General features: G+C 37.9%; 1 protein-coding gene across 1 annotated transcript; it reads left to right on the top strand.

The window, feature by feature from the left end:
• The first annotated feature begins 25,201 nt into the window (after positions 1–25,201).
• RBBP8 (RB binding protein 8, endonuclease) lies at positions 25,202–113,370 on the top strand. Its single transcript, XM_008690697.2, has 19 exons — positions 25,202–27,732; positions 30,538–30,744; positions 45,376–45,418; positions 54,315–54,410; positions 65,031–65,143; positions 73,380–73,446; positions 80,015–80,190; positions 82,180–82,281; positions 85,953–86,050; positions 87,907–88,016; positions 89,385–90,282; positions 90,365–90,488; positions 93,397–93,485; positions 95,116–95,233; positions 98,832–98,975; positions 103,308–103,377; positions 107,403–107,499; positions 111,289–111,430; positions 112,967–113,370. Exons 2-19 carry the CDS (start codon positions 30,636–30,638, stop codon positions 113,062–113,064), a joined length of 2,694 nt encoding a protein of 897 aa, XP_008688919.1. The 5' UTR covers positions 25,202–27,732; positions 30,538–30,635; the 3' UTR covers positions 113,065–113,370.
• Positions 113,371–144,179: the final 30,809 nt, after the last annotated feature.

The raw sequence follows: 144,179 nt of genomic DNA, 5'->3' as shown, positions 1-144,179 counted from the left end.
TCCCATTTAATCCTTGTAATAATCTTCTTATCCCTCTTTACAGATGCAGAAACTAAGCTCAGAAGCCTAGTAATTTACCCAAGAATTTACAACTAGTACATGGTTGAACAGGGTTTTGAATTCAGGCCTTTCTCATTCTGAAACCCAAACTCCTAACAACTATACTATAATGCCCAGAAGAAAAGAATTGGAGGGATAAGAAGAGAAGCTTGCCACTGCCCTCCAACCAGAAGTAAAGACGTTGTTACTTAGAAAATGTGACCTCCAGCCATGTTTCCAGCTAATTACAACTTTTCTGGCATTAAAGACAGTGGTCATGACACTTTCAGACACAGGACATTTCCTTCTAACATGTGTCACAGAAAAAAATAAATTGTAGTGACACAGGTATAAAGTGAAGAAAAGAAATATGAAATATGAACTTTTATAAAGGTGGCTGAGGTTACTTTTCCTTGGTGAGTCTAGTTATTATTGCAGTACATAAAGTAAAGCTATATGCAAGTTCATATCTCTTAATTTGGCACAAGGTAGCAATTTAAAGGAAAAAAGTATGGGTGGAAAAAAAAAATCACTGCTTACAGCAGCACTCAGAACCAAAGAATGATGCAATTTTCATTGCATGTCTCCTCAAGTTGGAGAATTCATTAGCACCTATATAGCACTTAGGTAATTTCAGACAAAGCAAGATGCAATATTTAACCATAAATTCATTTTGCTTTGTAGTTCTATGACTTCATATTGGATGTTTAAGCACAACAATTACTTCAACATTAAATATAGATATAAAATACCCATTTCAAGTTCTTTTTCTTTCAAGTCTTTTCAATCATAAAATTTTCTAAGTCATAAATTCTCAAGGGCTTATTCTACTACTGAAGTTAGTTTTAGGCATAAAAATTGGAAAATATACCATATTGCTCTTTTCTATTCAATTCTAAATAGTTTTTACACCAATTTTATAATGGTAAATATTCCTGTTCTCACTTCACTGGAAACTGCCTCTGGTCAACAAGGATGGGCTCCATCGACCCGAAACAATGGAGGTGCTAAATAACCTGACCTTGGCCAAAACTGAGTGCTCAGGGATGGATATATAATTTAACCTCTGTCAATCTGATTCTCCCTCCTGGGGATTTAGAATTGAAACACAGTTCTAATCAGCTAATCTGTTTGCTTAAACTGAGCTGCTACAGGAAGGACTTTTTCTCCCCCTAAACACTAAGAAGCAAAAGTAACAAAGGTAAAAATTACATTGTCTTAATGACAAACACCAGCGCTACAGGTTGAATTATAGGCATACGTCACAGATGCTGGAGGTTCGGCTCCAGACCACCACAATAAAGCCAGTATCACAATCAAGCAAATGAAATTATTTTTTTGGTTTCCCAGTGCCTATAAAAGTTATGTTTACACTATGTTGTAGTCTAAAGTATCATGTTTTTAAAAACAATGTACACACCTTAATTTGAAAATACTTTATTACTAAAAAATGCTAACCATCATCTGAGCTTTCACCAAGTTAATTTTTGCTGGTGAAGGGTCTTGCTCCATGTTGATGGCTCCTGACTGATCAGGCTGGTGGTTGCTGAAGGCTGGGGTGGCTATGGCAATTTCTTAAAATAAGACCACAATGAAGTAATGAAGTTTACCTCATTGAAAAAAAGAGCCTGGCACCTTTCATGAATGATTTCTCTGCAGCATGCAATGCTCTTTATATAGCATTTTGCCCACAATAGAATTTCTCAGGCTTTATTCATCTTAGAACTTAAGTAGGTAGCAAGTTCCTACCCTTTTCCCAGCCTCTTCTATTTCCCCAATCACCCAGTTCCCCAGCAACTACCATTCTACTCGTTTTTTATGTGTTTGATTTTTTTTTTTTGAGTCCACATATAAGTAATACCATGCAGTATTTGTCTTTGTCTGGCTTATTTCACTTAGGTTCACCCATGTTGTCACAAATGGCAGAATTTTCTTCTTTACCATGGCTAAATAATACCTACATACATACATAATATATAATACATATATAATGGAATACTATATAATATATATTATATTTATATGATTATTAATATATATCACATTTTCTTTATCCATCAACGGACATTTTGGTAGTTGCCATATCTTGGCTATTGTGAATATGCTGCAATGAACACAGGAGTACTGATATCTCTTTAAGATATGATTAATTTTCCTTTGAATACACTCCCAGAAGTGAGATTACTGGATCATATAGTAGTTCTAATTCTAGTTTCTTGAGGAACTTCCATACTATTTTTCATACTGATCGCACCAGTTTGCATTCCCACCAACAGTGTATGAGGGTTTCCTCTTCTCCACATCCATACTAGTTTTTGTTATCTGTTGTCTTTTTCTTTTTTTGGGGGGGGGGGACGGGCAGAGGGAGAGGGAGAAAGAGAATCCACCCAGCACAGAGCCCAAAGCGGGGCTCAATCTCACAACCCTGAGATCATGACCTGAGCCTAAATCAAGAGTCAGATGCCTAACCTACTGAGCCACCGAGGTGCCCCTCTTTTGTCTTTTCAATAATAGCCACACTAACAGGTTGTGAAGGGGTATTTCATTATGGCTTTGATTTGCATTTCCCTGATAATTAGTGATGTTGAGCACATTTTCACGTACCTATTGGCCATTTGTATGTCTTCTTTGGGAAAAATGTCTTTTGAAGTCCTTTGCCCATATATATTTACGTTTTATGTTTCTGTTTTTGCTACAAGTTATATGAGCTCCTTATATATTTTAGATACTAACCACTTAACAGATATGTGGTTTGCAAATATTGTCTTCCATTTAGTAGGTTGTCTTTACATTTTGTTGATGGCTTCCTTTGCTGTGCAGAAACTTTTTAGTTTGACATAGTCCCACTTGTTTATTTTTGCTTTTGTTTCCTTTGCTTTTGGTGTCAAATCCAAAAAAAAATCATTGCCAAGACCAATGTCAATGAGCTTTCCCCCTATTTTTTCTTCCAGGAGGTTTAGTTTGAGCCCTTACATTCTGCAATCCATTTTGAGTTAATTTTTGTTTATGGTATAAGATAGCAGTCTAGCTTCATTCTTTTGCATGGGGCTGTCCAGTTTTACCAACATTATTTATTGAAGAGACTAGGCTTTCCCCATCGTATGTTCTTGGCTCCTATGTCATAAATTAATTGATCATATATGTGTGGATTTATTTCTGGGCTCTGTATTCTGTTCCATTGATCTATATGAGTGTTTTTATGCCAATACTATACTATTTTGATTACGATACTTTTCAATATAGTTTGAAATCAGCAAGCATGATGCCTTCAGCTTTGTTCTTTCTTAAAAATGCTTTGGCTACTCAGGGTCTTTCGTAGTTTCATACAAATTTTTACAACTGTTTGTTCTATTTCTGTGAAAAATGTCATTGGAATGTTGATAGGGATTACATTGAAACTGTAGATTGCTTTGGCTAGTGTGAACATTTTAATAATATTCCAATGTACAAGCACAGAATATCTTTCCAATTTCTTTCATCAATATTTCATAGTTTACAGCATACAGATCTTTGACTTCCTTGGGTAAATTATTCCTGAGGATTTTATTCTTTTTGATGAGACTGTTTTCTTAATTTCACTTTCCGTTAGTTAGCTGTTAGTGTATAGAAACACCACTGAGTTTTTTATATTGATTTTGTATTCGGAAACTTTGCTGAATTCATTTATTAGTTCTAACAGTTTTTTGGTGGAGTCTTTAGGGTTTTCTATATGTAATATCATAGCCTTGCATATTGTTTTCCCCTTTCTTGTCTTGTCTCCCTGACTACCTTACTGATTTCATATTATCACACATTTCTAATTAATCACTTGCACCTGAATCCATATCTCGGTGTCAGCTTTTGGAGAACACAACCTAAAATTAGCTTGCATTTTAAAATTGCTTTTCTGTAAAATGTCTCCTTGATCGGTCTATTTTGCTTTTGCTCCCACATTTTTTGAATTGTTCATTTTTTCAAAAGAACTTTAGAGTATGGAGATGAATAGATATTTAGAATATATCCAGGGTGGCTCAGGCGCTTAAGTGTCTGACTCTTGATCTCAGCTCAGGTCTTGGATCTCAGGGCTGTGAGTTTGAGCCCTGTGCCTATTTAAAAGGGGGGGGGGGGGCACCTGGATGGCTCAGTCAGCCCGATTCTTGATTTTGGCTCAGGTCATGATCTCAGAGATCAAGCCCCAAGTCAGGTTCCATGCTCAGTGTGAAGTCCACTTGAAATTCTCTCTCCCTCCCCCTGCTCTCGCATTCTCTCTCTAAGATAAATAAATAAAATCTTTTTCTTAAAAAAAAAAAAAAGAATATATCCAATTAAACTCCCTCAGTTAATAAATGAAGTAACCCAGGTTCAGGATTGTAAATAACTAATCCATGTTTACATAAGAGTAACTGAGAGTAACTGAGGCAAGCTTAAAATCAGGTTTCCTCATTTGTATTTGGGTGAAACATGCTTTTAATTTTACAGTGATCAGATTTTACTAGCTATTGGATAGTATGTTGCAAACCCTTACTCATGAATACTGCCAGATATAAATGTTTGTGCAAACTTTTTCTGCAGGTGCTAGTTTGTACTTGTACAGTTTGATTATCTTCCTCATTTCATGATCTTTGAACATTAACCCTTGGTTAATGGTGAAGCAAGTGAACACATGCATTTTTTTAAAATCTTTTAAATTTAAATTTTATACCAAAACCCAGTCATATTCACATCTTCCTCCCTCTCTCCTATCCTCTCTCTCACTTTCTCCCCACCCCCAACCTCCCCTTCTTTCCCTCAGTCATAGCACTTCAAATTTGAAGTAAAAATCAGAGTCTTCAATACCTTATTGGCATGAAGCAATCTACATGGTGCTGTGGTCTTGGGACTGATATCTCCATTTCTATACTTCTGGATTTCATGATCTCATCTTTCTTAATTTACTCTTATTTTGTAGCACATCCTTCAATAGCTTCTTAATTTTCGTTTCTAGTAGATTTCCTCAACTTCATCTTCTAACTTCTGTAGACTTTATTTCTGCTATCATATTTTTACTTTCCAATATCTCTTTTTACTCTCCCAAAGTTCCACTTTTAGACAGCCTTCTGTTCCTGTTTTATGTCATCAGCATCTTCTCTTATTTCTTTGGATATTAATATAGTAGTTTCTAAAAAACTATCATTTTGCTCCCAACATTGACTATTTTCTTTAAGTTCATTTTATCTATTGGTTTCTTTTTGTCTCTTTCATGCTACATGCTCTATCTCAAAATGAGGAATAAAAATGTTGATTTGCAACTCTGTGTGCCTAGGTAGGATTTATTTATTTATATTAGAGTGATGTTGGCTGCTTGTCTTAACATTAGAATAAGGTTTCTCATCTTTGACACTATTGACATTTTGGATCAGATAATTATTTGGGGGGTAAGGACAAGGAAGGATGTAATGCAGTGCATTGTAAATATGAAGTAGCATCCGTGGCCCCTACTCACTAGATGCCAGTAGCACACCTCTTCCCCACTTCCCCCAGTTGTTTACAATAGAAAATTTCTCCAGACATTGCCAAATGTCCTCTGGGGGCAAAATCATCCCTAGTTAATAACCACTGCATTATGGTAATGAGAGTTTTGAGAGTTTCTTGAGATAAACTCTCCAGTTTTCTGCTTCCTGAGTGAGGAGTATAAACCTGGTTATTAGCATTCAGAAGCCTACCTGGACCCAGGTATCTCACCACTCAGTATAGAGACCTTGACTTAATCTCTGCCCCAGGCAGAATAATGTTCTCTCAAAGATGTCCATATCCTTATCCCAGGAACTTGTGAATATTTTACATTATGTGGCAGAAGAGAATTAAATTTGCAGATGAAATTAAAGTTGATAATCAGCTGACCTTAAAATGGGGAGATTACCCTGGATTATACAGTTGGATTTAAAGGTAGAAGAGGAAGGCAGCAGAGTCAGTGTCAGAATGATGCAACATGAGTGACTGGCCATTGCTGGCTTTAAAGACAGAAGTGGGCCCTGAGCCAAGAAATGCAAACAGCCTCTAGAAGCTGGAAAAGACAAGAAAACAGATTCTCTCCCAGCTTCCAAAAAGGAGACTGACACCCTAACTTTAGCCCATTGAGATCCATTTTGGACTTCTGACCTCCAGAACTATAAGATAATAAATGTGTGTCCTTTTAAACCACTAAATTTGTAGTAATTTGTTATAGTAGCCATAGGACACTAACACAATCACATTGCTTTCAGTTTGGTACTTTACCAGTTACCGTCACCTCTGCCTGATATCCTCCAGACCAGAACCAACTTGGGACAATCTTTCTCATGATCAATCAACAATTCCCACCAATCTTCTCTTAAGTTTGCAGAAGGGGCAGTCTCCAGGCATCTGGGTTAGGGAAGGGACCTAGGGAGCAAACTGCTCCTGAAGCAGATTTTTAACCAATTCTCCCATTTCAAGTCCCCCACCCCCACCATCTCCCCAAGACTACCTTGTGCATCTAATCCCCAACATTACTTAGAATTCTGCAGCAGAGATAAAGTTGCTTTTATTATTACAAATACATTCCTCTTTCTCTACTCTGTTAAATCAATCACCACTCATCCTCATTCCTTCTTCCAAAATTTATGGATATCTCTTGTTTGCTACCTTTCTCATTCTTTTTGATCCTTAAGAGTCCATGCTATTGGTTCTTTACTGCCATTTGAGTAGGACTTTAAAAAATAATGGAAATAGAGCACCTGGGTGGCTCAGTCAGTTAAGGGTCTGCCTTTGGCTCTGGTCATTATCCCAGGGTCCTGGGACTGAGCCCCACAAAGGGCTCCCTGCCAGGCAGGGAGCCTGCTTCTGCCTTCGCCTCTGCCTGCTGCTCCCCCTGCTTGTGCTCTCTCTCTCTGTCAAATAAATAAATAAAATATTTGGAAAAAATAATGGAAATAAACACTCACATGTTTACCATATTTAATGAGTTTTATTTTTAGCTGACATTTTATGGGGACTTTACTGATTGGGATAAAAAACCTCACGTGAATTACAGTAGGTAAAGCTTTCTGTAACTCTAGAGGGTAGGTACTATTATTTTCATTCACATTTTATAAGTAAAACTGATGCTTAATTCACTTGACAAAGCTAATTTAATGGAACAAAACTGGGATGGAACCCAAGTCTTTCAGACCCCTAAAGCCCATTTTCCTAACCAATTAAGCAATCTTGTTAATTTCTACACATTTCACTCTAGAGCATTCAGCAAACTATAGCCTACTCATCAAATCTAGTCTGTCACCTGTTTTTATAAAGTTTTATTGGAATATAGCCACACCCATTCTTCGACTATGGTTTATGTCTGTGTTTGTGCTATAATATTAGAGGTGAATAACTGAAACAGAGACAATCTGTCCCACAAACCCTAGATATTTATTCTTTGATAATCTGTGGAAAAATTTGCTGACCCCTGATCTAGAAAATAACCTTATCACAAGTTTTGGGGTCATGGAGCCCTCAGGTACTTTTAAAGCTTTTATTACTGTATCAAATCAAAGACATTCTTTCTATTGTTCCCTCAACCTTTTGTTATCCTGCAGATAGCAATCTTTGGTCATGGTTAAAAAAGAAAGTCTCTAAACCAATCTCCTTTGTTAAGTCTTTCCCATACTCAATCATACTTGCTCCCTTTTCTGTGCTCCTACCTCAATTATTATAATTATAGTACTTGATGCAGTTTTATTCACATAATAGTTACCAGTTGTGATTCCCTATGATCTAGCAAGTGCTGGGCCTGAGTAGATATTTACTTAATAAGACTTTACTAAATATTTTTTAAGTGTCAGTGTTCTAGACACTGGAGATACAAAAGTGAATATGGCAACTTTTAATATAGAAAAGAAACTGAGCATGGCGTCTGGGCCTATGGTCCCTGCAACAGCTACAGAGTGCTGGGGTACATCCAGACCTATTGAATCAAAATCTCAGGAGGTGAGGCCCAATACTCTGTTCATTAATCGGCACTTCAGGTTATACTTAAGTAGGAAAGTTTGAGAATCACTGCATCAGTAGATAGGAAAGGCTGTTTGGTTTTTTGTTGTTGTTGTTGTTGTTTTTAAGATTTACTTATTTGACAGAGAGAGAGACACCCAGCAAGAGAGGGAATACAGGCAGGGGGAGTGGGAGAGGAAGAGGCAGGCTCCCAGCGGAAGAGCCTGATGCGGGGCTCGATCCCAGGACTCTGGGATCACGCCCTGAGCCGAAGGCAGACGCTTAACGACTGAGCCACCCAGGCGCCCCAGGAAAGGCTGTTTCTAAATGTGCAAATATTATGAGAAGAACAAATCTCACATGATCTCTCTTAACACAACCAATTTCTGTCAAAATATGATCTTCTGTTGTTTATTTCTTCCTTCCAAAAGATTACTAGACATACTGGGAACTTGGTTATTGCTCCTATCTCTTACTAAACTCTTTTGCACCACTGTAACGCTGTACCTAACACAGTTCCTGGCACAAAGTAGGTATGAATAATTTGTGTTCAACCGTTGAATGTCCAAAGTAAAACCCTTCAAGTTGTCCTAAGTATACAGAAATAGGGGTTTTTCCAGCTTTAGACTGGAATGATATGAGGATCATTTGGGTACAAGGAAGATAACATAGGCAAACGTCTGGTCAACCGATACCTTGTTTCCCTCCCTCTAGAAATGCTTCCTTCTAGCTCTCAGGGCCACTACCCTTGTAGGGAATATGAACCTCCCTCTCAAGCCTAAACTAGACCAAGCAGAGCCAAGTGGACTAGTGGAAAAGGTCAGGCATTATGGATTCTTCTTCATTGTGGATAATCTCTTTCTAGAGGCTTTAATCTGCAGAAAGCCCTGAGTACATTTTAAAAAAGATTACCTACCTCCAAGGATGATAGATACTCAAGTGTCTACAATAAGAGGTTTATAACAATGGACTCTTGCTATGCCTGACATAGATCTATCCCTCCCACTAGAACGCTGAATTATTTTGCTGGAGGCTACAACATTCTGAGTAGTTTGTTGGGAGTTGATGGGAGGTGGGGATAACTCACCCATACAAGCTTGCAGAGCTGAGCCGCTGCAGCTTGTTGGGCTAGCCTTTGATGCAGACTGGTTGGACAGGTTCTGGATCTACAGAAGAACCGGTTTGACTGGCCTGTTATGCCAACATATTCTGGTTTGATTCCATGTTCCACAGACGGTAGAAACCTGCCCAGCCAGTTAAATGAAAAGCATATTAGGTTATCCATTGCACACTGTATATAGCTTAGATGCAGCAGGACTCTTCCACATAGAAGTAGTGTCTAGCAAACTCTAGCGTGGTCCAGAGAGGTGGCTTCCTCTGATTTACCATTTAAGTTCATAGCTTCAGAAGTCAGAAGTGAAACACCTTGTGCTTTTGACCCAGAGCAGAGGTCTTCTAAATAAATTGAAGGGTAAGTTAATATGTTTTTTATATTCCTCAATTTTCTATGCACTTTTGGAAGGTTAAATTAAGACATGATGTTTAAACAGATATCTATTTTTAACATGATAATACCTGGATTATACCTTTTCTGTAAAGTTGGTTAGATATTGTGTTATAATACTTACACTTAAGTTCATTGATTTGTTTAGGTAAAGATTATTTGGTATACAACATACTATACTTTTGCTACACTTTTTTGTGAGTTGGGCATGGTTATAGTCATGAAGAAAGCTGGGTTGAATAATTTTGCTAAATATATTTCACCTGTTAATGATTCATCTTAAGCCATCTACTTCTTTGATAATATACTATTACGTTTTATAGGCTGTTGCTATATGGTAATAATTTTATATGGTAAATCTAATTGTGAATATGATAATAATTGCTTTTTTAAGGCATAAAAAAATAGTGTCGGCCCGCCTGGTGATCCTAAGTACATTACAGGAACAATTCACAGTAAGAATTGAGGAGTGAGAAAAACAAAGATTGTGGAATCTGGTAACTGATTAACTATTGGAGCTCAAAAGTACTTGCTGAGCTGAATAGAAAGGAATGAAGACAGGTTTTGTCATGCCTATTAGGTCTGAAAAACTTTTTAAGTTAAAGAATATTTGGATCTTCCTTTATATTATATTTTAAAATAATTCTTTTACCCCTCTCTTTCATTGATGAAATTAATTTATTTTAAGTAGTTTGTATCATCTAAAATCAAAGTCACCAATCCCTTTTTATTTAATTTAGTTACCAAACTACCTCCTTAGTTATTAATATTGGATTGAATTGAATGCACATATCTTCTGGGCATTCAATTAACATAGCAGCTGACATATGAATTTATCTGGGAATTATAATAACTTTTTAAAACAGAATTATACTGAATACTTTCCTATCAAGAGCTATCTGTAGGTCACTTTAATATGACTGTCTTAAACTGAGCAAGACTGATGCATCTTTATCATTGTCCCTAGGGTCCTCACTTTGTCATGATTTTCAAACTCAAAGACTCTAAGAGTTTCTTAGGATGTTATTAAAGAATTTTTTTTTAAGTGAGAAATAATGTTCAGATGAGATATCGTTTTTTTGCAGGGAAGATTTGGATGCTTTTCAGTCCTACTCCAAGGCAATTCTGCACAAAACTTCTGAAAATTCAGCTAAACTTCTAAAAAGCTGTGTAATGTTTAATCTGTATGAGGAATATGCTGATTCAGCAAGCTGAAATTAATTTTATTCAGCAAAAACTGTATTCTATTTTGGGGGGATATGGATCAAAACTTTTGTCGGTTGAATGCTTCTCTTTTCAATTGGTTTTCAGGCAAGATATAGATACATGTCATTAGAGTATACTTTTAGTGTTTCTGGTAAGTATGTTATACATATTAATTTAAAATTTTATCAACTACACTGTGTTTAAAATACAGGACTTACTGTTTAAAGATAAACTTAAGTGGGTATTCCAGTTTATTTTAGTGAGCATTTTTTATTCATGGTTTGGAGGAAAGCTATTTAGAAATTAGATATATATTTCATATATAATCTATGGGTAAAATTTCAAGCCTAACTACACTTTGGAAAAGGATTCTACAGCTTTCATATAATAGAATTTTCAGTTTCAAATATATGAAACTCCTATTAAATATGACCTTTATGTATTTCCTGTAAACTGACCCCTTTAAAATACTGATGCATTGTGATGTTTTGTTAAAATTAAGGACATGTGGATTTATAAATCAAATGAGGGAAGCTGTAAGTGTATGTGTGTGCACTTTATATAGTCCTATATTATCTCAGGGCCTGGATCAAAAAGTATTCTACTCATCTAAAAATCTCTTTATTCTTTTTGGGGGCACCTGGGTGGCTCAGTCATTAAGTGTCTGACTTTGGCTCAGGTGTGATACCAGAGTCCTGGGATTGACCCCGCATCGGGCTCCCTGCTCCTCTGGGAGCCTGCTTCTTCCTCTCCCACTCCCCCTGCTTGTGTTCCCTCTCTCACTGGCTGTCTCTCTCTGTCAAATAAATAAATAAAATCTTTAAAAAAAAAATAAAAATCTCTTTATTCTTTAAATTAAGTCGGGATACATTCCTTTGTCCTTATTCCTAGCCACTCAGTTTCACACAATGACTCTTTTTGTCAACAATGCTAGCTTTCTTAACAACTACAACCTCTTTCCTTCCTGAATTCTTCATATGTTTCCTACAAAAAGCACTTAGAATCATGAAATTTTTAAGTTTGAAGAACGCTTAAAGAGTAACTAATGCAGAGGCACCTGGGTGGCTTAGTCGGTTAAGTGTCTGACTCTTGATCTCAGCTCAGGTCTTGATCTTAGAGTCATGAGTTCAAGCCCTGTGTTGGGCTCCTCACCGGGCCAGAAGCCTACTTGAAAATAAATAAATAGTGCATCCAACTCCTCATTTTTCAGTTGAATAAAAAGCCAAAGGTAGAGCTGGGGGGCACCTGGGTGGCTCAGTCGTTGAGCATCTGCCTTTGGCTCAGGGAGTGATCCCGGCGTTCTGGGATCGAGCCCCGCATCAGGCTCCTCTGCTGGGAGCATGCTTCTTCCCCTCCCACTCCCCCTGCTTGTGTTCCCTCGCTCGCTGGCTGTCTCTCTCTCTCTGTCAAATAATAAACAAAATCTTAAAAAAAAAAAAAGGTAGAGCTGGGACCAGAACATCCCAGTTTCCAGAATGCCAACCCAGACTAATAATTTTTCACTATCCTACATTGAGTCATCTGAATATTACATGAAATCTAATCTACATTTTCTAAAAGAATTGTAAAAAGGTAAAATTATGTTATGTTATGAGTCTCTGCTGATTCATAAACAATAAAAATGTTTATTTTCTTAGTACATATGTATGTGTATGTATATATATATATATTGTGTGTGTGTGTGTGTGTGTGTGTGTGTGTGTGTGTGTGTTGTTTCAGGTACTCTTATATGGATATAGTTTAGGATTTGCCTAAGAAGTTAGTACTTCTAAAATTTGGTTAGGGGACGCCTAAGTGGCTCAGTTGGTTAAGCATCTGCCTTCCGCTCAGGTCATGATCTCAGGGTCCTGGGACTGAGCCCCACATCAGGCTCTCTGCTCAGTGGTGAGTCTGTTTCTTCCTCTCCCTCTCCCTCCATGATCTCTCTGGCTCTCACTCTCTCTCAAGTAAATAAATAAAATCTATAAAATTAAATTAAATTAAATTAAATTAAATTAAATTAAATTAAATTAGAATTGGCAGGAAAATCAATAAGGTTATAAAGACCAGAATTGCAGGATTCAAAACCCATTTTAGAGGTAATAGAACCTGCTAATACAGTGCTTTGCACACTTGTTTTAAATGTTTTTAACTTGAGGACTTCCAAAGAAATGGGACCACAAGAAAGCTTGAGAATCGAAGGCTCCAAAATTCCAATTCTGATTCCTAGAACTAAATGTCAATTCTCCTAAGCCCCTTATTTTTTCACAGGTAAACTTCTACCTGAGGGATGCTTAACTTTGGTAAATTAAGTTCAGTCCAAGTGGACTCTAAGAAATAATCACTTCATATGTTTCTCATTGTTACAATCAAGAGAAAAGGTACTATACTGGAAAACATACGAGCTTTTGAGTGAAACTAAGATGGATTTTAATACTGGCTGTTACAAATTAGTTTACCCTTGGGAATCATTTAACTTTGAATTCTCTTTCCTCCATCTGTAAGTTAAGGTAGCTAATACCATTCTCTCAGGTTTTGGAAGGATTAAATGAGATCCTGTGCCTAAACCACCTAGCATAGCCACTAGAACACGGTAGGTGCAACAAATGTCATTATCCTTCGCACCTCTTTAAAAGAATACATAATCAATTTCAATAAATGGCTTAACTAAGAGAAGTCAAAACTTAGCTTGGAATATACATTTATTTTTGTCAGAGAGATAAAAACTAAATTAGCAATCTCGGAAGATGTCAAGGAGGAAGGCCTTTCTCTGCCCTATGGTCCTTCTAGCTGGACTCAGAATCAAATTGACGTGAGACAGATTAACAGGGGAAAATCAAACTTAGGGTGTTCGGGGAAGCCACATGGACATGAAATTCCAAAGACAATCAGGCAACATGAAGTTTATATGAGCAAGGAGAGGGGTAGGGTATGAGGATACAAAGGGGAGGAAGACCATTAGCAAGAAGGTGAAAGGAGGTGTTTGGAAAAATAAAGGTTGCCTTATTATGCAGATAGGTTCCTTAGGTAAAGGAGAGTCTCTTTTTTTTTTTTCTTTTTTTTTAAGTAGGCTCCTCACCCAATGTGGGGCTTGAAATCACAACCTTGAGATTAAAAGTTGCATGCTCTATTGACTGAGCCAGCCAGGAACCACTAAAATTTCAAATTCCAATCATCTATACCAAAGGAAGGAACTGTAGCATGGGCAGTACAAATTATACCTTACTTATGCCTCATATCTAGGTTTTTCAAAGACATTTCATATCTAATTGTATCTACTATTTTATATGACATCAGATTAGTGGGCCAAAGATTTCTATATGCTCTAACGCTTGTGTTCTTTCTAGTACTAATTGAATTATTTCTTCAGGGTTCTAGAATATGTTTTCTCCTCCAAAAGATTCTCTTCCGAATTAAATTTATTGTAGGTCAATATTAAATTATATTTAATTCTCTTGATAATAAATAATGATAGATTGAGTCCAAAATGTGTTGGGTGTAAGAAGGAAGATAGAATAGGATTTCATATTTCCTAAAAGTAATACTAAATAAGTGATACATTGATTAAAAGATGAAACCAATGAGCAAAGTTTACATGTGAGATATTATCAAATGTTATGTCAAGGGTCAAAAGGGAGTTCAGAATAGTGTGACATAACATTCTAAGAGCTTGCCTAACTAAATTTGGGTCAAGGAGGTACCTAGTTGGCTCAGTTGGAAGAGCATGTAATTCTTGATCTTGGGGTCATGAGTTCAAGCCTCATGCTGGGTGTAGAGATTACTAAAAAAAACAAAAAACAAAACCCCTTAAAGATAAATAAATAAATAAAGTTGGGTTGATGGCACATCTTCCAGTATGTAAATAAAAAGCAGGAAATAGATATGAATTGATATTAGAACCAACAAATAGATCCACTTATAACACAAACTGATCTTAGTGAGCTCTTGCAATCAATTTTAATTTCCTGAGAGATTTTTTTTAAAGATTTATTTATTTATTTGAGAGAAAGAGAGAGCGCGTGCATGGCTGGGCATGAGCAGTGGGAAGGGAAAGAAGGAAAGAATGCCAAGCAGACTCCCTGCTAAGCATGGAGACAGACATGGGGCTCGATCTCATGACCCTGAGATCAGGGCCCCAAGATCACAACCTGAGACAAAACCAAGAGTCAGACACTTAGTGACTGTGCCAGTCAGGAGCCCAAAATTGTTTTTCTCTTTAAGTGAAAAGCTTGTATGTAGATGGTACACCTAAAGACAAACATACCACTACACCAATGTAGCTCACTAATTATATAATATTCTTATTAAAACTATTTTATTAGATACATAAACAATTTAGCTTTATTTGACTACTCATTAAATTAGTGTTCAATTTGCATATTTATTTTAATGCATTTAGAGTGGATATTACTATAAATAATTGAAAAGAAGGCAGGGAGTAACATAAACTTAAAATATTTCTTTATAAGGGCACCTGGCTGGCTCAGTCAGTAGAGAATGCAACTCTTAATCTTGGGGTCATAAGTTCAAGCCCCACATTGGGGCTTGAAAAAAAGAAGAAGAAGGAGGAGGAGGAGGAGAAGGAGAAGAAGAATAACTTTTCAAAATTTCTGCATAAAATAGCTAATTTCAATAAATCGGCACTAACAACCAAATTTGCTATGGATCAAAGACTAGGAAATAGAAAATGCTATAGCTCATCCTTAAAGACATACAGACTTAAAAGTAATCAAAAAACTATTACCTTAGAAGTTATGTATTACTGACAAAGTGAAAATATAACGTGCATGGCAAATTTTTAGTTTCAAAGTTCTATCTTAAGTCTATTCCCTTGAAGGTTCTCTGCCTATCGTTACTACAATGATTTAGATTAGGAGTGAGAAACACTTCCCTCCAACATGAAAACATTTAAAATCTAATGAATTTCTAAATGAATCTTGAAACATTAAGAAATACGACATCAATAACTATGTAGCTCGCCGTACAACATATACAGACATGGAACAGTATTACAGAATTCTCTGATGTGGATCTTCATAAAAAATTTACATTTAACATATACAGGTCTAAATTTGGAGGGCAAGGTCTCCTAACTAAAAGTAAATGGTAAAATCTTAGTCACATCTTTAAAAATATTAATATCGTAACCAATTTTCAATAATATAATAAGTACTGAGTGGTAAATGCCATCTACATAGCATTTTAGTGAGCTGTAAAATTCTGCTCTAGTCACTTTTCAAGCAATTGTTTAACAAAATTTAAAACAAACACATGTTGCTTGGTCTAAGTACACTATTTTTTAACTACAATACTGAACTACCACTGGGACCTGGCTACAGGCCATTCAGCATGAAAACCTGTCAGTTCATTCCAGCATGACTGTATCAGTCTCTTTTCCCACAGCTTTACTTGTTAAGATGTGAGTGTTTACATCTTTGAGATGAATGGCGTGTTGTTCTAGTTCCACCAATAAGTGTAAATTAAACACATCTAGCATAAATTAAATTCTCAGTTCACTGGTACCATAACAAACCACATGTTTATATTAACGTTAAAGGCAAGTAAGTAATACCAAATCAAATTTCTATAGAGGAAGAGCACAGTGACTCTGAAATTAAAATTGGGTTATCTTTTTAATCTGACTGCCCAGTCTGTGGTTTATTAGCTCAGTTTATTAGAACATGTGATTAATGGTATCCTGATACTAATTCAGTCCCTGTGGAGTAAATTGGCTTTCATTTATTCCATAGTCACAGATTATCCTCAGCAGCATTATCACTGTAATAACGTATCAATGCTTCTCAAAGTGTAGTCTGTGGAGTATCTGACTCATCTAGAGGATGCTTATTAAAAATGCAGATTGCTGAACTCCATTCTAGACATATCACATTAGAATCTCTGGTGGGTAGATCCTATGAATCTACATATTTACATATTTTCCAGATTATTCTAATGTCCAATAAAGTTTGAAAAGTGGCAAGATTCTCTTCCCTATAAGAGACTGAGCAGGAGTGTATAAGTTCCTTCAAATCAAACTGTTATCACTATCAGAAAAACAGTCTCAAATGCACGAGTTCAATCAGTCTTGGGTCATACTAATATCCTTAAAAATTACTGCATACAATTCATCTGACTGTCCCACCCACACATGCAAACTTTCAAAAGTTAAATTTTCTTTTTTTTTTTTTTAAGTAATTTCTATGCCTAACATGGGGCTTGAACTCACAAACCCAAGATCAAGAGTCACATGCTCTACCAACTGAGCCAGAAGGTACCCCCAAAAGCTAAATTTTCTATTAATAACTTAAAAATAGTGAAATGCACGGGGCGCCTGGGAGGCTCAGTTGGTTAAGCATCCAACTCTTGATTTCAACTAAGGTCATGATCTCAGGGTCCAGAGATTGAGCCCCGCCTCAGACTCCATGCTCCATGGGGAGTCTGCTTGAGAGTCAATCTCTCTCCCTCTCTCTCTTTCCCCCTGTGCCTCCCTCTTGCATGCACTCTGTCTCTCTCTACAATAAATAAATAAATCTTTAAAAATAAAAAATAGTGAAATGGAGATCTTTTTTTTCTTTTTTTTTAAAGTAGGCTCTACATCCAACATGGGGCTTGAACTCACATCCCTGAGATCAAGAGTCACATGCTTTACCAACTGAGGCAGCCAGGCACCCCTGAAATGGAAATCTGATGTTTAACCTTTATCTCTTAGTGTGGGTTCCCCATGGAAAACAGAGCCTGAGTCCTCCAGATTATATGCAAATTCTCTATTTGAGAAGTCATCCCTGGGAACAAGAACTGGGGTTTAGAAGAAAATGGGGAGGGAGGGAAAGGCACTCTGGAGTGCTTCCTTCAATACACGCAAACGGGGCTCAATCTCAGGACCCTTAGGAGCCATAAAGCTGCCTTAGGTCTGCCTGCCACAAGGTGAGAGAGAAGCATTTATCCACCAGTTCTGACTTCCGTCAATTAAGGGTTGCCTCATAAGGTTGCTCATTTCCTCACACTTTCAGGGGGTGCTTCTGTTTCCAAAGGCCTCAGAGAAGCCCCCAGGCAGAAAACCAGGTAACGGGCTGTCAGGTTTCACCTTCATGAATCCAGCTGCCACTGGAATGGCTAAAGCAAGCAGGGTCCAAGAGGTGTCCAGTACCTCACTATCATAGGACAAATAGGATCAAACTGCTTTTTCCTTAATTGACCAATATAATTTTAACTAATACACTATGCAACTAAAATAGATTTTCTGAGAAATGAGTAAAGCAATTTCAAATGGCAAGCGAGGAACTTTAGCTTATTTTTGTCTGATGTATTTGATCCATTCCCACAAAACCTGAGATGCACTGAAACTTGATCTTTTGTGAGAAAGGTATTTTCTAATAAACTACATTTCATTTCCTGAATTTGGCTGCCAATTTTTAAAGGGCCAGACAGCACCAAATGAACATTTAGGATGTACTCCGTAAATAGTTTTATGTCCAGTATTGATCCAAACGCTTTATTGTGTAGTTTACATTGCTAAAATTATAGTAAAAATAGATCGACTACATTGGACCCTCAAGTAACACTTCTCATTATAGCAAAACACAGAATTTTGAATAGTACAAGTTTGTGTTGGACTATGTCCAAGAGGGTCTGGTTACAAGAACTAATTCATTATAACCTTTATGTGATCTTGGAGCATGGCTCTGAAGAATACATTAGAGGAAGGCTCTAGTCAAGTAGATTAAAAACAGAAAACTGAAATAGCCAGTTATGTGCTTTACTTAAGTAAATATCATATTTGTTGCATAATTATAAAAACTTAGCTTAGAGAAAATGAGGAAGAAATAGGTATAAATAAAAAAGAAATCTAATTAAAAGCATATCATCTTTTTGTTTAACTTGAATTAGGTTAAAATCAAATATCTGAGTTTTTAAAAATAACTCTCTCTTAGTGGTTAAATTAGCTAACGAATTCATAAGGGTGAAATAGAAAAATTGGACTGAAAAGGGCATAGAAATAAAAAAAAGTGAGGACACATACTGTTGTACAAAGGCCATTAAGAAGAGATACTATTTTCAGAAGGAGTTATCAAATATACTCAGATCTTTACTAAATTAGCTCAGATCACAATCAACTTGATGCCAACACCCCTTGCACCTGAAGCTGAGTAGATCATAAATCTCTGTTAGATAAATAATTTCTTACAACCACAAATTTCTAAAATACATGAAGAAATTAGTTTCTCCTTTTTATACAGTTTTACAGTTGGGCTAGATGATTTTTAAAGTCCCTTGGAATATAACAGAAATAACACCAATATAATAATTCTATCCGACGTATTTAAACTTGATTACATGAATCAAGTAAGATATGTAAAAGCACTTAAGTTGTAATTTACTCCCTTCTATAATTATAAATGTCTCCATTTTCATAGCAATTCAATAATTTCACTATAATTACACAACTAGCAATTGAAGAGATCTCTCTGATAAGCTGTACTTCTTAAATCTATCTACTATTAACCACAGTTTCTTATACTGTTTGGATATACTTATAATCATTCAATCCTGTCAACAATCTTGTATGCAAAATATCCAAGGTATATATTATCTTTATATCACTGATAAACAACTGAAGCACAGAGAAATTAAATTACTTGCTCAGTAGGATTATTACTAAAAATTAGGTGGAGCTACTGCTGATTTCCCACTGTGAACCTATACAAATATATTATTACATACTTAAGTTTGCAGAACTCACGATGATTCCCCATAGCAGAAACTTTGCACATGCCTTCTGTCTGGAAAGCCTTCTACCACTCTGCTCCCAAGAGGCAAGTTGCTTCAAACTTCTATGAAGCCTTCCTTAAGAAATTTCACATATAGGGGCGCCTGGGTGGTTCAGTCGGTTAAGTGTCTGCCTTCGGCTCAAGTCATGATCTCAGGGTCCTCGGATGGAGCCCCACGTCATCGGGCTCCCTGCTCAGTGGGAAGTCTGCTTTTCCCTCTGCACCTCCCCCTGCTCGTGCTCTCTCTGTTAAATAAATAAATAAAATCTTTAAAAAAAAAAAAAAAGAAATTTCACATATATTATTTTCATTCTTATAATAATTCCTTTGGACACAGTAAGTATCAGTATTCTCATTTTTCAGTTGGGGAAATAAGATTTGTCTAGGAAACATGCAGATTATCAGAGATAGGGCTAGAGCTTAAATCTTAAATCCTGGGTCCTGTCTCCAGCTCAGGACTTGCATTATACTTCAGGCCAGGAATATGTCTATATGCTATCATCGATGTAGAACATAGTCAAGAGTTTTGGAGCACTCCCTGCTCTGATCCCTTCTGAGATAACAACATAATTCAAGACCCCTCCAACAATTTAATTTTAAGCTTACAACATGGAAGAAGCTAAAACTTAGGGCTGGGAAAGCTAGTACAAACACTTTTGCTAATTTCATTAAAAGTCAATTTATATTCATCTCTCAAATGTCCACCATTATAAGACATGTAAAAGAACGCATGTGCCATAATTTCTACTAAGTACAATCATTAATGCAAAAAGTCTACAAAATGAACTGAGATTGGTTCATATAGTAGGTACTTCACTCCAACCCTGAGAGAGCCCAATTTATTTTCCTTTTCTAAATTTTGAGACTTACATTGCTATCAAATTTTAAAGTCCTTTTAGTGATCTCGTATAAGTTTTCTGAAGTAAGTAGAAAATGGACCGGGACTGCAAATTAGCCTGTAGGTAATTTTTTTGATAGGTAAAATTATTGATCAAAATTCAGAAACTTTATTTGGTTATTTTCTCAAAAACAGTTTCTAAGTTAAAAAAATAGAAAAGCACAGAATAAGCTTTATGTAGATTTTATTATTCAAAAATAGCATCGTGTACTAAAAAGAGCATAGATATAGGATTTATAGCCAGAAAACTGGGTTTGGAGTCTTGGGTCAATTTACCTACTAGTTTGTACATACAGTGTTAGTCAAACCACCTAATTTCTCAACCTGTGTGAAAAGATGAAAACTGTAACTGTTCTACCTTTAAGACACAGTGATTTTTAGATTCAAAGAGAAGATATGTAGGAAAAGTAGTTTGTATTTTACTATAGCTAATTGTTTTGAATCCATTTCCTATCAGTATTAAACAAACCACTTCTCCACTCACAGGGAATTTCAGAGTAGTATCAATTAAGTCAAAAAGCACAATCCTTTTATGGCTTATATTATCTATACCAAAATATTCTTTAAAAATAATTTAGATTGGTCTGTACATAGTTGTGAAGGAAATACTCTTGACTACAAAGAGTCATTTAAATCTTCCCTTTTTTATTAGTGTATATTTCAAATACCTTAAAGCTTCTGACCATATTATTTATCACCCAAACCAGGACATTTTTTGAGAGTAAACAGGAGCCCTATTAATAATTAAACCAGAACAATAGATATTAACCAGACCTGTTGCTGGTAAGCCAAGGGATATGGTCACTTTAGATACGAAGCATATTAGGTTTGTCTTAGAATCCTAAATAATCCACAAAAACAGTCACCAAGGGGGTGAAGTGAATTAAAACATAATTTAATTTCTAATACTTCTGACTATAACTTAAGTAAAATTGACTAAGTATTGGCCAAAACTGAAGGTCTCCTCTAAAGAACTAAATTTTGAATGTAAACCATTTTTGGAAAGGTAACTATCAAAGCTTCCTGAACCTTAGACTGACATATGGATTAGGAAAAGCAAAAAGCTGGCATTTTAAGCAAAGTCTGTTTTTCTCAAACATAGTTAGAACAGAGAAAAATTGAGAAACAAAGTCTGTCAGTGTGTTTGTAAACACATCTGTAATTTGTGAGGCATGAGTACATTAAAGATCACAACTATTTGTCAGGATTGAATAAATTCATCAATTCACAGATGGAAAAAATAGCATGTAAGATGTGAATTATTATTTTTTTAAAAGTGGACAAATCAATGAATATTAAATGTCTTAGCTCTTGTGAACCTACTAAGGAATGCTTTAATTAATAGAGTCCAACTGTCAGTGACTTATTCCTACAGTTAATCCTTCATAATACTTCCCATTTACATTACTGTATGTAAATATTGTTCCCACAGCTTCCATCATGGTAGCATTACACACATATATACAGAATGCGAGTACAGTACTAGATTTACTGGATAAAAATGTAAATATTAGTTTTACAAGATTCTCAAAATAAAATCCACTTTTCTATTCTACAGTCTTAGTGATCACTCTTAAATTCTCTTATCAGCTCCACAGCACTTAAGCTTTGAAGTTCTTATAAATGCCAGTGTTAGGAGATGAGACATAAGGGCTAACTAACAAAATTCCTGGGCTTCATAGACCTATATGCATAGGTATGAAAGGTTGCCAAGCAGCCACTATATTATAAAATGGTTGACCTGGAAGAAAAGAAGCCCCTTTCCATTCACAATAAATCATTTTGCAGTAACGGATCATTAGCATTCTTGATCAGCCTTCCATCAATTTAAACCTAGGCAACTAACCAAGTATAGAGCATATTGTGTAGTGTATAGAAATCTTTATCAAATATAGAGATAGTTCCCAAATTGGACAAATTATATATCTAATAAAACTTCACCCATTACTGACGTGAAATGAAGTAACTAAGTGAATGACCATTTAAGACTGTCAAAATAAAAACTGTAATACTGATATCCTTTGTAGAATGTTAAATACATCTCTTAAAACAATTATAAAACTGCTCAACCCAACTAGAATCTTGCCACCATCAATTCAAATCATAAACAAAACATTTTGGCACTTGGGGCAAGATCACCAACTGATACGTACTCTTACCCTAAACAACACTTAGTAATTACTGTAAACAACTTAAAAAACTAAATCAAGTGTTCAAGTTGACACAAATGCTGACAGTTAACATAATTTTCTTTTGTCTCAAAACTTCTTTTCCCTCTTATTTCTCAAACAGCCTTTTGTCTTGTTCTTAAAATAGTTCTGACTGTAGACAGCTCACCCTAGTTTACTAGTAATGTGTGTGTTCATATTACTGGACAGTATTATGTAAATAATCATAACGGGTTTAATCACTTTTAAATTTTTTGCCTGGGGATACAGGCCTTCAATGCTGGGTGGGAGGAGAGGAATGGGGAGTGGGAAAGAGATGAGAAATGCCCAGCACAAACAGCAGAAATAGCCTAGTCTAGGAATCAGTTATCTGTGTCCTAGTCCTAGCTCCATCCTGGTTCTTCAGGTAAACCATGTAACCTCACTTGTTCATTTGACTTTCATTTGTTCATTATATATGCTGTGCTAGGCCTGTGCTGCCCAATATGGTAATCACTAGTCACATGTGGCTTTGAGCACTTGAAACACAGCTAATCCAAATTGAGTTGTGCTGTACTCATGAATAATTTTTTTATTGATTACATTTAGACAATGGAGAGCCACTGAAGGGTTTTAAGCAAGGAAATGCCAGGATCAGAAATAATGGTTTAGATTTCTGGCAGCTGTGTGGAGACTTCATTAAGGCAATGAAGACTGGAAGCAAGGAGTCTGTAGTCTCTGTAACAAATATCAGGGCCTACACAAAGACATAAAGGAATGGAAAGGAAAGCGCTAATTCAAAACTATCATTCAGGAGATAACACCAATATAATACAGTGATTCACTTGTCCTGACTCCATGGAAAAGGATTTGATTTTATTCTAAAGTGATGGGAAGATCCTGGAATGTTTTTAGCAGGGCAGCATCTTGTTCTGACTTCGGGTTTGTTTTTTTGTTTGTTTGTTTGTTTTTAAGATTTTATTTGAGAGAGAAAGAGATCGCGCGTTCCCATGAGCAGGGGAGGGGCAGAAGGAGCCGCAGACTCCCCCACTGAGCAGAGAGCCACACACAGCTCAATCCCAGGACCCCGAGATCATGACCTGAGCCAAAAGCAGACACACAACCAACTGAGCCAACCAGGCGCCCCTGACTTTGGCTTTAAAGGACTACTCTGACTGCTGTTGGAGAATACATTGTAAGGGATAAACAGTGGAAGTAGAACGATAGTTGACTTAAAAAAAAAAAAAAAAAAGAGGCTATTGCAGAAGAGGTTTGAGATGCTGGTGGCTTGGCCCAGGGTGGCTGCAGAAGAGGTGGGGAGAAGCAACCGGATTCGAGTTACATTTTTACCTGCAAAAAGGTATTGCCTAATTCACAGAGTTAAGAAAGGAAAAGGTAAATGCAGGGAGATCACACCTGTTGACCCCATCTGTCCTGTTTAACCTGGAGGCCAGGGTATCTGCTGAGTGAGAATACTGTACAAAAGCTTGAGGTAAATAGTAGAAGGTCTAGAAGACAGCAAAGGAAACAAAAGCAGCTGAACGAAGGCTATTTTAAGAATTAATTGATGCCCTACATGAAGTTTGAAACCACGTAAGTTCAGTGATATCAGTCTAACCTGCTATGTGATTATCCCTCTACAACCCTCAGCTACCCAACTGTAGGAGTAAAGCAGATTGTAGAATCAACAAAAGTTTTCAGTTTTAAAATGATTTGAGTTAGATGATTTTAAAATTCCAAAATTCTATAGTTTTAAGAATCCTAGAGTTTTCACTGCTACCACACAATTTTTCTTATTGTGGTTAAATGTGCAAATGTACATAATATAAAATTTACCATTTTAATTATTTCACCACACAATTTTTAAGTTGAGCACCCTAACCAGGGGCCTCCAATGAGTTATAGGTATGCTAGGACATTAAAATTCCAGCCCTCAAGGGACCATTGCTGACCCGGGGGTGGGGGGGTGGGGGAGTGTGAAGTTCCAACTTCTGCTGCCTCTGGATGGAAGAGCCTTATCTTTTTATTACAATACATAATACAAATATTCATTTTCTAAGCATTGAAAAAGTTTGGAAAGCATTGTTCAAAGCCATAAAGTTTTCTCACATATCTTTAAGACCTCATAAATTATTCTACCACGTGGGGCTTAAAGCTCCCATTGGGAGACAATATCTATGAGTATGCCCACCATTTCCACAGCTAAAGTGACCATCATAAAATCTCACATGCAGAATCTAAAGAATTTTGAACGGATTCAAAGATTTTCTCCACTTACATAAAATATACTAATCCTGCAAGGGATTCTCAATTTATTCGTTTATCCACACAGTATTGACTTTATGGCAGGCACTGAGTTAGTTTCTGGAGATAAAAAGGTGAACAACAACAACAAAAAGGTAAACAAGACGTGGTTTTGACCTCAAGAAACTTAGTCTAGCGGGGAGAGAGAATTAATTAAATAATTAAAACTAGTAAGCACAAGATGGGAAGGTACATGGTGCTATAAGAGGATCTAATAGAAAAGACTATTAAAACAAGATAAAAATATTAGTAAATAGCTAGGCAAAGGGCAGAGGTAGGTTTGGTTCATAATTCCAAGCAGAAGCAAAGGCAATGCAAAGACCTAGGAGACACTAAAAGGTCAGTGAGGCCTGGAAACACAGTAAGGGCAGTTCAAAAGGGCTATCTTCAGAGTAACAATAAGCCACTGAAAGATCTAAGCAGCCATTATCGGATTTATTTTTCAGAAAGATCACAGTAGCTACAGTGTAAAGTGGTCTCAAAGTGGGTAAAATTTAAGGTGGGAGCAGGAAAAAATATTAGATTTCCATTTTTTCTCATCCTTTTAAAAAATGTTTTTGTAAGTCGAGACTTAGCTCAGAAGTACTAATAAGGGCTTTTTTTTGGAGCACATACTGTACATCTAAACACTGTACCAAGCAGTTTACACGCAGTAACTCATTTACTCTTCATAACCCTGTATGTTTGGTACTATTATCCTCATTTCACAGATAAGAAAAAGAGACAGAGAGGTTAAGAAATCAGTCTAAGATCACGTGGTAAGGAAGTACTAGAGCAGGATTCAAACCCAGGAAGTCTGTCTTCAGAGCTTGACTTATCCATTAGACTATATACCGTTTTTCAACAATACATGTACACAATTTATCTTTTTTTTTTTTCTTAAGTAAGCTCAACGCCCAACGTGGAGCTTGAACTCATGACCTCAAGATCAAGAATCACTTACTCTACAGACTGAGCCAGCCAGGCACCCCTATTTTTTCTTTTACATGTATACAATTTAAATTTTAAATATATGCATGAATTGAGAATACTCAAATTTTTTTTCTGAACACCAGTGAAGAGAAAGGTTTAGGTGGGTTTGTTGGGTTGGGTGGATATGGAAAATAGACTAGCAGACTAGGTAAGAGAAAGTGCTATTTTGGAATACGGTGGTGGTGAAGGAAAGAAGGGGATTAATTTGGGGTATATTTGGTAAGGAAAACTGAAAGGACTTGGTGATAAATCGGATATGGGGATTAAAGGGGAAAAAGGTGTCAAGGCTAATTCTTTGGATTCTAACTTGTATAAACACATTCATTGGACAGTGGAGGGCAGAGGCCAGAGCAACAGGTTAGGTCAATTTGTTCTCAGTTTTTCTTTGGACCACAAGGACACTGTTATTTCTACGTACTATTAAATGACAAACTGATTACAAGTTCTTTCCATTTATAACAAAACTATTTCCATTTTAAACATTTATACAAGGAATTATGCCTGTGTTATTATTAGAAATGGCAATTTTTCACCCATTTTCTTTAAAAGTATTATGAATGAAGTCTTACAAAGTTTGGAAGCAAATGATAGTTACTATAATAGGGTAATGAAGATTCAGCAACCCTCTTCCCTAAAGAAACCAATGTTCCTATAGCATTGCTAGAATGGTACAGAAACATCCTGCTGGGTGCAATTCCAAAGCAGTAAGCTCTCATAGCCATCCCTTAACATCGGGAAGGAGTGGAAAAATTACCTTTACAGTTTGTATTTATGATTTCCTAAATACTATTTAACTTTTAAAAGTTCATAACACTTCCTCTCAGATCTTTTAAGTATACAGAAAAGTACTGAACTGGTTTAAAAGATACTGTGATTCTAGCCTATTCTGTTTATTTTCAACTTCATTTGCAGACCTGCTAAATGCTAAAACGCTTCTTTTAGAAATCAATTAAGAAAACATACTAACGTTTTGAACGTTACAAACAGCTACAGGAAGTGTTTATTTTTTAAAACATTAAATTACCTAATTTAAAGCTTGTTGTTCCAACAAATTATGCTGGTCATTCTGATTCCGTCTCATTTCAGGGTCCTCAGGAGAACTTTCCACTTAACCTCAGCAAAATACACATCCTTTTGCTAACATGGCCTCACCACCCAGTGCTGTCCGGTCACATCACTAAACTGCAGGTAATAGCTACAAGGCAGAAACTACGTTAAGACTGATCCATGTCCATTCCCTCATCAGTTAGTTTTAACTTTCCATGTGGTACTGGCCACTCATACATGCTTTCCTGAAATGTGCTGAAGTCAGACACACCAAAGGCTTGAGGTTCCCCAGACAGGGAAGCTTGCGCTTTCTCCAGGGCATCTCAACAAAATGCTGTGGCCGCCGCCAGCTCCCGGAGCCGCTCGCGAACGCGCAGAGGCTGGCGCTCCACTCTTCAGTCACAGCCCTTGGCGTGGGGCCACACCGGCTACCCCGCTCCTCCGCGAGAGGAGTGCGGGGCACCGCCTCGCTGCGCGGCGAGAGGAAGGGGCGTGACGCGGCGGGAACTCCCGCGTGACGTCCAGAGGGCTCCAAGGGGGGCGGGTCCGGGCGCCTCCCAACCCGGCCGGCGGCCCTCGGGCCCTCCCCCACCCCGGAAAGCGCGGGCCGCCCTGAGGGGCCGGCTTTCCCGGAGGGGGTTTGGCAGATTCGTGAGGGGAAGAAAAGCGAGTGGCTGCCTCTTCACAGCCCCGGAGCCGTGTCTGCTTCTCCTCTGGGGCTTTCGAGAATCTCTGAGGCAATCTTGGAAGCCGTGAATAAAGAGTAATCTCCTTTCCCCAATCCGAAGCGGTGGGTCGTAGCGGCTACTTCCGGTCTGGAGCTGCCGGCCGAACTTAGGCGTTTGGCGCCTGAGTTGTGGTAGCCCTGCGGCTTCTGGGACTGCCTGAGGGAGCAGGCTGGAGCCCGGCTAAACTCGGCTGGAGGTGAGTCGGAGGGACGACGAGCTTGCGCTCCCTGTGGTTCTTTGGTCTCCCGCGCGGGCTGACTCGCGTACCGGCGCCGAGCCCGCCCCGCGCATGCGCCGAGGGGCGCGGTGCGCGCTTCCCGCGCCAGTAGCGCTGCAGACTCTTGGAACGTTTGGGTGACGGCGGCGCGCGGGAGAGACTGGTGGCTACGGGTCCTGGGATGGGAGCCTCTGGACCCAGTCAGCTTTGCTCGTAAGAGGACCAGTCCGAGTCCCTATTCGTTTATCTCCGGCACCTGTGTCACTCCAGACGCGGCTCTTGCCCTGCCTCTGTGAGAATATGTGTGGTGGGTGCGACAGGAAAGAAATATTTTACTGAGGACTTTCACTGTGGTGGTTTACACTGCTGAAGGATGCACAGAAATGTATTAAATTATTACAGACCTTTGAGCCCGGGATGCATCTTGAGACACAAGTGCGCATTTCTAAGAAATGAAGGCACATCACCGTACATCGATAACGGTTCAAGCCAAAAGAGAGATTGACAAAAGTGCTGGGCGTGCAGGGTAGGTTGGAGACGGTTTTGCGAGCCAGAATTTGCAAGTTTAGTGTTGTGTTGGTAAATTGTTTTTATGTGGAAAAAAGTTTTTTGGTTTTTTTTTTTACTACCTCTGAAGATATATTTCAAAATGCTTGTTTTACACTATTGGTTTTAAGCAATTTAATACTATGCAATTTTAAATTATCCATTAAAGGAATTAAAACTTTGTTTTTAAACTATTACTTAATAGAAATAATTATTTTTCTTGGGCTAAAGCATTTTGTAGTTAATTAGCATCACTAGAGTCCCCTCCCCCACCTCCTTACCCCTGCCCTCGTGACATAGTGTGGGACCTAATTGTATGACCTTGGGCGAGTCACTTAATCTCTTAAGCCTGTTTCTCCAACTCTAAAATGAGATTAATAACGGTAGCTGTTCTATAGAGTTCTCAAGATTTAGTTTTAAAAAAATGACTGTAAAACAACGGTATCTGTTACATGGTAAAACAACAAATGGTGGCTTTCGTTGACAATAGATAGGCCTATTATCTTTTAGAGTTAAGAAATAGTAGAAGGACGCCTGGGTGGCGCAATCGTTAAGCGTCTGCCTTCGGCTCAGGGCGTGATCCTAGTGTTATGGGATCGAGCCCCACATTGGGCTCCTCCGCTATGAGCCTGCTTCTTCCTCTCCCACTCCCGCTAGCTGTCTCTATCTCTGTCAAATAAATAAATAAAATCTTTAAAAAAAAAGAAAGAAAGAGTAGAATTCAGGCCTCTTTGGAAATAAAGCTATATTAATTCATGCACCCAATCGCTCTTTTAAAAACTGTAGTATCGAAATAATAAATGTACACAAGAGAGAGACTAGAATTACGAACTCTGTGACAGACCCATCCATTACCCACCTTCAGTGATTGTCAAAGTAGCCCTTCTTGTTTCATTTCCTTACCCAACATTTCTTGTTTATTTTAGCTGGAGTATTTGAAAGCAAATGCAGAACAGGTGAGTTTACCTGTAAACATATCAGTATATATCTCTTTAACAGCTAAGGACTTCTTTTTTTTAACATGAGCACGTTATCATACCCAAGACAATTAAAAATAATCCCTAACATTATCTAAAATCCAGTACATGTTCAGTTTTCACTGATTGTCTCAAAAAAAGCCTAAATCACAATTTTTAAAAAAGCTTAATAAAAGGGTATTTTTGCAGTATTTCTGTAGTGCTTGTCAAAGTGGCCTCAGTCACAATCTCGTTCCTTTAGAAATGTAATTGCTGGGGTGCCTGGGTAGCTTAGTGGGTTGAGCATGGCACTCTTGATCTCAGAGTTGTGAGTTCAAGCCCCCCATTAGGCATGGAGCGTACTTAAAAAAAGAAATGTCATTGCTTATTTAGCCTTATCATCAGAGAACTTGAGAAATGGTTTGTAAGAGACACTGAAATCAGTTTGGGCACATTAGCAATGATAAGGCATTGGCTAAAGAGCCATATGTGAGATTTAGTAGACCTGTTAATTGTTCGACTTTTTTAGTAGTAGCTAGTTAGTGGTTTCAGCTTAAGGACACATATTAAAATATTTATGAATCCACTTGAACTTCGTAGTATCCTGTTGCTTCCTTTGGGGCTACACAAGTAATAATCATTTTACCTCTACTCTGAGAGGGGGACAAAATAGACTTACCCTTTTTGCCTTGTTACTAGACATTTCTGTATTCATAGGTCTTTGCTGTGCCTGTGTCTTGCTCACTTATTTCTCCTATTAGGAGAAACGTATTCAAATCTTCAGGTGTATTAATCACAATCATCTTTCTTGCTCTTTTACAAGATTTGTGCTCCTATGACTATTAAAACGTGTCTGTATATTTACGTGAATATGTTTAAGTCGAGTATTTCAGAATGTTTTCCATTTTTTTTGCATTCCATATCAACTCAAAAATTTAACAAGGAATAAATTATTTTAGAATGGTGAATCAATCGGTACTGAGTGTGAATGACTACAAACCTCTCAATAGCAGGATCATCTCAACTTAAGTAATTACTTCTTTCCAGGAGTAATAAGAGAAAGTTTGCCTGAAAATTTAGCTTAACTAAGGCCCAAATAACTGAAATCAGGGTTCTCGTCATAATCATCTTGACTTCCCATCCCCCGGATTCTCAAAGTGATTGACTGTAGGTAAATAAGGAAAACCTGAGAAGAGCTGGCTAGTAGGCTTGAAGGTATCCTGACTTCAAATTACATACGTATAAATGCAAAATTCATTTATGTTGCAATCTATCATTTCAGGTATTTCAACTGTTGAAGACAACTTCATACCTATATAATGTAACAGAAAAAGGTCAGAAAACATTAGGCAAGTAGAAGTGTGGAGCATATTAAGCAAGATGAACATCTCTGGAAGCAACTGTGGAAGCCCTAGTTCTGTAGATACATCTAATGATTTTAAGGAACTTTGGACAAAACTAAAGGAGTATCATGATAAAGAAGTACAAGGTAAAATCTTTTTTAAAATACTTATAGCAGTATTCTACTGATACTAATAGCGATAACTAACTGTGTGTGACAGTTCAGAGATCTCATTTTTAAAGGACCTTTATTATAATTTTTTGTGACTCAGTTTTGGTTGAGCTGTTGCTTTATAAACAACTACTGTAGGATGTAGTACTTGCACAATTTGTAGTTATTTACTTACGGTAACGTGTGGTGGTGTAGTGGAAAGGGCATAGAAATTGTTGATTGAAGACCTGGATTTGAACTCTGGATTCATCTATCTATTTGCTCTATGATCTCAGCCAAGTTATATAACCTCTAAACTTAATTTTTTTCTGTAAAATTATTTGCAGGATTCTTTATAGACTTTGAGATGCTACTTAAGTTATTCTCCAAGCCTTTGGGAATCTTTACTACCAAGCACTGAGATAGAAAAGTGAATGGCAGTTTGCCTTCAGAGAGCCTGAAGTCTAATAGCGATAGAGTTATGTAAACAGATAATTACAGTATAATGAAATAAGAGCCAAAATGTTTATATGAAGTGCAATGAGTGTACAGAGGATTCAGCTATTATGGTTGGAATGAATATATAAATATTATTTGGGATTGTATTAAAATGCACTCCATATAAAAGAATCTTCTATTAAAGGTAAACTCAGGGTTGGATATTATCTATCTAATTCTGTGACTTTAACGTAATACATTTTCCCCATGCGTGGGAAATGCTTGGTATTACATTTGTTTCTTGCTGCAACTATAGGTTTAATAGTACAGTGCTTTATGGCTTTCACATTATACTGGGGTGCCATTTAAACATGATCTACCTAAATCTAAAGTATAGTACGTGGGTCTGTGATGGAACTTTCCTGTGGTAAATGTAGTTTCTGGCAGAACCTCATCATAATGGACTCATCATTAATTAATGGGTTCTGAAACATGAACCCCAGTATTCTTGCACGCCCCAGTGTACTCAGGAGACACTTATTCAAGGGATGCACTTACCATATGCCGTAACTTGTGAATAAGAATGAATCATGTATAGTTATAGTTCTAAGAGATTTTGTAGTGTACCATGTTATCTGGGAACATACAGGAAGAACAGGGGTGCCTGTGAGATTTACTGTCAGACCAGACTTTACAATTGAATGAAGTGTAATTAGCCAAACAAAGAAGATGGTGGGAGGAGGGGAGGGAATGTTTTAAGTAAAGAGAACAGTATGTGCAAAGTTTGGCAGTTAACAGCTTGTTTTTAATCAAAGGAACTGTAGACTGGTTGGTATAGCTTACAGAGGGAATGAGGCAGGAGATGGGAGTTTATTGGGCAGGTAGATAGGAGATGATGCTAAAAAGGGAGATAGGCTCAGATTATGTAAAACATTACTATGCTGAAGAGATTGTTATGCTTTGTCTTTAGGATTTAGTCTAAAATTTTCATCTTGAGTGCCTTCTATTGCTTGGGAGTAGTGCTATGTTCAGAAAGAGGTCATGTGATGCACTTGTTTAATCTGAGTTCTGGATGGAGGCTGCCATCTAAGAGGCCATTCGAAAGCCATCTCACCACTCGAAGTTGGTGACCTTGTGCAAGTTATTTAACTTTATAGTGCATCAGATTCCTTATCTATAAAAGATACTATTAATAGCTATGTCATACTGTATTAAACAGTTTCACATATGTAAAGCATTTGGGAGGGGTTCTGGCACATAGTAAACAATGTATGTGTTTGCGATCATGTGTTAGATATTAGAATGCTAGCCTTCTAAAGCAGCACCATTATGCCTGCTGTGGACCGTCCCAGCTAGATACAATGAGATACTATAAAAAAGTAACAGAGGTTTCACATACTGATTCCTTTTATTTTCCTCTTTATGATTTTTTAAACTGCTAATTTCTAGAAAGAAACAAAAAGAATGGTGAAAGTAAACATGAGAAAACTTAAATGGTTAAGAAATCTTAGAAAATTCTTACTTTCTTTGTCTTTTTGGCAAGGGGGAGAATGGGAATACTTACATTTAAAAAAGTGTCATGAAATATACATACAGTTTTTCATCTTATTTTCAGGTTGTACAGTTCAATGGTATTAAATACATTCATAATGTTGTACAACCATCACCACATCCATTCCAGAGCTCTTCATCTTGTAAAACTGAAACTTTTTACCTATTAAACAATAACTCCCCATTTACCTGCCTCCAGCCCCTAGCAGCCACTATTTCAGTTTCTATCTCTGTAATTTTGACTATTCTAAGTACCTGGTAAAAGTGGAGTCATACAGTATTTGTCTTTTTGTGACTGGCTCATTTCACTTAGCATAATGTCAAGGTTCATCCATATTGTAGTATCAGAATCTTTTTCTTTTTTAAGACTTAATAATATTCCATTGTATATACTACATATTGTTTATCCATCCATTATTGGACATTTGAATTGCTTCTGTCTTTTGGCTATTGTGAATAATGTTGCTCTCAACATGCATGTACAAGTAGTCTCTTCAAGACCCTGCTTTCAACTCTTTTGGGTATCTACCTAGAAGTGGGATTGCTGAATTATATGGAATTATATTTTTAATTTTATATTACCATACTTGGGTACCTGGGTGGCTCAGTCAGTTAAGCATCTGCCTTCGCCTCAGGTCATGATCCCAGGGTCCTGGGATCGAGTCTCACATGGGGCTTCTTGCTCAGCAGGGAATCTGCTTTTCCCTCTACCCTTCCCCCCTGTTCATGATCTCTCTCTCACTCTCTCTCTCTCTCAAAAAAAATAAATAAAATCTTTAAAAAACTAAAAATAAATAAATTACCATACTCTTTTCTATAGCAGCATTTTACATTCCCACCAGCAATGCATGAGGATTATAATTTCTCCACATTCTCACTAATACTTGTTATTTTCTATTTTTCTCTCTTTCTTTCTTTCTTTTTTTTTTTGATAGTAATATCCATCCTAGTGGATGTAAGGTGATACTGTGATTTTGATTTGCACTTACCCAGTAATTAGTGATGTTGAACGTTTTTTTGTGTGCTTATTGACCATTTGTGTATCATTGGGAGAATGTCTGTCTCTTCAAGTCCTTTTGCCTATGTTTTAATCAGGTTTGTTTTTTGTTATTGAGTTGTAGAAGTTCTTTATATTGTCTGGATATTAATCTTTTTTTTAAAAGATGTATTTATTTATTTATTTATTTGAGAGAGAAAAAGAGAATGCACCAAGGGGTGGGACTGAGGGAGAGGAAGAGAAAGAATCTCAAGCAGACTCCCCATTGAACGCAGAACAAGATGTGGGGCTCAGTCTCAGGACGCTGAGATCATGACCTGAGCTGAAATCAAGAATTGGACACTCAACCAACTGAACCACCAGTGCCCATGGATATTAATCTTTTATCCGATACATAATTTGCAAATATTTCCTCCCATTCTGTGGGTTGCTTTTTCATTCTGTTTATGTGTGCCCTTTGATGCGCAGAACTTTTTAATTTTGATATAGTCCAGTTTATCTATTTTTTTCCTTTGTTGCCTATACTTTTGGTGTCTTATCCAAGAAATCATTGCCAAATCCAAGAAATCATTGCCAAATCCATTTTCTTCTAAGAATTGTATAGTTTTAGCTCTTATGTTTAGATCTTTCATCCATTTTAGTTATATTTTGTATATAAAGGGTCAAACTTCATTCCTTTACATGTAGATATCCAGTATTCCCAGCACCTTTGTTGGAAAGACAGTTTCCCCATTGAATGGTCCTGGCACCATGGTCAAAAATCATTTGATCATATTGGACTCTCTGTTCTATTCCATTGGCCTCCACATCTGTCTTTATGTCAGTACTACACTGTTTTGATTACTGTTTAACTTTTAGTAAGTTTTGAAATCAGGAAGTATGTGATCTCCAGTTTTGTTCTTTTTCAAGATCGTTTTGGCTGTTTGGAGTCCCTTGAGATTCCATATGGATTTAGGACAGATTTTTTATTTCTGCAAAAATCCTCACTAGGATTTTAATAGAGATTGAATTGAATCTATAGATATTTTTGAGTAGTCTTTTTGACATCTTAACAGTATTAAGTTTTCCAATCCATGTCTTTCTATTCATTTATGTCTTCTTTAATTACTTTAAGGAATATTTTATAGTTTTCTTTGTACAAATCTTTTATCTCCTTGGTTAAGTCTCTTTGTAAGTATTTTATTCTTTTTGATGCTGCTATAAATGGAATTGTTTTCTTCATTTTCTTTTTTTAAACTTTGTTATTATTTTTTTTTTTTTTAGTAATCCCTACACCCAACCTGGGGCTCGAACTCATGACCCTGACATCAAGAGTCACATGCTCTTCTGACTGAGCCAGCCAGGCACCCCTCATTTCCTTTTCTAATTGTTGTTAGCTTACAAAAACACTACTGATTTCTGCATATTGATTTTGTATCCTCTAACTTTGCTGAAATTCTTTATTGTAGTTTTTTTAATTCCTAGCTGAAGTAAACATTAGAAGCTCTTTAATTGTTTTTATTATGAAAGGTTGGAGTTCAAGTAACTCTACTATACATGTATCCCTTACTGCTCTATTGGGCTCATTCTTTGATAGGTTATTCTGTTTGATTAAAGCCTGCTTTCAGCATATAGGATTGCTGATGCAGTTAGGCTGTAATTTCATTTAGAAATCCAGGTATCAATTTACGTGTTTTATCTATTGATTTTTTTTTTTAAACTTAAGCTTTTTCCTAAAAACATTAAAATACAAAGTAAAAAAGTTACGCCCCCAACACAAACTGGTAGCCACTTTTATAATTTTTTTTTAAGATTTTATTTATTTATTAGAGAGAGCATGAGGAGGAGGGAAGGGGCGGGAGAGGGAGAATCAGACTCCCTGCTGAGCAGGGAGTCCACCTAGGAGCTTGATCCCAGGACCCTGGGATCATGACCTGAGCCGAAGGCAGACACTTACTGGCTGAGCCACCCAGGCACCCCTTTATAATCTTTCGTGTTTGTGTACTCTTACGTTCTTTTCTAATTTAAAGTTTAAGTCTTTTGTTCCGTTTTGTTTAGGAAATATTACATATATTACAAAAGTAAAGAAAATTGTGTAACGAATTCCTGTATACTTATCACTCAGCTTGAATTATCATCAGTAAATGGCCAGTCTTATTTTACCTGTATTCCATGTACTTCTCTATTCCTCTTTCAGTTATTTTGGAGTCTCTGACGTAATTCGTTTATAAGTACTTTAGTATGTATTTCCAGTAAGCTTTTTTTTTTTTTTAATGATTTTTTATTATATTATGTTGGTCACCATACAGTACATCCCCGGTTTCCGATGTAAGGCTCGATGATTCATTAGTTGTGTATAACACCCAGTGCACCATGCAATACGTGCCCTCCTTACTACCCATCACCGGTCTATCCCATTCCCCCCCCTCCCCTCTGAGGCCCTCAGTTTGTCTCTCATAGTCCATAGTCTCTCATGTTTCATTCCCCCTTCTTTTTTTTTTTTTTTAATATTTTATTTATTTTTGTGACAGAGAGACAGCCAGCGAGAGAGGGAACACAGCAGGGGAGTGGGAGAGGAAGAAGCAGGCTCCCAGCAGAGGAGCCCGATGTGGGACTCGATCCCGGAACGCCGGGATCACGCCCTGAGCCGGCGAAGCGAAACGCTACATTTCTTCTGAAGCTTCTTCATTCCCCTTCTGATTACCCCTTTCTTTATCCCTTTCTTCCCTACCGATCATCCTAGTACTATGTTCCATAGATGAGAGAAATCATGAATGGTTGTGCTTTCTCCCTTGACTTATTTCCAGCATTACTCTCCTCCAGTGCCGTCCATGTTGTAGCAAATGTTGAGAACTTCTTTTTGATAGCTGAGTAATATTCCATTGTAATATGGAACAACTTCTAATCCAGTCATCTGTTGAAGGGCATCTCGGCTCCTTCACAGTTTGCTATTATTGGTCATTGCTCTATGAACATTGGGTGCATATGGCCTCTCTTCACTCACGCTGTATCTTTGGGAAGAAACACCCAGTGATGCAATGGCTGGGTCAAAGAGGCTCAATTTTTAACTAAAGGGACCTCCACACTGTTTTCAGAATGGCTGTACTGCTGCATTCCCACCAACAATGTAGGAGGGATCCCCTTTCTCCACATCCTCTCCAACAATTGTTGTTTCTTGCCTTGTCTATTTTTGCCATTCTAACTGGTGTAAGGTGGTATCTCAGTGTGGTTTTGATTTGAATTTCCTTGATGGCTAATGATTTTGAACATTTTTTCATGTGTCTGTTAGCCATTTGTATGTCTTCATTGGAAAAGTGTCTGTTCATATCTTCTGCCCATTTTTTGATTTGTTTATTTGTTTCTCGTGTATTGAGTTTGAGAAGTTCTTTGTAGATCTTGGATACCAGTCCTTTATCTGTACTGTCATTTGCAAATCTATTCTCCCATTCCGTGGGCTGCCTCTTAGTTTTTCTGACTGTTTCCTTGGCTGTGCAGAAACTTTTAATCTTGATGAAGTCCCATAAATTCATTTTATCTTTTGTTTCTCTTGCCTTTGGGGATGTATCATGAAAAAGGTTGCTTTGGCGGATGTCGTAGAGGTTGCTGCCTATGTTCTCCGCTAGAATTTTGATGGATTCCTGTCTCACATCGAGGTCTTTCATCCATTTGGAGTTTATTTTTGTGTATGGTGTGAGATAGTGGTCAAGTTTCATTCTTTTGCATGTAGCTGTCCAATTTTCCCAGCACCATTTATTGAAGAGACTGTCTTTTTCCCACCGGATGTTTTTTCCTGCTTTATCAAATATTAGTTGCCCCAGTAAGCCTTTTTTAACCAAATAAATCCGTTATAACACTAACAAAACAAGTTATTAACATCTAATACCTATTATATGATAGAGTTCAAATTTCCACAATTATCTAAAATGTCTTTATAGTTAGTTGATTGTTCAAGTCTTTATCTAAAAGACATCTCTGTTTGATTACTATATATGTCAATTTTTTAATATAGTTTTAGTTTGTATTTCTCTTATGAGATTAAGCATCCTTGCTTATGTTTAAGGGTAATTTATATTTCTTTTTTATGAACTATTACATACCTTATTGAATGTATTTTCTAGGATTCTTGTCTTTTCTCCTCAATTTCTGGGAGCTGTTTAGTTGACTAAGGCAGATTAGTTCATTTCAAATATTTGAAAAACTGGAAATTCAAATTTGTTGTTAGTGATAAAGATCTAATTTTAAAGTGAGCTATGCTCGTGGTCATATAGCCAAGAATAAATATGAATATTTTACATTAATTCTGCTCTTCATTGGACTATACTGTTTTCCCCCAGAAAATCTAGCTTAAGACATTGGGGAGCGGGGCGCCTGGGTGGCGCAGTGGTTAAGCGTCTGCCTTCGGCTCAGGGCGTGATCCCAGCGTTATGGGATCGAGCCCCACGTCAGGCTCCTCTGCTATGAGCCTGCTTCTTCCTCTCCCACTCCCCCTGCTTGTGTTCCCTCTCTCGTTGGCTGTCTCTATCTCTGTCGAATAAATGAATAAAATCTTAAAAAAAAATAATCTTCTATAGGCACTACTTTTAAAACTGGGAAGGAATAAACAAAGCCTTCCAATTTCTGTTGAAGAGCAGCAGTATCCTCTTTTTGGTTTATCATACTGTGGTAAAGGTTAACCAATAAGAACAGCTTCAAGTTTATTCTAGGAGCGTCACTGCTGTGTATTTTAAAACTTCTTTTTGACCTGGAAGTGAAGCTAATACAATATTTTGAAATAATTTAAATAGGACCAGACATCCTTGAGTTGCTAGATAGAGAATTGGCATTTTTGATAGAGAATTAGCATTCTGCCACCTTCAAGCATAAAGTTAAGTTCTTTATCCTTCAAATAATTACTTTCTTTTGTTTTATAACTGGTTTGAAGAAGATCATTAAGTTTTTATTAGGCAGAGTCCCTATGTTACTCATCTTTACATCCCTGTAGGTAAAAGTGCTTGGCACATAATAAAAAATTAATAAATGGTATCTGAATAAATTGTATAGTTTATAGCTTAGTCAATGGAATATTTTCTTGAATATCAGTATTTTAAATCCCATAATATATGAAAATATCAACATTTTATATCTGTTTAAAATCCTGAAATACTTTACTATCCATTTACTTCAAAATTTCTGTTTTTAGATAATACATAGAAAGTTGGGAGAGGAAAAATAAATCATCATTCTACAAGAACATCTGTACTTTTTTGTTCATTCTTTCATAGTTTTAAAAGAAATGTGTGTAGCTTGTTGTATTGTTGTGATCACAATGTACATAGTGTTTTATACCTGGTGTATTTTTGTTATTTCGTTATTTAAACTGTGCTTGTTCTTCCATGTTGTACATAATCATCATTTTAGAATTTTTGTATACGCCCATATAAAATTGGGCCAGTTTTATTTTTAGGCGTTTAATTTAACCAGAGATAAAATATTTGGCAGATTTCTTCTTCATGTTCCTCAGTGTCTCAGGGTCTTCAGGAGACCCCTATTTTATGATGAGGAAGAGCCAAGAAAATAAATAATACACTTTTTAATAAGAAACAACATGCCGTATTCATCAGATTATAGAACATATAAAACTCACAAATATTACATGGCGGATGATTCTTTTAAATTGTGTACTCATAGCTGTGCTCTAATACTCATCACACTCCCAGGAAAATGCGTTAGTTTGTATATACTGAAAATGTTAAGAGAGGAATACAGCAGTTTTTAGTATATTAGGTAACATCCATGTGCTTTATGAATAGTAGGTATTAGATGTATATGTGAACTGATGAGAAAAGATAATTTCTGGCATATTATAATACTAGATTGATCAGCGTACTTTTTCCAATTTCAAAATTATTTATGGATTCTTAAAGGTATCAAATGAATGAGCACTATTTTAAAAAAACTAGTATGTTATTTTAAAACGTTTGGATTCAGACAAGGCAAATTTGCTGGAAGCAGACTTTTTAAAGCATAGTTCTTTGTCAATGTATTCCACATAGTTCCATATAAAATTAGATTGTCCAACTGTGATAACATCAAAGACGTGCCTGAAGGGTATTTAATTTTTTTTTTAAGTGGGGGATCCACTTGGAGAAACCAGTATAAGAGGCTATTTAAAAGACATCAAACATGGACTTGTCTGGACTTTGCAGGTTTTGAAGTATATATAGGAATCAAAATTGACTCATTACTTTTAAACCTTTGTGTCAGTTTTAAAAAAGAGGGAGAGAAAATAAATGTTTTGAATGGTGGAACTTGAAATATATAATTTTTACTTGGATATCCAAGGAAGTCTACCCACCCATAGAAACTTACATGCATCTGAATACCCCCACTGTATCTTGAGATTTTTTTTTCCTTTTTGACCAAAACATGATAAAATGATAGCTAAAACATGCCATATACAAGATAGTTTGTACACTGATCACAAGAATTATATTAAGCTACATGCATTTCTTTTAACACTGAGCGTGAATAAATAAGCAACTTCTGTTGAACAGTAATATGCAAATGAGACCATTTTTGTTAGAAAATTCTGGAGACATTTGTGACTGAGTTTTTATATCTTTTATCTTTAAGCTAATTGTATCCTTTCATGATTGTTCACTTTAGCGTCTTACGTTCCTTTTGTGACAAATGCTGCTAGTATCGGCATCGAAAACAAATTGTTACTGATAATTTGTTAGAGCGTGTTTTATGTTTTAATAGAAATTTCAGAATTCTTTAAATTTCAAAAGTTGAATAAAGTATCCATTTGAGTACAATATCTTTTTTTTCCTTTTTAAATCTCTTTCAGTATCATGTTTATTACTTAAAAGCACAGGCAATAAAATAGAATTTAGGATGTTTATTTTTCAGAATGCCACCATTTTATTTTTTTTATTTTTATTAATTTTTTAAAGATTTTTATTTTTAAATAATCTCTATACCCAACATGGAACTTGAACTCACAAACCTGAGATCAAGAGTTGCATACTATTCCAACTGAGCCAGCCAGGCACCTCAGAATGCCACCATTTTAATAAGTGGTCTTTTATTCATGCCAGGTTCTACCATCAGCATCTCATCTAATAATGTTTTGATAAATGTGGTAATCAGTTTCTAAGAAAACGAGGTTGATTTTTCAGGACAAAATTAGAACTCCTTTGAAGAAATAGGAAACTATAGGGGTGCCTGACCAGCTCAGTCAGAAGAGCATGCAACTCTTAATCTCAGGGTCGTGAGTTTGAGCCCCACATTGGTTATAGAGATTACTAAAAAAAAGATAATTAATTAAAGAAAAAGAAGTAGGAAACTCTAGAGGTTCCAGTACAACAGGATAAATGCTTCTTGATTCAGTTTTGGACTATTTCATGTATTTCCTCAGATGTTTCATGAAAAATTCCTAAGATAAGATTCATATTAAGACTATGTAGGTTAACAATGAAAGGAATTGCATGTAATTTTGGTCCATAACATTGGTGACATACACATTGTTAAGAATACTACCAGCAACTCTCACATCTATTATTTTTTCCATTTGTATTAACATCTGTAAGTTCAGCTGAGTCCACAAAAAGTAATTTATCCATTTTTTAAAAAGATTTTATTTATTTGAGAGAGCATGAGCAGGGGGAGGGGCAGAGGGAGAGGGAGAAGCAGGCTCCCTTCTGAGCAGGTAGCCCAACATGGGCTCCATCCCAGGACCCGGGGATCATGACCTGACCCGAAGGCAGACACTAAACCGACTGATCCACCCAGGCGCCCTGTAATTTATCCATTTTGAGATAATTAAATCTCAAGAGCAAACTAAGCATCTTACAAAGTCAAGAGTTGTCACTTCGGTCTTGAAATAATTTATTAGGCCCTTGCAGAAATACTAGTGGTAATATTTTGGTAGAAATTAAATTACTTGAGGGATGCCTGAGTGACACATTCAGTTGAGTGTCTGCCTTTGGCTCAGGTCATGATCCTAGGGTCCTGGAATCAAGTCCCACCTCGGGCACCTTGCTCCGTGGGGAGACTGCTTCTTCCTCTGCCTGCTGCTCCCCCTGTTTGTGCTCTCTCTCTCCAAATAAATAAATAAATAAAATCTTTAAAATAAAAAAAAGAAATTAAATTACTTGAGCTATATACATAAAGCCACTATTTGTCAAGAAAGGTGTTACTAGGCTTATTCAAAACCATAAGTAACCTGTTTTAAAGTGACAGTATGTACACTATATATATGGGTTGTTCTGGGTAGAGAACTAAAATAAGTAAAAAAATTAACAGTGATTTTTATTTTGTTTATAATGAATTCTTGCCTCATTTCTTAATTCTTATTTAAATTCATTTCATGTATTATAACTACACATATGTGCTCTTAATTGTTTCTTTCCTCCAATGTTCATATGTTAGCCAGTGTAGGGTTAATTTGTAGTACAGCGCTTAGTCTTGTGAATGCTATTTCCTCAATAGGTATCTCAGGTTGCCAGTGTTACAATCCCAAATACTTTGCTGAACAGACTACCTGTTCATACAGGAGCTGCATTGTTGTATAGCCTCATTCCTTCCGATGGGTGTGGAGCAGGATTAAAGCACACTTTATAGGGGTTCTAATTGTAGATGCCTAATTGACTTGATGAATAGCAAATGCTAAAATTTAAACACACACACATACGCATACACACATAAACCTGTTTCAGGGCTAATCTGCATGACAGAACAGATGCCTCACAGGTGTTGAATGCTTACAAGATAAAAGAGTACTCTTTCCATATTTCCCAAGAATTTTCTTTTGATGTTTATATGGATTTTCTATCTCATTGTTTCTTTTCCTAAAATGGTCATGGCAAGAATCCATTTCATGTTCAGCTGCACTGAGTTTTAGAAGTCAGCCAAAATTAAAAGTAAGAAGAACTATCAATAAGTAAATTTGCACACACTCTGGGAAGAAAAGAAGAGTGAAAAACTAATGACTTTGGTCTTTGGCCTAGTCAGGTCATAAATTCTTTTCTTAATTCTTCAAGAATGATCCGATGCTTTACTAAGTACCTTCAAGTTCTCATGAGTCTGTCATTACCTGAATTTGACAGATGGAAAAGATTTAAAAAATAAAAGATCATACCAGTTTTCATTCTTAACATTAAAAGAAAATATTTTCCTTTATTATGTTTTATATTTTAACAGTTGTCCAACTCTTAGGGCAGATCTTTTTCTATAAATTTTTTTAGCTTTTTATTTTGAGCTTAGGTTTACATGAAGTTGTAAGAAATAATACAAAGAACCGTCATATACTCTTTACCCAGTTTCCCACAATGGTAGCATCTTTTATAGTTGTGGTACCATACCACAACCAAGAAATGGACAGTGATACAATTTATCAACCTTTTCAGATTCCTCTCATTTTATATGCACTCACTTGTATGTGTGTGTGCATGGTGTTTTCTATGCAGTTTAATCATATAGATTCCTGTGACTACCACCAAAGATCCTTCATACCACTTTTTAAGTTCCTGACCCCTTTTTCCCACCCCAACCCCTCCAATTTGTGGCTACCCATAATCTGTTCTTTATCTCTATAACTTTTTCCTTTCAAAAATGTTGTGTAAGTAGAATCACATAGTAGGAGGTACTCTTTGAGATCGGCTTTTTTTCAGTCAGTATAATTTCCTTGGAAACCATCCAAGTTGTTGCACATATCAATAGTTCATTCTTTTTTATTATTGAATAGTGCATGTGCTATGAGTATGCAACAGGTTTTTTTCCTTTCAACAGTTCACATGTTGAAGAATATTTGGGTTGTTTCTAGTTTTTGGCTATTATGAATAAAGCTGCTGTGAACATTTGATTATAACTTCGCACTATTCATAATACTTGCTTATTCAAATTGTAGGCTGTAAAAATAAGGGTAAAATTATATCATGTCAGTTGGACATTTCCTAGAGGTGAAACTTGAGAAATAGGGCCAAAGTCTAATGCAAAAAAATCATCCACGGCCTTTACTTTTCTATAATATCTGGATTTCCTGGCAGCGTATCATTACTACCTGGTGTAACAGAAGAAGTGACTTTCCCTTCAGTATTTATATGACTTTTAACCTCATCCCTAGTCAGCACCATGGAGGGGGATTGATGGGGAAATGTATGTTTTTTAAAACTCTTATTTGGCTAAATTATGTTGTTCAAAACGTGTCCTAAATTAAACTGATAATGAAAAGTCCTGTTCTTAAAAATGACAAATTTATTAGTGTTTCTATATATATTGCATGGAAGGCTTTTCAAAATGTATAACTTAGTAGAATCCATAAACTACCAAAGGCAAATACTAAACCTTTGATTTTTCAAAACTTTGTCAATTAATACCTACTTATTGGGGAATAACCCTACCCCAAATAAGTTCTTGAATAGATATAGAACTTCAAAACTTGCTAAGCATTATTTTCTAAAGTAAATAAAATATCCACAATTGGGAAAATTGTAGAATAGTAAAAAGATTGATTTTGCAATCAGGGAAAGTAAACACGGAAACTTTTCCTCCCTTTATGATAACCATATTGCAGAAAACAGGTCATAGAGAAAATAGATAATCAAATGGTTAAGTGTTGCTAAATAGTTTTTTTTACTTAATGATTTTAATAACTGTATTATTCTATCAAGTGTTTATATCATATTTTACTTAAACATATCCCTATTTTAAGTAGTTTATATTGCTATAAATTGTTCAGTATTCTTTGTGGCTAAGAGTTTTCTCTATGGTTTGGATTATATTCTTGGGTTAAAATCCGAGAAATGAGATCTTGATGAAAGAGTCCTATTACGTATTTCTAAATTGCTTTTCAAAAGAATTGCATCAATTTGTAATATCTCCAGCAAAGTATAGGAATATAGTTTTACAACACTTTTATCAGCATTGGGTATTAAGATCGTCATAATTTTGCTAAGTAATTGTTTTGGTTTGAATTTATAGTTAGTTGCTAGTAATGTTAGATAGATTTTCATATTTAATGACTGTTTTTCTCCTTTTGTTAATTATTGTTTCTGAAAATTAGAAACGTCACCCTGTTTCGTCCATATCCTTCTTTGCAGTTTCAGTGCCCTTCAAGCTGCTTTCTTCACTATAACTACCTGAATCCTGTAGGCAGTGGTCTTCTCCTAATTTTTGTGTCAGACTCAATTAAAATTAAAAATACATAAAACAGCTATCTTGAGTGTCCTTTGTTAAGTACTTTAGTGTAAGCAGTTTTGCTCCTCGTCCAGGACTTCCTGCCATAATCTATTTTAATCCCAGAAGACTTGAGCCTACATGAGCACGATTGCTGTTAGCAAATGCATAGGCTATGTCAGAACATAGACCTTTGTTTATAGTGAACCTCTAATTATATGCTTGCCCCTGCTATTATAAAGGAAGTAACTCACTTTAGGTGGAGAAAATTTTATTCTACTTAGCTGTCACAGACTAAAAGCAGTAATGTTGCAGATATACTTTTGTGACCTCAGGGTACAAGTAAGGGAAATACATTCTCCAAACTAATGGGACCTGGCTCATTATTCAGAGCCCAGAGTCGAGTGACTTAATAGTGTAGCATTAGACTAATAAACTCAGATCAGTTGCTTTAGAGATGGTAAATGTAATAGATAAAATACTGTGGGTTTTTTTTTCTTTTTCAGGTTTACAAGTAAAAGTAACCAAACTGAAAAAGGAACGAATTTTGTAAGTATTCATATATAACACTGATTTCTTATTTTTAAAGTAATTGATACTGATGTCCTATTTGACTTCAGTGTCTTGTTTATAAGAAATTGGCTTTACAGCGTGGACCTTGGATAGCTGACTGAGTTTTTCAGAATTCTGAGGTAAAAAGCCTAACTTAATTTTGAGTATATCCTTCGTTAATATTTGCTTGTATTTATATTTTAGTATAATTGTTATATGTGTACACATAAAATGGGTTCATATATATATATATATGACATATAGAATGTTTTTCCATCAAGTATTTATTAAGATGAGAACTGGTCTATACATTCATTTTCATCTGTTAAAGTTTTCTCAACTGTAATTAACACCTGGAATTTAAGATACAGCAAGAGGAGAGCAGAATAATTCTGGGATTGCTGAACTGATATAAGAAATAGGAACAAATTGAGACCCCTTTATTTAACCAGTTTGAAATTACCAGAGGTTCCCCTGAATTGTTTTGGTTATTAAGCCTAGAATCAGATATGATTTTCTAAGATAGAAGCAGATTTTTATTCATGGTTCCTTAGGGCTTCCACATTCAGGAATCTGAAACAGATGACATCATAGAGTATTATTGCTCATTACAAAAATTACTATCATTGTGACTAATACTGCATTTACTTTATAGTAGATACATACCAATGGGCCTCAGTTACTTCATATTCCTAAAGCTTCCAAAGCTCTAACCAAAAGCTGGAGTTAACAGCCACCCATCAAAACATACCCAGTTATTTTTCTCCATTATAATCTGAAAATGAAAATTGGAAAGTTTTATTTCACACCTAGAAAATCATGTATAGGAAATAACAGATTCAGAAATATAAAATCATAAATTTTTAAAACGGGGTTTTTTTTGAAGAATGTTTTTATTCTATTTAATTAGTGACACTTTTAAATGCTTTGTATTATTGATAGCGTGCATATTCCTGCCTTACAGGTGTCATTTTAAATATCCTAACCAATTACTAATCCATTTCTCTGTTTCTTACGTTTAGTTCCCATAATTGAAAGATGTTTCTTACAGAGGAAATTAAGCCTTTTCTGAATAGTAAACTTAGGGTGTGTATCTTATTAGTTAGGATTTTGCAGAGTTCTCAAAGTATCTCCCCATGAGATACTTATTAATTACAAAGGGCAAAATTATAATATTACAGCATAGAAACCAGGCAGAATTCATCCCAATCAAACTACCAAAGTTAACTAGAAATCAGATATGTCAGTCTTATGTATCTCCTGATTTGCTGCACTAAGAAGAGCACAACATTACTTCTATAGTATTCTTACCAAAAATGCATAGCCCATATTTTATCGTGGGGAAACATAGAAAAACCCAAGTTGAAGGACAGTCAGAATAACTGGCCAGTACTTTTCAGAGATGTCAAGATTGTGAAAGACAAAGAAAGATGGACAAACTGTCACAGATGGAAGGAGACATAACATTAAATGCAATGTAGGGTCCTAGAGTAGATCCTGGACCAGAAGAATGACATTAGAGGGACAATTGGAAAAATTGGAATAAGGTCTGTAGATTAGTTAATAGTATTGTATCAATGTTCATTTCTTGATGCTAACAGTTGTATTATGGTTATGCAGGATGTTAACATTTTGAGAAGTAGAGTGATATACAGGTACTCTGTTGCTATGTTTATAACTTGTTTATAATAAGTCTGAAATTATTTTAAGATAAAACATTAAAAAATGAAAAAAAATTTAACATTCATCCCCTGAATCTGGAGAGATCACCTTATCTTCAAGCAGCTGTTGGATATTGAAGCAATTCAGTATTCTTTTAGCAAGGAATGAGAAAGAAATGGCTGTTGGATAGGCGACCAAAAATGTCACTAGTTAGATTAGTCCTACTCCTACAGTTCAGAGAGTAGTTGCCATTGCAGCTCTTGAGGCATGATTTCCTTTTATGGCCAAATTACTTTTAGTTTCTGTGGGCAGTAGGGATTTCAAAAACTCTCCAGCCTTTTAGTGTACTTTAATTTGTATTGATGGTATCATCTTATGTTTATGTATGTCAGAATTATCTGCATAGTTGCAGAAGAAAACCCTGTGTAAATTCTTCCAATGATAAGAGTTATTCCAAAAACAAATATATTGAAATTGTGTCAGTTGGGTGAGGAAAACAGGATCATTTTCTTGGTTAAGAAGTAAAATTTCTCTTTTTTAATCCACTTGAAATCAAAAAGGTGAAAACATCTTTGTTTTACTTAGGAATAAATACACTTCTTTTCAATGATGAAAATATTTTGAGTCATTGGAGATTGAAAATTATGAAGTGTACTTCTTCTTTTGTTTTTATCTTCATTTTTATTTATAGCCCAGCTAGTGTTGGTTGCCCAAACATTGCTAATCAGAAGATAAGTACCATACCAAACTTATTCCCTCTGGCCTTTCTTTTTTTTCCAGAGAGAAAGAGAGAGAGTACATGAGTGCACGAGCAGCATAGGAGCAGGGGGCGGGGCAGAGGGAGAGCATCTTAAGCAGGTTGCACCTCAGGGTGGAGCCCAGCTCTGAGCTCGATCTCACCACTCTGAGATCATGACCTGAGCCAAAATCGAGTGAGACGCTTAACTGACTGAGCCACCCAGGCACCCCAGCTCTGCTTTTCTAATACCAAAAGTGTAATGTTTCAGAGTTGATTAGTAGTTAGACAATGAGTTCTTTATATTGTGCCTTGGTTCCATGTTGATTAATGATCTTGTTAATGCTCAATTAACAATTGATTAGAATGACATCCTTTAATGAAAATCTTACTCACTTTTAAGAAGCAGTTCTGAGGGGTACCTGGGTGGCTCAGCTGACTAAGTGTCTGCCTTCAGCTCAGGTCATGTCCCAGGGTCCTGGGATTGAGCCCACATCAAGCCCTGAGTCAGGCTCCCTGCTCAGTGGGCAGCCTGCCTCTCCCTCTCCCTCTGCTGCTCCCTCTGCTTGTGCTTTCTCTCTCTGTTAAATAAATAAATAAAATCTTAAAAAGAATAAGCTGTACGGAAATGCAGAAATTACCATGTTTGCTATTTGATTATACATTTTAAGCTTCATTAACTACATGTTTTTAAAGGAATTTAGTTTTATTGAAATGGATTCTTCATGTGGCCTAGTGATTTTATTTTCTAAAATATTACTGTTTTAAATGGTAGACTTACAACTACAAAGTATTTCCTCTTACCTTGAATCAGAATCATTTCCCTGCAGTTGAATGACACATAATTAGAAGCAATCTAGATTTGCTTATCACAAATGTGCTTTTTTATTACAGACTTTTTACACAGAATGTATTTCTCTATACCTATAACCAATCAGGCACATGAAAAACTTCTTAAATTTGTAAATGACTGCCGAATTTTACTTTCTCAAAAATCATCTATAACACTTGAATTTTTTTTAAAGATTTTATTTATTTATTTGAGAGGGAGAGAGAGAACGAGCAAGGGGGAGAGGCAGAGGGAGAGGGAGAAGCAGACTCCCCACTGAGCAGGGAGCCAGATGCAGGGCTCCATCCCAGGACCCTGGGATCATGACCTGGGCCGAAGGCAGATGCTTAACTAACTGAGCCACCCAGGCGCCCCACACTTTTGAATTTTACAGAATGGAAACACACAGCTGGTTTTCCAGTAGCTGATAATAATGCCTTATTTCACTTGTAGTTTACAGAGTCATTTGATCCTCTTAGCAACCTTCTAATATATATTGTAACTGCTTTGTACCTGTGTACATCAGGTAGCTTGGGGTTATACATTTTGGAAGCACAGGTAAGTAACTGAATTCCCTTTGTTTTTATTGCCTATATTACCATAATCCCTTTATCACCATATATTTTACAGTATACAGTTAGGGTGTAAGAATAATCAGGATGTTTTGTTTCCGAATTGTTAGAATAGCTGTATTTGTAAGATGGGGATTCCCTGTCCTTAGGGAGTCCCACCTGGAAGAAGCAATTAGAAGAGGAATCAATAATTATACCATATTTTTCCATCACTTGGTTGTTCCAGACCTGTGTTTTGATCATAGTTGTCTCTACACATGGTTAATGCTTTTCTCTTACACAAATTCATTTATAAAATTAAACATGTAAAAATATTGACAACTGAATATTGTGAGATTGTTTTGAAAAGTTAAACTGGGTCCGCCTGATTGTTTTTACCTGCTTGTGAACATGGACTACATCTGTTTTTGCCAGTGTATATCCATTACTTACCTACTGACTGACTGTCTTAATGGTCAATTAGTGAATCTGATCATCCTATTTATTTGCCATTCTTTAAAGGAAAATAATAACTACTTTAATTTCCACTGAGGAAATATCTTATAACATTTACCATATTCGGCCATCCAGCTTTATAACAATCAAGATAATTCCCTTTTTAGGGGCGCCTGGGTAGCGCAGTCATTAAAGCGTCTGCCTTCGGCTCAGGGCGTGATCCTGGCGTACCGGGATCGAGTCCCACATCGGGCTCCTCTGCTGTGAGCCTGCTTCTTCCTCTCCCACTCCCCCTGCTGTGTTCCCTCTCTCTCTGGCTGTCTCTCTGTCACATAAATAAATAAAATCTTTAAAAAAAAAAAAAAAAAAGATAATTCCCTTTTTAGCTACCAAGAAATTAAAAAATTCTGAAGTATAAACTACCCATCTACAAATAAACCCTTTTACATTATTATTATTATTTTTTTTAGATTTTACTTATTCAAGAGAGTGAGAGAGAGAGCACTATCAGGGAAAAGGGGGAGAAGCAGGCTGCCTGATTAGCAGGGAGCCCGACCCAGGGCTCGATCCAAGGAGCCCAGGATCATGATCTGAGCTGAAGGTAGACACTGAACTGACTGAAGCACTCAGGCACCCCTTAAATTATTTTTTAAATTAAGAAATTTTAAAAATTACAAAGAAAAAAAATCCTGCAGTTGTTCAGGACTGTTTTCATACTTTCAATTCCATATAAAAAATAAAGTTTATGGAGAGTATAACTTGAACACATAATTTTCTCCATTGTCTTTATTCATAGTAGAATACATGTGCTCTACATGGAGGAGCGCTACGGTGCTCCTCTATCCCTCCAGTATATGACATTGATTTTAAAGTAATGAGAAGACTGGCGTATGTAGTATATGGGTTTGTTATCTATCATTTTACAGTTATTTCATATACAAGATTTATCCACTTTTACATGCCAGTTTTTATTTACATGCCATTTATTTAAAATGTTCACTTACCTCAGAAAGAAGGCTACCTACTAGGAAAATGATATGATCTTTAGTAAAATGCTGCCTATGGGATAGATACATTGAGCTTATCTTAGATAGGTGAGGTTGGTTTTTTGTTTTGTTTTTTAAAGATTTTATTTGTTCATTTGAGAGAGAGAGAAAGAGAATGAGTAGAAGGGAGGGGTAGAGGGAGAGGTAGAAGAGACTCCCTATTCAGCAGAGAGCCCGATATGGGGCTTGATCCCAGGATCCCGGGATCATGACCTGAGCCGAAGGCAGATGCTTAACTGACTGAGCCACCCAGGCACCTGAGGTTGGTTATTTGTATAGTAGTAACTAACTTCCTTTGGATGAGGTCCAGGGTAGACCTATCTTACAATATATTCCACTCTTAATTTTTTTGAAAGTGCATGACTTGTTTTTGTACCATTTAGAATTCATCAATTTGCTTTCTTAAGGAATTTGTTAAATTATTCCTGTAATTAGTAGAACTCCATTATGTTTAGCACTGAGTTGACGTGAATATTTTATTAAGTAATTGAGGTGAATTTTAATTTGAACTTAGGCCATCAGTCTATTTTGTTTTATTTTTTTATTTTTTTAAGATTTTATTTATTTATTTGACAGAGAGAGAGACAGCTAGTGAGAGAGGGAACACAAGCAGGAGGAGTGGGAGAGGAAGAAGCAGGCTCCCAGTGGAGGAGCCTGATATGGGGCTCGATCCCAGAACGCCGGGATCACGCCCTGAGCTGAAGGCAGACGCTTAACAACTGAGCCACTCAGGCGCCCCTCTGTTTGGTTTTAAAACAAATTCTATTATGTTCTGTATCATTCTAAATAGACAGGAATAGAATATGTAGATGTAGGAAAATCAGACATCACATTACTATTACAAAGTTTTCTCTTTCATTCATAATTTAAGAAAAAAACATTTTGCTATGAACTTTTCATTCCTTAAGAAAGAGTGTGTGTGTGTAATTCTTCAATATAGGATGTGGAGTGTAATATTTAGTTGTTATATTTTTGTGATATAGATTATTTAGATTAAATAATAAATTCAAATGGATACTGGCAGCTAGCAATCTGTTAACTTAAAAAATGCGTTCAATTTTCCCCCAAATTTAGACAAGTTCTTAATTTGGTTATATTCGTTTGCAAAGTAGGATCAATAAAAGATTGGTACTACTTCTGAATTAAATACATGTTCTAGAAGTATTAGACAATCTTTTTTAATTAAGTGAGAAACATCCAAATTAATGAGTTTCAGCTATCACTGTGTTATTTCCAAAATTTCAGAAACCTACATATGCTACCAGAACTATATGCAGTAGGCTTATTGAACAGACACTTTTATATGAACAGACACTTTTCCAATGATGACATACAAATGGCTAACAGACACATGAAAAAATGTTCAAAATCATTAGCCATCAGGGAAATTCAAATCAAAACCACACTGAGATACCACCTTACACCAGTTAGAATGGCAAAAATAGACAAGGCAAGAAACAACAATTGTTGGAGAGGATGTGGAGAAAGGGGATCCCTTCTACATTGTTGGTGGGAATGCAAGTTAGTACAGCCACTCTGGAAAACAGTGTGGAGGTCCCTTAAAAAGTTAAAAATTGAGCTACCCTATGATCCAGCCATTGCACTACTGGGTGTTTACCCCAAAGATACAGACGTAGTGAAGAGAAGGGCCATATGCACCCCAATGTTCATAGCAGCATTGTCCACAATAGCTAAATCGTGGAAGGAGCCGAGATGCCCTTCAACAGATGACTGGATTAAGAAGTTGTGGTCCAGGGGGCGCCTGGGTGGCACAGTGGTTAAGCGTCTGCCTTCGGCTCAGGGCGTGATCCCGGCGTTCTGGGATCGAGCCCCACATCAGGCTCCTCCGTTATGAGCCTGCTTCTTCCTCTCCCACTCACCCTGCTTGTGTTCCCTCTCTCGCTGGCTGTCTCTATCTCTGTCAAATAAATAAATAAAATCTTTAAAAAAAAAAAAAAAAAGTTGTGGTCCATATATACAATGGAATATTACTCAGCTATCAGAAAGAACGAGTTCTCAACATTTGCAGCAACATGGACGGCACTGGAGGAGATAATGCTAAGTGAAATAAGTCAAGCAGAGAAAGACAATTATCACATGATTTTTCTAATCTATGGAACATAAGAACTAGGATGATCGGTAGGGGAAGAAAGGGATAAAGAAGGGGGGGTACTCAGAAGGGGGGAATGAAACATGAGAGACTATGGACTATGAGAAACAAACTGAGGGCCTCAGAGGGGAGGGGGGTGGGGGATTGGGATAGACCGGTGATGGGAAGTAAGGAGGGCACGTACTGCATGGTGCACTGGGTGTTATACACAACTAATGAAGCATCGAACCTTACATCGGAATCCGGGGATGTACTGTATGGTGATTAACACAATGTAATAAAAAATCATTTAAAAAAAAAAGAACTATATGCAGTAGGCTTATTACTCTTAGATGTATTGATTTTTCATTTTTCATTCAATATCAATTTTTCAACCACTATGTACAAAGTACCCTCTATATTGGGTATCTGACATTTTTACTTAGTTGTTTGACTCTCTTTTGCTGCCAGTGATATTACATTCTAGCCATTTTGACACAGTCATTTTGACATCCACTTTTTGTAGTGGACTAGTTTGTCATCATTTGATATTTTAGACCCTTGAGGGGGCTGGAGAAGATGTTTCAATCACAGTATTATCTTTTTTAGCTTCAAGACCATACAGAAAACCCTAAATTTCTAGTGGGTTTTCTTAGAATTAAATTGTATGCATACTTTATATAATAATGTGATTTTTAAAAATATAATGGAAGGATAGAATATGACACTACCTTGGAAAGTAATCAGGTAATCTACTAGAAGAAAATTTTAGGTGTCTTTGTTTTTTCTTGACTATGAACACTTAAATAGATCAACACTTAAATAGAACTTACTGAGTGCTTGTACTGTTCTTCATGCTATACGTACATTTGTGTTTAGTTCTTGCAAATGCCTTATTAGATAGATACTAATGTATTCACATTTTTTGAGGCACAAAAAGTTTTGATGACTTGCATTAAGTCACACAGCTGATAACTGAGAGCTGAGATTCAAACCTAGGTGTTAGGATATAGGGTTCATGTGCTTCCACTTCACTCTTAGCCCTGACTTAAAAGTAGTACCAAATAAGAAGTTTCGGCAATACAGAAATTAATAAGATAGAAAATATAAATCTCCCATAACTGGAATAGAGATGAGTGAAGGTATCTGTTACTTACATTAACAAATGTAGACAAAATAATAAAAAACAGTGTACATTTTAATAGTATTTTTGACAACATTGAGTCAATGATGGCATCAGAATCCACTCTTCTGTGTTCTAGCGTTGTATAATGAATGCCTGGTACTTAGGACAATACTTTCATAGTACATAAAAATGCTACAGAACAAATTCTAGTATGATTTGAATGATGGCTAACAAGATATTTAAACTTTACCTATGAAGCTATTTATTTTAATATGAGAAATACACGTTATGTAAGTGTGAGACCATGCTTTGGGGTTCTTATAGTAGATTTATCCTGTTATGATAATTATCCTATTAGGATTTTTTTTTTTTTTTAAACTTAACTTCTTGACTTTTAGAGACGCACAGAGACTAGAAGAATTCTTCACCAAAAATCAACAGCTGAGAGAACAACAGAAAGTCCTCCATGAAACCATTAAAGTTTTAGAAGACCGGTGAGTCTGGTTCTTGGATATTCTTTAGTAAGAGGTGATTTCCCCCCTTCATAGAACATTGGTTTTAATTTATAAACAGTTCTGGGACTAAAAGTGCCCTTTCCCAACCTGATGTCAACTTTGGATAAATACTTTATAAAATTAAGGATATACTCATGCAAGTTTGTTTTTTTATTAATTACAGCAGTCTCATCAATTTACCCTTTAAATAATGTTTCTTTATCTGATGTTTGATACAGGATGAGCTTAAGAGTAGCTCTAATTAATTAAAATTAATGTTCTAATTCTTTTGATGGTTTAATTCCATTTTTACATCTAAGTAGTTGGAAACTGCTTCACAATTCTATTTGTCTTCATATTTCTGCTTTTTTTCCCCCCTGTATATTTCTCTACTTGCAGGCAGTCTGGGGATTCTTCTTTCTGAATATTTCTAAGATAATGCCTATCACTTACTTTACTTCCACATACATATTTTATTTCTCACTCCTATGAGTTTAATACCCTACATTTAGAAAAAACTTCCAGGATTTGCTCTATTCCCCTGGCTGAACTGTAAGTGCTATTTAAGACCTTGAACCAACTATAACAAATAATGTTTCTTGCATTTACAGTTAATAATTTTCTTTTGTTGTTATTTTGTATATGTTACAGAAGGGCTAGTGGTTTGAGCCTGCCACTGTACCTTTAGTGGTAGAGTAATCTCTCCATCTGTGCAAACTGCAGCTGTATACGTGTCTTCCATCACTACTGTCCCAGAGGATGCACATTTACTGGAATAGGTAGCCTATTGTGGAATAAAGCTCCATAGGCTTTGGAATCATAGCCACGAATTTGAATTCCAAGCTTATACTGTGCCTTTAATTCAGATTCATAAATACTTTGAGTCCTTACTACGATCTAGGTGTTGCTGTTAGGTGCTGGGGATAATACTATCCCTAGGATGTCATGGAGCTGATATTTAATTTTCAAAGGTTTGGAGTAAGTCATACAAATAAGATGATTTCAGATTGTAAGTGTTATGAAGAAATAAAATTGAATGATGTAATTAAGTGACCACAGACATTGGGAAGTGAAGAAATGGGTGCCAGGGATGGCCTTTCTGAGGAGGTGCCATTTGAACTAAGACCTGAATGATACAGATTAAGAGCTAGTCACTTGAAGAACTGGAGATAAAAAGAGAAGAGACAAATGCAGAAGTTTTAGGTAGAAATAAGTTTTGAAATATTTGAAGAATAGGAAGTCTACTGTGATTCTAACTTAACCAGTAGGAGGATGAATGATAGGAGATAAGATTAGAGAGGTGGGAGTAGCCAGATTATGTAGGATCATAGGCAAAAAGTTTGGATTTTAATTGCAATGGGAAGAGATTAGAGGGTTTAAGCAGGGAAATTACAAAGGGATGTGAGCAGGTATTGACCTCATCTATTATATCCACGTGGAGATGTCAAGTAGATAGTTGTATATGTGAGTCTGAAACTATCTAGAGACATGAGAGCTAAAGAAAAGAATTTGAAGGTCATCATCTGCATATAAATGGCATTTAAAACCTAGAGACTAGGTAAGAGATCTAAGGACATCTTAAAGGGTATTGGAAGAGAATTGGAAGAGGTGTTAGGGCTGAATCCTTGGACATACAAATTAAGGTTTAATGAAGAATAAGTACCCAGCCAGCAAAAAAAAAAAAAAAAAAAAATTGTGAAAGAAAAATTATTAGAGTGGAAGAAAAGCCAAGAATATATGACGTGACACTATACCTTCTCCACAGGGCTACTTTGAAGATTAAATGAGATTAATACTAGTTAAAGTACATAATAGCAATTTTTAAAAACTTACAGTATCCCTCCTAATTAGTGACTCTGATGCCAGCCACTTGCACTCCAGCTATACTGTGTCATAGGCAGATCTAGTCTCTCTCCAGCTGAGGTATCAGGAAGCTAGAAAGTAATTTGTCCCCCTTACTCTTCCCCAGTCCAGGTCAAAAAGGAAGTCATCAGCTACTGTTAGTGTGGTGTGAGACATTTCCTCGTTTTCTCTGGGTATGTAGTGGAGCATTTGGGAGGAATGGTGGAGAGCACATCTCTCAGGCCTTAACTCTCCAGCAATTGCTATGTATTGAGGGCTCACTTTGTACCCAGATACCTAACACCTAATCTTCACGCTAATGCTGTAGGTAGATGGTAAAACCATTTTACATGTGAGGAAACTGAGCTGGCAAAGATTTAAGAAACTGTCCTTAGATCCCAGTTAATGGATAATTAGGTTAACTTTTGACCTTACAAATCCCCCAGTTTCTGTTTTCCTGAAGCCTTGTCTGTATGTTCTCTTAATTTTGTAAATGTTATATAAATGACTGATCATCTCAAAGTATTTGTACTTGACCTAAAGTTACCGAAACAGATACTCTGAAATATTAACTCCCCAGCATTGTCCATTTTCTAGTCTTTTTTGGGAAATTTTGTTTTTTGTTACTTCTCTTTTAAATTGCTACTATGTTCTGCCTTTAAATGTCTAAGCAGATAATATTGGGTAAAGTTCTGCCTTATTTAAAATTTCATTTTAGTTTTATGTTTAATGAGAATGATATCTAGAGCAAGCTTTAAATATCTATAAGAATTAATGTTTTGCTAAGACCTTTAAAAGGCAAAATGTGTTTTGTTAAAATTTCTAAATAGTAATTCTGAAACTTGCTGCTTACTCTTCATAGGATAAAACAATTTTTATTTTTATGCTAACGTTGTGAAAACATTGTGAGATGTTTAGATGAGAGGAATTACTCAGTAGAGGTAAATTAGATAATAAAAAGTTATAATTTTATGTGGCTGCTTTATGTTCTACTACTGCTATTATTGTAACAGACTTTCCTTAAAGGAAACAAAGTATTTCACTAAATCTAAGAAATAGTCACTGTGTGGAGAAATAGATGGAATGCATTAAAAAAAAATCTGAATAAAGCAGTGATTGTCTAATAGATTTTAATATTTTTAAAAGCATTTTTGGCAGTCATGGGAAACTCATATTTCATCTGTCATTGAAAGGGAAAATTTGTACTCATAATCAGAGGATTTATGGTGCAACTACTTTCAAATACTAGACTAAATGTCCTCTTTTTGTCTTACTTATGGGTTTGAATTTAAATATATTCTTTAGGAGACCCTCTCTGACTTTGTAGACTGGGTTTAGTTCTACTGGGCACTTTCATAGTACCGCGTATTTCCACTGTCATGGTATGAATCATACTTTGCCGTAATTACTTTTTTATTGCCTCTCTTTTTCTAATACACTGTAAACGCTAAAAGAAAAGACATTATCTTGGCCACTGTTGTATTTCAGCACATACAGTACTCATTGTAGGTGTTCAGTAAACCCTTTTGAATGAAAATAAATTTGAGGAAATCTTTTTGGGGTATAGCAAACAATTGATCATACTTGTTAATCTGGTGAGTTTTCCAATTGCAAAATGAAAGGTTTTACTTCTTCATCCCTATGAACAAACTGTCATATAACTCACAATGTGTGTTGCTTTCTGATCTTACAAGTAGAATTACTCTTCTTTTCCTGTTACCTGTATATAGCGACTGAAATTGCATTCATTCTCCTGTGAAATTGAGGCTGTTTCTTTCTTCGATAGCTTCAGTGGAAAATAGGCAAGAGGAAAGCAGTGGAACCTTGCTGATGGAAATAGGAGCTAGCATATTATCTCACATCCACTTAAATTTAAACTAGGATCTGGAAGCAATCGAGAGTTGACTCTTTTCCACAGGTATTGTTATCAAGAATGGCAGTTAACTGGAGAAAACTGGAAGTAATAAGCTGGGGAATATTGTTTTATTTTGTAACTGTCTATATCAGTGGTATTTTTGAACTCGGAAACTAGGGATTCCAAGGGATTGTTTTTGATGATATGTCATGACATTTTAATTTATTAGATTTCATTTCTTAGAAACAATAGTGTTCAGTTTTTTGTGACAAATTGACTAGCAGAATGACATTTAAATAATTCATCGGAATTGTTCAGTGCCACTTACTCCTTCAGTGTTTTACAATGACTTTTCTTTTTCTGTTTATTTTAATTTTTATTTATTTTTTAAGTAAGCTCTACGCCCAATGTGGGGCTTGAACTCACAACGCTGAGATCAAGAGTCACGTGCTCTACTGACTGAGCCAGCCAGGCACCCCTTCAATGACTTTACAATGTCGTGTTCTCTTCGGCCTTTATGGCTTAATAATTCCTTGTATAAATTATTTACCACAGTCGGGTCAACTATTTGAATGTTTATTACATGGACCCTAAGCTATTAATTGGAGCAAATCTTAAAAGAGAAATGTAAATATGAAATGTCAGGTACTTTAAGCAAATAGTTAAAATTGAGTTGCCTCTTGTAACAGTTTAATAGTGTCTTGGTTTTGGAATAGTTTATTTCCTTTGGAATTTTAAAGGCATAAATACACTTTACTTTTAGCTTTAGAAATGCTTGAGCATCTGAAAACATATGTATTATAGCAGAAAGACAAGAAAGTGTATATCCTTTTTAATACCTTAATTCTCAAAAAGATGTCATAGAAAGTTTACTAGAATATAATACTGTTAAATTAAAATTCTGTGATGAAAGGAATATACTATTTAGCTTATTTTATGTTCCCCCTTTTTGAATTTTTATTCAGGTAATGCATGTACATTATAAAATTGTATAGTTACTATAAAAATTTTTTTGTTCCTCTCTTTCTCACCCCTGTCAGTCCCAGTTCTTAGTTTTTCAAAGTTCTAAATGATGTAGTTTGCTTTTTTTTTTTTTTAAGATTTTATATATTTATTGAGAGAGAGTGCACGCGCATGAGCAGAAGGAGGGGCAGAGAGAGGAGTACAAAGACTCCCTGCTGAGCAGGGAGCTTGATGCAGGGCTCCATCCCAGGATCCTGAGATCATGACCTGAGCCAAATTTAGCTGCTTAATCAACTAAGTCACCCATGCGACCCATCAATGATGTATTTTTACTTTAACACTTGATTTATCAATTTGAGACAATATCTTTTTACTTCTTACTACGAAAATGAAGATACTGTTTATCCCTCGCATATTTTTGAATAGTTACTATTTTAGTTATTCTATTTTACCTTCGAACCTTAATATATACATTTATGTAACAGTATGTCTTTACAGGAATATAACAGGAAAATGTCTGAACAGTCTCCCTGAGCTCACCACTATATTGCAGGAGGGTATTGATACTTTAACCCTTCCCTGCATCATTCTTCCTGTCTTCTACTTCCCACCCTGTGTTCAGCTGAACCTTTACATGTAAATATTGACAATCTTGACAGTGGTTACATTGTTTTCTGTTACCGGATCTCAGTCTTTTGTATTTGGTTTATAAGTTAATTATAGAAGCTGAAAAATAGTAAACAGTGTTTATTTATTGACTCTGTAAATACTCTCTGCTGAGCCAGGATAACATTTCCTTCTCTACAGATCCCATGTCCTGACCTCTGTGCCACTCAAGGAGACTATTTCTAATGTCCAGGCCACATAGATTGTTTTCTCCTGTGTTTCAAATCAGCTGCTCAAGTTAGCCCCTCAAATCAGCCCATAATTATGTTATGACAAGGACATATTTATATGAGTTTGCTGTGCTTTTCCTACAAGTTCTAACTACTTTTTTCATATTGAAATTGGAAACATGTTTTCCTTACAATGTCATTAGTATTATGTAATGTGTTAGTTATTCTATTTATTGGTTTTAATTTTTTTTGTTCTTTTTCTTGAAGGCATATCTCTTGGGCTGAAAAACTTCCTGTATACTAATTTGGACCATTTACTTTCTAGGTTATACTAAAACTGCCGTTCTGGAATTTCTCTTCTCTGGATCCCTACATTAATTCCATTATTTCTTTCAACTTATGTTAATTAGCAAATAATGATGGGCACCTGCTTTGTGCCAGGCACTATTTTAGACCTTGAAGATATACCAGTGAACATTGTTGATAAAATGTGGGCCTATCTTTCCCTTTTATTGGTTTTTCTTGCTCATTTTGTTATAGCTCACCCTCAAATAACTGCTGAAAAGTACACAGGAAGTAAATTTTCAGAGACCTTGCATGTCTAAAAATGTTATTTTAGTGTTGATTTAGATGATATTTTGAATGGACATAAAATTCTAGGTTCAAAATAGATTTCCTCCAAACTGAAGACATTTTCTCATTATCTCTTAGCATCCAAAGTTGATAAAACTGATATCATTCTAATGTTTTTCCTTTATGGGTAACAGGGTTTTTTTTTTTTCCCTTCCTGGAATTTAAGACCTTTTTATCATTCTGAAATTTCATGAGGGAGGTGTGTGTGTGTTTCCTTCAATGTGTTGGACATTCACCTGTTAAACTGAAGGCTGATATCTCTTAAGGTCTTGCAATTTTTTTTCTGTTATTTCCTCTCTCCCTTTTTATATGTTCTGTCCTTCTGGAGCACTTCTCGGTCATAACCTAATTCTTTATCATCTTTTCTCTGATTTCTGTTACTTATTTTTTTCCTGCATGTTCTGGAAGATTTCTATTCTATTTTCCAACCTTATTATTAAAGTTATTTTGATAATCACATATTTAGTATTCAAGAACTTTTTATTGTTTATTGACCACTGCTTTATATATGCATGTATGCTATGGCCTATTTTTATACTTTCCCTTGTGATTCTTCTTTAACTCATTGTTTTATTTAGGTGTACATTGTTTAAGATTCACGGATTTGTGGATTTTCCATATCTCCTTCTGTTGTTGATTTCTAATTTAATTCCATTGTGGTAGAAGAGCATGCTTTGTATGATTTGAGTGCTTTTAAACTTATTGAGACTTGTCTTGTGACCTAGGAAGTGGTCCTGGCAAACGTTCTGAATGTGCATTCCGCAGTTGTTGGTTGCGTGTTCTGTAGATGTCAGTTAGGACTGGGTGGTTGTTGGTTTGTTCAGGTCTGCTATATCGATGCTGATTTCCCATCTCACTTGATCTGTCCATTATTGAGAGTGGAAGTCTACAACTGTTATTGTTGAATTTGTTTTTTCCTTCAGTTCTCAGTTTTGCTCTATGTATATTTTGGGGCTCTAGTGTTAGATGCATATGTTTATAATTCTTTTATTTTTGTAATGAATTGACCCTTTTATTATAAAATTCACTATGCTAGTAACACTTTCTTACAGTCTGTTTTGTCTGGTATTAATTAACGTAGATGCTCCAGCTTTCTTTTGGTTTTTGTTTGTATGGTATATTTTTTTTCCATCCTTTTGCCTTCAACCTATTTGTATCTTGGAATCTAAAGTATGTCTATTGTAGGGGCGCCTGGGTGGCTCAGTCGTTAAGCCTCCGATTCTTGATTTCAGCTCAGGTCATGATCTCAGGGTGGTGAGAACAAGCGCCATATGGGGCTCTGCCCTAAGAGGGGAGTTTACTGGAGGTTTTGTCTTTCCCTCCCTCTGCCCCCCGCCCCCCACTCTGGAGTGCACACACCATCTCTCTCTCTCTCTAAAATAAATAAATCTCAAAAAAAAAAAGTAAGTCTATTGTAGATAACATAAAGTCGAATCATTTTTTTTGTCCTGACAGTTTCTGCCTTTTGATTAGAGTATTTTATCAATTAATAATGTAATTATTAATATGGTTGGATTTATGCCATTTTGCTTTCAATATTTCTCATGTCTTTTTTGTTCCTCCTTTTCTGCCTGCCCCTGCCCCAAAACTTGCTTTTTCTAGAACTCTTATTATTGGTGTGATAAACATTCTAGACTAATGCTCTAGTTTTCTTATCTTTTCTATTTTCTCTTTGCTTTTTGGGGAGATCTTCTCAGCTTTATTTTCTCACCTTCTGTTGAGTTTGGGTTTTTTCCTGCTATATTTTTAATTTCTAGGATTTTTTTGTTTTTGCTCTCAGACTATTTCCTTTTATGGCAATCCTGTTTTCATTTCATAGTTTGCTACCTTCTTTATTTCTCCTGAGAGTATTCTTTACAGTTTGTTGGTGGTGGTGTGTTTTTTTTTCCTTCTCCCTATGTAGAAAGAAATATAAGCTACATTTCTTTCTTTCTTTCTTTCTTTTTTTAAGATTTATTTATTTTCGCAAGAGAGGGAGAGAGAGTGCATGAGTGTGAGTCGGGGGGAAAGGGGAGAGGGAGCAGGAATCTCCAGCAGACTCCCTGCTGACCCCGGAGCCCGATGCAAGAGCTCAGTGCAGGGGTCTAGGTCTATCTCATGACCCTGAGACCACAGCCTGAGCCTACATCAAGAGTCAGATGTGTAACCAAGCGAGCCACCCAGGCGCCCCTCTTTTTTTTTTAGTGTCTTATTTGCTTTAGTCTCTTTTACTTTATAAGCTTTTCTCAGCTGTCTGTTGATCTTGATTGTCTGTTTATATTTAAGAGAGGTGGATAAAAGCTCTGAGTGGAATTGTGGGGTATGAGCTTCACTGCTAGGTGATCTGCCTGGTCTGTTTCACTGATAATTCTCTATGTCAGTATCTTTAGACCTGATTTCCTAAAGCAGGCTCCTTCATTCTGCTTCCTGGAATGTGTAATAGGGATGGCTACCAAAGTTCTGGAAGCCAAATAGATGATGAGGGCCTAGGCTAGGGTCTGAGAATTTGGCTTGCATAGACATTCATTTCATTATTGTACTCCTATCCTTACCTATACCTCTTGTTTCCCAAACCAGTGTCCGGTGTCTGTTTTAGACCCTCAACAGACTAAACTTCCAGTGTTCTGCTGGGAATGGAAGGGGTGATCACTTGAGTGCTCAGAATATAGGAGAAAATATGTTGGTATGATGATTTCTTGAAATTCTTTAAATCACTCAATCTGAATACCAATTTTTTAACCTTTGCAAATTCTGCAGTGTGTATCAGGTTGGTTCTAAGTCAGTGCTGTCTGATAGAATTTTCTGTGATGATGGAAATGTTTTATATCTGCACTAATACAGTAGCATCTAGACATATGGCTGTTGAGTACTTGAGCATAACTGAGTTTGATTTTTATTTTATTTAAATTGATATAGCCATATGTGGCTGTGGCTACCTTATTGGACAACACAATTCTAAACTTTTCCTGTCATTGGCCTAGGATTCAACATTCTCAGGGGAGTTTCAATTTTGTCCACCCACTGCCTAGCTTTAAGGTTTTTGTTTGTTTTCTCTCCCATTAGGCCTGTCCTGGTGGGTTTGGGCTTTTAAAAATATACATACATCTTTACTGTAGTTTTGTAGGATCTTGGGAAGGAGCAAAAGTTGATGCAGATGTTCACTCTGTCATCTTTACTTAGATGTTTATCATACAAAATGGTTTCAAAGATCTTGACTGTCCTAATTCCTGTCTTTGGAATATACTCTGATTAAACTATGATGTCCAATTCTTTATTTCTTATTCTAGGAATTCTGATTTTATTAATGCATCCTATCTATGATCTCTAATCTTTATTTTCTACACCCATATCAACATTGTTGATATGAGTTTTACTTTCATATAAAAATAGGTTCTTTTTAATTGTATGGTTTTAATTTTTTATCTCCTTAGCTTATAAAATTCATGGCTTATACTACCATGCTATGACTTCCATAGATACTTAAATACTTAGTATCTTACTGACAGGTTATCAAGTTAAAATTATTACCTCAGATTATATATTTCCCAAATTCCGAACATGGGGTATATGTCTCCTTTTTAACTATATCTTTTTCCTGATTAACAAATAATATAATTAGAGAAATTTTGAAAAAGAGAAAAACACTAAGAAAAAAATATCTCCTATAATACTGGTACCTACAACATAACTATTATTAACATTTTGAGGTACACCTTTCTCTTTACCACTTCCCATCCCCTATGTACAATATATGTATTTCCCTCTTCCCTTCAGCACTCACAAATAATCAGTGAAAGCTATTTTTAAAACTTGTTTTTCATAATAGTACATTGTGAATTTTTCTAACATCGGGTTTTTTTTTAATGCTGAAAAGAACAAAATATGAAGTACTTTTTTTTTTTTTTGCTCTGTATTCTTTGACCTTTAATATTCATTCAGCTAAAAAAGTTGAACCCTCATTATGTGTTATATGCTATGCTGAGCAGTACAGATGCAAGCTTGCTTAAGATATAATTCAGCCCCTTGGTACTGGACTGGAGTTCATATTTTGACTATCATAAATTAGAGCAAGGTCAGTTTTTTCAATAAATGAATTCCCTTAGATAGAGTTTAAAATTGGCAGAATTTAAAGAATTCCACTCAGAATTGCAATCTGTTGTAGAAAGCGATGTTGTGGCATGATTTCAGCCTATTCGACAATATGTTAAAGGTATAATACATCATTAAACTAGATAATTTTCTCTGTATTTGCCAAGTCAGTTCTTTAGAGCTTCATAAAGCATAAAAATCTTGAGAGTTCAAATATAAGGAGATATCTTTTAGTAGTTGTAAAAAATTGAATTTCAGCTTTATGGAGGTATAATTGACAAATAAAGTGTACATCTTGATGATTTGGTAAACATATACATAGTGAAAGAATCCACTAATTAACACAGCCATGATCTCACATACTTATTTTCTGGTGAGAACATTTAAGTTCTACTCTAAAAATATTTTGTTTTTGTTTCCTAGGTTAAGAGCAGGATTATGTGATCGCTGTGCAGTAACTGAAGAGCACATGCGGAAAAAACAGCAAGAGTTTGAAAATATCCGGCAGCAGAATCTTAAACTTATCACAGAGCTTAGTGAGTTTCCTTTCTTCATTCATTAAGTATTTAAAGCATGATATACTGTTGATGAAACCTGTTATTAAAGTGGTTGCAATCAAATGGATTGTTTACATACGTTTTTCCTCATGTAGGCAAAAGTTCAAATGTCCTTTATTCCCTTTCTGTAGATTTAACTTCATACTTATTTTAGTAAGAAATAGGATACAGAAAGGTGGGATAAATATTGTCCACATTGGCCCTCAAGTTCACTAGCTGTAAAGCAAGAAGGAAATTTCCTTTCATTATGTCCATATTTGCTTTAGTTTTATCTTTATATCATGTGATTTAACTAGTATTTAGTAAAGTTAAATACAAAGAATACAATTTAGTGTTCTATAGAAGTATATACTTTCTTTAGTTTTCATGACATACTATTACAAGTATACCGTTTTCAGTTGAGTCTCCTTACACACTTACTGTAGGGTTTCCTTACATTAGCCTTCTCTTACCCTTCTTTTCTTGTAATACCTCTCTTAACCTTATTCTCTTTTAACTCTTCATATACTCTCTTAGTGACCTTTACCTTGATTCTCTGTAAACAACTACAGCCAACACATCAAGGATCTAATTAATTTATCTTCTTTTCCAAACAAAGTCCATCTTCTATTTTTTTTCTATTACATTGCTATCCTTTGGTTATTCAAGAATAAATGAGTATATCCTCATTGTTTCAAAAAGAGAAAGATATAGTTTTATTTTGCTCCTGGGGATAATTACTATTAACAGTCTATTGATAGCGTATCTTTCTGAGTCCAGGTTTATCTTTCTGTCTCTTTCCTTTGTTTTATCCCTTCCTTCTCTTTTTCTCTCTCTCTCTCTCTCTCTTTTTTTTTTTTTTAAGATTTTAAGTAATTTCTATGCCCAACAGGGGCTTAAACTCACAACCCCGAGGTCAAGAGTTGCATGCTCCACTGAGTGAGCCAGCCAGGTGCACTCGCCTTCTCTTGTCTTTTAAATTTTAATGGGATCATACCATACTTTTTGTACTGACATGTATTATTTCATTTTAGACCATGTGTTAGAAGTCCTTACTTGTTAATTTAAGTCTGTAGATTCTGTGGGATGTATGTGTGAATGCATACGTATGTTTATTTAGGAATATGAGAATATTATCAGTGAGTAGAAAACTATTACATCTCAGTAAACATAGTTGAAATCTACAATTATATTATTGTTAGTATAGAAATAATCTCCAGTAATGTCTGCATACCTAATAGTCAAATTTCCAGCAACTTTGGCTATCTGAAAAATAGCCAAAATCTTCAAAGGAATAAGACATTGTTCTTTTTCATGACTGCATTATATTCTATAGTGTAGATGTCATTTAGCCATTCTGTTGTTAATGGACAGCTTGATTTTTGGTGGGGGGAGGTGTTTGAGAATGCGCATTCACCTACATCTTCTTCAGCTTTGAGCAAAAATGTATTAATACTACCTAATCTGATGGGTAAAGAATGATACCTTTTTTAAGTTAGCATTCTCTTTATAACTATTCAGGTTTAAGGTCTGTGTGTTATTTGAAGATGGTCAAGATATTAACTTTATATTTCAGGAACACATGGTAAAATTTCAGTTGTAGGGCGCCTGGCTAGCTCAGCTGGAAGTGCATGCAACTCTTGATCTTGGGGTCGTGAATTTGAGCCCCATGTTGGCATAGAGACTACTTAAAAAAAATTTGTTTTCAAGGTTGATCAAAAAGATAAAAGAATTAAAAAAAAAAACAGTAAAGTATCAGATAAAAATGAACTGAGAAGACAGACATCCTCGAAATTCAATAACCGGGAAAGTAAAAACAGAAAAGGCAGGAAGAAAAAAAAAATAGCAATGAACAGAAACATGAAAAAAATCATATATACAAGATTTTAAGTAATTTCTTATTTTTTTTTACATGATCTTCAGTTTGCATTTCTTCTTGGGTGAATAGCTTGAATATCCTTTGCCTAATTTTCAGATAGCTAAAATACCTCATGACTTCATGTTTAAAATGCAAGTTCAGGACTGTAGATCTGTTCTTAACCTGTTCTCCTATAATATCTCTATCTCCTTCCACGCTGAGAAGCCTGGTTCTCAAAGACACAGGAATGACAGACTGAAAATATCCCTTAACTACTCATTTTTTAAATCTCATTAGCACAGTAGTCTCAGAATTGCACCATTAGTAACACTACCAGTATGATTACTGTGAAGTTTAAAAAACTAATTTTACATTAAAATGAACAAAAGAAAAATTGCCAAGATCAAATCCCCAAGTTATCCTAAGAATAAAAACACCAAGGGCTTTGTATATATGATTTTTTTCATGTTTCTGTTCATTGCTATTTTTTTTTTCTTCCTGCCTTTTCTTTTATGTTTTTACTTTCCTGGTTATTGAATTTCGAGGATGTCTGTCTTCTTAGTTCATTTTTATCTGATACTTTACTGTTTTTTTTTTTAATTCTTTTATCTTTTTGATCAACCTTAAAAACAAATTTTTTTTAAGTAGTCTCTATGCCAACATGGGGCTCAAATTCACGACCCCAAGATCAAGAGTTGCATGCACTTCCAGCTGAGCTAGCCAGGCGCCCTACAACTGAAATTTTACCATGTGTTCCTGAAATATAAGGTTAATATCTTGACCATCTTCAAATAATACACAGACCTTAAAACACCTGAACTCTGCTTACGTGCTGTTTATGCCTAGCATTCCATTTCCTTTTTCTTAGCCTTCTAAGTTAGAAACTTCTAAAAATTACTTTACTCAGACAGTTTTTTAAAAGATTTAACTACATGTTTCATTGGTTTCTTTGCTTATTATTACTTTTTGCACTTCAGTTTCCTTCTGATTATTATCCTTTCCGAGATACATGCTTTAGAAGGTATTTGTTGGTTCTAAACTTAGTTGTTATCCACAGATGTTTTTATTTTTTACTTTTGTAAGGCTATTTTGCAGGGTAACAATCATTTTTCTCTGGCTGCTACTAAGATTTTTTTTCCTTTGTTTTTGGTGTTCTATAATTTTAATACAGTTTTAATCAAGTTTTTTTCCAAAAAAAATCTGTTTAGTATGTATTATAAAAATCTATGGAACCACATCTTTAATCATATCTGGAAAACTGTCAGCTACTAGCTTTTCAAATAGTGTGTCTTCTCCATTCTCTGTTTTGGGATTCTGGTGAGACCTCATCATTCTGTCCTTCATATCACTTACTGTCCCTTTCCTGTTTTCACCCCCTTGTTTCTCTCTGCTGCATTTTGAGTGATTTCTTCAGCTCTCTTGTTCAATATACTAAGTACTTCAATAGTTCTCTTGTGCTGAGTTATTTCAGTAACCAAATTTTTCATTCCTAAAAATTCTCTTTGGTTTTTTTTCAAGTCTGCCTAGAAGTCTTTTTTTTTTCTTCTTTTTTTTAAAGTAAGCTCTATGCCGAGCATGGAGCTTGAACTCACAACCCCAAGATCAAGAGTCACATGCTCTATTGACTGAGCCAGCCAGGTGCCCTTCTTTATTTTTTTTAATGAAATGTTTTTTAAAATGCAGAAAGGTATGGAGAATAGTAAAAAAAACCCTCATACACATTGCTTTTGTCTTTTTAAAATCTGAAATAGTTCCCTTTCCCATTTTTTTTCCTTTCATGACATTGGCTTTTTTTTTTTTTTTTTATGATTTTTTATTTATTTGAGAGAGAGAGACAGAGCATGAGCTCATAGAGAGAGAGCACAAGCTGGGGGTGGGGGTAGAAGAAGAGGCGGAAGCAGACAACCCGCTGAGCAGGGAGCCCAATGCAGGGCTCGATCCCAGGACCCCTGGGATCATGACCCAAGCCAAAGGCAGAGCTTAACTGACTGAGCCACCCAGGTGCCTTCATGACATTGGCTTCTTGAAGTAGGATCATCTTCCTAAAATTTTGCCATCTTCTGGATTTTTTTTTAGCATTTTATCTTGTTCCTTTATTTCCTATAAAATAAATACTGGATCTGAAGGCTTGATTAGGTCTAGATTAAACATTTTTGACAGTAGTACTTCATAGCTTAAATTGTCTATTTCATATTGCATCATATCAGGAGATAGATATTATCAGGTTCTTCCACTCTTAGGAATTCTAAGATTGATCACTGGGTTAAGGATGGCCACATTTCTTTATTAGAGAGTTATATTTTTTCCACCAAATAATCGGAGTGGGGGGATGGATGTGTGATGCTATGAAATTTAGCAAAAATTATAATTTTCTCTCAGTATTTCTGTAATGGTTTTCACATTAGTGGTGAGCCCTGCCTGAATTAATTATCAGAGACTATAAAATGCTAATTTTTTGTTTCTGTTTTCTACATTTATTAGCTGCGTTCTTCTGTAAACAGGGTTTTACCCTCATCAGTTGGGACTATTGGCTACCTTGGAATATAGTTCCTACTAGAAACGCATGGTACATCTTAATTTTCTTCCTTTAATTGCTAGTTTTCAGACTAAGGTCTTCTGTAAAACTTACCTTCAGTGGTGACAAATAAGTTGTTTATGTGTGATGTTTCATTTTGTTTTTGATGAAAGTGGGGCTTTCTCTTTTTTGAGTATGATAGACCCATAGGATTTTATCTGTTGAATGTGTGTCACTCAGTTGTGTTCATTATTCTTTTTGATGCTCAGATTATTTCAATCTTGTCTGCCTACCCATTTTTTGTAATCACTTCTAGTGTGTTCATTTTGGCCATTCCATCTTTTAAATCTAAACATTTCATTACTATATAAGATATTTCTATTATCTGAACTATTTGGGAATCCACATAGGAGTTATTTTCTGCTGATGCTAGTGGTAAGGATGAGGTTTACTTTGGCTCCATTCCAGGAGTTTGGGATTAAACTGGAAATCTCAGGTTCAGTCCCTCCACCAGGGCTGATACCAGCATCTGCTTACCTACACTGCTCCGGTGTTAGTTCACAGTTTTGTTTTGCTTTTGTTGATGATTGTGGTGTTGATGTGGGAGTCCCTTGGATTTCTCTTCCTGTGAGCTCAGCAGTTTAGTAAAAATTATGTTTTTATGCAGGTTCTAATTGTTTTATAGTAGGATTACTGTTAGACTATCTAATTCATTCATGCACCCTCAAGTGTTTACTTAGCCCAAGAAGGTTTTTTCTGGTTTTGTTTGTTTGTTTGTTTAGTGTCCCTCTCCATTCTCTCTGTTTCTTCTCTGGAACTCAGATTAACAAGATGCTAGGTCCTCCCATTCTGTCTAATTTTTCTTTGTACTTTGTAAATTTATTTCCTTCTGGTGAATTCTGGGAGTCACTTAGGTAGATATTAATTCTATCTTCATTCACATTTAGTCTGTTTTCATCCCATTTATTATACTTTTAATGATTATGACCTTTGTTTCTTTTGTGGCCACCTGTTGCTTGTTTTTAATGAACCTATCAGCCTTTGAAATCTGAAGATGTCATCAGATATCTTTTGTTTCCTATATTAAAACTACTTATCCAGAAGTTAATTTTGGGGGGCTGTTTTATAATTCTTTTTCTTTTTTAAGATTTATTTATTTATTTTACAGAGAGAGAAAGAGAGAGAGTGAGGGAGGGGCAGAGGGAGAGGGGAGAGAGAATCTCAAGCAAACACGGTGCTGAGCGTGGAGCCCACACAGGGCTCGATCCCACAACCCTGAGATCATGACCTGAGCTGAAACCAGGAGTTGGACACTCAACTGACTGAGCCACCCAGAGCCCCAGTTTTTAATTCTTTTTAAAAAAATTTTTTTATTTTTTATGTGTTTGTTGACTCTTAATTGTCTATAATTGTAGATGTCTCTAAATTGATGCTTTTGTTAAATGCAGCCTTATCTCTTTAGCTCAAGGAAGAATCCCTACTTTGCTAACAGTGAATGCAGGCTCTGATTTACAGGAGCCCTACTTCAATGGCAGAAGGTGGGAGAGAAGGAAACTTGACCGGAGAGATTTTCTGTAGGGTATATGGATAGTTTGTCTTCTAGGCACTACTGGGAGTGCCTTCTCTAGTGATTACTGTAAGTTAATTGAGAGCACTGCCCCGATCTCCTTGTCTCAGTCTTTATTAATGGACTCTCCAACGTTAAAACTTCTGGAAATCTATTCTTATGGCTTAGCCTAAGGGCAACTGTTTGCTCATTCACCATCTTCTGGAATTCTGCCTATACTGGAATTAATGTGACGTTCTGCAGAAAAGCTTCACTTTTTTAAAGGCCTTTTCTTTCTTTTTTTTTTTTTAAGATTTATTTATTTATTTGACAGAGAGAGAGACAGCCAGAGAGAGAGGGAACACAAGCAGGGGGAGTGGGAAAGGAAGAAGCAGGCTCATAGCGGAGGAGCCTGATGCGGGGCTCGATCCCAGAACGCTGGGATCATGCCCTGAGCCGAAGGCTGACACTTAATGACTGCGCCACCCAGGCGCCCCTTAAAGGCCTTTTCTTTGGTTAGATTTTACCATCAGTTTGAGCCTATCTATTTTTAAACCATTTGTGGATTTTTCATAGTTCTGATCTGCTAGTGGCACCCATTCTGGCTTTTCAATATTGCAGTTAGCTTATTTTTAGAGTTGCTTTGTCATTTCATTGGGATTTGGAGAGGAAGAGTCAGGTAAAGCCATCTTCATTAGAAATTTAAGGTCATCTTTGACTTCTCTCACCTACAGAGAATGAATTGCCAAATGACTACTGATTCTTCCTCTGTAACAGCTCTTCTGCCTGTGCTCATTTCCTGTTTCTGTACCTTCCACATTAGTCTGGATACTCATTTCTTATTTTAATGATCACCTGACTTGTCAGTGCTTTTTTTCTCACCTTGGTATAGGCTGTACGTCCTAACAAATCAATCTTCCCATCAGTCATCTATGAGAAATGACACCTGGTAATCTTTAAAAACGAAGTTCAGATTTCTTAACCTGGTTTTGAAGACTTCCTACCATTTATTATATCCAATCTTTCTTTCTACCTTTGTTCTGTTAATTCTGTGTGTAAAACTCTCTGTCCTGGGGGGCCTGGGTGGCTCAGTCGGTTAATTGTCCCACTCTTGATTTCAGCTCTGGGTCATGAGATCGAACCCCATGTCGGGCTCCATGCTCAGCAGGGAATCTGCTTGAGATTCTCTCCCTCTGCCCCTCCCCCTGCTCACACGCTCGCTCTTTCAAAAAAATAAATAAATCTTAAAAGCGAACCTCTGGTTCAGTTGTCCTCTCTTTAATGAATCCTTTCCTCATTGTCTCTAGAGCCCAAAGTAACCTCTTTCTCCTTGAAATTTCCTTTAATTCTGTACCTCTGTAATGCCCTTCGTGCTTTCTACTATACAGAACATGTTGTGTAGTATCTGGTTTCTCATTAGGCTGCACTTTTTCTTAGATCACTGTCCATATCTTAATTTTGTTAAGATCCTCCACAGGAGGTAGTTTAGTAACCTCACATATTATAGATAGCCAGAAAAATTTTATTTACTCAATGGAGGAAAATATGTTTAGATTTATAAACCACTAAATTATTAAATTTTTAGAATATGATTAACTTTCTTTTGTAGAGATTGGTCATATTTACTGTGATCTCTTAGATATTCCTCCTAGTGAAGTACTTGCTTAACCAGTGACCTCATACTAAAGATTTATAATAATTTTGTGCCCACTGAAGTAGAAATTATAGACCAAAATGGAGTTTCTGCTTTCTAAATAAGTAAACACAGGAAAATTTAGTCAAGGTATATTGAAACAAATATATATGTATATCAGTGGATATATTTAAATTACTGATACCATAATTATGAAACAAAGTATGACTAAGGAAGAAAATTTGACTTAAATGTGCTTACATTATAAAAATTATACTGCTATTCAGTGTTATTTTACTTTTATTATCAGATTTATTTTAAGATAAAGGTCTTTTACTAAAATGGTATTTGAAATTAGTAGGACTGAGTAACAGATGGAATGCTCTCTTGACCTTAGTATGAATAATTAAATGGTACTCCCCAGTACATGAGGTACTTTTTCTTTTTTGTCCACAAGCATAAAATAAAATTATCAGTTAATCAGTTACATGGAACTGGCACAGTATGAGATGTAGTAATCACTACCTAGTAACAGATTAGTCTCACACAGTATTAACTCTGACTAACATTATGACTTAGAATTAGAAATCCTAATTTCTGCATCATTATTGACATTATTGAAAAAGCCTAACATACATGTTAATATAGCTATAATATGTGCTTCTTTTTCATATTATGTTTAAGTGAATGAAAAGAATACTCTCCAGGAAGAAAATAAAAAGCTTTCTGAACAGCTGCAGCAGAAAATTGAGTAAGTACCTTTCCTTAATTGCAGCAGAAAATTGAATATTTTCCCTCAACTTTTCTTCCTTTATTACACTTAGCTATACAAACTGTAAAGATATTAAGAGTTGCAGGTTTCAGTTTTAAAAATGGTACAGTTTTCTGCAATAATATAAAGAAAATCACTTTTTGTGTTTTGGGAGTATACATGAACAGTGTACATTTATCTATTAGGCTAATGAATGCATAAAGGAAAAAATTTAATGTAAAACATTTTAATTTTTATAATTATTTATTTGAAATATTTTTTTTTTTTAAGATTTATTTATTTGAGAGAAAGAGAGAGAAAGAGCATGAGCTGGGGTGGGGGTTGCAGGGAGCCCAAAGTGGGACCCAATCTCACAACTCTGAGACCATGACCTGAGCCAAAACCAAGAGTTGGACACTCAACCGACTGAGCCACCCAAGTGCCCCTGAAATACTAATATTTATATAAATATTTGAGTTTTATTACCTTTTCAGCCCTGACCCAAAAGCTTCATAAAAGCAATCTGAATAAGTTTTTCCTCTTACACACTTTTCAGGCCTGGGGAACGTCTTCCTTTTTCTGTTCCTCTCCCCCCATTTCTCTTAAAGAATAAAAATAATAACTTATATTCTGTGTACCTGTTACTCTTCTTTGTGCATTATGTTTATTATATCTAATCCTCACTATGATTCTTCAAGGTAGCTTTTATTATCTCTGCTTTTATAGACCAGGAAACCAAAGGTCACAAAAGTCAAATAATTTGCCAACATCTCACAGCTGGTAGGGTAAATAAGTCTATCACTCCAACCCCTATCTTTTGACTTAAAGGCCCCTGTTTTTTCCATTATTCAACAGTATCTCAAAAAAAAGAATCAGTTTTTCTGGATATGGTCTGACTGTCACAGAGCTAAGATATGGCCAGTTCTTAGTTCCCATTTATATAAAGCTTATGAAATATTTTTTAAGAGTTAGGATTCAGGATAATCTTAATGGTTTTATAGGGCTCTTAAAGATTCTATTGCATTTGAGTGGACATCTACAAAAACTCTGGTAAACTATGGAGGTGTGACACATTATTATGGCTTTATTATGGCTTAGAATAGTTGTTGTCTTATGTATAAACACATCTTACAGGTGGAATTAGCATCCTTATTGGTATATACTTTTACGTAGTGGATACCCAATAGGATTTTGATATCCTCTCCTGTTATCAGTCCACTAAATATTAGTAGCGAAGGGAATTTTGAAGGAAAATGATTGTCAGATGAGGAAAGAAGGCTATAGGATCAGACTGAGATTATCAAACATCACATATGAAAATGTCAACACTTTCCAGTTTTACTCCTACTGCATGTTGAGGTAAGGGTAGAACATACATCCACAGTAGTTTACATATGATCCTAAAATCCAAAAGTTTTTTGTTTTTTGTTTTAAATGGTATTTACAACCTAATCTCACCTCAACTCACAGGACGCTGTTTATATAGTCCTTATCAACCCCACCTCATGTGAGCATTCCTGTGCTTTGCTGTGAAAAAGGCAGTGTGCTTGACGACAGGATGATGCCTCAGGCTGCACTGGAGCTGTTATGTAATAAGATGTGTATGCTCCATATTACCCTTCATGTTAAAAAAAAAAATCTGAATTCCGATTCATATCTGGTTCCAAAGATTTCAGATAAGCGATTGTTGACCTACATTAATTAATGTTTTGTGAAGTGATTTACATGTAGCTTATGGTATTCTGAACACTTCAGCCTTGATATTTATGAATACCAAAGATAAACAAGATAATGAGCATGTAGGGGCGCTTGGGTGGCACAACGGTTAAGCGTCTGCCTTCGGCTCAGGGCGTGATCCTGGCGTTATGGGATCGAGCCCCACATCAGGCTCTTCCGCTATGAGCCTGCTTCTTTCTCTCCCACTCCCCCTGCTTGTGTTCCCTCTCTCGCTGGCCGTCTCTATCTCCGTCGAATAAATAAAAATAAAATCTTTAAAAAAAAAAAAAAGATAATGAGCATGTAGAGGTTAATACAGGATCAGAGAGGTGATTGCCTCCAAAACCAGGGCACAGAAAGTGAATTGAAACTGGATAATGTCATTTGCTTGGTGAGATATGAATTTGAATTCATTGAGAATTAGTTTATTTTTAGTGTTCTGTAAGTCACAGATTTTTCTGTTAAAGCTCACTGGTATTTTAGAAAATAAATAAAAGCTGAAGTTTGAAACAATAAAGCGTAACCATACAGATGAGCTTCAAGGTATGCATCTTTTATTTCAGACATGTCTGAATCAGAACAGTGTAGGGGCTTATCTAGTGTGTATTTAAGTTCTCTTCTGAAATTTAAGATAGTTGTTATTCTCATAAGCCAGCCTCTTTTGTAACTTGCTCTCCTAAACAAATTTACTTTTGCTTGGCAGTTTAAAAAAATGGCAAGTATTATCTTTTCTTTGACTACCTAAAGCACTGTAACATTAGGCTATTAGTGCCTGAAATTCCCCTGAACTTTAGAAAAAACATTTGACTTGTATCTCTGCTTGTTAAATGCAGTAATTCTGACCTTTGATGTTACAGAAAGCTTATATGGTAGGACAGTTATTTAGTGACACTATAATAAGAAATTATTCAGAAAAAAATGTGCTGTTATAAAGTGTTTAAAAAATGTGTGGGTGTGTATACATATACATATATTCAAGTCACAGAAAGCAATAAATAAGCTAAGTGTTGAGGTCATGGCTCTTTCTGTTTTGGGGAATGGATGTACTGGATCAATGAAGGTCAAAGCAATCTATACACTCAAGGACTGTAAGATTCATTTCATTTTCACCCTTTTCCAAATTAAATTCCTTGTATAACTTCTTTAACAAATAGCCATTGTTTGAACACCTCTACTATAAGTTTAATCTCTCAAGCCTGTCTAGTTTTAGTGAAATATTATTAGAAACTTCTAAGTTTGTGTAGAAATCATTCTACTTACAGGTTATTTGTTGATTCTGATTTTGCATTCTGGGAGCATCTGGAACAAGTTTTACCCCTTCTTCTACTTTGCATTCATGAAGACAACTGTCAGGGCCCTCCTGAGTCTTACTCTTCCTTAGGGTAAATATCCTCTGTTCATTAACTGTTCCTCAGGAGGCATTACTTCAAGACTTCAGAGGATCATTTGTCTTTAATATTTTAGTTTGTCAATATCCTAATTAAGAACTCAGTATTCTAGGGGTACCTAAATGGCTCAGTCGTTAAGCGTCCTACTCTTGATTTCAGCTCAGGCCATGATCTCAGGGTCCTGAGATCGAGCCCCGTGTTGGTCTCCACACTCAGCAGAGAGTCTGCTTGAGATTCTCTCTCCCTCTCCCTCTGCTCCTCCTCACCACAATATGACTAAAGTTTTAGTCAGACTTTTCTGACTGATGTGTTGAGAGTAGATTGTAAGTCAAATGTTTTTACAAGATTAATTTTTCCTGGGTAATTTATATCTTAATTTCCTGGGTAATATCAATATTACTTGTAGTCTATAATCCTATATTCTGTACTGAGGAAAATCTTTAGAGCTAATATCTACTTTTTAACTGTCTTATTCTGGAAAAACAGAGTAAGCTAAGGTCATATGAGAAAGCCTTATAAATTAATGGAGTGTGAAATCTACCTGACCTTGCTTTAACTAATTACGTCACAGGCTATCTGCCTATTAGTCATGAGAATTCAACCTGGAACATGAATGAGTCACAAGAAATTGATTTCCTGGCAGAGTCCATCTATAAGTAGTGGGGATCACAAAAGGAAAACAAAAACAAAACCCAAAAACCCCTAGATCTAATTAGAGGTGTCTAAACTAAGTAAACAAGTGCTGGCTTTGTCCTCTATTGTCATAAAAGGAAAAAAAACCAAAGCAACTTCCATGTATTAATCAAGTCTCTTTTTTAAAGCATTAGGTCTGATTTTTGAGAAACGGTAAAAGTTCATGCTGTAGCTTTAGTTAATTATGCACGCTGGTCAACTTTCTTCTACTTTTCTAACAGCACAAGAGTAAAATTTTTTTGATTGTGTGTTTTATTTGTTGGCCTTCCCTTAAACTCCTTTCAAAACAACTTTAGTTTTTTCTCAAGACCTATAAAGATCCAGGGTCTCCCTCTGTAAAGAGTCTACAAAAAGTTTTTAACCTTCAGCTTTTCTCTTCTAAAGAACTTACAGTTAGTTAAAACACTTTAAACTTAATGAAACAGTTATAGCCATCAGATTTACTTAAACATTCTGATTTTCAAAAAAAGGAAAAGATCCCTAAAATACAAACTAGTGAGTCTGATACACTGATCTCTTAGAACCAGTATAAGTTTGTAATACGAATAACTCAAGTAAGACTAATTTTAATTCTGAGGAATGTTTTATTGTAAATGAAGCTCTCACAGGAAGGCATGTGACAATGATTGCCTTGATATCTCCTGAAGAATGATAATGAAGGAAATATATAGTAGTATGCCTCAGGGCTCCATCCTCAGGCAGATTTTGCTCAACATTTTATTAATGATTTTGATGAAGGGCACTAATGGAATATTCATCAAATTTGTGGAAGACATAAAGCTGAGAATAAACTTTAACCTAATACATGGCAGGAAAAAGTCAACATATGAAAGACCCTCAGAGGTTGGAATAATGGGCCAAATCTAACAAAACAAAATATAACAGGTTAAATGCAAGATTATAAGCCTCACTGAACTGAATCAGAAGAGAGAGAATCCAGGTTCTACCACCTACGCAGGTGGGTAACCTTGTGAGGTTACTTTAGCACGAAACTGCAGAAAGGGTATACAAACTCTTTAGTGAGGTGGACCTGGGTTCAGATGCTGGGTCTGAGACTGATCAGTCATGTTGGATAAGTCAGTTAGCTTTTCTGAACCTTAGTTACCATATCTACAAAGTATGGTACTGTAATTTCCCACTTCCTTTTTACAGGAAAGCTGTGAAAAGGAAGTAATATATGTAAAGATGTAATCCAATGCCAGAAAATAGTATTAATTGACAGTGCTCTTCTTTTAAAAAGAAGGAGCAGGCTAAATGGTATAAGGTAAAATGTCATATTGTGTCACTGCTCTGATTAAAACCTGCCTCATCTTTGCATTTCAGTGGAACACAAGCCAAAGTCTTTTAAATGATCTAATTGTCCCCCTCCCCTATTACCTCTCAGTTCTGTTTTTATATTATACTCTAATCACCGTCGCTTCCTCAAGGTTCCTCAGCCTACCTACCTTAGGTTCTTTGCTCTGGCTCTTCCATCTGCTTGGAATGCTCATCCCCAGATATCACTTAACTAGCTCTCTCATTTCCTTCAAGTCTTTGCTGAAGTTTTACTTTCTCATCAAGTGGTCAAAGCACAAAAATATTACTGGTTGTTCCTTATTGGGCTCACTGTGACTAGAATCTTGAAGTCAGAGTCTTTCCTATCCTCTACTTGTAGATATGTTATTTAGATAAAAATAGTAGGTTGTCGAAGAAAAACATACAGAAAAATGGAGAGGGCAGGATTGTCCTATTGGTCAGACCACACCTGGAATACGGAGTTCTTTTTTTTTTTAAGAGAAAGACAGGGCACGTGTGCTCGAGTGCGTTTGTGGTGAGGAGGGCCTGGGTAGAAGCAGTGGTGGAAACTCCAGGTGCGAATCCTACTTGTAGTCAGTTATTAGTCTCATGGTCTCTACTAAGGATAACACATTGAGTGCCTCTCAGGACCGTCCTGGGAATCTGGCTGCCGGGGTTTAGATCCTGCATCTGTTACTTATTTTTTAGTAAGTGACTTAACTTCCGTATCTTCATTTGCTCGTTTGTAAAATGAGAGTGATATTAGTAGCATATACAGTTGTGATAATTAAACCGATGCGTGTAGCACTTCGTTCCTGGCAATATAAACCTGGAACAAATGTTGGTAGTAATCAGTATCAGTGTTATCCATCACCCTGTATTGATCATTTGCCAAGTCATGTTGATTTTACTACCATAGTATTTAACACTGACCCCTTCCTTTCCATAGCTGTTTTCAGCAGTCTAGTTCAAACCCACAGAAACTCTTGCCTGGACCATAGTAGGCACTGATTAATTGATTCCTTGCTTCCTTTCTTTCTGTTCTAGTCCGTGTTGCAGTCTTGCTACTCGATTGTCACATTACTTCCATGCTCTAAAACCTTAATAAACTGTTTTCCGATTGCTTTCTAAATTATGCACACACTTAATCAAGGCTCTTGTTCATGTAGTTCCAGCTTGCCCTTCTCTAACACCAGGGCAGAGTATTAGATGCCTTCACTCTGCTCATTTTCTCTGCCATTTGAAGTTCTTTTCATTTCACCTCAAGGTACCCCCAACTGCACCTGGTACTTCACTTCGCACAATAGTATTCCCACTTGGTACTCTAATGATTTGAATACTTCTCTAATCCTTGTCTTTAGATTTAGAGCCTTAAATACAAGGAATTACATCTCTTACAGCTCCATACCTGTGTTTTTTTGTAAGTCCATACTAGAGATGTTTTAATAAATATTTGTTGCATTAATTTTCTTTCATTTGTCATTATTTTCCTCTAGGAATGATCAACAGCACCAAGTGGCTGATCTTGACTCTGAGGAAAATGTTATTCCAGATTCACCAATAACAGCCTTTTCATTTTCTGGCATTAATCGGCTACGAAGAAAGGAGAACCTCCATGTCCGATACATAGAACAAACACATGCTAAACTGGAGCAGTCCGTGTGTACAAACGGTGAGGATTGGAGTTTTACTTTAGTTACCTGTTTTTGTATAAAAAACTATTCTGCTGTGGTGAGTTTTTCTGTTCTTCCATCTAGTGGAAGGAAGACAGCCATTGTTGGGGAACTTAGGTCGCAACTGTAAGTTTAACTACCGTTAGTGAGGTGACTGGGAAGGCGTTTTCTGCCTATCCTTATGTATAGGCATGCATTACTTATCTGAATATGTAAACACCCAGCAGTTTATAAATGTACTGTATAGGTTTTTCTCCTTTTATTTAAAAAATATTCCTATTTCTATATCTGAATGGGATTAGAAGGAAAGGGGAAAGGAATTTAATGTTAATTTTCACCTGTGTGCCGGGTAATACACTGAGTGATTCAAGTGTGTTATTACTATATTTTAATTCTTCTGACAAGCTGGGGCGGTAGCTGTCAATATCTTCATTTTATAATGAAGAAAGGTTTGCTCTTTGGAGGGGGTAATCACTGACTCAGAGTCACCTGTCAAGTAAGTAGGGTCAGAATTCAAGTACAGGTCAGGTCAGATTGAGTCAATTCAAGTACAGATCACCCTGGAGCTAAACTTTTGTACTTTCCATGTCTTACCCACAGCTACTCCTACCAGTAGCTTTAACTGGCTGTTTTTGTTATAATGTGTAGCGATTGGTGGTAACCAAGAAATGGCTTTATAAAGTATCTACTTTGTGGTTTATCAGTGGCATATTTCTAATTCCAGGCCCATTTACCATTTCTGCTAAATACTTTGGAATCTGTCTTTGCATATAGCCCCGAAATGTATCATGTGTTGTGATACAATGATTATTTAATATTGATCTGAGGTAAATGGTAAAGACTTCCATTTTAACCTGAATTGTTTGTAACAAGGAAAGCATTTGGAGGGAAGGGGTGTAATATTTCTAGAGATAATTTCATAATACAAATAAACTGTGGACAGTAGCTATGCCTTTAAAATAATAAGTAGATCTTATTCTTCGGTATTGGAAAATTGGCAGCATTTTTTTCCCCATTTTATATGAGCTTGCATCACCCTCTAGTGGAAGACAAAAGAACTGTTAAAAATCTTACATGTAATTAGGAACTAAAGTTAAAATGTGAGATCCTGAATCTAAAATGAACATTCATTGGCCTTTTAGTCTGCTATCTGACAGAATTACTACAGATAAACATCTACATATTAGATCATGTTTAAATCCATCTGTAAGAATACCTAAAAAAACAAATCACAGTTTTCTTTATTAGGAAAGTCTTTTTTAATATCTTGTATAAGTGCTTCTGGTTTATTTCTTCATCATATGAGAATGACCTATAACTGTTTTAAAACTTAATTTGTCTATTTTAATCTTTCTCTGATCATTTTTACTTGGAATCTAAAATTTCAGTTATAAAATATTAGATCGTTTTTGAGCCATGCAAATTATTTTAAAACTTATTTAATGACTACTTGGTCTTCCCTTTCTAACTACTCTTGCTTGTTTTAGTTTATAGTACGTTATAATATTATTTTCTACTTATAATTAAAAGCTTATTTCCCTTAGCTTTGTCCTTCTTTTGGTTTTCTTTAAATTAAATCCTTAAACATTGGAATGGTTTCTAATAAAGCATGTTTCAGGATTTCCTTCCAGAAAATAAAAACTCTAAAAACAAAGATTTTAGAGATATATGATGTGGTATTCATTTTAAATGAACCTACTGATTTGCAACAAACACACAAGGAAAAGATGTGTTAAAATATTAGAACTCTAGGATACTTAGGTCAGAAGAAGCTTATCTATTCTAGTCCTTTGTCTCCCACAGTCCTAACTTCCGGCTTTGTTTCTTAGTGAAACTAAAAGAATAAACTTTTTATTGGAATATGAAAATTTTATCAGTAAAATAACATTTCTAATGCATTTAAAGGCAAGTTTGTATTGGCTTATAATATATTTTGGTATTTTGTATCACAGTGGTTTATTTATGTGTAATCTCTTTTCTCCCCTTAGAATTGAGAAAAGTTCCAAAGTCTTCAACTCATCCGCATAAACCTAATGAAAGTGAAATTCTAGTGGCTGACACTTGTGATCAAAGTCAATCCCCAGTGGCTAGTAAGCAACATACTGAGATTTACTTTATAAGTTTAAAATTTGTGGTTACTGGTGGGCAAGAGTGGCCAACAGTCTGAATTAGACACTATTTTCCATATGATTTTGTTTGTATTATTGGTTGAATAGCAGTTTTTTTCATATTGGAAAGTCATGTTATCCTATTAATTCATATTAATATCCCTATCCATATTAATACAAATTGCTGATAATTTTAAGTAAACTGGCTTTCCTGTGCTTTACTCATTCATCCAACAAATACTTGAGTGCCTATTATATACCAAGCACTGAACAAAACAAAGCCCTTAACCTCATACAATGTACAAACTAGTTGAGGGAGAAAGAAAATAAATACATATTAGGTAGAAGCAAGTGTTCTAAAGAATAAAGCTGGGTAAGAAGAGATATTAGAGGGCGCCTGGGTGGCTCAGTCAGTTAAGTGTCTGCCTTCTGCTCGGGTTGTGATCCCAGAGTCCTGGGATTGAGCCCTGCATTGGGCTCCCTTTCTCAGTGGGGAGTCTGCTTCTCCCTCCACCCTTCCCCCTGCTTGTGATCTCTCACTCTCTCTCAAATAAATAAAATCTTTAAAAAAAAAAAAAGATATTAGAAAGCTTCACTTTAGAAACTGACACTTGAGAGGAGATGTAGGGAAACAAGGGAGTCATGTGGATATAAGGGAAGGGACACCCCAGGTAGAGAAGTCAGAACACAAAGGCTTTGGGGCCAGGGTGTTGTTTGGGTCTCAGTGAGGAACATTAAGGAATCCTCTGTGTCTGGGGCAGAGTGAGTGAAGGGGAGATTGGTTTGGGCAACTCTGTTCTTTAGAGCTGCTATTTACTAAAAGGAAAGAAACTAGGAGCGTCAGGTTTACAGAGTGGGGGTGGGGATAAGGGTGGTTAGAAATCAGAAGTTTGGTTTTGAACATATTCTGAGATGCTAGATAGACATTCAGGTAAGATTTTGGATGGGTAATTAGATGTGAGTTTAGAAAGGTCTAAGATAGAAATATGAATGGAAATTGTTAGCATGTAGGTGGTATTAAAGCCAGAAAACTAGGTGAGATTACCAAGCAAGTGAATGTAGATAGAGAAGTTTAAGTACTTAGCTCTGGGGTGCTTCATTATATAAAGTAGTGATTCTCAGCTATTTTTCTTCTCTCTCACACCCTAGCCTTTTTAGCCTTTTTTTCCCTAGCCACTTTTCCATGGAATTTCAATACTACAGCTATACTGTATGAGTGTATGTATATAAGTGCTGTATGCATAAAAGGATTCTTTTGCCTTCAGAGCCATTTTTCACCTCCTTAAAGGTGATATTACAGCTGTCTAGATGGTGATTTAGAGGTTGTGAAAATGAGGAGGAACCAACAAAGTTAAGTAGCCAGAGAAGGAGCTGCCAGTGAGATAGAAGAACTGAGATAGGGGTGCCTGGGTGGCTCAGTCAGTTAAGCGTCCAACTCTTGATTTCAGCTCAGGTCATGATCTTGGGGTCTTGGGATCAAGCCCCGCATCAGGCTCTGCTCAGCACGGGATCTCTCTCCTTCTCCCTCTCCGTCTCCCTCTGCTCCCTCTCTCTCTCTCTCAAATAAATAAATATATCTTTTTTAAAAAAAGAACTGAGATAAAGTGGTGTCCTTTAAGCCATGTGGAGAGAGGAGGGAGTGGTTAACTGTGGCAGACTGTGCTAATAGGTCAGGGAAGATGAAGACTGAAAATTGACCATTGGATTTGGTCACATGCAGATCATTGATTGTTAAAACTCGTAACATGAATTGTTAAATGTAATGGTATTCAGGTAGACTGTTGCATGTTAAGAGCAGGTAGCAGAGTAAGCAGAGAGAGCACTTGTCAACAGGTCCTTTAAGGTGTTTTATGGTGAAGGGGACGGGAGAATGGGATAGTAGCTAGAAAATGGGTCAAGTGAGGATGTTAAAAGATGGGATATTATAGCATATGCAGCATATTTTTTAAAATTTATTTGAGAGAGAGCAAGCTGGGGGGAGGGGGAAGGAGCTGAGGGAGAGGGACAAGCAGACTCTGCTCAGCAAGGGGCCAGACACAGGGCTCGATACCAGGACTCTGAGATCATGACCTGAAGAGGCAGACAGTCAACCAAGCCACCCAGGCGCCCCTGTGCAGCATATTTTTATGTTGGTGGAATGGTCAAGTATAGAGAGAGAAATGAATAATTCTAAGGAAAGAGGGAAGAGTTGTTACATCTGTGAAACCGTGAGAGGAGATGAGATCCAGAGCCCAGTTGAAAGGGTTTGTCAAGGTTTGTCACATTCATTTAATGTGAGTACAAAACTTATTCTCTAAAAGCTAACAAGTCATTTCATATTAGTGTGTGTTTGTGTGAGTATGTGTACATGTGTATGGACAGACAAACTGGCAAAGGGTGCTGGGGACATAACACGGAGTGTGGCAGATCCTTTCTTGTCTACACTCTGGAGCCCATTCTCGTCTGCTGCTACTAGGACTTTGCTCCCTCAGTTGTCCTCTTTTCTTATATCTCCAACTTCTCTGCAGGTTTGTTCTTTTCAATATATGCATATGTTATCTTCCATCTTTTAAAAATAACTTCTCTCTTAATTGTCTCCATTCTTAGCTACAGCTTCTCTTCAAAGCTGAAAAAGTGGTCCGTGTTCAGTAGCTCTTCTGTATTGTCTCCCATTCATTCCAGTTGAATCCAGTAGGGGAGGGATTCTACTCTTCACCTCTCCACACCCCTGCAAGAGAAAGAGGGAGTGAGAGAGATCCCTCACTGGCCTGTCTGGGCTTATGTCCTACTACAGTTACATCTCTTGCATTTGATTTCCAGCCATTAAAACACCTGTAGTTCCCTAAACATGCAGTTTTGTTTCACGTATCTGAACCTTTACACATACTTAGAGTCCTTCCCTCTGTCCCTGTGCCCAGGTGACCTGTCCAGATCCTCTTGCTCTCAAGGGGTCAGCTTAGGCATCACTTGCTATAGCTTTCCCTGATAACCCAAGGCAGATTTAGGAGTCCTTCCTGTATGTTTAAATCACTCCTATGTACCTTTAATGTTTATCACATTTTATTGCAGTTGTTTTTTTACCTTTCTGTTTCACCTGTATCAGCTCTTAAACTCCTTGAGGACAAGAACCTTTTTCTTTTCATCTAGTGCCTAGCACAATGCCTAGAACATAGTATGTGCCCCATAAATACTTGTTGATTTGTTGAAACTCTGTACACATAAAACTTTGTAAAATACTTCAACACAGGTGATTTCTATATAAATATGTGTTAGCTTAAATCTTGAAAATTATGCAGTGCTAAAAATCTCTCCCACAAAGTATGTTTTCATGGAAGATACTATAAATATGGTTTTATATTCGTGCCACAAGAAATCCATCGCAATTATATATGATTTTGGGGGGTTTTTTCAGTGGCAATAAGGAAAATAATCTGCCCATTGCATTCCATTCATTTAGGAAAAATAGAAAATATTAGCTGAAAAATTTGGCAAATGCTAGATACCTGCAATTGCCATTTATAATAGATATTTTGGACTTTTTTGCACAAAATTTTTAAATTGTCCAGTGCCATCTATAAAGTGGTTCTTTGAGCCTCTTTTTTTCCTTTTTTGTATTTTTCAATACATCTCATTTGTACAATTGTATAATTGTGGATTTTTTTTTTCTTACTTAGAAACACATGGAACAAGCAGTTGTCCTACTGATAAGTCATCTTTTAACTTAGCTACAGTTGTTGCTGAAACACTTGGATTTAGTATTCAAGTAGAATCTGTAAGTAATTGTTTAGTTTGGTGATAATATGAATTAATTGGTGTCCTTTTAGATTGGTTTTTAGAGAACTGAGCAAGAGAAAAATTATTTTATCCAAGGATCATGGGATAAAGGCCTAGAACAAAATTGATATGGTTAGAAAGGCCCATTTATATTATCTACCCCAGTGCCCCCAAAACCTGGAGTCTTTAGAATTCTTCATATTATAGATTGTGGGTTGAGTCAAAATTTAGGGAAGTAATGATGTCTCGGAGGGCTTGGCCAACCCTTCCCTGCTTCCTCTCTCCTCCTTACCCCTACCTTGTTCCATCTAACTGAAGACTTAAACCTTAAGGTTGGTGTCAGAATTTATTGGAATTTTTCAATATCCTTTAAACTGGGGTTTGTTTGGAAAACAGGCTGAATTCTTGGGACTGCTGTACATGCTTTAGTTTTTTTGTCCTTATAAGTGCAATCTGAGGGGCGCCTGGGTGGCACAGCGGTTAAGCGTCTGCCTTCGGCTCAGGGCGTGATCCCAGCGTTCTGGGTTCGAGCCCCACATCAGGCTCCTCTGCTATGAGCCTGCTTCTTCCTCTCCCACTCCCCCTGCTTGTGTTTCCTCTCTCGCTGGCTGTCTCTATCTCTGTTAAATAAATAAATAAAATCTTTAAAAAAAAAAAAAAATAAGTGCAATCTGATTCTTAGGGATTGGGTCAGAAATTGATCCCATGAATTTCTTTTCAGTCTTTTAGTACTTCCTTACATCAGGCACATGCATTTTTTTTCCTTAAGTGATCCCTAAAAATAGAAAACTTACTTTTCAATTTTAAGTTTTATTTTGATACAGCTTTAAAATAGTATTCCTTTGCTTTAGTCAGTAATTTATATTTGCTCTTATAAAATTGTCTTACCATTAAATTTTAAAAATTGAATTGATTTTTCATTTCGTTTGTATTTTTGTTGTTGTTGTTCTTCGTAGTTTTAAATCACTCTTCAAGTGGTAGTGCGTAGTTTTTAACCTTTGAACTTTAAACATGTTTTAATGGTTTCTAATTCCCTCCAACCCATAAACCTGACAAGTAAGTAATTTAGACACCAAATATATTAAGGGAGCTGATCTCTAAGGACATGCTGCTCAAGGTGTGATCCAGCATCTGTGTCACCTGAAAGTTTCATTAGATATAGAGAATCTCAGACCCCCACTCCAGACCTACTGCAAGAGAACTTGTGTTTTCACAAGATCCCCGGTTGACTTGAATGCATACTAAAGTTTGAGAAGCACCGCTCTCTAAAGGATTCCTTTAAATTCATTTCCTATCAGCATAAATAATTATCTTTATTCCTTTTGCCTCATCTTAATGTGGTTTGGAATTGGAGTTGATAAGAGTTTTACATACCAGTAATAGAATGTACTTACGTAAAATAGTAAAATATTGATGGCTTTCTCTCTTTAAACCTCAGAGTACTTCATATTTGTTTTTGTGGTGAAATGCACATACCATAAAATTAACCATTTTAAAGTCTGTAGTTCAGTGGCATTTAATACATTCACAGTGTTATGCAGCAACCACCTCTCTGGTTCCAAAGCATTCTCATCACCCCAAAATAAAACCTGTACCCATTAAACATTCAGTCCTCATTCCTCACTACCCACAGCCCCTGGCAACCACCAGCCTGCTTTTTGTCCTTAAGGATTTACCTATTCTGGGTAATTCATGTAAATGGAATCCTACATTATGTGGCTTTTGAGTCTGGCTTCTTTCACTTAGTCTATTTTGGGGGTTCATCCACATCACAGCATGTATCAACATTTCATTCCTCTTTAAGAATGAATAATCTTCCATTGTATCTATGAACTTTATATTTTATTATTGAAGGAACCTCAGGGTCCCATGAGCCCTCTTGGTGATGAACTCTATCAATGTCTAGAAGATCACAAGAAACAACCTTTTGAGGAGTCTGTAAGAAACAATGAAGATAGTTTAAGGTAATTTGGGGCACTTTGGTAAAAAACTTACAGCCTATTGGTGAAATTTCATTACAGTGAGTTCTATATAATCAAACTGTTTCTGTCAGCATATAGTTTGTCATTCTGGTTGTAGTTATTTAAGCAGGCTCTATGCCCAAGGTGGGGCTTAAACTCAGGACCCTGAGATCGAGAGTTGTGTGCTCTACTAACTGAGCCAGCCAGGAACCTGTATTAATTTTTATTTTAAAAAATATTTTCCCCATGAGGTGCCTGGGTGGCGAAGTTGGTTAAGCGTCCTACTCTTGATTTCAGCTCAGGTCATGATCTCCAGGTCATGGGATTGAGCCACAAGTTGGGCCCTGTGCTCAGAGGGGAGTCTGCTGGAGATTCTGTCTCTCTCCCTCTCAAATAAATAAATCTTTAAAAAGTAACTGTTTTCCCCCACTTTGTGATGAATTGAGGGCTTTTTGCATTACTATAGAGAGATGGATATTATTTTTTAGGTTCTTTGTGTACTTCTATCAGGCATTATTTAAGAGTTTCCAGCCTTGTTCCTCTGCCTCTATAAAGACCCAATCATCCCTTCTGTGTTTGTATTTCCAAAAACTAGATGTCATATAAAATGCATCTATAAGCTTCGATAAATTTTCAAGATTGTGTTGCATCTTATTTACTAATTTCAGAACATCTAATAATACCTATATTTATGTATTGTTTTGCTTTTTAAAAGTGCTTTTGGTTTTAGATGCACATATCATATTTAATTTGTCATCAAAGTAATTCATTAAAGTAGGTTTTATTATTCCTATTTTTTAGTCAACAAAACGCAGCTCCACAGAGGTTAAATGCCTTATTTAACACCACGTAGCTGTTAATTACTAGAGCCAGAGCTCTTACCCATTCCACATCTTCAAACTTAAACCTTATAGTCTTTCCACTATCATAGCTGTCTGCTCTGTTACAGGCAGGCTGGGTCTCAAGTTACGTTAAATTCTGTAGTAGAAGGATTTTGTTTCTTGAAGATACTTATGACAAGATTTCATATCAACAAAAGAATTTGGGTCTCCAGTGGAATTTATTAAAATATGGTTTTCTTATATAGTGAAGTTGTTTAAATTACTTAGGAAAAATATTTATGGATAGGAATATCAAGGTATCAAGCTAGATTTACTGTATCATTTTCCTCTGCTTTTTGTCAGCCAAATGAAGAAAAGCTGACAACTCTACCCAATTTCAAATGTTGGTTAATCATCTGAGTCTAATATATGGCTAAGACCCTTACTATTAATATCTATATTAGTGTAAGTTTTCTCATATGTTTGTCTTATAATTTTTACCCTATTTCTTTAGTAGGAAGAAAGGTTTACCACTCCTTATTTTTTTTAGATTTTCAGATTCTAAGTCAAAGACTCCTCCTCAAGAAGAATTGACTACTCGGGTCTCTTCTCCTGTATTTGGAGCTACCACTAATGTGAAACGTAGTTTAGGTTTGAATACAAGTTTGTCCCCTTCTCTCTTAGAGACTGGGAAAAAAAACCTTCTGAAAACAGCACCCTTCAACAACACTTCTACTTCTAGGTCAGAGAAAACTCGATCAAAATCTGAAGATAGTGCCCTTTCCACACATCATAATCTTGGGTCTGAAGTGAACAAGATCATTAGCCAGTCATCTTCAAGTAAGCAGATGCTTATCAATAAAAATATAAGTGAATCCAAAAATGAACAGGATAGTTTTGATCACATTAAAGATGCTGTCACTGATAAAGATAGACATGCAGTGCCCCTGAAATCACCGGGAGGCAGAACATCCAAAAGGAAGAAAATTGAGGAAGAAAGTGAAGATGAAGTAAGCTGCCCCCAAGCCTCTTTTGATAAAGAAAACGCCTTTCCTTTTTTACTGGAGAGTCATTCTTCCATGAATGGAGACTATATGATGGATAAACCTCTAGATCTGTCTGATCGATTTTCGGCTATTCAGCGTCAAGAGAAAAGCCAAGGAAGTGAGACCTCTAAGATCAGATTTAGGCAAGTAACTCTCTATGAGGCCTTGAAGCCCATTCCAAAGGGCTCTTCCTCAAGCCGCAAGGCCTTGAGCGGGGACTGTGTGTTAGCCAGAGATTCCCCAGAGGAGCCCTGTTTACAGGAGTGCATCCTCCAGTCCTTGGGTAAATCGTCTCCAGATAATAAAACACCATTACAAATCAAGGAAGAAAATCCCATCTTTAAAATCCCTCTACATCCACGTGAAAGTTTGGAGACTGAGAATCTTTTCGATGATGTGAAGGTTTGTGTTAAGTGTTCAAGTATTTTCATTAAAATGGTTGTTCGTGATTTCATCTAGATGCTAATAATTCTTTCTGTTTTAGGGAGCTGATTCTCATGAGCCAGTAAAAATAGCCAGGTCAGTCCGTGGAGCATGTGAACTTACATCCGTTCTTCAGTTAAATCCATGTAGAGTTGCTAAAACAAAGCCTATACAAAACAGTCAAGGTATGTTTACTATAAATAGTATTTCCAAAAAAGAAAATAGTATTTACACTCTTTTTAATGATCTTGAGTGTTATACAATATAAGTTCTTTGAATATATTGAATTGTTTTAGGAAAAACATGTCTTCCTGCATATTTCTGTGTTTACCAGATGATCCTCACTGGTTTCATTTTACATGTGATTTTCCTGCTCTCATGCTTTTTGAAAAAATGAATTGAGGTCTTTAATACCTACTTTTATAGGTGATTTTCTGGATTTACTTATTTTATGTAATTTCTTATTTTCTTTATAAAAGCTTTACAAATTTTAAAATGTGGAATTTTAAAATACATAAAGTAAAATTTTCATCATCCAAACCTTGTTCCTCACCCCACAGGTAGCCTGTCCCTTTTCTTGGCATTCACATGTATATGTATAAACATACGCATATATACATTTATGTGGGTTTTTAAACTTCTTGTTTGAAAACGTTTTTTACTCTTAATTAATAAGTATGGTAATCTTTTCATAATTTTGCTGTGTTTTAAATGAGTCTTTTTGTTTTTTGGCCACAAATATTTCTGTACTTCCTATGTAGTATTTTTTTCTTTTATTCTTTTTTTTTTTTTTTAAGATTTTTTTATTTATTCAACAGAGATAGAGACAGCCAGCGAGAGAGGGAACACAAGCAGGGGGAGTGGGAGAGGAAGAAGCAGGCTCATAGCAGAAGAGCCTGATGTGGGGCTCGATCCCATAACGCTGGGATCACGCCCTGAGCCGAAGGCAGACGCTTAACTGCTGTGCCACCCAGGCGCTCCTCTTTTATTCTTTATTGCAAAGTTTTTCCTTCATTCTGGGTTTATTTTCCTTTTTTCTCGAAGCATATTCTTTACTTGTTCTTCCAGCAAGAGTTTCAGTCTCTGTATGAAAACACTTTTTTCACTCTCATTTCCAGTTTTTTTTTTTTACATTTTTGGGTTTGGGCTTTTTTTCTCATGGTTGCTCTAGGGATTATAGTAAACCTACTCAACCTTTCACAATCAGAGTTAGTGTTGTGCCACTTTGTGTTCTGTGACTGCTTTATGTAGTTGTCATACATGTCCACATACATGGAAAACTCCTCCAAACAGTGTTAGAATTTTAACCTTTTAAAACAATTTTTGATATAAACATTCATTAACGTGTACAAATCAGTTGTTTTGTATATTCACAGAGTTGTGCAACTGTCACTATAGTCTAAGCTTAGAACATTTTTGTCATCTCAAAAAAAATAGTACCCATTAAGTTAATATCCAAAATATGTGAAGAACTTACACAACTCAATACCGAAAACACAAATAATTCAATTTAAAAATGGACAGAGGACCTGAACAGACATTTTTTCAAAGAAGGCATATGGATTGCCAACAGACACATGAAAAGATGTTCCACATCACTAATCATCAGGGAAATACAAATTAAAACCACAATGAGATACCACTTTACATGTGTCAGAATGGCTGAGAGCAAACCATAAGAAATAACAAGTGTTGACAAAGATGTAGAGAAAAAAGAAGCCTTGTACACTATTGGTGGGAATGCAGATTGGTACAGCTACTGTGGAAAACCGTGTAGAGGTTTCTCAAAAAATTAAAAATAGAATTTGCCATATGATCCAATGGGTAGGTATTTACCTAAAGGAAATGAAAATACTAACTCGAAGAGATAGATGCGCCCCAGTGTTTATACAGCATTATTTACAATAGCTAAGATATGAAAGCAACCCAAGTGTCCATAGATAAATGAATGGATAAAAAAAATGGATGTGGTTATGTATATATAGTAGAATATTACTCACCCATAAAAAAGAATGAAATCTTACCATTTTGTAACAACATGGATGGACCTAGAGGGTATAATGCTAAGTGAAATAAGTCAGACAAAGACAGCCTATGATTTCACTTACATGTGGAATTTAAAAAGCAAATAAACGGAAGAGGCAAAACCAAAGCAGACTCTTAAATACAAAGAACAAACTAATGGTTGCGGGTCGGGGGGTAGGAATGAGTGAAGTAGATAAAGGGGATTAAGAGTATACTTTCTTGATGAGCACTGAGAAGGTATAAAATTGTTGAATCATATTGCACATCTGAAAGTAATATAACACTGTATGTTAATTATACTTGAGTAAAAAAAAATTTTTTCTAACTAAAGAACAAAACCCATTAGCAATCATTCTGCATTCCTCTCCCTTCTTCCCCAGTCCTAGGCAACCACTAATCTACCCTCTGTCTGTATAGATTTGCCTATTCTGGTGTTTTCATATAAATGGAATCATATGTGATCTTTTGTGACTTCTTTTACTTTCACCTTTTTCAGTATTATAAATAATGCTGCTACGAACATTGATGTTCAATTTTATGTAGATGTATGTTTTCCTTTTTCTTGAGTTATATGTAGGAGTAGAATTGTTGGATCGTATGCTAACTTCTTTAACCTTTTGAGGAACTGTGTGTTTTCCAAAGTGTCTGTGTCATTTCCCATTCCCACCAGCAGCACACGAGGATCCCATTTCTCCACATTCTCACCAATACTCGTTATTATCTGTCTTTTTGATTCTGGCCATCCTATTGGGTGCGAAGTGTTATTTCGTTGTGGTTTTGATTTGCCTTTCCCTGATGTTTAATGCTGTTGAACATCTTATCGTGGGCTTATTGGCCATTTGTATATCTTCTTTGAAGGACGGTCTGTTCAGATTCTTTGCTCATTTTCAGTTGGGTACTTGTCTTATTATTGAGTTGTGAGAGTTCTTCATATGTCCTAGATACAACCCCTTTAGCAGATATATGATTTGCAAATCTTTTTTCCCATTCTGTGGATCCCATAATGTTTTAAAGTGATAAGAATGTTTAAAATCCATTTTTAATTGTCTTTTTTTCTCCTTATTGAAGATGTATCCTTTGAAAATAACCAGTGGAGCATAGATCCAGGGGCAGACCTTTCTCAATATAAAATGGATATTACTGTAATAGATGCAAAGGTAAGTTAGAAAGTAAAACCAAGGCCCATGTGGTTATTCTAGTTGTTAGTCACCCTTCTCCCCCAACTCACTCTGTAACCTTAAGATAATCACATACCTCTTAAACCTGATTTATTTATTCAGAAAACTAAGAAATAAAAATGCTTATTCTTCTAACTTTATAATATTTTTGAAAGGGTGATAATACCTTCTGACTTTAAAGGCCTTTTCTGGGACACCTAGGGGGCTCAGTCAATTAAGCATCTGACTCTTGATTTCAGCTCAGGTCATGATTGGGGTCGTGAGATTGAGCCCCATGTTGGGCTGCACACTGGGCATGGAGCCTACTTAAGATTCTTTCTCTCTCTCCCTCCCTCTGCCCCTCCTCTCTCTCTCCCTCTCTAAAAAAAAAAAAAAAAAAAAAAATTTTTAAAAAGGCCTTTGCTGAAAAATATTATTACAGTTTTAAAATAATGAAAAATGCTAGTTACAATTTTTAATAATTTTATATATACATTTTTTTTTAAGATTTTATTTATTTGAGAGAGCATGAGTGGGAAGAGGGTCAGAGAGACAAGCAGACTTCTCGCTGAGCAGGGAGCCTGACATAGGGCTCGATCCCAGGACTCTGGTATCATAACCTGAGCTGAAGGCAGACACTTAACTGACTGACCATGCAGGTACCCCTTAATAATTTTATATTTTGTCAAAATAAGACATCATAGGGCCACCTAGGTGGCTCAGTCGTTAAGCGTTCGGCTCAGTGCGTGATCCCGGGGACCTGGGATCGAGCCCCGCATCTGGCTCCCTGCTCCACTGGGAGCCTGCTTCTTCCTCTCCCACTCCCCCTGCTTGTGTTCCCTCTCTTGCTGGCTGTCTCTCTGTCAAATAAATAAAATCTTAATTAAAAAAATGCATCATAGTGCCTTAACTTTTAAAATAATGTTACCATCAAGAAAAAAATTTATTTTCCTAGTTGGCTATTTTTTAAATACTGTATATTTCTTTAAAAATTAAAATTCCAGGGAGCCTGGGTGGCTCAGTCAGTTAAATGTCCGACTCTAGATTTTGGCTGTGGTCATGATCTCAGGGTCATGAGATCGAGCCCCACATCCAGCACGGAGCCTGCTTAAGATTCTCTGTCTTCCTCTCCCTCTGCCCCTACCTGCCTCTTAAAAAAAATAATTAAATTAAATTAAAATTCCTAGTGGAAATAACTTTTGGCTTGTATTTAGGTTCTATATAGTTTGAGAAGTTCTCTTTCACATAGGAGCTATTAATGAAGTGTTTAACTTGCTGCAGTATGAAATTGTTCTTTGTGTGTACACCAATGATGAGAACTTTGAGGCCAACTGGAGAAAAAGGGAGTTCAGTGGTGCACAACTCTCCCTCCCTTGGCAACAGTCTTTCTTTTCAGGCTTGAGAGAGGATGCTTGTATATTGAAGCTAAAATGTTTTACAGGCAATAAAACCTAAATCTATATATATTCCTAAGGTTAAAATAAATATAACTTAATAGCTACTAAAACGTACACCTAAAATATGGTAAAAATGATAAATTTCCTACTATGTATGTTTTACCAGAATTTTTAGAAAGTATATAAGGCCATACGGGATAATTGTTAAAATTTTTTAATTTTTAAATATTTAGGATGGCAGTCAGTCAAGATTAGCAGGAGGAGAGACAGTGGACATGGACTGCACATTGGTTAGTGAAACTGTGCTTTTAAAAATGAAGAAGCAAGAGCAGAAGGGAGAGAAAAGTCCAAGTAAGATTTGATTTTTTTTAATTCAATATAAATGTGGAGGGAAGTTTATAGTCATACCATTGCATTGATGACCACAAGTGACCTCTTCACCATTAACCGTGTTTTTGTCCTCTTCTGATAGATTTCTCTTAGTAAAACTCACTTTCAGTATTTCAAGGGAAAAAAATCTTTACCCCAAATCTTTTTTTTTCCAGAAAGAATTCAGTTGTTTCCAGGATTCAGCAAAGCACAGCCAGTTGCCAGTTTTATAAATAAAGGTTTATTGGCACACAGCCTCACTTACTTGTCTATGTATTGCCTAGGGCTGCTTGCATGGTACCGCAGCAGAGCTGACTAGTAGCCGCAGACCTTATTGGGCCCTCAGGCCAAAACTATTTCCTGACTGACCCTTTAAGAAAAAGTTTGCTGATCCCTGGTATTATTCCTAGATAATTTTTGTAGAAGGGAATCTTGAGAGTCCTGTTTTAGAAATAAGAATTTGCAAAACAATTTCATAAGGTGAAAAGGGGAACTTCTGCTGAGAAGTATTTGTGTAGACTTATAAATTAGCAGTAAACCAAGAACAATAGTGTATATGCTGAGTTACTCTGCTGTATTCTGCTTCTACAGAATAGGGGATTTGGCCTTTTGTGGTAACAGACTATTAATTCATCTAAAGCCTTGATTTTCCAAAAGAGGCAGGAACAGTGGAAGGATTTTGGTTGGCACCTCCTTAGCAACAGAGGCGTGTGGCATGAGATCAGCTAGCCCAGGAGTAGTGTCACTTACACTCTTAATGTATTGAAGGGTTAGGACCTGCCATAGGGGATGCAGTGCCAGAAGCAAGGACATTTTCCAGTGACCATCTGTTAGAAACTGAGGACAGTCCGTCTGTATGTACATTCCCTATCTTGGTCTAAGTAATCTGTAGTCTGCCTGCCCAGGGCTGAAGCCAATCTTGTCCTAACTTCTTTTGAAACACTTTATCTCTGGGCACCTGGGTGGGTGGCTCTGTTGATTAAGCGTCTGACTCTTGGTTTCAGCTCAGGTCATGATCTTAAGGTCATGGGATTACCGGGGTGGCTCCCTGCTCAGCGGGGAGTCTGCTTCCCCTCTCTTTCTCCTGCTGCCCCTCCCCCCACTCATGCACACTCTCTCTCTCTCTCATTCTGTCTCTGTCTCTCAAATAAATAAATCTTTTAAAAAAGAAAAAAAGAAACACTTTATCTCTTGCTGCCCTAACTGCCGTAGGTGAGGAAAAATTGTAGTAGTCTTTGCTTTAATTCTTTGTTCTTTAGGAAAGAGTAACCATACAATCAAGTAGCTGCCTGCCTACATTGAAAGGCCTACCTATTAAAAGAAAAAACCTTAACAGTGATTTATTGTCCTCTTATAGTGACTGACACTTAAGTAACTTTCTTCTTGAGAAGGTACTTTGCTTTTAAGATTATTTTGTCTGGTACCAGTTCCTGATAATGTTTTCCTTATTTCTGTTTAAAAAAAGAAAGAAAGAAGAGGTAAAACTAAAGTATAACTACTTTGGCTTCAGATTTATCTAGTTAATTCAAAGAATATGATGGTTTCCCCAAACATGTTTGAAGCAAGTATCATATGGAAGTGAGGTTAGAATTTGAACTAATGAGTGGAGACAGTTTTGGCTACATAAGATATTGTGAGTACTATTGCTCTATAATAAACCAGTCCGATAACTTAAAGGATTAAAACAGTAACAGTCATTTTCTTATCTTTCATAGTTTGTGTGGTTCAGGAATTCAGGAGGGGTTTGGCTGAATGGTTCCGTCCCAGGGTCTCTTATGCAGTTGTAGGCAGATGGGAGCTAGAACTGGAGCAACAAAGGGTGGACAGGCTGAGGCTGGGCTGGCATCTCTGCTTATTCAGTTTCAGGGCTTCTCCACATGGGCTGGTTTGCGCTTCCTCATCACATGGAGGCTCGGTTCCCAGAGTGAGCATCCCAAAAAGAGCAAGGCAGAAGTGCATGGTATTTTTATGATCTGGCCTCAGAAGTTGTAGAGTGTCACAAAGACCTACCCAGGTTCAAAGCAAGCAAGCAAGCAGCCCTTCCCACTCAGTGGAGGAGTGTAAGACCAGCAGGATAGGAGATATTCCTAAAGCCATGTGTGGAAAAAGACAATCCATGTGTTTTACCCATAATGTAGATCTTTTTAATGCTTAGAATTGGTTAAAAATGAATCATACCAGTAAAATTCCCCAATTACTGCTAATATTTCAGTTCAAAATTTGTTTTATATTTCTACTGTATATTAGACTTACCAGATGCTGTGATAGAAAGATTAATAAGGATATAGTCTGTGTTGTCAAGTATTTCAGTCAGAAGTCAGACCAACAAAAACATAAACTAGGGGGGCACCTGGGTGGCTCAGTTGGTTAAGCGTCTGACTTTTGATTTCGGCTCAGGTCATGATCTCAGGATGGTGGGATTGAGCCCCACATTGGCCTCCACGCTGGGCATGAAGTCTCCTTAAGATTCTCTCTCTCCCTTCTTCCTACCCCTCCCTCCCTACTCACACACACACACTCTCTCTCTCTTAAGAAAAAAAAAAGAGAGTAAAAAAAATGTTTTTTAATTAAAAAGAAAAACTAGTGACTTAACATTGTATTTTACTAACAGCATCTATGACTAGTTTGGGAATACCTAGCACACTGCCTAGCACATAGAAGTTGTATATTATTTACAAATTTGATCCTTAGTGTGAAAAAAATTAATGTTTAATCATTCAGTAAATATTGAGCTTCAGTTCAATAAAGGGAAGTGTTTCAGGAGCTGGAAATAATGAGTAAACAGAACAAAAGTACCTACTTCATGGAACTTACTTTCTAATTTAAGGGGAGAAACAATCAAATATGTGGTGTGATGGATGACGCTAGGTTCTGGAGAAAGATAAAGCAGAGTGAGGGTGCACGAGCACCGTGGACTGGGGGAGGTGGTAGTTATTTTATAGAGAGGAATCTCAGCAGGTTTCTGCTCTATCATTTTGTTAGCCAACTGGATCTATTTCTGTTTTTTAGTAAACTGTCGTTTTTCAAAATGTGATTATATAGTGGGTAATGTAGTTAGTACTCTGAGGATGAGTCAGCACTTAACATATCAAATGAGGAATTGAATTCATTATTTCTATCAATACTCAACTACCAAGTGTTACTGGTGATGTAAAAAATACTTTTTTAGCTACCACATTAGAAAAATAAGCAGATGAGCATGATTTTATAGATATTAATGTCAGTTATTTATACACATTTAAGCTTAGTGTTTTTCATCATTCATTATGATGCATTTTCTATTCCTCACAGTTTTTTGGTAGGACTCATAGTATGAATTATACACGAGCCAATAGGGAGAAAGAGATTTTTATGTATCTAATGACAACAGCAAACAGTCTTTGCACATGAATAAAGGACATTTAAAGCCCTAACATAAAGTCTTTGTAAATACAGTAACTATCTAGACTTGGGGGTTTACTGTTGCCTCATGTGCATCCTGGGCAAGTGTATTTTGTGGCAGTTACTACAAGTTTCACATTGGTCTACATAGAAAGCAGAAAGCTTGCTTGTTGCCCTAAGCCAGTGCTCTTTTACATAGATGGAGAAAGAAAAATGAATGATAGCTTGGAAGATATGTTTGATCGGACAACACATGAAGAATATGAATCCTGTTTGGCAGACAGCTTCCCCCAGGTGGCAGAAGAAGAAGAGGGATTGTCAACTACCACAAAGAAACCAAACAGTAAGGCTGTTTTCTTTCTAAGTATGGCTTCTTGGTTATGCTTAGTTCAGTAAATTAAGTCAGCGAGCTAGTTAACAGACCTGATGAGGTATATATTTGACAATTAAAATTTCAGATTTCTTGTAAAAATTTCTTTTAGATAGCGAGATAGTTTCAGACCAATAAAAGAGTTACAAAAAAAATAGCTCAGAGGAAAAAAAAAATAATTCAGAATTCCCTGTACCTTTCATTCAGCTTCCCCTTATATTAATATATGACCATAAAGTATTCATCAAAACTAAGAAATTATTCTTGATTGACTGCTACAGATTTCTTTATAACTTGTGCATCAAATTCATAAAAAAGTTTTGAGAAGTTTTTTTGTTAATTAATAAATTAATCATTGTAATAGAGTTGGAAGGACAGAGTTTTGCAGAAAATTCAGACTAATTTTCTGTTTGAATGCTTTACCTTTCCAGACAAAACAATGTAACTATATGTATCAGTCTTTTTAAAATTCTTTTCAGGGTGCCTGGGTGGCTCAGTTGGTTAAGTGTGCCTTTGGCTTGGGTCAGGATCCCGGGGTCCTGGGAGCGAGCCCCACGTCGCCTCCCTGCTCAGTAGGGAGCCTGTTTCTCCCTCTGCCTCTGTCCCCCACTCGGCTCTCTCTCACTCTCTCTCTCAAATAAATAAAATCTTTTTTAAAAATTAAAAAATTAATAATAAAATTCTTTTTAATTAGAAGCAGTTTATAGTGTAGGGTAGCAATCAGAAGAATACTATAAGTGAAACTTTTAACTAGATAATCTGAATTGAAAGTTTAAATCCTTGCTAAATGTCCCATTTTGTTTTTGTGAGTAAAAAAGAATTTTTAGTGTAGTGCAAAGGGTATGTATGAGCACACCTTCTGCTATGGAATAGTCTGTCTTGATTATGTTTTCCTCGTGCTTCCATTAGTTTTTTAAAAATACAGCCCTTATTAGCTCAAAATGAATGAGACCCAAACCAAAGGTAGAGAACAGCAGGCTTTTGCTTGCTCAGTCCAAGCCAACTTTGTGATAAAAATTTACAACTGTTCAGTTCACTTTTTCCCCCCAAGAAGAGCCTTTTGCTACTTGTTTTCACTTAAAAAGATGTGGGGGGGCATTCTTTACAAGATATAATTATTAATTTCTGTCCTTTTCTCTTTAAGTTACATCTCACACTGACCATCCCAAAATTTCTTCTCACTTATCTTTTGTGACAGTGCTGCACTGTTCTTTCGATCTCTGGAAACTTCTGCTTCCGAGAGTGTCCCAAGACTGTTTAGTTCCTCACATAAACTTTTCTCTCATGCTTTTATTAACTACCTCTGCATCTCTAGTTTGTCCTCTCTGATGAATCCCTGTCCCGCATTTCTTACAGGAAATGCAGTGTAAATGCAAACGCTAATTTTGTGTGTCTTCAACAACTTAAACTTAACGTATCCAAACCAGGTTCCATTTATTTCTCACCAAATGACCTTTCCGGCTTTTTCATTTTTCCCAGTCACCTAGGTATATAGTTTAGGATTTTATTGTCCATTTATTTCATGTTCTTAGCTCTCATATCACAGAGTTCTACCTAGTCTTTCCTCAGAGGAAAGAACAAATTTCAGGGAGGATATCAAAAGCTTGGTTCTAGACATGTTGATACTTACTAGACATCCAAGTGGAAATGTTAGTAGGTGATTAATATGTGTCAAGTTTGGATAAGACATCCAGAATAAAGAAATGACTTAGGGGGCAGGAGGTCAACAGCAAGTAGATGATGGTACTTAAGGCTGTGAAACTGAGATCACCAAAGTATAGAAAAGAGAAGCATTTCAAGTTCTGACCTCTGGGGTATGGCAACTTTGAAAGGTTGGAGAAAGAAAGAGGAACCAGCAAAGGAAATGGAGAAGGAGCTGGAACCAGTGAAATAGGGAAACAAGGGTATGTGCTGTTGTGGAAGCCAAGTGAAGCTGTTTCTATATATTCATTACTCCTAGCCTTGTCCTCTCTCTTCAAAACCCCAGGCTTGAATCCGGCTACCTATTAGACATCTTATGAGCACGAACTTAATATATTCAAATCAGAAATTTTCTTTTCTTACCCAAATTTGATCTTCCCCTGCCTTTCCTGATCTCATTAAACCTTAGTAACTGCCCTTCCAGTTACTAAAGATAGAAATGTGGGAGTCATATTTGACTTCTTTCACCTCTTCATGCCCAGTCTGATACCCTGGCAATACTGTCTCCAAAATATGTTTCATATCACTTCACTTCTTTCCATCTCTGTAGCCAAGGCCCCAGTCTAAACCACTCTTCTCTCCACCTGTTCTACTGCAGGCCTCCTGACTGGTCTTTTATGACAGTTGTTTCTCCTCTCCAGTCCATTCTCGACTGAGACTCAAAACTCATTTATTTTAAATGTGAACTAGATTGTATTATCTTCTTATTTAAAAATGCTCAAGGAAAAGATATTTGAATGGCCAGTAAGTACATGTAAATATGTGCAACATTGTTGGACACGAGGGACTGAGATACTACTTCACACCCACTGAAATGGTTAAAAAGATTGGTAATACCTAACATTAGCAAGAGTGAAGAGCAACTGGAACTCTCATACTTTCCTGGTGGGGATATAAAATTGTACTATGGAAACAGTTCAGCAAGGTTTTTTTAACCACTTTATTGAGGTTTGTCATGTTTTTATAAAGTTATGTATACACCCACCATAGTACCCAGCAATTCCACTCCTAGGTATATAAACAAGAAAAATGAAAACACATTCACAAAACATTGTATTCAAGAACATTCATAGCAGTGCTATTTATAGTAGCTCAAAACTAGAAACAACCCAGATGTCCATCAACAGGTGAATTGTGGTAAACTCATATAATGGAATACTACTTGTCAACAAAAAGGAGGGTACTGGACTCAACAATGGATCTCCAAAACCTGTTGAGCTAGAAAGATCCAAAGATGGAAAAGAATACATATTATGTAATTCCATTAATAAAAAATTCAAAAACAGGTATAACTAAGCTGTGGTGGCAGAAATCATCTCTCCAAAGGGGGAGGGAAGAGACATCAGAGAACATTCATCTGTTTGAGAAGCAGAGGAATAGGAGGAAACTTCCAGGGGCGATCGATGGAAGTTCTCTCTCTTGATTTGAATGGTAGTTACACCAGAGTAAACATTTGTCAAAATTAATCCTAGTATACTTAGAATCAGTGTGTTTCCTGTATAAATTATGCCTCAGGAAAGTGGGTTCTTTTCAAAAGTCTTCAGTGGTTTGCTTTTGTGTTCACTACAAAATTCAAAGCCCTTTTGTCCTCCAGGACCCATCCTGATCTGGTGCTTGCCCACGTCTTCAATCTCATCTTTCCTAATACCTTTCTTCACTCAATCTCAACCACACTGGACTTCTCCTAGTTCTTATACCAACCTTTTTCCCATCTCAGGACCTTTACCTAGAACATTCACCACTCCTGCTTCTTGCAGCTGACTTTTTATTCATCAGTTACCACCTTCCACATCCTTCCTCAGATAAGCCTTAGCTATCGACTTGCTTGATGTCTGTTTCCCTCACTGTGGTATAGACTGCATGAGGACAGGAGACATGGTTTCTCTTGTTGGACAGTGCACTTACAGAACTTGGCACCATGCATGATAAATTTTGATTATTTGAATACACAATAGCAGTTGGCTCTTTGGGTCTAGACAACTTGGGATCCGGGTCCATGAGCTTTTGTTCTTATTTTGTCACCAATTTTCTGATAAAATTCTTTACTTCTATTTCCTAGTTAATCTACCTCAAAGACACATAAAAATCAGCGGGACTGGGGCCCCTGGCTGGCTCAGTCAGTGGAGCATGTGACTCTTGATCTCAGGGTCGTGAGTTTGAGCCCTACGTTGGGCGTGGAGCTTACTTAAAAAAAAAAAATCAGCAGGACTAATAAGTGAAACATATTAGAAGCTGTCTTATTGTTGTTTGGTGCCAAATGATATTGGGCCTCAGAATAATTCTTCTGAAGTCTAAAATAATTTTATATATAATCTATACATATGTACATAAGCTTTGTATATATAGTTTTTAAATCTAAAATAGTTTTATAGGTAAGATTTTTATCTCTAGTAATTCTGAGGTAAAGAAGATAATCAGCACCCTCCTCATTATGCAGATGAAAAAGAAAGAGAAAATTAGTTACAGAAAATTTAAATGAGTTGCCCAGGAGCCTAGAGTATGAAATCCAGTAAGAGTGAAGTTTTGATATAGGTCATTCTTGTTGCAAAAAAGCTATTGCTCAGTTCTGCATTCAGTTTGTGGTATGTGTGGTTTTTTTTGCAGTTCCTAGTGATAAACAAGATAAAGTCAAACAGAAAGCATTTGTGGAGTCATATTTTAAAGATAATGAAAGGTAAGTTGGTCTTGATTAATACCAGTGATGTGATTGGAAGTACAACAAAAGCTGTCTCTGTCAGAATACCTCTGAACTGTTAAATTGCTACTTTGGTTAAAATCAAGTGCATATCATCTACTTTAGGTCATAACAAAAAAGAGGGACTCAAGCATAAAAATGACAAATATTACAAATAAGGAAATTTATATCACCACTATTTTTTTGACAGTGGTAATAGGTATTTTCTCTCTCTTTTTTATAACAAATGTTTTTATTCGTGTTCTGTTTTATTGGGGACTTTATTTGAACTTCAGGAATTTGTTAAATTATATACTGTAACTGTTATATAGTGTAAGACTTTAGGTGGGTGGGGCGCCTGGGTGGCTCTGTCGTTAAGCATCTGCCTTTGGCTCAGGGCATGATCCCAGAGTCCTGGGATCGAGCCCCACATCAGGCTCCTCCGCTGGGAGCCTGCTTCTTCCTCTCCCACTCCCCCGGCTTGTGTTCCCTCTCTCACTGGCTGTCTCTCTCTGTAAAATAAATAAATAAAATCTTTAAAAAAAATTAAAAAAAAGACTTTAGGTGGCAAGCCTTAGGTTGTGCTTGAGAATTATTGCATGAGGATTTTTAAACCTTAAAAGAAAAACTGAGCATCTTGATTTTGAACCATAATGCTACTTTGTGCCTTTTATTCAAAGATGGCAAATTCTTTTGTTGTTGTTGTTGTTGTTGTTAAGATCATATTTATTTGAGAGAGAGAGAGAGCACAAGCATGAGAAGGGTCAGAGGAAGAGGAGAAGCAGACTCCCTGTTGAATGGGGAACCCAATGCGGGGCTCATCCCAGGACCCTGAGATCATGACCTGAGCTGAAGTCAGATGCTTAACTGACTGAGCAGCCCAGGCTTCCCCAAGGATGGCAAATTCTATAACTTCTAATCATGTACTACTATCCATTCTAGAAGTGAATTTAGGCATAGTAATTCAATTCAAAAAAATTTTTTTTCCTTCAAGTTATGATAGCAAATTGAGTCACTCAATCTGCAGTTTATTTTATACTTATTTCTGTTGAGAATTTTAGAGATCTGACAGGCCAAGACAAATTTTTATTGATGCCTGTAAGACTCTAATAGTTAAGAGCTGTTGTTTTGTTGCTAAATGCTTAAGTCTTTTCCTTTATTTATCAGTTCTCCAAAGAAATAGTACCCTAGCATCCCAAATGTGACTAGGGAGTTTTTATTTGTGGTGTCATTATGAACTCATGGATTTAAATGTTTCATGTTTTAGTCTAACCACTAGGGTTGCTCATTGCCACAGTTAGTCATCTTTTAGATCTTTTGTAGATCTTTTAGGTGGCCAGAGTTAGGAATAAGGTTTTTGTTTTATTTTATTTTTTAACAAATCACTTTTAAATCACTTTTAAGATAAACTACACCTTTTCATATTGATAGCTCCAATTCAAGTTCAGAACTACAGGATTTTTATGTGATAACCTCTTCTGTCTCACATCTGTACCTACTTTCCCCTACTGAGAATCCATCCCACTTCTCAGTGCTACCAACATAATTTCTCATTTAACTTTGTTCTTTAATATATAGAGCAGTCTTAGAATAATATAAATTATCACCAATAATATGATTTATGAAAATGGTTTTTAAGATGTCTTTGTGGGTTTTTTGTTCTTAAGATATATTCTCTTAGAACAACCATGTTATCTGCATCTTTTCATAAAATAAAAATTCTAAAAGTGAAAGAAAAGGTATATCTATTACAAATGTACAGTCCAGTCACTGTGTCTTAAAGCCATTTTGGAATAATTATTTTTTGTGTGTATGCCACTGACTCAGTCCCTTGGTTTGTTTTACTTTGCTTTTGAATTTTGTAGTTGTTTTTTTAATCTTTAATTCTTTTTTTAAATTATATAAAATATGTACATGGTATCAGAGGCTACAAAACAAGGTATATTCAGATACGTCTAGTTTCAATCATTGTCCCCTTTACCCTATTAGCTCCCTTACCCCTAAAGGTAATCATTTGTTTAAAAATAGGGTTTTCAATCCATTTTAAAAAATAAAAACTGATATCTATACAGAAATATATTGTCATTCTCTCTCCCCTTAAATAAATGGTAGAATGCTATATATACTTTTCTCTGTTTTGCTTTTGCTTTTTTCATTCAAGTGTATATCCTGGAAAATCACTTGTAATAGCATGTAGTGGTATTCCGCATTTCTCTTTTTAGTTGCACAGTACTTTATTGTTTGTACCATAGTTTATTCCTTAGTAATGGGTATTTGGGGTGTTTATAGTTACGCTAACACAGAGCGCTGCAGTGAATAACGTTGTACGTTTTCTTTTTCATATTGTGTATCTTTGGAATAGATTCCTTGAAGTAGGATAACAGAGTAAGAACTGTCATTTCAAATGTTTCATATTGAAAGTTCATTAACTTTTTAAAAATATGAGAAGTTTTATTTATTCTGAAACCATTAGATAGCTTGGAGACACAGGAGGTGGGAATAAGGCATGAAGACGGTAAAAGTCTTAAAATTAGTATTGTTCCTTTCCCCACAGACAGTACTAGCAAACCCTGGGAAGATGAGTTGTGTTGTATGAGGGACAAGAAGCTTAGTAGTCACTTAGGTCTTTAAGGTCTAGTACAGATGCCAGTCTGCTAGGAGATTCCCTGCAGCTTTAGAACAACAGAAGAAGCAGAATAAACAATACTCAGAGGAGAGGATACGGCCAAAATGTATTCTGTATAAGCTTTTAAGAGTCCATAAACCATTTGAAAGAAAGCAATTTTTATCTGTCCTTTTAACTTACAGCTTGCTTAAAAGTTGAGAGTTCTTGGCCTTAAACCCCCACAGGACCTATAACCTCATATACTTTGACATAGAGCAATGAAAGCTTCCTTTTGAGAGAAAGTGCTTGCCAGCCAGAGGGGCATGTGATCAGAGTGCCTCAGAGGAATAGATACGTTACCGACAAGTCGTTTTACAAATCAGTTTTTGTGAGTCAGGCTCTTGAAGCTCCCTGGGGATGTTTCTATTATAAACAAATATGTATACCATCACTTAAGTCTTCATTTACCTATTTTGTAAGTTTGGACTTTTCTATATTGAGCTTTAAAACTTAAAGCAGGATACAGTGTATTAAAAAGTTCTGTACTTCCTGCTTACTTTTTCTTCCCAAACACCCTGTGCCTCATTAATCCATACCTCAGTGGCTTTGATCCTCCTAGGTTTCCAGTAGTTCTCAGTAGGATCTGATTTTTAAGGACATTTAAGGACAAGCGCAAATAATTATTCCTAACATTTTGAAGAGTCCAGGGTGGGTGGCGGCAACAAAAGAAATGTTTAGAGAAAATGACAAATAACATACAAACAGAAGAATCTCTTTTTTGAGTGGGGGGAGTAGGTTAGCCCAGAAATACAGGTTCTTAAAGAAAACTGAGTTAACAGGCAGTTACTCTTTTTCTTGGTTATATTATAGAATACCAATTCCTGACTTTAATAATGTAATATTTCTTTTTAAATTAGGTTATTGAGGGGTGCCTGGGTGACTCTCAGTTAAGCATCCAACCCTTGGTTTCAGCTCAGGTCATGATCTCAGGGTTGTGAGATTGAGCCCCACGTCAGGCTCCATGCCCAGCTTGGAGCCTGCTTGGTATTTTCTCTCTCCCTCTCCCCCCATTCACTCTCTCTCTCTAAATAAATACATAAAATATTTAAATAATAATAAATTAGGTTATTTTATATATTATTTTCAGCCAATCAGAGGCAAAAATAGGAAGTAATAGTTATCTTTTTCAGTTAGAGAACAATATACATAAAAATACCTGACATATAGTAAGTATTTTAATAAAGAATGCATGAAAAATGTGTTTTTCTAACATACTCAGTAAACTTTTCAAATAAAATGAATGAAAATTTTGGGATTATTTCTCCTCTGGGCCCTCACCTTCATTAATTAAAAATCTAAATCAAAGATCTTTGTAGTAACAAATGGATTAATTTTTTAATTTAATTCATTTTTCTTCCAGAGAGACTAGCTTACAAAATTTTCCTCATATTGAGGTAGTTCGGAAAAAAGAAGAGAGAAGAAAATTGCTTGGACACACATGTAAGGAATGTGAAATTGTAAGTACGAATGTGAATACTGTCCAGTAGGTTTTTTAAAATATGGCTTTATAGATTAGAAATGCATGATTTAAAAATCATAGATAGAAACTGTATTTGTATCTAGAAACCTCATTTGAGCCAGGAGTGGTATGATGGATAATTAAAGAGCACACTGGCTGTGCCTAGGGAGATCTCAATACTTGGAAATGAAAGCTCTCAATCTCTCAGATTTTCATTAAGTGAATCTGAAGCCTAAGATCCTCGTTCTTTTTACCAGCTTAAGACGTTTGTGACGTTTTTCTTTTCTATGTTTATTTGTATTTGTTTTAATTTCTTTCCCCGGGTGTTACATTACAGCAAAGGCTCTTCCTTATTCATATACTATTTGGGGAAAATTCTGATATTTTAGTAGGAAACTTTAACGTTTATTGCTTATCCCAGCACTCTCAGGAAATGAGATACGTTCATAATTGGGTTTTTCTAAGTAACTGATATGACCATCATTTCTTAACTTTTTCCCCAAACACTCCTTTCTAAGCACAGTGTGACGAGCAGGCTCTGTGTCACCCTTAGAACACAGGTACTTTTATTCCTTGGCTGTCTTGGACTACTGAAGTAGAAGCATACTAACCATCCGATCACTGAGTAGGCAGGTTCTGTGTTTTCTTGAAACATGTTTTTTAATTTCTTCCCTTGCTGTCTGTTAGCTATTAGATCCCTGCCTCTAGTGATTTAGTTCCCCTTTAAAATTTTCTTTTTAACAGGTATGGGCTAGAAAATTTGATAACCAAGCAGATTAAAGTTATTTATGGATAGCTTGTAGTGCAGGTAAGCATTTGGTGAGAAATAGGCTCTAACTAACAGTGGGAGTGTAAATAGGGATTGAGATTTTGGAAAGCAGTTTGGCAGTACAAGCAAAATCTGTATCATGAGTTTTCATAACACAAATTGAACATATCATGATTTCTTAACTAAAGAACATGGCCAAGCCTCTAGTTTTTAGTTATAACCGTAACTCTTTACAATCTGAAACTAACATGACCTGTTAGAAAAAGGCTCTTGTGCTAGAAACAGTTAATTTGCTTTCCTTCTCTCAGGAATTATTTCCTATGCTGTCCTATTCAGTCTCTAAAAACCATTGTCTCAGGGTGCCTGGGTGGCTCAGTCAGCTGAGCATCTGCCTTTGGCTTCGGTCATGATCTCAGGGTCCTGGGATCGAGCCCCATATTGGGCTCTTTGCTCAATGGGGGAGCCTGCTTCTCCCTCTCACTCTCCTTCTGTGCTTTCTCTCTCTCAAATAAATAAAATCTTGAAAAAAAAAATTGTCTCATACACTTTATTCCAGTATTTTTGTTGTTTAAGATAGGAGATAAATCTGTTCCCTCTTTTTTTTTTTTTTGATTAATTAATTAATTAATTTGACAGAGAGAGAGGGAACACAAGCAGGGGGAGTGGGAGAGGAAGAAGCAGGCTCCCACTGGAGGACCCTGATGTGGGGCTCGATCCCAGAACGCCGGGATCACGCCCTGAGCTGAAGGCAGACGCTTAACGACTAAGCCACCCAGGCACCCCTAAATCTGTTCCCTCTTAACTCTCTCCTGACCAGGAATGAAAGTGCCAGTCCTATGTATTTAAATCCTATCTATATGCTTACAGTTCTTAAGTATATTCCAGTGTCTGTTCCCCCTGTGGAATATGTAACAAACATGTGGAAGCGTAATAGTCATCTCACATTTCACCAAGTCCAAAAGCAAACAGTTTCTACCGCTGATTCCCAAACCTCACCTGAGTCTCCTCTATGTCCATTCTTCTGGCTGTCTAAACTAAAGCTCTTATAGTTATCCTCTCTTCTTTCATATCTCAGTAACGGATCTATCAGCAAATCCCATCAGTTCTACCTACAAAGTGTATCCATTTCTATCCACTTGCTATCACCACCACCAAGCCCTAGGCCAAGGCACCATTTCATCTTGTCTGGACTATTGAAATAATTTGCTTCTAAGTGCTTTCCTTCTGTTGTTTTATTTAATCAGCTGTTTTGGGAAAGCAGTGTTAGATCCACAGCAAAATTGAGCGGAAAGTACAGAGAATTCCCACATACCTCTGTCCTCATTTTTCCTTTCTCTTTAAAGCACAGTATTTCTGAGATGTTAATGGTTTTTATTGTCCCCAGTGGAGAAATTGTCTGGGATTAAAGGTCCTCCTATCGGCCCTATGTGCTTCAGTTCCTGGCCTCCCTGCCAGAGGGGAGAGGGAATCAGGGATGCAGGGTGTCACGGGGCAGGATAGGGCCTGAGAGCAGCAGCACAGAGTGGCTTGGACAGAGTGGCTTGGATAGGACGGACATGTACTTAATTTCTGGCTTCACCGTGTACTTTTAACACAATGAATGATCTGTTGTTTCCTAATGATCTTTTTAGAATAAAAATTAAATCATGTCATTTCTCTGCCCCAAACCCTTAAATATCTTCCCGTCTCAGTCAGAAATAGAATCCAAAGTCCTTATCAAGGACAGCAAACTCTGGCACCCCACTTCCTCTCTGATTTTATCTTCTACCACTCTCCCAGTTGCTCACTGTGTAACAGCTACACTAGCCACTGTTGTTTTTGTATATGTTGTAATTTGGTGGCAATTTTTTCTAAATTGATTGATAACCGTGATTCTCTAAGGTCTTCCCATCCCAGTGTCCAGGCTAAGGTAACAAAGGCTTGTACTCACAGCAATAAGAAAGATGAAAAAGATACCCCCAAAAAAAGTTGTTTCAGAGGTACTCAGAAAACTTTTACTTCAAACTTAAGTTTTAGCCCTAAGTCTGCCACTTTCAATAGAAGATACCGTCAGTAAATTATGAATTTGATTTTCACTTTCTCAAGTATGAGGTGGAATTGGCTGGATTGTGTGATCCTGTCGTGTGTTCTATTAAACTTTACACTGCTGCTTTGTTTTCTTAGGTCTTGAAGGACCTGTACATTTTTTACATATAAATTTTAACCTTGTTTTTATGAAGTTCAAGTTCTTTGGGTTGCAGTTGCAAGAAAGTATGTCTTTGATTCTAATTGAAAAGTATAGTTTAAAGGGGCAAGTCATGAAGCCTACAACAAAGCTAAACTTTTAGTTGTAAAAACTTGGATAAGAAAATTACTTCAGGGGCTCCTGGGTGGCACAGCGGTTAAGCGTCTGCCTTCGGCTCAGGGCGTGATCCCGGCATTATGGGATCGAGCCCCACATCAGGCTCCTCTGCTATGAGCCTGCTTCTTCCTCTCTCACTCCCCCTGCTTGTGTTCCCTCTCTCGCTGGCTGTCTCTATCTGTGTTAAATAAATAAATAAAATCTTAAAAAAAAAAGAGAGAGAGAAAAAAAGGAAAAAAAAATTACTTCAAAACACACGTTATATCCAAATAACAGCTGAGAAAAGTGCTGTTCAGAGTGCAGTTTTATGACTGGTCTGACGGTTGAGTTTGCACCAGTATGTAAACCAATGGCGTCACTCAGCACACTATAAAGTTAAGCTGGCATTTTTGTTTTTGTTTTTGTATTGTAAGACTTTGTTGCTGAGAAGAGCAGCATATTGGTTTACGTTGTGATACAAACTCCGAGCTCCTTTTCTCATTTGTGGAGCAAACATTTCACAGACCAGCACTAGTTACTGTTAGTATTAATTACTAATATTATCTTCAGTGAGTATTGTTTTCCTTAACATGCTGAATATTTTAACAGCTTTCTTAGTAGTTTCTAGTTCATAATCAATAAGCCTAACAGTTCATTTATTATTTCTAAGTGAAAAACTTACCAGTTTTTATTATTAGTATTATGCAGATATTCCAGCAGAAGAAAGAGAAAAGAAATTGGCTTCCTGCTCAAGACATCGATTCCGCTACATTCCACCCAACACACCAGAGAATTTCTGGGAAGTTGGTTTTCCTTCCACTCAGACGTGTATGGAAAGAGGTGAGAGCACAGATTATAACATTTTGAAATTATTTTTTTTTAATACTGTATATACCCAAGTCTAACCATTAGACTTTTCCCCCATGGTTCCTTTTACCTTCTGCTCAGGGGCTAGTTCTGTGACATAAGAACAAATTCCTAAAGATAAAAGGCTTACCTTTAATTCTAAGTAATGTCATTGAAATCGGAGATTGTGTATAATCACTTTAATATGATTGTGTATTCATTATCCTTGTTTATCATTCAAATTTCAAAAAGTTAATTTCTCATCCTATCATCAAATGACTTTTAATAAAATAATAACATTATAAATGTTGCCAGCAGAGTTATATTGTTAAAAAGAGAGCATCTTTTTAAAAACCTTTTTTAAAAAAAAACCTTAGCTTTTAAAACCTGAATTTTAGCTTTTAAAATGCTGGGTATTTATAAACCACATCTGAGTAAAAAGAACCTTTGTTTGGAGGACTGTTGCAACTAGCTCCTTCAGATATGGCACTGACATTTAACATGATTTGAGAATGTATACAGCTTTGAAGCTCCAGATTTTGAGTAGTTTTTCCAAAAGATGCGAAGTCTCTTGTAACTATTACCATATTTTAACTTTCCACATTAACAAGCCAAGTTACATTCCCTTTGACATGATGGTGCTGCCTGGTCATCAAATAGAATTAAACAATCCAGATAGAGCCTGTGTTTGTACACCTACCATGGCCTGAAGGGAATATGGCAGAGTGCAAACCGTGTGATTCAAGATGCCTTAGGAGAATCGCATGGTTGAAGAGTATAGGGACATGTTGTCTAAAGAAGTAGCTGCCACAGAAAGTCTTTTTGATAAGCACCTGGAATTATAATAGTGAAGACTTCTTGTTTAGCTGTTTGTCCCCATCTGCAGCCTGTAGGAGGCAGACCAGGAAAGTACTTAAGAGCTCTGGTTCTGGGGGCGCCTGGGTGGCACAGCGGTTAAACGTCTGCCTTCGGCTCAGGGCGTGATCCCGGCGTTATGGGATCGAGCCCCACATCAGGCTCTTCTGCTATGAGCCTGCTTCTTCCTCTCCCGCTCCCCCTGCTTGTGTTCCCTCTCTCGCTGGCTATCTCTGTCTCTGTCAAATAAATAAATAAAAAAATCTTAAAAAAAAAAAAAAAAAAAAACTCTGGTTCTGGAGGTTAGACAGATCTTGGGCAAAGTAACAGCTCTTCCACTTCCCTAGCTTTGTGAACTCGAGCAAGTTCTTTAACTTCCTTGGGTCTCTGTCACCTCATCTGTGAAGGAGATATAGTGGAAGCTACTCCAAAGAAATGTGGGCATTAGCTGAAATAATGTATACACACATTTGATAAATGTTTGCTGCTACTGTTGTTAGTATAATTGAGGAAACTGATGCTAAGTAGTGAAATCATTCATTAACACTGCACAGCTAATAATCAGAGGATCATGGTAAACTAGAATGTGTTAAATAAGACCGATATTACCTGGTACATGCTGAAAGAAATACATGTTGCAAATATAATCTTCTAAATTTGTCATTTGTTTTTAAGGTTACATTAAGGAAGATCTTGATCCTTGTCCTCGTCCCAAAAGACGGCAGCCTTACAATGCAATGTTTTCTCCAAAAAGCAAAGAGCAGAAGACATAGATGTTGAGGCAAAAACAGGATAGAGGCCAATTTGTTTCTTTTTAGTTATTTATAGTTAAAGTTGGTATTAAACATTGATTTTTTTTGATCTTCTGTAAACTGACTTATAAATCATTTTTCTATTGAAAGTGTTTTTAAATGGCATTTACCCACCACACAAACAACTATTTAAAATGTGGATATGCTTATGTTGTATTGTCTTGCTTTTGCACCTTTAAAACAATAAGGTGCTTTCATTTTGCACTCTAACTTAAGAGTTGTTTATTTACTTTATTTGGTAATACCTAATTACAATTTTGAAAATATGATAGTTGTAGTCTGTGATTTGTTGCCTTTCCTATCTTTTCTTTTTACTCAACCTTCTCTTGGTATTTACCAGTGGCTTTGTGGTAATCACTACAAATTTTCATTCTCTTAATCAGTTGCTCTCCTTGGGTCTTTCCAGTGTCTGACCATTTAAGTCTTTAAAAAAAAAGGCTGAATTTTAATAGTCCTTTTAGCTTTCCAGCTTCTCTCTTCCGTTTACTTGAAGTGAGCTGCTGTTCTGTAGTGTATTCTTTTGGAGACTCAACCACAAATATCAACCTTTTTTCCTTTTTCATATATTACAAATTAACATAATTCTCTGATCTGATCATGATGTTCCAGGTCTTCACGTGGTCTCTTTTCATTAAACTTTTCTTTTCTGGTGCAGTTTTCAAGCTGAATTTGTCAAGTTCTTCTCTGCCCATGTGTTCACGTTCAGTAGTAGTATTTCTCTGGAATGACTGATATTAGTAACTTCCAATTTGGCAACAAAATAGATTTCTCTGTTCGGCAAATTTCTGTTCCTCCAGGACCTAGTGTCTGAGTCATCAAGATGACAGACCACATCTGTGTCACCATTTCCGATGGCATTTTGTTTATCAGTGTCTTTTCTGAGTATTTCTTTAATCCATATCTTGACAGTATTACTTCAGGAGGAAAACATGAGACACTGAATGGAATGCCTCACTAAAATCTAACCATTTACATAAAGCCCTTCTCAGAGTTCCTAAAAATTTCTGCTTAGTCTCATCTTTATTCATCAAGGTTCTCATATGAATAAATGACATCAATCTGTGTTTTCACAGAGAGGATCGCAAAAGAAATCACATACACTGAGTATCTACTCTAAGTCAGACCCCTTACGAGCATGCACAGCTTGGCTCTGAATATGATCTGAATTTTTTACACCCTAACATAGCTTCTATTCAGCACTTTTCTTCACTTCCCAAATTGTTTATCCTGTGTTTGATTTTTGTTTCCTGCTGGCAGTCAACCAATCTCTCCAAAATAATAGCAACCATTCAGTGGTAACTTGCTATATGCCAGGAACTGTGTTACACTCTTCACATAGATTTTTCTCTTTTAATCCTTGAATAATCTTGTGAATTCATGTGTCAGCTTAACATTAAGCTGCAAAAAATGGACCCAAAAAACAGATTAAACAACAAATGACTGGTTTTATTTTTCTCACATTAAAAAGTCTGGAGGTCAGCAGTTCAAGGCTAGTAATGCAGCCCCATGATGCCCTCATAGACTGATTCTTCCAGCTTTCTGCTCTGTCATACTTTGTATGTGGCCTTCATCGTTGTCTCTCTAAAGCAGTTATGTCACCTCTAGCATCGTGTCCGTGTTCTAAACAGAAGGAAGGGAAAAGAAAACATATGTCATTTGTTTTTGTCCCTCTTTAAAAAGTTTTCCACTTTAAGTAAATAAACAAACTTGGGAGTGGGGGTTTGGCACCTGGCTGGCTCAGTTGGAAGAGCATGCTACTCTTGATCTCAGGGTGATGAGTTCGAGCCCTGTGTTGGGCGTAGAGATTTATCAGTTAAATAAATAAACTTGAAAAGTTTTCAGAAAGGGATGCCTGGGTGGCTCAGTCGGTTAAGCATCTGCCTTCATCTCAGGTCATGATCCCAGGGTACTGGGATCGAGTCCTGCATCGGGCTCCTTGCTCAGCGAGGAGCCTGCTTCTCCCTCTGCCTACCGCTCCCCCCTGCTTGTGCTCTCTCCCTCTGACAAATAAAATCTTAAAAAAAAAAAAAAGTTTTCCAGAAGGCCCCACCCAATAACTTTCCCTGTTTCTCAATGGCCAGAATTGTCACTTGGCTACCTCTGATAACTAAGAGATGGAATTAGAACCCAGGAATGGCTAATTCCAGAACCAGAGCTTGTATCCACTATAGTATAGTGGCCAGGAGTCTGAGAGACATCTGGATTCGAACAGGGTACCACAGGAAGTGCAGTTAGAGCTCTATACATCCAGTGGATTTTCCTAAAAGGAAGCCTAAGGGGTGCCTCGGTGCCCCAGTCAGTTGAGTGGCCAACTGTTGGTTTCCACGCAGGTCGTGATCCCAGGGTCCTGGGTGAGGCTCCATGCTCCGCGTGGAGTCTGCTTGAAAGATTCTCTCACTCCCTCTGTCCCTCCCCACTGCATTTGCTCACACACTTTCTCTCTCTCTCTCCTCTCAAATAAGCAAATCTTCTAAAAATATATATATAAAAGAATAACAAGCAGCCTAAACAGAGACAGGAAGCAAGAGATAGCTTGGTAGCTTGATAGTAATCTAACCATTCGTATCTAGCATCTTTCATTTTCTCTTCAGTCAACCTGTGAGGCTGGGTGAACTGAGGTCCCTCTTCCTTTTTTTTTCCCCCTCTCCTTTTTTATCTGTTACTGACCAGCTCTACCTTTATTTTTTTTTTAAGATTTATTTATTCATTTGAGAGAGTGCAGAGCAAGTGGGAGAGAACACAAGTGGGGTGGGGAGAGCAAGAAGCAGGCTCCCCTCTGAGCAGGGAGCCCAATGTGGGGCTCGATTTCAGGACCCTGGGATCATGACCTGAGCTGAAGGCAGACACTTAACTGACTGAGCCACCCAGGTTCCCCTTATTACTTCATTTAAAGGTGGAACTGGTCAGGGGCACCTGGGTGGCTCAGTCAGTTAAATATCTGCCTTCAGCTCAGGTCATGATACCAAGGTCCTGGGATCAAGCCCCGCATTGGGCTCCCTGCTCAGCAAGGAGCCTGCTTCTCCCTCTGCCTGCCACTCCCCTGCTTGTGCTCTCTTGTGCTCACTCGCTCTCTCCAACAAATAAATAAAATCTTTAAAAAATAAAAAATAAATGAAGTTAAAAAACACTTTAAAAACACTTGAGTTAGAAGGATGCATTTAAATGCAAAACTATTTCATGACACAAACTACATTTTCAAACTTAAAAAGATAATGTAGGGGGGCCTGGCTGGCTTGGTCAGTGGACCATACAACTCTTGATCTTGGGGTGGTGAATTCAAACCCCATGTAGGGTGTAGAGATTACTTAAAAATAATTTTTAAAATATTTTTTTAAAAAGATAATGTACATAAAAGGGCTTTATTCATTTATAAAGCATTAGGCATGTTAGATAATATTTAATATAAATATGTCAGTCCTATTTATATGTAGTTTATATAGTTTCAGGTTGCCTATAAGCTTTTTTTTTTTTTTAAGATTTATGTATTTATTTGAGAGAGAGTAGGGGGATAGGCAGGAGGATGTGAGAATCTCAAGCAGACTCCCTGAGATCAAGACCTAAGCCAAAATCAAGAGTCAGAGGCTTAACCTGCTAAGCCACCCAGGCGCCCCTGCCTATAATCTTTTTAAATATTTTTTTTATACTGTAATCTCCACAGCCAACATGGGGCTTAAACTCACAACCCCGAGATCAAGAGTCACACGTTCCACCAACTAAGCCTTCCAGGTGCCCCGAAGACCTCGGATTTTAAACTCTGAAAACATGTAAAACCTATAGGTTAGCACTTAACTAAGTAACACCTTTCCTGCCTTTGATAAACAGGTATCCTGATGAAAGCACGTGAAACCAAAGATTGTCAGAGGCTGTACCTTCAATGAGTTAATCATGGGTACCCAAATGTATATAGAAGACAAGCTGTTGTCTTGAGAAAAGCACAAAATGAAGCAGATTATTCTCCAACGCCTTTCAAGTCCAGCTAGAAAGGCTGCTGTTGGTAGGCTCAGTGTGTTGGTAACACACGGTAAACTGCATCTGGCATGTGTTTAAAATGCATGGAGGAGGGCACCTGGCTGGTTTAGTCCGTAGAGCATACAACTCTTGATCTTGAGGTCGTGAGTTCAAGCCCCACATTGGGGGTAGAGTTTAATTTTTTTTAAATAAAAATGCAGGAACACCTTGTTGGCTCAGTCGGTTGAGCGTCTGCCTTTGGCTCGTGTTATGGTGCCAAGGTCCTGGGATCGAGACTCGCATCGGGCTCCCTGCTCAGCGGATGGCCTGCTTCTCTCTCTCCTGCTGCTCCCCCTGCTTGTGTGCTCGCGCTCTCTCTGTCATAAATAAATAAAATCTTTAAAAAAATAAAATAAGTAAAATGCATGGAGCACATCCCTGGGCCCTCTAAAAGAACTGAAAAACTACAAAGATTCTTCCTCAGACTGTCTTCAATTTTTAATTCAGTTACAAAAAAGGAATCGTTTTACATAAACCACATAGCACTAATACACTTATTTAACAAATATTTTTTTTTTTAAGATTTAATTTATTTATTTGACAGAGACAGCCAGCGAGAGAGGGAACACAAGCAGGGGGAGTGGGAGAGGAAGAAGCAGGCTCCCAGTGGAGCATGGAGCCCGATGCGGGACTCGAACCCAGGATCCTGGGATCACGCCCTGAGCCGAAGGCAGATGCTTAACAACTGAGCCACCCAGGCACCCCTAACAAACATTTATCTTTACCAGGCACAATACTAAGTACAGTATCAGAATCAGGCAAAATTTTACAAATTTCCTCCAAAGTAGCAAGCTTTTAAAGAAACCTATACCTAAAACTCATTCTGTTAATCCTGACATATTAACATAACAAGATGGTATTTAATTTTTAAAAATACCTCTTCAGAAATGAGCATTTGAAATACATCTCAAATTTTACCATCCAGCTGTCTGTTCTCAGCAAGCCTGGCAGTTTAAGAGACATCTCAAAATCTTTCTCATTGCTGAGTTGGTGCTGTTAGAATGGTTGCTTACGAAACTGCAGCATGCTTACACCTGAGTTCTTGAGCAAGCACTTAAAGAAATTAAAACAGTTGTCTGCTGTCAGACCAGCAGAGGCCAGAAGAGAGCTGTTTTTAGAGAATACTCCCTGGAAAGTAGGGGATGAATATGAAGGACTATGATAAAAGAAAGTTTCTGGGATGAATAGGATATGAATTGGGAACCTTTGGTATAGGAAGGAAGGCTCGGTGGGCAAAAATGAGCTTTGAACATAGCTATTATTGAAATAAAACAAATGGCAGAAGCAGTAATTCATGGTCTTAAAGAAATACCACACCTTGTGTATTCACCACATGCTAGGCATTTGGAGATACAAAGAGATATGTGAGGTCTTGTTATTGCCCCATAGAGACCAGACTTACACATAGGAAGATGCCTGAGGGGCGCCTGGTTGTTAGGCATCTGCCTTCGGCTCAGGGCTCAGGTCATCATCCCAAGGTCCTGGGATCCAGCCCCACTTCAGGCTCCCTGCTCAGTGGGAAGCCTGCTTCTCCCTCTCACACTCCCCCTGCTTTTGTTCCCCCTCTCTCTGTCTCTCTATCAAATAAACAAATAAAATCTTAAAAAAAAAAAATGCCTGAGAGGTTGAAGAACCTTAGACTGAGTGCCAAAAAAAACCCCAAAAAACAAACAAAAACAGTAAGGATAATTAGAATCCAAACTGTGCCTTAGGCTAAATTCACCTAGAGAAGCAGAAAGGAAAAGATAATGCACTCTAAGTTGGGAAATTCACCTGAATGTGTAAATGTTAACAGACCGAATCAGAAGGGGCCCTAGAGAGAATTTGGTTGCATCCCCTCCCTTCATAATGAGGAAAGAGAAGCCCAAAGAGAATTAGTGACTTGCCAAGATTCCAATGGGCTAGAACTGGAATGAAGTCTGGGACATCCCTATGGTGCTCTTTCCCCTTCGTAAGTGCTGGAGGCATGCTTCCTAGACACGTGGTACAGCTAGAGAGCAGAGCTAGGGGGTATTAATAAGAGAGGCAGTACACTGTCCTAAAGGCAAGACTAAAGAGTTTGGCCTTGAGCCTATAGTCCCGTAGTTTTCAAACCATTAGTGACATCCCTTTATTAAGATTAAATCTGGGGACGCCTAGGTGGCTCAGTCATTAAGCATCTGCCTTCAGCTCAGGTCATGATCCCAGGGTCCTGGGATCAAGCACCACATAGGCATTGGGCTCCTTGCTCAGCAGGGAGCCTGCTTCTCCCCCTGCCTTCTGCTCCCCCTCCTTGTGTTCTCTCTCTGACAAATAAATAAAATCTTTTTTAAAAATTTAAGATTAAATTAAATCTTACACAGAACCCCAATAAACAATGATATTTTAAAGTCGTAAGTTTATTTCAAGCATTCAGATTTAATAAGCCTTTGCTTATAAATCCAATCAGCAAGACTAAATAAATACAAAATTATGAAGTGATTATGGATGGCAGGGAACATCAGCCTCATTATCCAGTCAAATGTTTGCCATACCCCAAACCAATTCAGTGGGACTCTCTGGGAGTGAAGTCCAGGCATCAGTATTTTTTTTTAAAGTTCCTTAGGTAATTCTAGTGTGCAGTCAAATTTAAGAACCACTGCCCTAAGTCACTGTTCGAGGTCAGTTTGATGTTACTCAAACTTTAGATACATCAGGGTCACCTGACAGGCCGTTACACCACAACTGCCGGCCCCACCTCAAAGCGGGGAAGGGCCCGAACCTTATATTTTTCACGTGCTCCCAGGCGATGCTAATGCTGCCGGTACAAGGACCACGAGTACCTAATCATAAAAGTCACCCAGATGCTTGATAAATAGATTCTTAGGTCCTCTTGATTCAGGGGTAGCCCGAGGGTTTATAAGCTTAAAAAGTTCCAGAGGCACCAGGGTTCAGTTGATTTCGGCACAGGTCATGGCCCAGGTCCTGATTTTAGGGTTGTGAGATCCACCCCTCTAACGAGCTCTGAGCTTAGGGAGGATTATGCTTGAGAGTCTCTCCCTCTGCCCCTCCCCCCACTCTCACACATGCTTTTGTGTGCGTGCTCTCTCAAAGAAAGAAAGAAAGAAAAACCTTCAGAAAAATTAAAAGCTCCAGATCATTAGCAACAACTCTAAGAAATTTTGCTTAAAACAACAGGGAAAATTAAGTAGCAAAATTTGAAGCTTCCAGCATCCCCTTGACTAAAAATATTTTGAGCTGGGTAGTATTGCATTAAGGTAGAATTATCAGGTTAGCGATATAAGTAAGATGATTTTTTCCTTTTTTTTTTTTTGGCAGGGGTAGTCAGACATTGAGTCAAGTGTACAAGAAAAAAATTCAGTAATTTTTTATAATATTCCAAGCACAAAGAGCACCTAGGCCAAGACGATGGCAGTAGAAATGGGGGCGGGGGAGTATAGTTAACAACCACTTCTGGGTTTTATATACCAGAACTGTGGCAGCTGAGGATACGAAGATGAATATGATGCCTATCACCAACCCAGTGGTTATAAGGGACATTATGAAGTAAAAATCAACTGGACGAAGTCTCCCACTGGAAATGAGAAGAGACCCTTGTTCCACATATTTATAATTGTAAAACTTTAAAAAACAGGGATGAATTCATCTGTAATTCTGAAGTGAACTTTTTTTTGGACACATTAAGGAATTCAGGAACAATGACATAGTAGATATTTACCCCCCAAAAAAATAATTTATTAAATCATAGGCCAACCCCCCCCCCCCAAAACATAGGAGTATTTTATAGGGCTGTAACAGTTGGCTTGGACTATCCTTCCTGATGCATTTCCTAATATGTGTTACTCTCCACTCAAGCTCAGGAATATACATTATCATCCAGCTGGAGATTTGTCTAAGAGATCTGCTTTTTTTTTCCTTTTCTTTTATCCTTTATTCATTTTTTCACTCAGATAATCATTTGTTCGTGTTTACTGACTCTGGGCCATTTCCAGTGTCCATTAACATTTCCACCAAAGGCTGGCAGGACCAATAAAGGTGAAACTCAGACCAACCTTAGACTATGGGTCTATTTTGACAAGATATTTGGGAGAAAAAGGGCCCTCAAAATATGAAGGATGGTTTAGATTTCCAGGGATCCAGGCAATGGCCTAAAAACTTAATTCAATAATTCTTGGGAAAACAGAGCTATCAACAAGCTAGAGAAAGCCTCCAAATTTAACTTCGAGAAAGGTAGGCAGATTTCCAGGTAGGATCCAGTCAATAAAAATCATTCTTTAAATGCAGTAGAGATCTGCTGAAACAACACCAGACAGAGATTCTAAGGTTCGAGGGAGAGGAGAACCTTGAAGAGGAGAGTTGAACTGGGCTGACAGTGTTTCGGTGGGATGGGAGGCTGAGCAGTGCAGGCTTCACTCATCAGAGGGTTTCTACTGGGAAGCCAAGAACCCAGTGGACCTGCTGGTTGTCTCCCAACGCTGGAAGGACACTGGAAGCTTGGGCCGCATTACAACTTTCCCCTTCAAGATGTTTGTTAAATGTTGAAGTTATACAGGCTGGGAGGCTAAAAAGCTGTATTGTAGAGCTCTTTTAGGGAAAATGATTAAAATGGTATACTTTAAATTTTAGGGCAGTGAAAAAATTTTAAAAACAGTTTTGAACAGACTCACTGTGCTAAGGAAACAACAATAAAGTTCAGGAGCTGCCATGGGAAGGTGCCAGGTTAATGCCCCAGACTCTTAGTTGAAAAACCTGGAGGGCTATGAGGTCAGAATGGGCTAGCAAAGGCAGGCTTTGCCTTGCCAGCCCTGCAACCCCACCTGCCCTCTGCTTAGTCCCTGGTTGGACTGAGGTGGTCTGTCCCCACCCCTCCTGGCAGAGGCAAGTGTGAGTCTTTTGGAAGAATATAACCTCATATCTGGAGCCTCACAGTATTCAGCATTCAATAGAAAAAAATTCTAGATGGTGCCTGGCTAGCTCAGTCAGGAGAGCATGCACCTCTCTATCTCAGAGTCATGAGTTCAAGCCCCAAGTTGGGCCTGGAACCTACTAAAAGAAAAAAAAAAAAAAATCTAGTCAAGCTGAAAGACAGGACCCTATAACCAAAACTCAGGGGGAGAAAACAGATGCACAGGTGATCCAGATACTAGGGTTAGTAGACAAAGACTTAAAGATCACTGATTAATATGCTTAAGAAAAGAGGAAATTTTGAGAAAATCACTTTTTAAAAAGAGAGAATTTCACCAGAAAATTGAAATCTGTTTTAAAATCTAAAGGAAATTCTAGAACTGAAACATAATACCTGAAATTAAGAACTCAACTTATGGCTTTAGATACAACAGAAGACAAAAATCAGTAAACTGGGGGCACCTGGGTGGCACAGTGGTTAAGCATCTGCCTTCAGCTCAGGGCATGATCCCGGAGTCGTGGCATCGAGCCCCGCATCGGGCTCCTCTGCTGTGAGCCTGCTTCTTCCTCTCCCACTCCCCCTGCTTGTGTTCCCTCTCTCGCTGGCTGTCTCTATCTCTGTCAAATAAATAAATAAAATCTTTAAAAAAAAAAAATCAGTAAACTGGAATATAGGTTAATAGAAAATATCCAAACTGAAGCAAAGAGATTAAAAAGCAAGGAAGACAAAGGCACCTGGGTGACTCATTCGGTTAAGTGACTGACTCTTGCTTTTGCCTCAGGTCATGATCTCCAAGTTGTGAGATCAAGTCCCACATAAGGCTCCACACTCATCAGGGAGTCTGCTTGGGATTCTCTCTCCTTCTCCCTCTGCCCCTCCCCCCACTTGTTCGCTCATATGCTCGCTCTCTCTCTCTCTCTCTCTCTCTCGCAAATAAATAAATCCTAAAAAATAAAATAAAATAAAATTTTAAAAAAAGGAAAGAAAAGGAAGATAAAGAGCCTAAGAGACCTGGGACACATTGAAGAACTCGAACATGTGTGTAATTGGACTCTCAGGAGAAAATGGGCAGAAGCCATAGTGTAGCTCTGTTGAGCCTTTTCCAAAACGAACAAAAGACATCAACCCACAAATTCAAGAGGCTCTTCAAATCTCAAGCAGCAGATACGCAAATCCAACCACATCTGGCCACATAATGGTGAGATGCCGGAGGTCATAAGAAAAATCTAAAAGCATCCAGAAGAGGGAAAAATTCGTTACCTTGAAATAACTTACAATGACATGGCTGATTTCTAAACTGGAATTCAGGTGACAGTAGGATGACAAATTTAAATTGCTGAAAGAAAATAATTGATAACTTAGAATTCAATGCTCAAAGTATCTTTCAAAAGTAAAAGAAAAACATTTTCAAAGAAAAGCTGAGAAAATTCATCACCAGCAGACTTGCACTAAAATACTATCCTAGGGGCGCCTGGGTGGCACAGCGGTTAAGCGTCTGCCTTCGGCTCAGGGCGTGATCCCAGCGTTATGGGATCGAGCCCCACATCAGGCTCCTCCGCTATGAGCCTGCTTCTTCCTCTCCCACTCCCCCTGCTTGTTCCCTCTCTCACTGGCTGTCTCTATCTCTGTCGGATAAATAAATAACATCGTTAAATAAAATAAAATAAAATAAAATAAAATACTATCCTAAGTCCTCAAGGTCAAAGGAAAATGATTGCAAGCAAAAACTTGGAAATATAGGTAAGAATGAAGAGCACTGGAAATGGTAAATATGGACTTAACATATTGGTAGTCTGATATTTTATCAAGTGGATTTTTTTTTAAGAGGCAGAGAGAGGTGGGGGAGGGACAGAGGGAGAGAGAGAATCTTAAGTGTCTCCATACTGGACATGGGGGTCCATCTCACAGCCCTGAGCTGAAATCAAGAGTCAGACGCTTAACCGACTGAGTCACCATTATTGTGGCAATGAATCAGAAAGAAGAGACAGTGGTGATGGATCAGAAAGATGGAGGGGTCAAAACTTGAGCTGGAGTAAGGTGGGAGAGGGGGTTTCATAAAGGAAAAGGGGTCACATGAGCAAAGGCCTGGAAGAAGTAGAACAGAAGGGGTGTTGCAAGTTGTGGTGGGGGCTACAGGGAGAAGACAATTAACCAGGTAGGAGTGTCCAGTAGGGAAGTCACAGCCCATGGGGCACACACGAGTGCCCACTAAATCAGGATCTCTAAGTACAATTGTACAAATGACACTGAAACTCTAAGCCCCTGAAAACCTCCCTGCTTTCTAAATGTTCAAACTCTGGACGAGGGATACAGAGCAAGTAACACTTGGCCATAGAGTCATTTCCTATACTGCCACTGCCGTTTTTTTTAAATACACTGTCATTTTTTTAAAGTGAATTTAACTCCATACATTTTATTTCATAGATATTAATTGACCACTGCTTATTTGCTCACAGTGAATTCAGCAGAGACTAGAGGTAGACATGGAACAGGCTTCCCAGGCCCAGAAGAAAACTGAAAGACCAAATCAGTACTTCTAGAACATTCTAGAACACCCACAAAGGGATTTTCCAAAACATGAACAAGCTGGTTTCATATTTCAGGACTTGAAAGACAAGTCATTTTGACAAGCTACAGATGCAGCACACAGAAGGCCGATAACTCAGCTAGGGGGATGATGTCAGGTACAAGGCATCTGCTTGGCAGTACCACCTGCCCCCCAGCTTACTTCCTGGACACCCCATTTGTTCCAGACAAGAGGGGGAAGCCAGGTTAACCTGAGACAGCTGCTGAATTATCCAAAGATGTTCCCTGGCACTTCTTCACTGTGTAGAAAACACGTGAATGCCTCTTTAATCAGGAGAATGGTACCGTGGGGAGGCATGGTGAGACTTGTCCCCCAAAATACTACTTAGTAATGTCCTAACGTCAAGGGGAAGCAACGGGGAAATGTTAGAAATAGGATTAGCCATGAAATCAGCCGTGTAAACAGAGATGTCTATCATGGTTCTATTTGTCCTCTGACAATGTAAACATGGCATATTTTTTATTCATTAGAAGCTGAAATAAAAAACTATAGCCTTCATCTCTTGAAGAGAAACTCCTGCTGTGTGGGTTTTGTCCCGTTCCTCTGATTGTTTGCATCACCCAATTCCTCTGCCTTTGTCTCAGCTGAGTGGGGAGAGCCTTGATGGAACTTCAGGGGCTCCAGAAATCACCCCATTTGCCTGTGACCCTAAGCTGAAATGCTCATCATCACAGAATTATTTCCTTCTGTTAAGGCATGCTACACAATTCCAGGACTCTCGTGTGAAAATGTGAGCATGCCTACGTACCACGCTGAACACCAAACGGCTCAGTTGGTAGGGCATGCGTCTCTTAATCTCAGGGTTGTGAGTCCAAGCCCCACGTTGGGTGCAGAGATGACTTAAACATAAAATCTTAAAACAAACAAACAAAAGAACCAAGAGTTTGGCCTGGAGTTTTCCCAGACTTAATGCTTTTTAAGGAGAGTGTTGTGCTTGTGATTCATGTTTTTTAATGAGTTAATTATAGATTCACATGCAGTTGTGAGAAATAATACAGAGAGATCTCCTGGACCCTTCACCCCGTTTCCCCCAATGGTAACATCTTGCAAAACTCGAGCACAATATCACAACCAGGATGTTACCTTTGATACCATCCACCCACCTTATTCAGATTTCTCTAGTCTTATGTGTACCTATTAGTGTGTGTGCATTTAATTCTATACAACTTTATCGCATGTTCATGTGTCCACCACAGTCACCATGACAACCAATAATCTGTCTTCCATTGCTAAAGTTTTGCCATTTCAAAAGTGTTAGACAAATGGAAGCGTATAGTATGTAACTTTGGGATTGCCTTCTTTTCACTCAGTGTAATTTATCCAAATTGTTGCACGGCTCAGAACTTCCTCCCTTTTTATTGCTGGCTGGGCTCTACGGTAGGCTCTACCACAGTTTAGTTTCAACTGCGGGAGGACATCTGGGCTGTTCCCGGTTTGGGGCTATTACAAATAAAGCTGCTGTGAGCATTCATGGAGTGGTTTTTGTGTGGACACACATTTTTATTTCTCTGGGAAATTGCCCGAGTGCCATTACTGGATCATATGGTAATAGCAGATTTAGTATTTGAAGAAACTGCCAAACCGTCCTCCAGAGAGGCGGTACCATTTTACATTTTTCACAGCTACGTACGAGGGATCAGGTTCTCCACATCCTTGTTGGCATTTAGTGTTAGTGACGATTGTAATAATAGTCGCTATTTTTTATTTTCATCACCCTGAACTGTATGTAGTGATATCTCGTTGGGGTTTTAATTTGCATCCCTCTGAAGGCTAATGATGCTGAACGTCTTTTCACGTGTGTATTTCCATCTGTATATCCTCTTCGGTGAAATGTCTCTCCATACATTTTGCCCATTTTCTAACAGGATTTTTTAACTGTTGAAAATGCTTTACACTGAAATGGAAGTCTGCTTACTTTTGTCAATAGGAAGTCCATCTTGCAAAATTTGTTTAAATGGAAGTCAGCTTTAGGGGCAACTGGGTGGCTCAGCATTGAACATCTGTCTTCAGCTCAGGTCATGATCCCAGGATCTTAGGATCGAGCCCTGCATCAGGCTCCCTGCTCAGCGGGAGTCTGCTTCTCCCTCTCCCTCTGCCTGCTGCTTCTCTCCCTGCTCCTGCTCGCGCTCTCTCCCTGTCAAATAAATAAATAAATAAATAAATAAATAAATAAATAAATTTTAAAAATCTTTTTAAAAAAAGAAAGAAAGAAAGTCAGCTTTACCTCCTAGCAATTTCAGAGGTGCTAAGGGTTGTTTATGGCTACCTGGTGAGTACCAGTTTTTGAGATAGGATCAGAAATAGATAAAGCAGGTGGACTCCCTAGATCCTTAGGATTTTACCCCCTTCTGGGGCTAATGCTTCACAGACACACACACACACACACACACACACACACACACTTTCCACATTTCTTTCACCGAAAGGGTGTCAAGCCAGTATGAACTACCTCGGGGGAAGACAGACTGAAGTGGCTTATTTCAATCCACAGCATCTATCTGCCCCTGTTCCACAGTGAAGACCTTGAGGATCACCTGGGCACAGTTAGCGGGTGACCCAGACTTGATTACTGGTTCCCTCTGTAGACTCTTCCCCTCCAGAGAGTCACATGGCCAGCAGGTGTGCGCTGGAGCCAAAACGAGGGGGAGACCAGTGCCTCTAGCTGGGGGTTTGGAGGGCGGGACTTGGAGCGGACGCGTGGAGGAAGGCGGCTGCCGGGGAAGCACTGGGCGGCCCAGTCAGCAATCTCCAGCCCTCAGTGCTCTGCGCCAGCCTGCCTTGTCAAAGCTCTCAGCTATGGCGCAGGCCAGCACGCCACAACCTGGGGAGCGGCTCTAAGCCCGACAAAAGATTTTAAAAATATATCTGAAAGAGCTTGTTTCAAGCTTTGATTCCAATGTCTGCACATCCTTTGATGTCCCATAAAAACTTCCGTCCCGTTGACCTTGCCCTTCTGAACACGGTTCCACTGTTTGCTCAGAGAAAGCTAAGATGTCTGTTTTCTCCTCCAGAAAAAAAAGAAAACTTTCCCATTTCATTTTATATTTTCAGTTCCTTTTAGATGATAAGCTGACATTGAAGCACACTAATTGGTTATGTTATTTTTAAATGAATTTTTAATGGCAAATAATTTGTTCCATCTGGGAAAAGGCACTTTCAGCAAACAGGCACAAATCAGGATGGATTATTTCCAGCATTTAAAAAAAAAGAGAAAGTGTATTTAGATCCACTTCATACTGGTCGTTCAGTGTCAGCGGCATTTCCTGATCCTGAAGAGGGTCTGAGCCCTTGGCTGCTTCTCTCATCCCTGAGGCACTCACCTCTCACAATATTAAAGAGACTTTTGCTCACACACTCCCTCCCCTCCACGGTTTCTGTCAGCCCCGGTTCAGGTGGTTGCGGTTCGGGTGGTTGCCGGGGACAATTGTGGTTCACACTGTGGTGGGAGCGCACACGGAACTTAACCCAGCCCTTGACAAAGGCAATCGGTGGTGTCACACGTCAGCCTGAACTTGGGTGAACTTGGCTTCTCTGGGTGCTGTTCCCATAGCACACCAGCCTCTTATTTAAGAGGAGGGAGCAGGAAAAGCCATCAAGCATTTAGGGAAAGCAAGGGATAAGACAGTCCTGGGGTCCCGATTTGATCCATCCTGCTCTCTCATTTGCCCTCTGCGAGCTCCAAAACGAAAAGCATTCGTAGAAAGGAAAGAACAGTTATTTGTACACTCATATTCCTAGCAGCGTTTTTCACAATAGCCAAATGCGAAACAACTCAAATGTCCACGGATTGCTGAGTGGATAAACAAAATGTGGTCTCTATGTACAGTGAAGTATCATTCAGCCAGAAGAAGGAAGGCAATTCAGACACATGTGCCACCATGGATGAACCTTGAAGACATCATGCTAAGTGAAACAAGCCAGACACAAAAGAACAAATATTATATGATTCTACTTATCTAAGGTACCTTGAATAGTCAAATTGGCAGCAACAGAAATTAGAAGAGAGGTTACCAGGGGCTGGGGAAGGGGGGCATCAGGAATTGTTTAATGGGTGTTTCACTTGCGGATGATGAAAAGTACTGGAGACGACAACGCGAATGGATTTTATGCCACTGAACTATACACTTAAAAATGGTTAAAACGGTAAGTTTTATGTTTTGTATGTTTTACCACAATAAAAAAAAAAGGGAAGAAAATATGTTTGTGCTCTTCACTGCCCCCAGGTCCTCTTTTTTTTTTTTTAAGATTTTATTTATGTATTTGACAGAGAGAGAACAAGACAAGCAGCAGAGGGAGAGGGAGACGCAGACTCCCCACTGAGAAGGGAGCCTGACACAGGGCCTGTTCTCAGGACCCTGAGATCATGACTTGAGCCGAAGGCAGCTGCTTAACTGACTGAGCCACCCAGGCACCCCCGCCAGGTCCTTTTTTATTTTTTTTATTTTTATTTTTTTAAGATTTTATTTATTTATTTGACAGAGATAGAGACAGCCAGCGAGAGAGGGAACACAAGCAGGGGGAGTGGGAGAGGAAGAAGCAGGCTCCCAGCGGAGGAGCCTGATGTGGGGCTCGATCCCATCACGCCGGGATCACGCCCTGAGCCGAAGGCAGGCGTTTAACCGCTGTGCCACCCAGGCGCCCTGCCAGGTCCTTTTTTAAAGAAAGGCTTCTAGGTATCATTGCTAAGTAAGGCAATGTTTAGTGACAAAACTAGCCGGTGGCGTGCTGGTAAGTATTTATCAACCGGCTTTCCAACAACAGCAACAAAATATCTGTAGCAAGTATGTGTACAGAAGATGATTATAAATGTTACTGATAGAAAGGATGTGAGTCACATGATTTACAAATAACAAAATATACAAACTCCTGTATGTCAATGATTTCTCAATACAACTGATTTTCATGAAATGATTTCATTGACTCCTGCTGAGCTCTTGTATCCACAGTGGTTGCAACTGATGACCAAATACTATTCTGACATGAATACTGGTTGATATTTTAATTTACTTTAATGAGTAAGACAAAAATGAAACAATAAAGACATAGGTGAGAACATCATTCATCAATGATGTAAGCAATTTTTTTTTATGAATTGTATGATAGTTTTGTACTGTGTTTTTTGTTTGTTTTTTTAAGTAGGCTCCACGCCCAGTGCGGGGTTTGAACCCTGGGATCAAGACTTGCGGGCTCTACCAACAAAGCCAGCCAACACCCCTTCCCTCTCCTCTTGATCTGGCATAGCAGGGACTTATGCAGGGGGCCATAGGAATCCCTGTCTATTAAAGAAATATGGGGAAATCTACCACAGGCTCTGCCTTCTGGGCATCTTCTTTCTAGTCTTCTGATGCTCAGTACAGCAATTTAATGACCTCAACAATCAGAAAAGAGGGAAACTCTACAAGATGTATGTTAAGTAGGAATCTTGGAGTGGCTGCCCATTAAATGAGATTTCATTGGTGAGAAAAGCATACCACAGAAGGAAGTGGGAAAACTGAATAAGCCCTATGATAAAATGAGGCAAGAGAAATAGTGCAAATCTAGAGGCATAAGAAAATATTTTTATTTTTTTTTTTTTTATTTTTTAAGTAAACACTATACCCAACGTGGATCTGCTACTCACAACCCCGAGATCAACAGTCACATGTCCTACTGACTGAGCCAGCCAGGTGCCCCAGAAAATATTAAAAAACAAAAACAAAAAACTCAGTAACATCTGGTCATCAAATATTATGTAATTCATGGACCCTTTTAAAGAGAAAAAAATTGTTACAGACTCATTTTAAAAGAAAAATAATTCTCATGGACCCTCAATATTGCCTTAAATGATTTTTATTATGTTTTTGAAAAAGTACAAACATAAACTAGGCATGAAGCCTGTATGCTTATAACCCTCATATAATTGCAAAAATAAATGTACTAAATACAAACAAAACCACAAAAATCAACACTTTTAATGAATGGCACTAATTTAATGAACAACATTAATCTAATGTGATGAATGATATTCTTGAAAACAAGTTGCCACTGTTGGGGGTTAATTGGCTGGGGCCATGCACTAGACCCATAATGGAGTAGCCATAGTTGTGCCAGTCGATGACGAGCTTGCTCCCACAGAGGCAGCCCACAAACCAGCAGACAGCAATGGCAGGCAAGCCCGGGGGGTTCTGGGAAAGAGATACTTGAATGAAGAGAAGGAAACCCAGACGTGGTCAACAATAAACTGAGGGAAAACACTTACTTACAACATACATGGCAAAGAGTCCATTATCTTTACAAAGCTCTTAGTAATTTTTTTTTTAAAGATTTTATTTATTTTCGACAGAGAGACAGACAGCCAGCGAGAGAGGGAACACAAGCAGGGGGAGTGGGAGAGGAAGAAGCAGGCTCCCAGCGGAGGAGCCTGATGTGGGGCTCGATCCTAGAACGCCGGGATCACGCCCTGAGCCGAAGGCAGACGCTTAACCGCTGTGCCACCCAGGCGCCCCTACTTGCTTTATTCTCCCATAATTGATTTTATATTGCTTGAGACCCCATTGCTGTCCGGCAACGAGAAACACCTTACCAATGCAGTCCCTCTGGTGTCTGGCCATCTTCTGGAAGGAGACCGCTCTCGCGTTGCGGTTCCCCAGCCCGCAGCACCGTCCAGCCTCGACGTGCGCGGAATCCTCGCCGAGGTCCGTGGTGAAGGGCCGAGCTGAGGTCAGCTAGCCTCCGTGCTCTCTCTCCTGCAAGGCCCGTTGCCCCTCGGACCACCAGGAACGATGATGCGCTCCCCGCTGGCCCCGGGCTGCCCTGGCACCCCGACCCCACCACGGCGTAGCCCTCTCTTGCCCTGAGGCCTGCACTGCCAGCAGAGCTTCCCTCCCAGGGCCCGACCCCATACCCCCGAGGCCCCACCGCCAGTTTCTGGTCTGAGTCTCTGTGGCTTGGGTGGTTATCTGGAAAGGCAGCGGGTGGGAGGAGACGCCACAATCCATGCACCACAGAAACTGGGGGTGACGTTTCTTTAGACCATGGACATGACTTTGTGTTCTGTACCGCGATTTCCAGCAAATTCTGTGGAACTTCAAGGGGAGCAGATTTTGCCAGCCCCAAGATATGCCTCTTCCGCATGTTGATTATCTTAAGCTGATTGGTTTTGTTTTTAAAGATTTACTTATTTAGTTGGGAGACGGTGGGGGAGGGGCGGAGGGCAAGGGAAAGAGCCTTTAGCAGACTCCCACCGAGCGCGGAACCCCACCTGGGGGGAAATTAATCAGCTGATTGTTCAAGAAATAACAAGCACAGGGTGAAGCCTTGAAAACGGAGAAGTTACCCTTTTGCAGAAAACGTTTACATTTATAAGAGAAATCTCCATTTGTAAGGGTGTCTCCTGGAAGAGGAGGACATCTAGAGCTCTAGAAATCTGTTCCCAGTGGAGAATGCAAGGACTTAATCTGCATGACAACCTTACCTTTGTGCTTCTCCTGGTCACCTCCCCAAACTGAGTGCCCACCCCCAACCTCTTTGTCTTGGGCTGAAGGTGGTGTTTGAGGTTATTTGCTTTGGCCATTTGGGGGAGTTCAGTTTTTTGGGGCCTCTCCCACTGTATGCAGGAGGTATACCTGTTATTAAACTGTCGTTTGTTTTTCTACTGTTACTCTCTCTCCTGTCAATTTAATTATTAAACCAGCCAAAGAGCCTAGAAGGGGAGAAGTAAAACTTTTCCACCCGTACAGCCCCCAGGACAAACCAGCACCGCGACTGCTCCCTGAGCCCAGATGGTAACTGTTGGGTAGCAGGGGAGACTGTCATCTACAGGCACTATTACTCACACCTGAAGCTAACAAGCATCAACCTAGAACGGGTAAGATCATCCACCTGCGGAACCAAAGCACTTCAGACAGCTTCTGCACAGCCAGCCACTGGGCGGGATATAATCAGGAGATGAGAGCGCCTCTCAAGCCAATCAAGAGACCAGAGGGCCTCTGTAGTGTGGCCATTGCCTCCTTAGGACTGGAACCTTTTTTAACGGTGCCTGGGAGGCTCAGTCGGTTCAGCCTCCGACTCTTGATTTAGGCTCAGGTCTTGAGCTCAGGTTCGAGAGTTCAAGCCCTGCTTTGGGCTCCATGCTGGATGTGGAGCCTACTTAAAAAAAAAAAAAAAAAAAAACACCTAAAAAAAATGACCTAGTTGATCACAGTTTAACTGATGGCCTGACGGAAGTATGTTGTGCTCTGTATGGATGCTAAAACCTAGGAGAGGGAGCCAAAGAGTAAATATTTGTCAGTGTTTATCCTGTGCTGCAAATACTGTATGTTTGACAGGTCACTGCATAAAATAAAGCCAACATTTACAGGACACTCGCTATATGTGCCAGGCCAGAGGTAAGCTTAAAATCCACTCTCAGTTAATCTGGACAAACACATAATGAGGTAGGTTTAACCATCAGTCTTTTGTGAGTTTGATTACTGGGAATCAGTCTCCTTTGGGACTGATTTGCTCTGAGAGATCTGAGGATACTGAATATCTGGACTTGCAAAGCTGAGAGTTTGGAACATAGTGACCCCGCCAACATACAACTACCCGGGCGTGCCAGGCTGAAACAGATGGCTGGACTCTCTTCAACCATCTTGATTACAAAAGAGATCATCTGTTCCAGCCCTCAGTTGACCCGGGCAGCATATCAAAGTCATGTTTTTGTTGCAGGATGCTAGACTCCAAATATGCAAACCCCAGATTGGAAGAGACATGTGACACGGAGTTCAAATGGGCCAGTCTCTGCAGAAACTGGAACTGTTTTCATCATGCATGCTTTACTTCAAGGACACGTAAACAGAAACAAGAATACATTCCACTAAAGACAGGTGACATGTCTGGAATGACTTTTAGGGGACAAAAGTGGGCACAGAGTGGGGAATGCATTGGCAAGGATTCTAACTGCCGGGAAGGAGAGGAACCCCCGCTCCCAAAAAGGCATCTTGATAGAAGATTTAAAACTTGAATCATTGACATTATAATCTTACTACAACTGGTAAATATCTAAAAGGAGGGAATTATAATTATTCTGACATTATGCAGCTTCCAGCCTAATGTCAGTCTGAGCTGATCTTAGCTCTAAGACAAGAGATTGCCCTGTGGCATGGGGAACACCCATCTGCTGCCGTCACATAATCGAACCCAGCAGGGCTGGGAGGACTGGCGTGCTGTTCTTACGCCGAGATGAAAGTGGCTGGCACAGTGTGTCTGCTTTGGTAATTAGACCTCTCATTACAGCTCTCGAAAGTAAAGCCAGACCCAGCAACTTTTTTTTTTCCAGCAACTTTCTTTGATAGTAAAAGATTCCTGCCTTCTTCTAGACATGGGTACTGATCTAAGAGGTATCTGTTGATAGTAACAAAAGTATAAAATATGCACAGGTGTATGTATAAGATATATATAAAATAATGAATTGAAGATCAGAGAAAACTTATGAAACGGTATATGCCTATGATCTGAAAGACAGCCTCAAATATGTACATATGGATGAATCAATGACCCATATTGCAGCAATATGGACCCCATGGAGATGTGGGCAGAAATGAAAAGGAGGGGCGCCTAGGGGGCTCAGTCAGTCCAGCATCCAACTCCTGGTTTCAGCTTTGGTCATGATCTTGAGGTTGTGGGATCGAGCCCCATGTCAGGCTCTGCACTCAGTGTGGAGTCTGTTTGAGATTCTCTCCCTCTCCCTCTGCTCCTCCCCCTTCTCTCTCTCTCGAATAAATAGATAAAAAGAAAGGAAAAGGAACATTTTGTAAATATTAAATATATATTTGTATTTTATTTATACATATTTATTTTTTAAAATTCTGCTTTTACATATTATAATATACATACATATAATATACATATGCATATTATATATAACGTGCGTATATATGTATGTATATTATATATAATCACATTTTATTTATACATATATATTTTAATACTCCTTTTTCTTCCTATTCGTGTCTCCTTAAAGTCCATGATGATGCAGTATCCTGGGTCCCCATTCATTCATGCCCCCTTTTCTCCTATTCCTCCACAATAAGATAAGGGAGGTAAGATTGTGAACAATGAGCATAGTATCTGTGATATTTTAGTTTAAGGATGTGGGGAGTGGTACAAAAGGGCTGCTATTCCCAAGACTGTCTCCACACACAGGGACAGAACAGTTCCAGTGATACCAACTGTCTCTTCTTTGTTTTTTGTTTTTTTAAATTAAAACAACAAAAAAAATTTTTAAGTAAACTCTACCCCCAATGTGGGGCTCAAACTCACAACTTAGACATCAAGAATTGCGTGTTCTACCAACTGAGGCAGCCAGGTGCCCCTCCAATTATTTTGTCTTCTTTTCCTTTTTTTTCTCTTTTTAAAGATTTTATTTATTTATTTATTTATTTATTTGAGAGAAAGAGAGTGAGTGCGAGAGCACAGCGGGGCATAGGGGGAGGAGGGGAGAGAGAAGCAGGCTCCTCACTGAGCAGGGAGCCCAATCCAGGGCTGGATCCCAGGACTCTGGGATCATGACCTGAGCCAAAGGCAGACACTTAACTGACTGAGCCACCCAGGCGTCCCACCTTGATTTTTCAATCAAGCCAAGCATGGTGATCTGTCTGTATCCCCGTGAGATCAGAACTTCTAATCCTGACAGGTCTCCATGGCTCTATGGACAGAAAACATGGATCAGTCTGACCAAAAACTACAGCCAGAATAATTCTCAGAATTTTCCTATTGCAAATTTTTAAGAGACAGTTTCAGAAGGGTGGCAATGATACACTGAATGAAAGTTTGGGTGAGCCTGTGGACCAGTGAAAATAGTTTATAGGCTAAAAATGTTTTTTAAAAGTTTACAATTTTTTTGCTGATTATTAAAATAATACAGCTGATTGTAGAACATACAGCAAAGCATAAAGAGAGAGAGAGAAAAGAAGAATCACCTATAACCCTTATCCCACTGTGGCTGTGAACAACTGTTTCAGCCTCAGAGGTGGAGCTAAACGAATCTTCCACCGTTGACAAATGTCCTCCAGTATTTGGTGTCTGCCCCTCACTCCAAGAGCTTCTCATCCACACTCCCAAAGCCAACGACACTTCGTAGGGCAGCCTGAGTCTTGCACAGAATTGGGAACTGCTATAAAGTGAATGTTTGGAGTCCCCAAGGGAGCTTCTGCCCAGAAATGCTCTGTTCCAATCTGCTCCCCAGAACCAGGACTCAGGAGCCAGCGTCTGTCCACGGGAAAAGTTGGCTCGATGTAAATACCTGTTGCCTTAAACTCATTCGTGCCGAAATGTGAACGAGGACTGGTAGATGTGTCTACAAGGAGCAAGAGGGCTACCCAGCGCGCCAGGCCTCTGAGTTAGGAACACTGCCCTGCAGGAAGGAGCCCTTCTACAGTCAGGCGGCCCCACTTGTTAGTGACTCCTTTAACTTTAAACACGGCTATTCTTTGAGCAGAAACCGTCTAAGTGGTGCTCGTCTTCCACGGCCCCACGGCACCTGTATCACGTGGGAAAGCTGGGCTGGCACACGGAAGTCAAATCGCAGACATCCTTTCGCCTCTACTTTCTTCCCTTTTGAAAGTGACCTCTTTCTCTCACATCCCCGAACTGTTGAAATTCATTGAAAATAGCAGGGAGCCTATGGGGCCAAGTTGTCCGGTTTCACATGGGAATTTCTCATCGGTCCCCAGCACTCAATCTTTCACGGCTTGTCTCCACGTCTGAATTAGACATGGCTCTGAGGTCACTGAACCCCAAATTGATTAAGTCCCTTGCATTGGCTTGGAGTAAGAGCCGTCCTGTGTATTTATTAAATAAAATTATCTAGTGTCTTTCAGATTCTTTTACAATGAACTAATTCCCTTGTTTCCTGGAATTCTTTGATATTCCAAAAGCTTCTGGAACATTTTACATGAGACTTTTCTAGGTTCTTCTTCCTCAGAAACAGGAAGTTGACAAAAAGTCCCAAACATTTATTTTAGTTCCCAACATTGGGATGGACATCCAGCGGGCTCTAAAAATAGGAAAAGCCCTTCCACATTGAATTTTGTCTTTACCAAAAGGTTCAATAGATTTAAAGTTACTCTGAAATTTATCCACGGCCCACCTGGTCCAGTTTGGAGGCATCTTTACACTCATAAATATTCTTGGCTCTGAAAATACTACACCTGGAAAACGGCTTTATTTCCATTCCCGGACAGGGTAAACGATTATAACAACAACAAACGTTGATGACGACAGCATGCTTTTCATTGAAACATTCTATTCTCTCATTCATGACAGGAATTGCTGTATTAGCACGCCTATGGGCCCTACCCACCGTGTGGCCTGTTCGCTTTCCATAGTTCATTGAGGTGAAATTCTTATACAACTAAAGTGTTTTCAAGGGAACTGTTTCAAAGTGAACAGTTCAGAGGCATTTACTCCACTCACAGCGCTGCACAACCAACCCTCTCCATCCAGTTCCAAAACCCTTGCAGCACTGCAAAGCAAAACCCTGGGCGCAGGGAGCAATTTCTCCCAGTTCCCCCGCCCCTCCGGCCCCTGGCAACAGCCTCTTCCGGCTGCATTCTGTCGCCCTGGATTTATCTATTCGGCTCTCTCCTGTCAAGCAAACCCTGTAAGAGGTAGTCTTGTGTCTGGTGTCTTTCGCTTAGCGTTCTGGTTTGGAGGCTCATCCACAGTGTAGCTTATGTCCTTCCTCGTTATGGCTGAGTAATTTTTCATTGTACGTGCATGTAACAATTTGTTCATTGATGGGTATTTGGGCTCGTCCTACCTTTTAGCTGTTATGAAGAGTCCTGTTATGAGCGTGTTCGTACAGGTGCTTGTTTAAGTTCCTGTTTCGATTCTTTGGGGTATATACCTAAAAGTAAAATTGCTGGGTCATATGGTAATTCTATGTTTAACTTTTTGAAGATCTGCCAAACTGCCTTCCACGGGGCTATAGCATTTTACATTCCTATTAGCAATGTATGAGGGTTCCAATTTTTCAACGTCCTTGCCAACACTTTTTCTTTCTTTCTTTCTTTCTTTTTTTAATTATTGTTATATGGGGTGCCTGGCCAGGCACTTTTGATCTCGGGGCTGTGGGTTTGAGCCCCACATTGGGTGTGGAGATTACTTAAAGATGAAATCTTATAAAAAATAATAAAAGAAAATAAAATTACTGTTATGGCTGTCCTAGTGTCATTGCCTGTTTTTTCTAAATAAAGTTTTATTGAAACATAGCTATGTCCATTCCTTTACATGGTTATGATGCTTCTGCTACCATGGCAGAGACTGTGAGGCCCATAAACCTAAAATATTTACTGTGTGGCCCTTTAAGAAAACGTTTTCTGTACTCTAGTTTGGACAATTAGCCCTTCTTTTTAATTTGTCATTTTATTTGACAGCTTCCCCAAATAAGACCAAATAGTATTGTGACCTTGGATGAGTTAGCTTATTTTTAGTCTTAAATGTCCTTATCTGTAAAAAGATACAGTAGGACTCGTTGATTTCCAAGTTCTCTTTTGGAACTTTATAATACTCTGAAAAACTATGGTATTTCCAAGATGGGCAATTAATTTGCAGTTTATACTTTATGTAGTCTGTAACTTGCTCGGCTCTCTTCTGGCTTAAATTAATGGTTTCCTCCATAACTCTCTTTGATCTATTCATCGCACAAGCACAGGACAGTAGCCAATTCCCAGCTCATGTTGTTCTTTCTCTGTACCAAGTTGCAACGATTTGGCGGGATTGTCTAGGAAGGTAAAGACAAAGGAGCAAGTGAAAATTCCTGGCTCCTCTAGCAAGGAGAAAAGAAATCCTGTCGAAACCAAACGGCATCATTCATGGTTTCTTAAATGCAGCTGTGCCCAATTTAAGACCGAGGCTCCTTTCTCTGGCTTCTCAGCCTGGGGTGAGGAGCCAGGAAGAAAATGAAAAGAGGTGGAGTGAGGGAGAGAGCGAGCAGACTCTTTCGGGTACGTCACTAAAGGAATGCTGATGTTGGACGGCTCATGTTAATGACCTAGTTACCCCCTTAGAAGGCTGCAAGGATGAACGAGGTACTCAGCAGGCACCTCGGATCTGGCATGAGTTGGGTGTGGACGAGACCCCAGGGAATATTGTAGCCCAGCCTCTCAGTTTCAAAATGAAGAAACAGAAATGCAACGCCTGGCCCATAGTCACTGCGGGAATTGCCGGCAGGACACGGAGAAGCCCCAGGTGCCCTGACTCGAGTCCAGGGAAAGGAGGTACCCGAGCCAACAGACAGGCGGATGTTTCGTAACCTGTGGGATGAAGTGTGTAGTGCAGCCAGGATGTCAGGGGGGTGTTCTGAGGCCCGGCCCCCGCTGGTCGGACCCGAACCAGAAAAATGTTGCTGCTATGGTCAGGAAGGACGTACCTGGTCCCTGGAGAGCTGTAAAACATACCCGGCCATTTCTTACCCTTGGGTCTCTAAGACGGTTTGCATGAAGCCACACCATGAACGGAGCACTGGATTAAGGTTTACCCCTCAACAAGCTGACGTGTAATTGGGGAACACACTATAGACACTCTGGAGAGGGCTCAGAAGGTGTGTGTCCACCCCTCCACGGGAGGAACCAGGTGTTCTCGGCCAAGCACCGTGGTGCCCCAGCTTGGCCCAGTATGACTCAGTTGAACCAACTTCTGTTATCAGCAAGTCCTGCCCGTGTATCCCGTGGGGTCCTGCCAGTACCAGAATTGGGGTGACTGCTGCCTGATGGGAAACTCTTCCTATTATTGTGGGACAACCTCTAGCTCTGAAATTGCTCAAAGTTCATTTTTCCCCCAGCTCTACTGAGGTATGATTGACAAAAGTTGTATAGATTTAGGTGTGTAACATGATTTTTTAAATATGTATGATATGGTTTAATATGTGTCTGATGTGGTTTAATACGTGTCCATTGTGAAAGGATTACCACAACAGAGTTAATGAACATATCCACACCTAAATTGTTACCTTTTTTTTTTTTTTCTTCAGGTTTCATTTTTAAAATCCAGGGCCACCGGCTCCCTATTGCACGCACCTTGAATCTCTCGCTGGCCCCACCCTGCTTCCTCCCCACCCTTTTGCACAGGCTGTTTCCTCTGCTGGAAGGCACAGGTTCTCGATTTCTGCCAACTTCTACAAATCCCTCAAGACTCTCAAGTCTCATACCACCTCCTCCAGGAAGTCTTCCCTGACCTTGGTTTCCCCATCTCACTTTTACCACAGCATGGATCCTACCCTAACATGTTTTCCCATTGACTTGTCCTCCTTCACAGCGAGTCCGTGAGTCTCTGGAGGACAGGCACTGGCTCTTCTACGTCTGCCTCCCTCACATTTAGTTCCCTAGTGAACTGCAGCAGGCAGTCGATGAGGGAAGGAAGTGATGAAGGAAGGAGTGATCGCGGGGTGCCCGTCTCTCCCTCTGGGAACCCTCCCTGATGAAGCTCTGGGAGGGGACTTCCCTCGTGGGTGTTCTTTCACAGAGGGCAGACTTTTGTCCCAGGACTCTGAGATCATGATCTGAGCCAAAGGCAGACGCTCAATCGACTGAGCCACCCAGATGCCCCTTGGCCCGAGTTTTCATAGTCGCCTCAATAACTTCTCTTCCATTCTCCCTCTGTCTCCCTTAGCAGAGGGGATGGGCTCCCAGAAATGAACTGGGGAGACAGCCTCTTGACTGGCCCTCTTCCATAGTGTCTGAACGTAACTCCAGAACCAATCCAGCCACATGGCTCCCCTCCTTAAAGTCTCCCTGGCTCCTGGGCTCCGGGGGTCTGTAAGCACCCCACACACACTCCCCCGCAGCCACGGTCCTCCGCAGACACCTGATGCCACCTGCCCGCAGGAAGTCCTGTGCTCTTTCCTGACTCTGGGCTTCCTATCTGGTTGTCTCTATTTTACCTTTCCTTGAGCCCCTTCGGATTCCTCCCCAGCTCCAAATTTGCCTTCTCCGTGGAGCTTTCCCCAGTCTTCCCACAGACTGAGCCGCCCTCCTCCTCCCACCGGTCTGACCCCTCTGGCAGCACCTCCATCTGGCTCTAGCCCCGCCCCATTACCTTCTCCCCAGTTACATGTGAACTCCCTGAGGGCCGGTCCGTGCCTTACTCCCCTCTGGAGCCCTGACCGCTAACACACTGATGAGCAAGAGAATTGCCTTTTACATGGGTGTCTAAGCCAACTGGGTCTTTTGGTCTTCCTTAAGCCAGCATTACCGCTGCGGAGATTAAGGGAGCACAGGGGCAGGACAGGAGCAGAGCTGTGTGTTCTTGGTTGCAAGCCAAACACAAACACAGGGAATACCTACCTTATACCAGCCGAGAGTCAGCTATGTAGCTGCTAATTTTGTGTGCAAAACATCCGCATCTCAAGCCCAGCCAGACCAGGCATTGCTCCTGTTAGCTAAGAGGGGTGAGCGGGAAGTTCGGATGACAGCAGCAGCTGGGCGGGAGGGGCGGGCAGCGGCTGGTGATGGAGGGGCACCCACACGGCACTTGGCAGGATGACTACTCTCCTGGCCCTGCTTGGCTGCCGTGCGGCCATCACCATCACCGAGCAGGAGCCCGGTCTCATTCTGGCAGGACACATTAGTCTCCCCTTCCAGGCCAACACCTTCTGAGAAGCATTATGGTGTAACGGAAGAGATGGGCTTCAGAGCTGCGGAGACCTGGGACCAAATCCCAGTTCAGCCACTGCTAGCTGTGTGATCTCAAGCAAGTTACTTAACCTCTCTGATCTTCAGACTCCTCTTCTAAAAAAATAGAAATTAAAAAAAAAACCTTATTTCACAGGATTATTTATTCCTAGAGAAAATATTTTTTGAGTCCTCATTTGTACCACCTCTTACCTAGTCAATGGGAATAGATAAGTCTTTAAATACTAGTTTCTTTTCTTTCTTCTATTTATTCCCTAGTCAAAGCCCAGAATCCTTAGAGAAATCCCCTTCATTCTTTCTCCCCTCCACTGCCTGTTATATTTCCTCCAAGGAAAGATCAACTAATAAATAATAACAACAGTAACACCTAACACTTGTCAGGTACTTCCTATGTGCTAGGCATTATTTGAAGTACTTACATATATTTACTAATTTAATGCTCCTAACACAAAGAGCTTGGGACTTGACAAGTAAGGGAAAGGAGACACGGAGAGCTAAGGAATTTGTCAAGGTCACGCAGCTAGCAGATAATGAAGCTGGGATTTGAACCTGAGCAGCCCAGTTCCAGCCCATAGTCGGAGCCAGTGTGTTAGAGATCAGAGTTCGGTCTGTCTGGATGATGCCGTGTCTGCCCAGCGGTCTCTCTCCTATCCCTTCTTTTCTCTTCTCTCTTCTTCTCCGCGTAAGAAACTGAAGGTCACTTTGGGTAGGGTTAGGCGACAGGCTCAGAGTTACACAACTACTATGGCATTTGTCCTGAGCCCATTCCTGTGCCCTTCCTCTGACACTGGGCAACAGTAGACACGCACTAAGAAAGCAAATGGCTGAAACTGCTCACTGTGTTGAGTCAGTCATTTATATGACTTTATCCTTCTAGTTGTAACAATCACTCGAAGGTATCAGACCTGACGGTAAAAAAAATATTTCCGTGCAATACCATAATGTTTGTTTTCGTTTAATTAATACCAGTCTGAAACGCATTCTTTGTTTCTGCTCGTGTTTCAATTTCTGCCCCCATAAATATTTGTGCTGTTGTCTTAGTTTCAATTAGCTTTTGCTGTTTTCCTTGGACCGGGTTTTTCTGTTGGGATAGGGGTGGGGTATTTACAGTCATCTTCGAAGCTTCGCATCCCAAAACCACAGTAGCCACAGCTCGGAGATGACATTGATACACAGTCAAAACAAGCCTGGGGTGCCCTGGGGGCTCAGCCCCGCTGCTGTGTCTCAGTGGCAGGGCGACCCTGAAGCTCAAGACGCCCAGAGGCTGTCATCACAGGGAGGAACAGCAGGGACACACCCTCCACCGAATCTGAATCTTCGAATCTTCATGAACTCAGCTGTCGAACTGACTGAGGTCACCACGATCCCGAACCGAAGTCCAGGGACGAATGCTTTCTTGTGTCAAGGGGGTCCACGACCCAGGAGATAAGAGTCAGTAGGTGGCCTGGAGAAACTGGAGTGTAAGTTTCCAGAGGACAGTGTGGGTGATGAGACCTCGTAGGAAGAAAACTTGGCAGATAGCAGAATTTCCCAGCTCACCTGTATGAGTCGGTGAGTTCTGGGTTTTGATTTCTTCATCTGTAAAATGGGAATAATAATACTTGTCTTGCTTATTCCCCAGGGACCAAGTGAGGAAATTAAGTAAATGAGATCAATTTGCAAACTGTAAAGTGCTCCGGAAATGTGATCAATTATATTATTGCTCTTCTGTCATGTTTATAATAAGGCAGTGGCATTTCCCCAGAACAGTGTACATAGTATGTAGCAGTGAGTTCCACTAAAACGCTCCAGAAAAATAAAATGATACAATTCTCATGAGAAACATCTATTTGCATTTTCAAACCTAGGGAAACATAATAACAGAACAACAAAACACTGCAAGGTAGTGCTGGACGGGGACTTCCCATGGGCACCAGCCCTAAGTGTTCCAGACACGTGAGGAGGGGGAAGCAGTGAAATGTGAACCACAGAAGAGCCAACTCCTCTGTGTGCAGGAGGCGGGACCAGATGGAGTCACTGAGGCTCCCGCCCCAGGGTAAGGGGAGCTCAATGTCAAAGCAATGTTAGAGCGTGCTACGGACTAAATCGTGTCCCCCAAATATGTATGTTGAAGCCCCCATCCCCCAGTGTGGCAATATTTGGAAATAAGTTCTTTGGGAGGTAATTAAGGTTAAACGAGGGCATGAGGACTGGCGACTTTATAAAAAGAAGAGCTCTCCCGCTCCTTCCACCCCCCCACCCCCTCCCTTTCCCTCAGAGGAAAGGCCACATGAGGACAGAGCAGACATTTGCAAACAAGGAAGAAAGCTGTCACCAGAACCCGAACCCTGCTGGAACTTTCATCTGGACTTCCAGCCTCCAGAACGGTAAGAAAAAAAATTTCGCTCAGTCTGTGATGTTTCATTATGGCAGCCCCAGAGACCAGGGCACTGAAAATGTCTTCATTTTTGGTTTAAAACTAAAAAGAAAATCAAGTTTTTCTTTAAAATACATTAATCGTGGGGTGCCTGGGTGGCTCAGTTGGTTGAGTGTCTGCCTTTGGCTTGGGTCATGATCTTGGGGTCCTGGGATCGAGTCCTGAGTCAGGCTCCCTGCTTAGTGGGGAGTCTGCTTCTCCCTCTGCCTCTGCCCTTCCCGTCGCCTGTGCTCTCTCACTTCTCAAATCAATAAAATCTTAAGAAAAAATTAAAAAAAATTAACCTCTCCAATTTCTACCCATATACTCAATAAAAACGAGAAAAACACAATTCCAGTGGAAGAGTCTTACAGAGTAAGTACCCTTTCGTCTCAAGGTGATCGCCTAGAGAAGAAGCAAGATTTCACAGTAGTCTCCGCCCAGTTCTCCTCAGAATTAGTCTGCTCTTTTAAAAGTTCACAAAATCAGGGGCACCTGTCTGGCTCAGTTGGAGGAGCGTGGGGCTCTTGATCTCGGGGTCATGAGTTC

The sequence above is a fragment of the Ursus maritimus genome, unplaced genomic scaffold, assembly GCF_017311325.1.
Source record: "Ursus maritimus isolate PB19 unplaced genomic scaffold, ASM1731132v1 scaffold_18, whole genome shotgun sequence".
Taxonomy (NCBI): Eukaryota; Metazoa; Chordata; class Mammalia; order Carnivora; family Ursidae; genus Ursus; species Ursus maritimus.
This window is presented reverse-complemented; position numbering and strand designations above follow the sequence as displayed.

Coding starts and splice junctions, on each gene's coding strand:
- RBBP8 (XM_008690697.2), top strand. CDS start 30,636: ATGAACATCTCTGGAAGCAACTGTGGAAGCCCTAGTTCTGTAGATACA. Junction 86,051..87,906: donor TTAGTATTCAAGTAGAATCT/GTAAGTAATTGT, acceptor TTATTATTGAAG/GAACCTCAGGGTCCCATGAG. Junction 90,489..93,396: donor GCCTATACAAAACAGTCAAG/GTATGTTTACTA, acceptor TCCTTATTGAAG/ATGTATCCTTTGAAAATAAC.